The sequence below is a fragment of the Antennarius striatus genome, chromosome 3, assembly GCF_040054535.1.
Source record: "Antennarius striatus isolate MH-2024 chromosome 3, ASM4005453v1, whole genome shotgun sequence".
NCBI classification, from domain to species: domain Eukaryota; kingdom Metazoa; phylum Chordata; class Actinopteri; order Lophiiformes; family Antennariidae; genus Antennarius; species Antennarius striatus.
Window position 1 is genome coordinate 18,478,573 of NC_090778.1, and position 144,179 is coordinate 18,622,751.

General features: G+C 39.5%; 4 protein-coding genes across 10 annotated transcripts in view; 2 read left to right on the forward strand and 2 right to left on the reverse strand.

Annotated features, from left to right (window-relative positions):
• Positions 1-8,848: 8,848 nt before the first annotated feature.
• ntrk2a (neurotrophic tyrosine kinase, receptor, type 2a) lies at positions 8,849-88,422 on the reverse strand. Of its 3 annotated transcripts, XM_068311009.1 has the most exons (20): positions 87,825-88,422; positions 85,890-85,964; positions 84,168-84,239; positions 83,715-83,783; positions 83,013-83,161; positions 71,657-71,790; positions 71,127-71,259; positions 70,875-70,946; positions 70,493-70,720; positions 70,166-70,192; positions 69,702-69,713; positions 68,860-68,897; positions 68,633-68,732; positions 34,552-34,740; positions 28,101-28,231; positions 23,739-23,911; positions 23,363-23,518; positions 22,838-22,922; positions 13,763-13,921; positions 8,849-11,537 (listed from the first exon to the last, which is right to left on the reverse strand). In XM_068311009.1, exons 1-20 carry the CDS (start codon positions 88,079-88,081, stop codon positions 11,352-11,354), a joined length of 2,445 nt encoding a protein of 814 aa, XP_068167110.1. In that variant the 5' UTR covers positions 88,082-88,422; the 3' UTR covers positions 8,849-11,351. The 3 variants fall into 3 exon arrangements, with proteins under 3 accessions (XP_068167110.1, XP_068167111.1, XP_068167112.1); XM_068311010.1 differs by lacking the exon at positions 69,702-69,713; XM_068311011.1 differs by lacking the exons at positions 69,702-69,713; positions 70,166-70,192 and having other exon boundaries at positions 68,860-68,942.
• A 3,756-nt stretch (positions 88,423-92,178) lies between these two features.
• LOC137592842 (solute carrier family 28 member 3-like) lies at positions 92,179-108,459 on the forward strand. The gene is made up of 17 exons (XM_068311294.1): positions 92,179-92,313; positions 92,821-92,897; positions 93,020-93,120; positions 94,203-94,392; positions 98,353-98,497; positions 98,576-98,689; positions 99,075-99,152; positions 99,651-99,731; positions 99,914-99,994; positions 100,112-100,237; positions 101,778-101,908; positions 102,874-103,042; positions 103,160-103,357; positions 104,268-104,349; positions 105,655-105,753; positions 106,246-106,360; positions 106,585-108,459. The coding sequence occupies exons 1-17, from the start codon at positions 92,248-92,250 to the stop codon at positions 106,700-106,702; spliced, it is 1,971 nt and encodes a 656-aa protein (XP_068167395.1). The 5' UTR covers positions 92,179-92,247; the 3' UTR covers positions 106,703-108,459.
• Positions 108,460-129,480: 21,021 nt separating this feature from the next.
• On the reverse strand, positions 129,481-140,476 carry rmi1 (RMI1, RecQ mediated genome instability 1, homolog (S. cerevisiae)). Of its 4 annotated transcripts, XM_068311516.1 has the most exons (10): positions 140,225-140,476; positions 139,852-140,136; positions 139,476-139,687; positions 137,722-137,832; positions 136,456-136,605; positions 133,415-133,485; positions 133,012-133,135; positions 132,774-132,861; positions 132,420-132,612; positions 129,481-131,339 (listed from the first exon to the last, which is right to left on the reverse strand). In XM_068311516.1, exons 3-10 carry the CDS (start codon positions 139,635-139,637, stop codon positions 130,283-130,285), a joined length of 1,956 nt encoding a protein of 651 aa, XP_068167617.1. In that variant the 5' UTR covers positions 139,638-139,687; positions 139,852-140,136; positions 140,225-140,476; the 3' UTR covers positions 129,481-130,282. The 4 variants fall into 4 exon arrangements, with proteins under 4 accessions (XP_068167617.1, XP_068167616.1, XP_068167618.1 ...); XM_068311515.1 differs by having other exon boundaries at positions 139,476-140,136; XM_068311517.1 differs by lacking the exons at positions 139,476-139,687; positions 139,852-140,136; positions 140,225-140,476 and adding an exon at positions 133,806-133,857.
• A 145-nt stretch (positions 140,477-140,621) lies between these two features.
• hnrnpk (heterogeneous nuclear ribonucleoprotein K) overlaps positions 140,622-144,179 on the forward strand; it is a 13,472-nt gene continuing 9,914 nt past the window's right edge. Inside the window, exons 1-5 of one of the 2 annotated variants that reach the window (XM_068310765.1) lie at positions 140,622-140,678; positions 141,716-141,866; positions 142,382-142,479; positions 142,761-142,817; positions 143,805-143,848. In XM_068310765.1, the coding sequence (XP_068166866.1) occupies positions 141,809-141,866; positions 142,382-142,479; positions 142,761-142,817; positions 143,805-143,848 (257 nt within the window). In that variant the 5' untranslated portion in view covers positions 140,622-140,678; positions 141,716-141,808. Of the gene's footprint in view, positions 140,759-141,715; positions 141,867-142,381; positions 142,480-142,760; positions 142,818-143,804; positions 143,849-144,179 lie in introns of both variants that reach the window. The other variant, XM_068310766.1, reaches the window with a different exon arrangement.

Genomic DNA, 144,179 nt, shown 5'->3' on the forward strand with positions numbered 1-144,179 from the left:
GCGGCCCATCCCAGCAAAACCTGACGCCATGAAGACAGCTTCTTCTTGCCTGCCGCTGGCCTCACTAACAAGGTGCAGAGGACCGCCCTGCTGCACAGCTGACTTTCATTCTGTCCCCATAGTCATAACACTATATCAACACATAGTTCCGGCACTCATGCACTACATTTACATAAGCTTGAGGGGGCCCTCTGATAAGCTGGTGATTTACCCAGGGTGTACCTGGCCTCCACCCCTAGTCAGCTGGGATAGGCCCCAGAATAAACCTGTGACCCTAAATTGGATCAGTGGCTGAAGATGAGACGATTACTAGTGGCCCAACTTCAAGAAGATGACTGAATGAGTGAATCAACTAGACTCCTTCCTGAACATTTGTCAGACATATTTTGTACATGTTTTGGAACATGTTATCACAATTGCACTGTTTTAATGTCAATGTTTGTAATCGTTGTATATGTTGTATTCTGTGTATAACTGTTTGTCCTGTGTTGGGTTGAAAGGAGCTGGACTCTATCCCAGGTGATTTGAGGTGTGGTACACCCTGTATCACACACCACCTGGATACATCCTAGATGAATTGCTAGGTATTCACAGGGTCATTTAGAAAAGAAGAACTATTTCTACTTACATTCACAACTAAGGACAACTTAGTAACCTACAGTATGTTGCATGTTTTTGGCAGTGGGAGGAAACTGGAGAACCCAGACAAACCTGGAGGGAACCCAAGAAGACACAGGGAGAACATGGAAACTCCACAGGTTCTGTTTTTATATATTTGTAAAAACTGTAAATTGAAGGTATTTCTATTTTAGATTAGAGTTATGTTGATCACTTTGCACTGCCAAGTCAAAGTCCTTTTAGGTATAAAGGCAATAAAAAGTTTCTGATTCTCCTTCTCATTCCTTCTCCCCTCTCTCGCCACCTGGCTCCTTCCGTGTGGGCCGATCTTTTAACTCGCTTTTCATTTGAAACAGGAAATTGTAAACTTAAGTTATTTAGCACCTGTTAAAAACATTGTTAATCCTTACTTTTTATAACAAAGGATTCATAATTGTTATTGCAGAGTGTGCAGCAGAAATAACTTTCCCTAGGATGTGTGTGCGTTTGTGTGCATGTGAGTTGCCTCTACATGTGTGCATGTGTGTGTAGCTAAATCTCGCAAAATTTCCTGCATGTTCAGTTGAAATGTTTTTTTCTTCAGGCCCATATAATGTGTGTTAATAGAACTTGGACAATTTTCAGTATAACCTTTTTGCGTTTATCTCAAAGGTTTTTTTCTTCTCTTTTTTGAGATAATGCCTCTCTCTCTCTCTCTCCATTCAACTGGTAGCTTCCGCAACCACTGCTGCTAACAGCTGAGTCATGTATATTTTAATAACCAAGGTAATTCCATGGATGTGGTTGACCTTTAAAGTCTAACGTCAGTTTAAACTAAGACCTCAATTTTTGCTTCATCAAAAATCTCAAGAACTGATTAGTAACGAGTAAAAAGAATTTAAAATATTATCATGTCTTATTGTAGTAAGTTAATATTTGGTCATAAAGTAACCTGATCAGAGCAAAGAAAAGGTTAAATTAAACTCGGTTAATGTTGACTTTTGGTTTCACATAGGAGCGGAGGAAGGGTCTCGAGCTGTCTGTGAGGTCTCTGACATTTTGTGACTTTATATTACATCACTTGACATTTTTATCTGTATGATAGATGAAGAGCGCAACACTTATGAAACCAGCTATTACGCCGGTCCTCCGAGGACAAAACAAAACACAGGATTTCACAGGTAGGTCTAGTGAAATCCCCATCCTCCATCTCATATCAGTCATAGCAGTCAGTTTATGTCACTCCCTCACAACTTTAACAGACACACTCCAACATCCAATTTAAGGATTCCAAAAAAAAATTAAGGTGAGGAGCTATTCAGAGAAACACTCATCCATTTAGTCAATTTATCACGTTACTTACACCCTACAAACATTTATTTTACCTCTTCCCTATAATGTAATTAAAACTACATATTTATTGTAAATATTTATACAATATCTTTAAATTTAATATGTATTTTCTTGTTTTGTTTTTTTAGGTTTTTTAATGTTTGTTTTAATGTTTTTACAATTCAAATAATAATGATATATAACAGTTTATTACTGTAATTGACCCCATTACAATTTTTAATCAAATGACACCACTAAATAAAATGCTTCTCATCTATATTGCCATTCCTTCTCTGTCTGGCCAGCAATTCTTTAACTCCTTTTTTTTCTTCAATTTGGAAATTAACATAAATTGTTACCTGATAAATGTGTTCATAGCAAGGAAAGTATTGATGAAAATTTATTGTGGCAACGTATCTTCCTTTAAAACTGTAGCTAAGCACTAGATCAATGCAAAGGTTACAGAATTACACCTTACTTCTCTTTGATCTGCGCACAGAAAAGGAAGAACAAACGCTATTTTCAGCAGTATTCAATGGAAACAAAATAATGATATTGAGAGGAAAGAATTACATTCATTACACTTTAAATAGTAATTTACACCGGGAACAACTATCATGTTGAAACATTCATTACTAGAGGAACACATCCACAGTCTTTGATGATGTCACCACACAGGTGCAGCAGTGACAGATTAACAAGTAATGACTGCCTGTCCTTCGCTTAAAAATCTGTAATTGCTCCACTACATCCTCAGGCCGCTTTGCTTCGCTTTGTCTTTGTCTGCAATCAAACCATTGTTCTGTGTTTTCTATCTAAGCCTATTTTCCTTAATAATGACACATTTTTGCCAAGCAACAGTCGGTCTTCCTGCTGCTTTTAGATTTTCTGGGATGGCTCCACAACTAATCATATAGTATTAAGGCTATACAACATTAGTGATGCTTTGAAGTACACAACACCTTAAAGATACACTAAGTCCTGACTTTGTGACCATTAATTTCTTGGCAGGATAATGGTTAAGTGTGGAAAGATATTGTTTTTGCAGAGTTTCAGTCCCTCCTCACGGATCTCTTTTTGGATGATGCAAACCTTGTTTGAGAAGGTTTGAACTTCGTTCTGAATGTTTCTACATAGTCTTATAATTGTTCATGTTTTAAGAACATGAACTTAAAGTGTCACAAACACATATAGTCGTCTGTCATTAAAATAAGACTGCTTTGTTCACAAATGACTTGTGACATCTTACCAACTTTTAACTCAAGAAGATTTTTTTTTTTCTACTTTGATCCAATTCCAGAAAGGTTAAGCTACTCTCTAAAAAAAAACAACCCAACAGAATGTGATTACTTACTAAATCCTTTGACACATAATACATTTAATAACAGGAAAACGATATTATTTTTCATCTCATCCAATTCATTGATTTTGATGAGAGATGCTTGGTCTGAATCTTATAGCAGCAACGTATTTCAGATGAGCTGAAAGCAAAATATAGGAAAGTTGGAGAATGCCTGATTGGACCTGCATCATCATGTAGTTGTTTTTATTTAAAGTTTTTCATTTTTTGAGTGCTAAGACTATATTTACAGAAGATATCTTAAATAATATGTGAACTATGCATAATGTATCGTAAACCACTGCAGATATAATTAATGCTCCAGGCAGTTTTATTCATTTTTTGTGTAACTTTGAAACAGATCTGTGTGACCTTGTCATCCGTGCTACGTGTGTTCCTATAGTTGGTTATGCAAATATTATTTTCCATGAGTGTGAGTTTTAACACCTCTGAAAACAGACTTTTTAGCAGGAGATGTTTTGTTTCCAAGAACTGTGAAAATAATGAAGTAAATGAAAAAAAATATGCGGAGACTATTCAAATGGGACATATTTTCTTGCCTCATGACAAGTCAGAAGGTCTTTAATCATCAGGGATTAAGTCATTTTTATATTCAAACTGATGTCCAAAACTTAAGCCTTTACAGGCTGCCAAAACCATTTGTCAGAGTTAATTTATATTCATTAAATATCAATAGTATTAAGGAAGGGGAAGTGTAGCGACAAAGATCTCTACAAAGATGTCATAGCTGGATTTAAGACGAAAGACATTTGGTTGTAATTTCTTTCACTGAACCACCCTTCAGGCATCAGCTGTGTTTGTCTTGCCAGGACACACAGCAGATACAGCCTCCCTCATCCTCCTGACATGTGTGTGTGTCTGTGTGTTTGTTGGGTGTTATTTATGAGGTTTAAGTGCTGAGTGCAGGAATTCTCCACTCTACACTAAGTAGAGCACGACTACCCCTCATTTTCTTCACACTCATACACTTAAAAACACAGACAGATATGCTGAGTCTGTGTATTTCTCGCCACATCCAACCACCCACACATACACTCACACCAAGGTAAATTTCATGCTGCTTTGTGCATTTCTCATTTCCTTCCCAATGACATTTTTATTAAAGATAAATTGTAGACAGAGCTCTGCATGAAAAGAACACAATAATTTAGCTGGTGCTTAATTGCATGAGGGATTTAGACATACTCTCCCATCCAATTTGCTTGTACAATTCCCTGTAAAAGCCCTCGACATGCTTCTAATCTGCAAAGCAAGCAAGTGTTTTCTATTTTCTTGAAAGATGCTGGATTTATATTGGGATTAACAGGACAGGAGAGATGCAGGAATATGCTCTATCATGAACTGAATTGAAATGTTTTTCACTTTAACATCCCTCAGTACCTTTTTCTTTCAAAGGTAGTTTTTCTTGCAACCTCTCCCAAACACATGCACGCACGCACGCACACACACACACACACACACACACACACATACATACACAGACACACAATTAACTTTTCAGTGTATTCACTTTCAGGGGATTTCATGTGACATAACAATTTTTATTAATTACATCGTTTCACGACAGACTGTTCCATGTTCAAGGAGAAATCAAACCGTCATCATCATCATCATCATCATCATGACTCACTGTGATCATTTCCACCCCATGTCTGTATGGCTGTACAAATACCATCAGGTGTGTTTTTCTGTTTGTGTGGGATCACATTGACAGACATTAGCTGCATTATTCTGAACATTTCCAATTGTTACTTAGTGTCTTTTTGCATTACAGGTATTTCTTAAACATGTAGGAGCAATTAAACATAGAAATAACATTTCTTCCATAAGTCAGAAACCTTATAGGGCTTGCCTTTAAGTTTTTCTTTTTTCTTTTTTTTACAATCTGAGCATCCACAAAACATCCAAAGTCCTATTTTTTCCACCACTGCAGCAGCAGAGAAACTGTTAACACAGAGACAACATCACAGAACCTTACTGAAAAACAGAGATCCATATAGCAAACCGTGCCCCCCCCCCCTTCCGCTCCCCAACCTACATTTTTCAGGACGTAGGGTCTCCAGATGCATTCAAGCACAAAAGTAATTGCCAACATGACCTTTATGATGTGTCAGCACCATAAGCTTAGACCATGATGTGAGGGGTTTGTGTGTGACAGAGAACGTATTATATATGATCAAAACACACTCACAGGTGTAATGTGTACCTGTATGTAAGATGTTTACGCTGGATGCACCAAACCATGCTAACAAACATGGTTTGGTGCATCCGGCGTAAAACTTTTGCCAAATCAAACATGCGAATCAAACCTATGACTTACATACCGGATTGGTCGAGGCCTGGGTTAACAACAACTGCTATCACTGCCGCTGACCTACAGGGTGCCAGTGGAAATTGGTTTAGTTGGTCAAAGAAGGGGAGGAGGAAAGTGTGTTCGTAGGAAGAGAGAATAGAGGAACGCCAAGAGTATAGGACTGAGAGTAGGGACATTGAATGTTGGAACCATGACAGGAAAAGGTAGAGAGTTGGTTGACATGATGCAGAGGAGGAAGGTAGACATACTGTGTGTACAGGAGACCAGGTGGAAAGGTAGCAAGGCTAGAAGTTTAGGAGCAGGGTTCAAGTTGTTCTATCATGGTGTAGATAGGAAAATAAATGGAGTAGGACTTATCTTGAAGGAGGAGTTTGTTAGCAACGTCCTGGAGGTAAAAAGAATGTCAGATAAAGTGATGAGTCTGAAGCTAGAAATAGAAGGTGTGATGTTCAATGTTGTTAGTGGGTATGCTCTACAGGTAAGATGTGAGCTGGAGGAGAAGGAGAAATATCTGGTTGGACTTTGATGAAGTGATGCAGAGCAAGTAGAAAGTAGATGAGGAGACTTGGTGGTGGAATGAGGAGGTACAGGAGTGTATACAGAGAAAGAGGTTAGCCAAGAGGAAGTGGGACACTGAGAGGACTAAGGAGAGTAGACAGCAGTACAGGGAGATGCAGCGTAAGGTGAAGGTAGAGGTAGCAATGGCCAAACAAGGGGCTTATGATGACTTGTATGCTAGGTTGGACAGTATGGAGGGAGAGACTGATCTATGCAGGTTGGCAAGACAGAGAGACAGAGATCGGAAGGACGTGCAGCAGGTTGGGGTGATTAAGGATAAGGTTGGAAGTCTATTGACAGGGGCCAGTAGTGCGGAGGTGGGACTGCATCAGGGATCAGCTCTGAGCCCCTTCTTGTTTGCTATGGTGATGGACAGGCTGACAGACAAGGTTAGACAGGAATCTCCATGGACTATGATGCTTGCAGATGACATTGTGATTTGCAGTGAGAGCAGGGAACAGGTGGAGGAGAAGCTAGAGAGGTGGAGGTTAGTCCTGGAAAGGAGAGGAATGAAGGTTAGCCGCAGTAAGACAGAGTACATGTGTGTGAATGAGAGGGACCCAAGTGGAAGAGTGAGGTTGCAGGGAGAAGAGATCAAGAAGGTGGAGGATTTTAAGTACTTCGGGTCAACAGTCCAGAACAATGGAGAGTCTGAAAAAGAGGTGAAGAAGCGTGTACAGGCACGATGGAACGGGTGGAGAAAAGTGTCAGATGTGATGTGTGGTAGAAGTTTTAGCTAAAATGAAAGGAAAGGTGTACAAAACTGTGGTGAGACCAGCGATGTTTTTTGGTCTAGAGACAGTGTCACTGAGGAAAAGACAGGAGACAGAGCTGGAGGTAGCAGAGATGAAGATGCTGAGGTTCTCTCTGGGAGTAACCAGGATGGATAGGATCAGGAATGAGTACATCAGAGGGACAGCACGCGTTAGAGGTTTTAGAGATAAAGTCAGAGAGGCCTGACTGAGATGGTTTGGACAAGTCCAGAGGAGAGATAGTGAATATATTGGTAGAAGGATGCTGAGTTTTGAACTGCCAGGCAGGAGGCCTGGAGGAAGACCAAAGAGGAGGTTTATGGATGTAATGAAAGAGGACATGAAGGTAGTTGGTGTGAGAGAAGAGGATGCAGAAGACAGGGTTAGATGGAGGCAACTGATTCACTGTGGTGACCCCTGAAGGGAAAAGCCGAAAGGAAAACAAGAAGAACAACAAACATGGTTTAGTCCAAACTCTGACCGATTTATATGATCGTTTAAGTGAGGTGACTTTAAGACAAATGAAAATATGTTAATATTGCTGCTATACTGTACCTGTTAAAACTAGGCTTTAGTGAGTTGCGTCAAGCAGAAGGCTGATTTTGGAGACATAAATAAATCATTTGACCATTTCTATAAATCTTAGCTGCCATAATTCTAACCTCAGTTGGAATTACCCACAACTGGGTAAAGTCATTGATCATGCATTGGTGAACCGCGACAACAAATCAATTCATGATTCCTACATTGAATCTCATTGAATTTGAATCAGGCTTTGGCTGGAGTCTAAATCCCTGCTGACTTATGCCAGCATCAATCTGCCTTCCACACACACACACACACCATCAGGAGAATAAGCAAATACCACTCTGCTTTGTGAATTTCTGAGTCCCGTCCAGCCACAAAGTTCTTTGCCCTCTATTTCCAAGACAAAAGAGAAAAATAGTAGTCTAGATACTGGCACAGTCCTGGATACAGCAGTGTGTGACGCTTATTTGTTCAGCAGCTTATTCACATTTGTACATTAAGTTTTGTTCATTCATCTCATTGTAATTAAATTGTGTAGAACAGAAAATGTAGCACTTTTAGAGACTAAAGTTTGAGACTATCACATACATTATAGGCAGCATAGAAGAGAAGAGTTTTTTGAATAGTCTATTTTACAGTAGGTCACTTGAAGAGAGAGAAAGAAAGTCTGTGATTGTCAGACCCTACTTTTCGAAGGTGTCCATTCATACAGCAGTTGTGTAATCAGTTTGATCAATATCCTTTATCTGAGGCATCGATGCAAAGACAACCAATCTTCAGCCGAAGTTAAAGATTCCAGGATGCTCCAGATTTTTTCTTACAAGTCTTCGTCATAACAATCACATCTCTCACAGCCTCTCGTCTGTCCAGAAGCTGAGTATCTACAAGCAGACACAATGCAGCAGTAGAAATGTTCCTTCAGTCTCATTTGTGCCTGTGTGTGTTGCTTCTCACCATTTTGCTCACGCTAGGCCTGACTCACACACACTCTAACCTCTGCTATTGTGTGGCAAGCCCATTCAGTGAAAACTCTACTTGACTGTACAGCAGGGATGGTTTCTGAGGACCTTGTTAGCCTGCATTGTCTATGCTGCGGGCATCACCACTCACATCCATGCTCTGACAGGTGGCAATCATTTTCCAGCATGTCAAACTAAATCTAGACATATAGTAGCCATCCCTGTTGTAGAGTACACTGTACATGAGTTCAGGCCAGGCAGCTGTTGAGAAGGAGCTCGACATAAAAATACACAAACACTCAGGATTATCTTTACATGTTTGCTAAAACATAATCAATTAAACCTGTTTTTGTTGTTGCAAAAGGCAACCTTAGAAATAGAAAGAAATGTACAAAATTTTTAATTTATAAAGTATACTATAAATTAATAAAATCAACATTTTCAAGCTCACATGTCAATACCATCAAGTGCTGTTGTTAAACAAATATATTTTCAAGAATGTTTTACATCTCAATACAATGACTGCAAGTGGGAACCAGTGAGCGTGACTTTTTAACTATCGCTGTAAATTTTAAATTCTGCTCAAAAAATTGTGAAAAAAAATCCTTGCATGCATGTTGTATGTACAGTGTAAGCTTTTCCAGCGGATATGTGAGACGCACTGAAGTGATTCTCAACAATGGGGATATGTGGTTCATGATTGAGTTTCTCTTCAATATAAGCTGTTGGTGGATTGCCAGTAAATGTGTGCATGTGTGTGTATCTGTGTGTGTGTGTGTGTGTGTGTGTGTGTGTGTGTGTGTGTGTGTGTGTGTGTGTGTGTGTGTGTGCGTGCGTGTGTGTTGGGGGCCAGCTGCAGGAATGTGGTGGGAGCGTGAAGTTGTAGCTTATAGAAAGCCTACAGGCTGCAGTGATGATGGATGCTCACTTTCACTTTCTTCCTACCCCTCTCTACGATATTGTCTTTCTCCCTCACCTTTCTCCTTGTGAGTCATTCATACCTTTTCTCCAATCACCTTCTCCTTTCTACTTCATTTGTAGGGCTCTGAAGTCTCACTTCCTCTGCATTTCTACTCCTATGCATTATTACCTCTCCACTTATTTCTCTTCTCTGCTCCTCATTCCAGGTCCCTCTCTCTTTCAACTCCCTCCCTCTATTCTTCCCAGCCATAAAACAATAAGTCTTGAATGTCTGTGAGGAGACTGTGCTAATGGAGCCCATTAGGCTATAATGAAATATACATTACACCATTACAGTGGACGGGGCCTGGCTAAAGCACTGCACCGCTCAAATAATAAAACATGCACAATTCAATTTCCTTCTCGGCCTGTTTAGAGTGTCTTTCAGTTTATGCATGTGTGTGGAGATGGAGGGATGACAGGATAAGTGTAATACAGTGTGTGTGTGTGTGTGTGTGTGTGTGTGTGTGTGTCTGTGTGTGTGTGTGTGTGTGTGTGTGTGCGCGCGCGTATTGTCACGTGTGTTGCCTCTAGCACAGATGTGGTTTTCAAGGATGTCTAAGTGCTGAGACCCTTGATGATTTAATATGGGTTGACCAAATGAACCACACCTTCAACAGCCCCGCCACCCACACATCTGATCCTGATCTGACCGCTCAAAATCCCGCCTCCCTCAGCAACCCTTAAATGCCCACCCCCACCCTCACCACCCCACACTCAACACCAAGACCTCACAATTGTCGGACAGCTACGGACAAATGAATCAATTGATCTCCCGATATGAGAGCTTGACATCACGAGTGAAGCATCTGTCACTCTGGGGGGAGGAGAGGTCATCATGTTACCATATGTTATATGAAAGTGAAGCCCGGGCCTGAGCAAAGTAAATATGTAACAGAAAGCAGCTGTAAAATGCAGAATGCAGTTATGAGTGCATATATTGTTATAATCATGTATATCAGTCTGTTGCATTAAAAGATATTGTTGATCAGTGCCCAATAAAAAAAGCTTCTTTTTTTTTTTTTTTTTTACATTTCTAGTACAGATGATTCCACAATAGTAGAATACTCCCCGCATTCCTCCTTTTTTCCCTATTCACCCTAACCCTAACCCTAGCTTTAGCAGGCACTGTATTTAGTAAATGTTATTTTTTTAAAAATTCAAACCTGAAATCATCTGACAGACAAACAACCAGATTCATGTGACTTTTTCTTGTTTGCTATTCTATTGCAGTCAATCTGCCATACTAAGCCCACTGGTAGAGTTTATCATCATCTGCATATAATGGTTTCCACAGGCCATGTTGGATAAATGCTGACATTAATAATCGTGTACAGTTTGGTGAGACCCACAAAAAGTCAGAGGGACAGGGCGACAGGGGGGGAACACAGTGTTTTTATGGCTCCACATCATACTGAGCAACTTCCTCTGGAAAGTCTCACCGTTGTACAGTCTCATATTTACAGGCAGAGGGTTGAAGCTCCCGGAAATCATCCCCCACACTGCACCTCCTCGAAATTTCCATATGTTCAAATGAGTCTTGTTGTCTGACAGGCAGCGAGGGATGAGTAACTAAATTTAAAGTCCTGTTAGGTCTGATTAATTTAGCCCCAGTCTGTTCAAAGCATTTGAGAGAAGCAAGACACTCATTTTCTTTCTTGAAAGTTAAATTAGTTAACAGGAATGTCTCTTCGGGAAGTTGGGAGGAGGAAAAGGGTAAAGATACACAACCGAGAGGAACGAATGAAAGAGGAGGTTTGGGATCGATTGAAGGATTTCTTTTTCATTGATTGCCATTAAGAGTTTGATAGAAGTTTCACATCCTGTACAGCAGCACTTTGCATGTGCAGACTTTGCGCAAGCATCGCCTTATCCACCCTGGCACACACATGCAACTTCATTCGCACATACAGACATACATACGGCAAACATCCCCACACAAACACAATCACGCACACACATCCAAAAACTCCTCAATATTCCCCCTCCGTTCATCCCAGTATATCCAGGTACACAGGAGAGGCCTTGGCCAGATTGAGAAGCAGACAGTGGATTTCTTTGATGTTGAGTCTCATGTGTGGTTCTCTCTGCCAGCAGCCCAGCATCAGGTCGTATACTTCTTTAGGACAGGTCCTGGGACGCTGCAGCACCCTGCCCTGGGTTATACACTCTATCACCTGCAGAAAAAGAAAGTCAGAAATCAGGTTCAGCACTTGTCTTGGTACCTGTGTTAATGTGAGACAAATAATAAAATGAAAATGTCAGTGGGAGTAAATTATTTATCGAGACCATGGAGTTAGATGATACCATAACAGATGGTACAACCCTATTTTCAACAGCAGCATGAGAGGAAATGTAATGTTTTTGCACAAGACTTTTAACAAATACATTTTTTACTTTAAAGTAAATATTTCGACTAAATGGAGCAAAGCCCATGATTTCCACTAGACAGCTTGAGGTGTGCTGCTGTACACTCACGTGACAGCCCTTATTCTCCCCCATCATCACATGTACCCCCCCCCCCCCACCAGACTATTTAGGATGCAAAAATTTACCATCTACACTGCCTGTCAGTGCTGCTGCTGCTTTACATCCATAATGGAGTGGCAGTAGCTCAGTCTACTAAGTCCCTGTTCAGACTGCAGGCATATCAGATTTCCTTCCATATCTGATTTTTAGGGATGACTGTTCACAATGTTTTTAGCCTGTGTCCAAATGAGATGTGGCTCTGTTCAGACTGAGCCACATTATCAGCCAATCTGACAGGTTGCCGTAGCAATAGTGTCAGGGCGGAGGAATCGTTCAGTGCACGTAATGTGTGAGGTCATATAATTGAGGCAACAACAAAAACGACGAACGTGAAGTTTTGTTGCCTTAGCCTATTGGTGATATCACTGTCTGGTAGAGGTGGAGAAAACACACACACACCATTGTCAATTTCTTCTTCTGTGTTTTACCGCTCCGTAGTGCGTGACGCTCTTCCTTCTGCCGCCTTCCTCTCGCGTCGCGAATATGACATCGCTGTCCACCATATCCGATTGGAGTGTTAGGAGCTGTTCAGACTGCAGACGCATCTGTCCCTATCCGACACAAAACTACCTCCCGAATGTGGTTTCATCCGCTCCGCAAAAATCCGATTTCATGTGGTATGGGACCTTTCGGACTACACACGAGATATGTGACATCGATCTGGATGGGCTAAAAATCAGATATACAGTAGGTGACTAGTCTGAGCAAGGCCTTAGTCTTGGGCTGGGGACTGGAGGGTCACCGGTTCTAGTCCTGTGTTGGGCAAAAAAATTCAGTGTGACTGGCAGTAGGAGGTATTTTTAATGCAATTAAACCAGAGGATTGTAATTTTAAACATCCAAATGACCAGGTTGTAGAAGCAACAGGGTTTAGTTAATTCATGCCTCCTGATTCTGTCATTTTTATCATTTTGTGAGAAGAGAGTTATTATGAATGTCTGAAATTGTTTCTCCCATGAATGATAATTGCACATTAGAGATTTGAAACACATGACAAATCAGTGGATATCTGAAAAAGAAGGTCAAGAGAAATGGAGGATGATGATATTTTAACTTGAGATGAGGCCATCATGACTTTATTGAGGTGAAGGTGAAGGGTTGAAAGGCACTGAGTTTTCTTTTCCAGAAAATCAGTCAAGATTCCGTAAAACATACAGTACTTGTATGATAAACAAACAACGCATTAAACCCTTAAGTACCCGAAGTCCTTTAACTTCTCTCCTCTTTTCTATTTTAAATGGTTAAAATATTTTTGATGCACCTCTTAATTGAGATGCATTTTCCAATGATTTTCCTGAACCGTTTTTTATTCTTGATGCTTCTTTTTGTCTCTTATTGCATCATCTAGTTCAGCTCTTTTCACTTTGTTTGTTCTTCTGTTTTTACACTTTTGTGCTCACTATTTCTTTTTATATCTGTGGATTATCTGTTTCAGGTTATCTGTTATTTGTGCCCCTCAACAGTCTCCCCTTCAAGTTTCCTCTGCCGTTGCCTTTGACACTGATCATTTGATTCTTTGAACCTGTTTCTCATTGTCCTTCCTGTTCCACCTGTTTGCCATCATCACGTCTCCCATTCTATTTAATTGGCGTGATTCCCACTGTTTGCTGCCAGCTCCTTGTTAATGTTCTTCACATGTTCCAGCTTCTTCTCCTGTGATCCTGCCACTCATGTGCCAAGTAAGTGAGTTTTCTCTGTAAACAATATTTGCCTGTATTTTGAATTTGGATATGAGACCAGATAATGGATAGGTGATTTCAGTCACGTTGAATCTTCTGTAAAACTGTGTTCTTTGTGAGTCTAAAAGGAACATCCTTTTCATGAGTAAGAGCTGGAATGAAAGTCAAATTTGAGATGGTGCTTATAAACTGTACCTCATTATTGGAGAGCTGGTACCAAGGCTGTTTTCCATAGGTAAAGATTTCCCACAGGACAACTCCTAAACTCCAAACATCACTCTCTGTGGTGAACTTTCTGTACATGATGCTTTCAGGAGGCATCCAACGAATTGGCAACATGGTGTGACCTCCGACCTTTGAAAATAAGCAGACACAGGAACATAAGTACAGCATAATGAAATAGGACAGAATACTTTTTATACAGAACTAAGTCCAGAGTTATGTGTCTTTTATTCCTTTTTAATTTAATTCTAGTTTGTGCTAATTTCAAATGCATGGTCATGCAGTTTTTCACCTTCCTCACAAGGCTTACTCAGAAATACAATGAATTTTAAAGTAGCACTGCAAATATTCAACTCCTCAAAACTGCTGCCTGGAGCTATATAAAAGTGAGCAGGATTCAATTTTTATCCACAATAAGATGTATTGACTGTCACTAGCACTGAAAACTCTTAATCAGTGAATTATGTCATTTAACAGAAGTACTGTTCCAAAGTCCACCCATGTGGACCCACCACCCACATGGCAGAGCAATGGGGTCAGTTGTGCTGCCATATGTGTGGCAGTGACGACAGGGGGTCACAACGCACCAGACCTGGGCGGCAAAAACTGGCTTTTGGGATGTGGAATGTCACCTCACTGGCGGGGAAGGAGCAGGAGCTTGTGTTGGAGGTTGAGCGTTACCAGTTGGATCTGGTGGGGCTTACCTCTATGCATAGCCTCGGTTCTGGATCCAAACTCCTGGATGGGGGATGTTTTAGTCTGGATTTGCATCAGGCGTGAGGCACAGGGCGGGTGTAGGGATACTCAAAAGCCCCCGGCTGAGCGCCACTGTGTTGCGTTTACCCCGGGGGATGAGAGGGTGGCCTCCCTATGCCCTAAGGATGTGGGAGGGAAAACTCTGACTGTTATTTGTGCATATGCACCAAATAGCAGCTCAGAGTATTCGGTCTTCTTGGGGTCCCTAAATGGGGTCCTTGATGGGATCCCTGTAGGGGACTCCATTGTTCTCCTGGGGGACTTCAATGCACACATTGGCAATGATGGAGAAACCTGGAAGGGCGTGATTGGGAGGAATGGCCTCCCTGATATAAACCTGAGTGGTGTTATGCTGTTGGACTTATGTGCTAGTCACGGACTGTTCATAACTAACACCATGTTCGAACACAAGGATACTCATAAGTGTACCTGGTACCAGAGCACCCTGGGTCGGAGGTCAATTATCGATCTTGTGATCGTATCGTCTGACCTTGTACCATGTGTTTTGGAAACTCAGTTGAAGAGAGGGGCAGAGCTGTCAACTGATCAACAACTGGTGGTGAGTTGGGTCCGTTGGCGGAGGAAACCTTTGGATTGACCTGGTAAGCCCAAACGAGTAGTGCGGGTGAACTGGGAACGTCTGGAGGAGGACTCTGTCCATGAGGCTTTCAATTCACACCTTTGAAGGAGCTTCTCATGCATCCCTTTGGAGGCTTGGGGCATGAAACCTGAATGGTCGACGTTCAAAGCTTCCATTGCTGCAGCTGAGAGCTGTGGTCTCAAGGTCTTGGGTGCTTCAAGGGGTGGTAAACCTCGAACACCGTGGTGTCAGGGACGCCTCCCCATGAAGGAGGCCTTCAGGGGTATGTTGTCCCTGGGGACTCCTGAAACAGTTGCAGGGTACCAACAGGCCAGAAGGAGTGCAGCCTCGGCTGTGATGGAGGCAAAACAGAGTGTGTGGGAGTAGTAAGGAGAGGCCATGGAGAAGGACTATCGGACGGCACTAAAGTTGTTCTGGAGGACCATCCGACACCTCAGGAGGGGGAAACGGGGGACCATCCAAGCTGTGTACGGCAAGGATGGGACACTGTTGACTTCGACTGAGGAGGTTTTCGGTCGGTGGAAGGAACACTTTGAGGAACTCCTGAATCCAACTACCCCAACTGACCCGTCCTCTGGTGCAGAGGCAGAACTGGAGGATGATGGGGGATTCAAGTCAATCTTTCTGGGTGAAGTCACCAAGGCAAACAACTTCACGGTGGCAAAGCCCCAGGTGTTGATGAGATTCGCCCGGAAATAGTGAAGGCTCTGGGTGTTGAGGGGCTGTCATGGATAATATGCCTCTTTAAAGTTGCATGGAAGTCTGGGTCAGTGCCGAAAGAGTGGCAGAGTGGGGTGGTGGTTCCTCTTTTTAAAAAAGGGGACCAGAGGGTGTGTGCCAACTACAGAGGCATCACACTCCTCAGCCTCCCTGGGAAAGTTTACTCCACGGTGCGGCCGGAGGGTCCGGCCGATTATCAAACCTCAGATTGAGGGAGAACAATATGCGTTCCGTCCTGGTCTTGGAACAACGGATCAGCTTTTTACTCTCACGGGGATCCTAAAAGAGTCGACATATGTTTTGTGGACTTGGAGAAGGCCTACAATCGGGTCCCCAGGGACATACTGTGGGAGGTACTACGGGAGTATAGGGTGAGGGGGCCTTCTCAGGCGGATAGCTGGTTTCTCCCTTAGAGATAGGGTGAGAAACATTGCTATTTGCGAGGGGCGAGGGGTAGAGCCGCTGCTCCTTCGTGTGGAAAGGAGACAGCTGAGGTGGTTTAGGCATGTGGTGTGGATGCCTCCAGGGCGCCTCCCTAGGGAGATGTTTCTGGCACATCCAGCTGGGAGGAGACCTCTGGACAGACCCAGGACCAGGTGGAGGGAGTATATCTCAACACTGGCCTGGGAACGCCTTGGGATCCCCCAGTCAGAGCTGGTGGATGTGGCCGGGGAAAGGGAAGTTTGGGGTTCCCTGTTGAAGCTGCTGCCTCTGCGACCTGACTACGGATAAGCGATGGAAGATGGATGAATGGACTGTTCCAAAGTATTTAGTACATTCCCTCAAACAGGGTATATGTATGTGACCTTGGCATTGAATGAGAATTTATAGACCATCTGATCAACCAACGCAGAAAAGAAATTGTTTGGTCAGGTACACAGTGTAAGCTACACTGTAAAATACATGAGCCAATTTCTGTCAGTCACTAGTGATAACAGTCATTTATGTTATGTATAGATGTATAATAGAGTTCAAATTACTGCATTGTGGAGTCTGTGGCCTACTCAAGCCCTGTGGCCATGAAACGTAATTAAAATGCTATTTAATTGTAATTTAAATTGTAGGGTGAAACAGGAGAGTAAGTTCTAAGAAAGCAGAAATGAACAGGTAACCCCACGCAGGAACTCACAGGCACTCTGAGAGATATTTGGTCATTTCATTAAGCTCTAATTTGAACAGAGCCTTTGGAGTTTGATTTGTTCATTAGCTGTTTCTTTTGTGCTATTCTATTTCCTCCTCTCACAGCAGCGTATCAGAATAAAATAATTGAATTTGATTTGTGACATTCAAAGTATGTATTAATTGACAATGTGCTGTAATGAGAGAGATGTTGTTGATTTAGGGGACGGGAACTACACAAGCCAATGGCTTCTACCCATCAACCTTTTTTTTTTCTTTTCGGGTGATGTTGCTGATGTTTCTACAATGATGAAAGTAAAATCTGTTGTAATAACATGCCTGGAAAGAAGAAAATAAACTGAATAAATAAATAAAGAAAGAAAAATTGTAGCACTTTCCACGTGGCCCACTCACTTTTATTCTACCACACCATTCTCTGTAAGCGCTATTGAAGGTGAAATGGGGGATCATTGCTGGATGTTGTAACAGCAGCAAACCAACATTTCTTCAGAACGGTCGAGTCCACATTAACAGATCAATTGATGTATTTTGTGTGCAACCCACACATTTAAAGTACAGATGGTAGTGGTTAGCAGCTGGCTCAAAGAAAAACACAGAAGATGCAGGCATGTTATCTGAATCACACTGTGAAGTGGGGTTAGGTCACCATTGGTCTGCTCATAAAGAATTAATAAAATTGTAAAGAGCTCATCACTCATAAAGCACAAACTGACGTGATTAGACTGCTGCATGTGAAGCTTTGCGACGCCATGGTTGATATGTCAGGTATGCCGGGGCTCAAACTTTTAACCTGCTTGAAGTGAAAGTGAAGGCAGCCTGACCCGACAATCTGATGCTCCCCCTTATACTCCCTCTCCACTTGCTCCTTCCTCGAACATGAATCTAACAACCAATCTGCACTCCATTGCTCCACACAGATAGCGCAATCCATTTTCTGAGGTTTATGACCGTTATTAATGGCTTGGTACCAGCAGTTGGTCTGTTTCTTTGTTAGTCAGTGGGTTATTTAATGGTGTAATAAAATGTAGACGGTCACACAGATAGCCATCAGTTTCACTGGCCCGCCTGGGGAAACATATCTGCCGCCATCTCTGCAGCTCTTACTCTTTCCAACCCTTCATGTTTTCTTGTGCAAGGACGTATCTTACAGCTGAGCGAGTGTATATTTGTATTTTTCTCCGACTCTGTCAAATACAAAGCTGTTTTTCTTTATTTTCTTTTTTTTAATGGGACCATACCATACTATAAAGGTGGTGCAATGATCACAATGTAAATATGTTGCCTGTAGTAGTTTCTATTGTTTATTTAGCTGAGCTGTTAAGTATTGAGTGGCTGTATCAAACTAAACCAGTTGTTGTAGTACTAAAGCAGTTTTAAACCAACAAACTGGTAAATGTAATAGTTGTGTGGTAAACTGAGTTAAATGGTTAAACTCAATCAGTTTGCTAATATGGTGAACCATCTCAGACTGGAGCGTTAGACACTCGTGCCAGATACTGAAGAAAGAAGTAAAAAAAAAAGAAACAACAACAACAAGTTTGCACCAACTATCACCACCAGAAAGACATAAATTATATCACTTTAAAAAAATCATCATGTTTACATGTGACTTTAAGGTACTAAAACTATTTTAGAAATTGTCTCAGCAAATGACTTCCTCTTTACATAGTCGACTATTTGTCAAGATGGCGTGACAAATGTTTCCGAGCAACAGTCTTTAGGCATACATTCATTTTTAATGACTCAACGCAATTTAGAAATCATTTTGAAACTAGATGATAGAAATTAAGAATGTAGAGAGAGGTATCATTTTAAAGGTCAATTTACAAATGGCTGGAGGAATCCAATTCCATAAAATGAGATTCTGTAGATTCACTGATCATTACAATATCAATTCATACTGCTGGGTTTGTCGTACCATTTGTCGTATCATTTCAGCAGCTATAAAACACTGCATTGTGGGTTTATTAGCAAAATATCATTAATTTTATTTTTGGTTTTATCCCTGGGAATTAACAACACTGTAAAATGTCATGTTCAATCAAATAACACTGGTAAATAAGTTTCGAACTGCCTGGCCGGAGGCCTCGGGGAAGACCAAAGAGGAGGTTTATGGATGTAGTGAAGGAGGACATGAAGGTAGTTGGTGTGAGAGAAGAGGATGCAGAAGACAGGGTTAGATGGAGGCAATTGATTCGCTGTGGCGACCCTTGAAGGTAAAAGCCGAAAGGAAAAGAAGAAGAAATAAAGGAAATTACACAGTAAACAGATAAATGAGTCTTACTGGATAATATTTCGATTCTTTTCTGTTCTTAAAAAGATAGAAATTTCATCTGAAACTGTCCATTGAATTATTATTTTTTATTTTATTCTTCACAGGCGATCTCTCTCCCTGATGGCTTAAAATATTGATGTGTCCATTGAACTTCTTCCTTAGCTGCATTGTTTTTAATGTTTGTTAACTGCCTTTTGTGAGTGCTGTGCTTTAAGAGAGGGAGAGAGAGGGAGAGACAGAATGGCAACCTAACAAGGTTGAACTGAGGAGACAGAGGAAGGAAAACAAATGAGGAAAAAGGGAAGAAATACACATAAATATACATTTTCTTGTCCTGAAGGGGACATCGGATACTCGGGAGTCTCCTGTTGTGGTGGAGGATTAAACATTAAAAAAAAAAAAAGAATCCTGAAATATAGACAGTGACTCTCTCTCTGTCATCAGCTCCTTCTGTTTTCTCTTTCCTGTCAGGAGTTTTGTCGTCAGTCCTTTTCTCCTTATGGCTGTCCCCCTCAATCTGTCTTACTCGCTCTCACCTTCCCTTACAGCCTGTCCGCCCGCCCCAATCGCCATCCTAAAATATGCATCGTTTCAGCGAGACGGCTGCTTAAGTGTTCTGGGAAATCTTATGAATACAGGAAAAATAACAAATAGGAGGGCTGCAGGATCTCTTTACTGACCTTCTGGGGGCTACAGTATTCATGGCAAATGGACTGGTTGAAAAGAAAGCATTCTGGGACGTGGTGTGGGAGGGGCTTGTGTGACTAAGGCAGGAACCCTACCTTAATTGCCCTCTGTTGCTATGGAGAGAACTCTTTCTAAGATTGCCAGTCTCCCCCTCTCTGTGTCTTTGTGTACATACAAATGGTTGATGAAAAAGGTTTAAGCAATGTGGATTGAACTGAACTGCAACTGAAAATATATTTTATGTAGGCTACTGAGGATGCTCCCCTCTATGCTGAGTTACCAGAATAAAGAAAGCAATTCCATCTCATCAAATCTGATGGACAATGAAGTTGTAAGAACTCATTTAAAATATTCAGGTGGAATTTTAGTTAGTCTTTTGCAATGAGAATTTAATTGTAATTTCTGAAGAGTGAATTTAATTAGAATATGACAAATTAGTTTCAATTGAACATATACAGTAGCATGGAGTATATGCATTCCAATTATTTTGCGCTCACACTTGTGGTTTCTATATTTGTACATTTAATTATTATTAGGCTATTTCTTATTGGAGCTTTCATCCAGTAAAACCATCAAAGGAAAACAGTTTGCTGAACACAGAGCTTTGCTTTTATTGTACAAGCACATAAAAGACATACTCAATTTATACTGCTGTATACATACATCATGCCTCACCCTCGTCTGTTGGTGGTGTGTTTAAATTTGAAAAAAGTCTGATCGTTCCATTTGTCTGCTCATGGTTCTGCTGCTCTGCCCTTTCACATTCAGCATCCACCTTTAGCCTTCCTCTCCGATATGGCTACACACTGCATAGATCGTGTAGTCTACAATCACTTGGCAGGGAGTGATGAGGTCAGGCCCTACATGCCAAAATTAAATTAAAAAATAGCTAATTGTTAGAAATATTTATTCATATGTGGAACAAGTTACAATTTTAGTTTCATTCTCTATATTGTGTGGATGGCTCTTCACATTCTAACATGTGTATTTTGTTTGTCCCGGACAATAATTGTTAAATTTTGCCCAGGTGCTCCATTAAGAATCTGTTTTTAACAGCCTTGTTGGGTTGTAAAAGAACGAAACATCAGCTAAATAAGTCTCAGGAGATTGTTTTGTTTTTCCGTGCAATAGTAAGTCTGAAAAACCATTTAATTGTCTTTTATCCTACACATTTGGGCATGAAATCAGTTTTGGACAAAAAGGAGTAAATGTCTTTGGTGCATTCATAATCCCTACATAAGGTGCCCCCCCACACACACACACACATGCTGCTACATAGACTGGTTCAATGTTCGACTGGTTCTGTCTATCCTCTGGTGCTCCTGTCAGGTCCGTTGTGTAACAGTGGATCCAATGACGTCACCCTTTTCGTCCTACGCTTCTGCCACCCTGCAGACATAAGCAGTGGGGGTGCTCCAATTCCTCTATGACTCATTTATGCTCTTGTGTGACGCAACAGCATGACTGAGTCCCCAAACACCCATACGTACACACATCTATTTCCTAGATGCTGGAACGTGGCTGAATCATTTCTTAACCTCCCACCACGCTGAAGCAGCTCTTCTCTGCTGTGTTGTTTGTCATAAACTCTTTTCACTTCTGTCATGTCCTGCTGATTTTTATGTTATGCTGTTGATGTCCTGTGCAGAGGTTGTATTGTCTACTGACCTCTTCCATCTCAGTATGTGTAAGCTCCCTTGTTGCTCCATTACATTCTTACTTTCTCTCTTTTTTTAATCTTGTCTATCTCCTCCCCTGGCCTCCTAGCCTGTCCCCTTCATCTCTAACGTTTCTAGCTTTCTTCCTCCTTGCATCTCTTTTCTGACCCCCTCCTCCTCTCATTCGCACACACATAAAACCACACACCCTCCCTGTACTGCCTCAGCATACTAAATAGAAGTTCTCTGATTATTCTTCCTGAGAAATGTTGGATTTAACTGTGGATCGTCGTCACTGCCTTCCTCTGTTGCCATGACTACAGCCCAGCATTCAGCTTTTTTGAGGGGTAAAAGGAAAGAGGATGTGGAGGAGGGTGAAGGTTGCTGTTGTTATACAGAGATAGTACAAAAGAGAGCCTCAGAGGAGAGACTTTAATCTGATTGTACAACTAGTTTGTTCAGAATTAAGCCCAACAACGTTCAAAACAAGACCACTGAAAAATAAATTTCTATGCACCAAGAATTGTTTGTATCAAGTAATTGTTGTTCTTACATTTAAAATAAACTGCAACAGTCAATGCCACTATTAGAGTCCGTCATACACATCATTGCTATCTTTATGACTGTTTAAAATTTAGCAAAATATACAGGCTTTTATAGCTGATTTTTCTTCCTTTTCATGATTCTCCTTCTTAAGAGTACTCCTCCTTGGACTTCCTACTGCTACGCATATCAGTTTGTAATGGTGGATGGAAGAGATGGTGGTAGCTATGGACAGTATCACACAGTATGACTTAACAGATTTGGAGTTCATGGGAAGGTGACAGATTGTTGTATAGAAGGGGAGGAAAAGAGTATCTTGCTCTCTTGCTATATTTCTATTTGTAATTTATTTGCAGTTACTCCATGATTATTGCATGTTTATTTTTTTGAAAATAGCAATACTTCAAACTCACTTAATATGACCTTGCCAAAAGCCCTTTGAGTCCATTTAACCATATAAATATCACCATAAGCTGCATGCAGCCAGATGTATGTTTAGGTTCACTGCACTCAGTTGAGTTGACCTTACTAAACTTTGGCATCTGACTTTGAGTCTCCTGGAGTCCATCAGACATGCCCATGCAGGGAAGGAGCAGAGAGGAACCCATGCAGCAAGGAAGAGGGAGGCGACAAAAAGGGCCAGAAAAGATATTGACACATACACCTACCCTGTAGTAGTCAGTACTGTACACATCTCTGGACATCCCAAAGTCTCCAATCTTTACCAGCAGATTCTCACCCACCAGGCAATTCCTGTAAGAGAACAGATGCAAATGAAGTGCAGAACAAGCTTAAATTACACTGGTTGTAGTTGTACATGAAAAAAAAAGAGATCACAATAGATAATTTCATTTTTTTTTTGTTTCAAGGAAATAACACATCTCTTTCTCTAGCAGAAGAAAGAATAATTATTCAAGACACGATTTTCAAAATGAATGATTATAGTGAGGTTTGAAGAATTAGTGTACAACTATAATCTAATTTTGGTATGCGACAATCACTCACTCTTCATGAAAATTGTAAACAATTCATTAAAGGATGGTTTCTGTTGTGTTACATGTAGAAAAATGTTCAAAGCATTGTGTGCTCCATTCTTCCTAATTTGTATCCAAGAACATGTAGAATAAATAAATACATGTCTTTGTATAATAAGGCAAATAAAATAAACAGTGTGTGCACGCTGAGTGACAAACCTGGTGGCCAGGTCGCGATGCACAAAGTGTTGTGATGCCAGGTAGACCATGCCAGATGCTATCTGCTGGGCAATGTGCAGCATTTGTGACTGGGTCAGCTCCACAGGTCTGGTGGTCTGCCCCTCTGCCATCAGAACTGCATCCGGACCATGAGCCCTGTGTAAGAACAGCCGAAAAAACATTAATCTTTGTTTTCTGGTGAGTACTGCTGTAAAATATCACGACTGGCTTTCTAAGAACATACAGATTTGAAATATTAACTGTCTGATCAGTTTTTCTGTAGATTTTTCAGCATTCATGACCCAATTTTAGAAGAAAAAAAAAGGGAAATTCTTCAATGACTGAGATTTTTATAAAACACTGTAAAGAGCCATACCTGAGGAACTTGTTAAGGTCTCCATGTTTCATGTATTCAAACACCATGATTAGAGGGTCGCTCTCCACGCACACTCCATAGAAGGTGACAATGTGTTCATGTTGAAGGTTGGTCAGTAGCTCTGCCTCACGGTGGAAATCCTTCCTGGCATTTTCACTAGCCTCTTTAAGTGTCTGCACACATAAACAGACACACACAATGAAAAACACATGTAAAAGTGTAATTTTAAGATTGACAAATGAAACACGTACAACTTTTAGATTTGCTGTTTGTACTTGTTCAGTGTACACTGTTTGTCGTAATATATTGCATTGCATTGTCTTGCAAATATCTGGCACCAAACAAAAAATGAAGCAATGGTAGTTCAAGAAAATATAGACATTTTATATTAATGTAAGTCATTACAAAGCACAAAATTATTTAAATTGATTATACTTAGTTCCTTGTTTTTAAAGTTTTGTGCCGTCATCCTGAATTGTGTCTGTCAGATGGTGTAGCACAAGCATCTGATAGGGACAGAAGAAAAATGTGTGCGCAACAAAAAGATCCAAGAAAAGCGAAAGTATTTATTTCAATGACAAAAAAAACCTACAGTATAGAAAATTCCTGGTGTCCTCCATGAATAAATAATCATCTTCCTATAAATTATGACATGGATCTACATTTGGTATCCACCCGTGTGTGCATGTGTGTATTTGTGCCTGTTTGAGTTGCCATAGATATAAGCTCACATTACATGTATAAGTTAAAAGGACAAGGAGGAATCACAAACAAAGCTCAGGAGGAAGGAAATGACCCACAACCTTCCAGCCATAATGCTGAGTTACCAGAACAGGAGACAGGCTACCACCTTCTACCCCCTTCAACCCATCATGTATCATGAAACAGAGGCTTGGTCGTATACATTACAGGCAATGCCACATGATGACTTTGGATAGATTATTATACAATGGGTGATGGATACTCCATCTCACATTGAAATATGATATTGCATGTGTATGAAATCTGTTCCTTTCTTGAGTTCTCACATGTTCAGCATGATTGTCTGTCTTAGACCTTTCACTTTCAGTTTGTGTTTCAATGTTTCTTGTTTGGTTTCCTTGAAGTGTCCCACACCACAGAATGTGTGTAGCATTGATTATAAAACCACTGGTACTACCTTTACAATTGGTTTAAACTAGTTTCATTAATGGTCAGCAAAAGTCATTGAAGGAAAAAGTTTGCTAACCAGGCGGTGACAGTTATGTTTGATTGGTCTTTATTATCATGGAAACTCGTGAGTGTCTCTCTTCACTGTCATTTAACAGTAAATAAACTAGCTCCAAATGTCCTGTTTTACTTTTTTGAGTTTTTTACTGTAACTTACTGTATGTTTGAAAATTCAAAACACAATACTGCAAGACTGGTCAGTATGTTGACTGAATTTAAATCCAATGCACTAATGGAGCATGCAAAGACAGGGACAAAACAAAAGACCTCCCAGTAAGTCCTTGACAACTCTATTCCCATAGTAACCCTAATACTAATAATAGTCAGTCAGTCACTCAGTCATCTTCAGATTACCACCACTGTATCCGCCGCACTGGGTCACGGGGAGCCGGAGCCTATCTCGGCGGCATAGGGCGTAAGGCGGGGGACGCTCCGGGCACGACGCCAGTGCACCGCGGAGCCACACACAAAGACATACAACCATGCACACACACACTCATTCCTACGGGCAATTTGGAACGGCCAGTCAACCTGAAGCGCATGCTTTTGGAGGTGGGAGGAAGCCGGAGAACCCCGAGAGAACCCACACAAGCACGGGGAGAGCATGCGAACTCAGCACACTAATAATAGTAATGTCAGTAATTTAAAAAAGTCAAACAATTCAAAGTTAATGTTTAGAGTGCCATTACATTTCCTAATATTTTGACACTGAGATTGAATAAAAATGTCAACTAGAGTTTTGTGAGGGGAAGGTGACCTCACCAGAGCATCTTAGGACATCTGTGACAAAAGGCTTAGCAGGGAATAGAATGTTTGTTTCATTTTCAAATGTTAGTTTCCAACCTTTTCTTTCAACTTCCCATCATGTTCAGCTGTTTACACATAAGTTTACAGTAATCCTTCTGGAACAGAGCTCAAATGTTTGGTCGGAAGAGTAAATAAAACAAGTGGAAGGGGGGGGGGAACGTCACTGACAACCAGGAAATCCAGGCTTTCGTCTTAAAGTGTTTTCTTAATGAAAAACAAGGAATGAAAATCATTTATAAATAATTTCTGTTATTGAAAAACTTTACTATGTAGAAACCGTGATTTAGTAAAAGTGGAACCAAAATGTGCCATTTATTGTACATGAAGCAAATTGCTTTTAATATGTTTTTTCAACATTTCACTGTATGTGTCATTTATGTAAGTTAAAACAAATTAAAGATGCCCAAGCTGTTTAAAGCAAAAAGAGAAAGAAAATAATTTCCTGCAAAACACATGGGCGTCATCACGTGGCTCAATCAGCAAACTGAACTGTGCAATACATTAAACTGTGCAATGCATTAAACATCCATCACTTCCCTGTGAGTCAGAAACATCTATGTACTTAATGTATGACGTAAATCTCTGAATGCAGAGCCGCAATACTTCCCTGGCTAAAAAGTCATAACAACCAACAATTTCGCTCAGGAACGTAGTGACTCATATTTCATGTGTGAAGGCCTTCATCGAACATTAGGGGCTCATGATTGATGGCGTGCAGGAGTTTACTGTAAGTGTTTATGAATAGGCTCATGCATATTTTTCTCCCCATGCCTTACAGGGAACCTGTGATCGATGGCACCTCAGCATTTACAGTAATCTACGGCAGCGGTAAAATGTGTCTTTGCATTGTAACTGACCGCCTGATTTATGGTGACTTGACCATTACGAGTCCTATTAGGTTATTGTAATTTACTGCAAAGGGGAGACTATGTTTCTGTAATGTAGCATGCATGACAAAGTGCAACATAAGTACATCCTGTAATGAGAAACGTGTTTCCGGAAAGAAAACTATGACAAGTAGTTAAAATTAATTCAAGAAGGTGATTCTAATGGTCAAATTATTTGCCAACATTGAGCCATTGTACAAACAAATATAGGTGATTTAAAATGTAAAAATATCTAAGTGTAAATTGAGTGGAGATTATAATGTTTACTGGAGTTGACGTGCAGGCAGCAGCAAAAAACTTCTAAATCTGCTATGAAGAACTCTGCTTTCTGGGATTTTCAGGTGCATATTTTTGCAGTGCTCAGACTGAGCTGAGGCTAAGCTGGCAGCAAACATCAGGACGTCAGCAAGCGGTTTAGAGCTAGGATGGAGGTGTAAGAAGAGTAAAGAAGGTGGGGGATTTTACAAGAGGAATAAAATGGGAGGAACACTGCAGAAGACAGGAAAAAAGTACCGCAGGTGAGAGTTAGAGGTGAGGACGAAAGACTTGAGAGGGTGAATGAGGTCAGGAGGAAAGGGGGGTTCTCTCATAGACCATGTATTTTTAATGAGAAGTTCTTCACCAATAAGATCTTGTTTCACTGCAGACCAGGAAAGAAAGCATCGATGAAGAAATGAATGGACGGGTACATGTGATGGGAGGAAACCGTTCAATTTGAAGCCGGAAGTCAGCGGTTTGAGTGTAATTCCACCTTTGCTTCAGAAGTCCTGAAAGTGACCTTCTAACAACAGCAGGGGACCATTTCCCTCTCCCCTGGTGAACATGTATGAAATTTAATTGTTGTGCGGATGCCATATGCAAGTTTTATGTATGTGTCACAGAATCATAAGGTTAACCTATACTGTTATAGGTCAGCAAATCAAATGTAGAGCAGATATCTCTCTGCAAAATAACAAAGACAGGCAATAAAATCACCTTTAATGATGACAGGACTGTTTTTAAAACAGTCAATCGATCAATCTATCTGTAGGTGTTAAGATTTTCAAAGCATTTTAAACTGTGCTACTGATAAATTGACTGGTCATTTTAGTAATTCAGATTGGATTGTGTTTTTCTTCTTTCACAAAGACAGTCTATGACTTTGTGTCTCATCTTTGTTTAATGAGCGTCAGAAAAAATCAAATTTATCTGTTGTTCAATTGAAGTCATAGACCCCCTGTCTTGAATCATTTTATGTTTTATAATCTCACATTTGAGGGACAGTTGGGCAGTAATGAATTATAAAAACACACTCTAGAGGTATGGAACTCTCTTTCTCTTCGTACCAATGAAACATAAAATACATTTATATGGTGTCTGTTTCATTCCCGTGATATGAGTAGAACACATTTAAAACTTGAAAATAAAAATAAAATCAATAAATAAAATCAACAAATCAGACTAGTCATCTTCTGCTTACTTTGACAGCCACCAGAATCTTATCCTGGTCCGGTGAGAGATTATAACACTCAGCCAGAAAGACTTTTCCAAAAGCTCCTTCTCCCAGCTCTCTCTTCAGCACAATGTTGTGTCTCTTAATGTGCTGCACAACTTTAAAAAAAAAAGAAAGACAGTCAAGTGTTAGAGTTTGTAGATTAACAATTCTCCTTTCTGAACAAAATACGTAAGGAGAAAAATTTGGCAATAATTAGAAACAGTTATATAAAACAGTTGAACAGATTAATCAATCAATCAATCAATCAAGTTTTATTTAGATAGCGCTTAATCATGGCAACAGACATTTCAAAGTGCTTTAACAGACATAAAAACACAACTCAACGCCCCAGAGCAAGCATAAGCGACAGAGGCAGGGAAAAACTCCTTTGCTGAGGACGAAACTCCTGGCAGGACCCAGACTCTATTGGGTGGCCATCCGCCTTGACCGGTTGGGTGGTAAAAAATAAAAGGAAGATAAGGACAGGGTAAGAGAAAGAGAGACAGAGAGAGAGTGGCAGATAGACCAGATAGAGACAGTGTCTTTATGGTTATAGTTAGACGATTTGATGCTGGCACTGAATTAGGGACGAGAAAGTCAGGTTGTGTTCACCGACTCCTGGGCTGTTGCCTTCAATACATGTTGCCCATCATGTAGTTGGGGGAACATGTTTTGAAAAGCTGACCAAGCGCTTTTCTTTGAAGCATAGCTTTGTTATCTAGATAACAAGGAGAAACATTCCACTGTTTATAAAGGTAGATGCTTTCTGTGGCATATACTGTATATTTTATGTCATTTAGTGAATTTAGCAATTCCACTGTTTTGTCACACACTAATATGATCTAGTTTTGAATGTAGCCTAAGCCTTTCCCTACTTTCAGTTCACCTTTGGATCAGAGTTGACAAACCTGCTTTCTGTTGCTAAGTAACATATGACTGTATGCCAGCTGATTTCTACAAAATCTGGCATCTCACCATGGTGATGATGCAAGTTTTATTCTATAGGACGATTAAGAGCATGGCGACTTTACTGTAACCCATTTCACCGCTCACACCAGCACTGAGTGTGTTTTAAACCACAATCTTATACTGAAGCTTTAGAACGTCTGATGCAAAACAACAAACCCTCTCTCTCTCTCTCTCTCTCTCTCTCTCTCTCTCTCTCTCTCTCTCTCTCTCTCTCTCTCTCTCTCTGTACAATATTGGGTTATGGGGGTCCTCTTTAGCTTACAGCGTAGATCGATGTTGAGAGTCTAGCAGGGCTTTAAAGTGATATTTTGAGTGGACAGCTTTTCTTCAAATGCAACTCTTAATCACATCACAGATAAATCTCAGCTCTGGGTTTGCTCTCTCTCTCTCTCTCTCTCTCTCTCTCTCTCTCTCTCTCTGTCTAATATATATATATATATATATATATATATATATATATATATATATATATATATATATATATATATATATATATATATATATATATATATATATATATATATATCGAAGAAAGGATTGGCAGATTATAAACTTTCTTCTTGGCCAAGCAAAGATGGTGATTTATCTAAGCAGGCAGGAAAAGGTTGAAGGCTCGTCTGACTGCAGTGCAGAAGCCATTTTAAGAAGAACGTGTCAAACAAGAATCAGAATCGATTTTAACTATTTCAGAGCTATGAATGATTTAGACGCTTTTACCAACCTATGGTGTGTCATGTTCCGTGTTAAATGAGGCACTCAAGTTCAGTCAATGTTTGGTTTAATTCAAGTATATTTTGACCACATTTCATATGATAGTTTTTTTTTAAGCGTGTGTGCATGTTTGAGTGAATCTCTCTTGGATGTTAATGTAACTATCTTGTAATATCGACTTCATGAATAAATGTGATTTCAAAAATCAAATCGAATCTCTGTCTCTCATTCTCTCTGTCTCTCATTCTGTCACACTAACTTATTTGTCAGCTAGAAACAACATTGTTAAAAATGTTAAATGTTGAAAATGAATAAGCCAGCTTGTTAAACAAAAGGAAGAGAGATCAGAGCCCTCATCCTTGTGTTGTATATCACATTTAAAGCATGTTTAAAAGTTAAGGCAGGACTAGGTAATTAATAGTAATTACCTAAGTCTTCATTTAAAAAAGAAGCAAATCACATATTTCAGTACATCTACATTTATCCATGCACAAAGTAAATCACATCCCCACAAGACTGCCCACCTTCGGCTCATAACCTCACCACAAAATTTCCAAGTACTGTTGTATCATAAACACTCTCTCATGAAAAACTCTCACACCACGTCTCCTAAATTAACAGTCTCAGATAGCAACAAAATGGATGTGTTCAGACCAGTCCTTTTTATTTAGGCAGTAAAATTTGGTGATGTACTCACAGCCGTTCATAATGTTTTTAATGAGTTTGATTTACAATGTGTCATTATAGCTAATTTTGCATTAATTAATTCCAGAATGTTTCATAATTGCTCTGCATAGCAATCAAGAATACTTTTTTTTGGCCTTATGAATTCTTCTTGCCTGCTGTCTGAATTAGCCACTTTTACACTCCTCCAACAAGCTGCTATCATAAATAAACTGTATCTCTATATGAGGTGCTGCACACCACCCCTCTACTCGTCAATCAGCAGCTTTAATTAAGATCAGGAATGCTATTCCCCATAAACTAATGTTTGCTCTCTTATTCTCTCAAGTTTTATCAGTTCATTGCTCCATCCAGTCTCATAATTTTGCTCTCACTGTCCTCATTTAGCATCCCTCTGTCCCATCATTTATGTCCCTCTACTTTCATTCCCCTCAATTAATACCTATCACTTTTTAATCAACATCCTCTAAACGTTAACATCTGGGCTCTTGTTCTTCCTCATTCTGCTGCTCCATCACTCTTTTTTCATTGCTAGCTTATGACATACAACACTCAAGAAGAATAATATTTCCATTAACTACATCCTCTTCCATCTTTTCCATCCGTCATTTTCTTCCATCATTCGATTTCTAAGGGTCCTCAGCGCCACCGCTCACACAATTTTCATTAATCAGCAACTTATAGACACACACAACCAAACAAATTAATGTCTCGGGACACGATTATTCCCTGTTTGCCATCTGCTACTTCCTCAATTCCCCCTCCTCTCATCTAGCTAAAATCTTTCACAACCTTGCATGCTGACATAAAACAGCTTGAACAGCTTGGAACTTGCATATTTTGTTGTTTGAACCAAGAAATGTGATAGGTCAGAATCCCAATCATGTAAAACACATTTTTTAAAACCAGACATTTCATCAAATTCTTCTAATTTTTTTCATTTGGCTTCCAACAACACCTCCAAGTAGTCGTTCAACACTGCCAATTTATATTCCCTCCTATTCCCAAATTGCGACCAAAGTGTGTGTGTGTGTGTGTGTGTGTGTGTGTGTGTGTGTGTGTGTGTGTGTGTGTGTGTGTGTGTGTGTGTGTGTGTGTGTGTGTGTGTGTGTGTGTGTGTGTTGTCAGAGAGCAAACAAGAAAAGGAGTGTGTGTGTGGTGTGTGTGTGTGTGTGTGTGTGTGTGTGTGTGTGTGTGTGTGTGTGTGTGTGTGTGTGTGTGTGTGTGTGTGTGTGTGTGTGTGTGTGTGTGTAAATGGGTGTTTTCAAATACGTTATGCACGGGTTGTGTGATGAATAATATTTTCCAGGACCATATTAATCCTCACTCTCTTGATTGAAGAAAACACAAACCTCCAAAAACGAATCTGCTGGGAAGGAAATGGTGGAAAAACTGAGAGGTTCAGTACGAAGCTAAGAGGGAGGAGCAACAGATGAAAAATATCCTCTTCAGTTCAGACTTGCAGCTACTACTGGGTTTTCAAATTGTTTTCAAATACAATATGTTTGTACTTCACTATGAAAATCTTATTTATATTTAATGAGATAATTTTGCTATTTTGAGTCTGGTAACATTTAACCTTTTTAGGAGATAGTTTGAGTCTATGACAAAATTGACTTTCAGCAGGTTGATGCACCTGGATAAAAAAATATCACTGTTAAATCACAATTTGATATTCACAGTACAATATGATTTTCCTATCCCTACCAATACATTTGAATAAGCTCACTTGAAAAGTCTCACACTGTCACCAACTCCACCCACTACCTGTCAATCAAGCGCCCAACCAATCACGCCGCCCAACTAATCACGGCACCCAACCAATCACGGCACCCAACCAATCACTGCCCATCTAACAGAAGGAATCACGTGAACAATATGGCATAAGGCATCTGCTATGTTAGGAAAAGAAATAACTATATATGGACTTCCCAGTTAACATAACTTTAGAGTGGCATAACTGGTTCAACAATTTTCATGTTTTTGAGCAGAAAGTCCAAACAGCAGGAACAACACAGAAAACGCCGATGAATTCTGAGTGAAACCAGCTGGCTCGCACCAACAGTCAGTCCAGCTATGGTTTCCGTTTGGAATGGGACAATCGATGTAGTATCCAAAATGCTCCTTGGGCATCTGACAAAAACGCTCTTCAGTAACCACATACAGTTCTGTTCATGTCATCAGCTAACAGAACTATCAGTTCTCTAAAATTTCTTTTCCACTTGCTGTTTTGACAGGTGCCTTTTCCTTTGACGTTAGCTTTCTTTCCCAATCTCACGATTAGCTAGTTTTCTTTCTCCAGTTAGCCTGGAGAAAGAAAGAAAGAAAGAAAGCTTCGCAATGCCCGCCCAGCACAATCCATGATTTGTCAACACAAAGGCACCATGGTCACCATGTTGATTTTTGGCTACGCCGTGATTGGTTGGGCGCTTGGTTTAAAATACCAATACATTTGTTTTCATGTTTGGTATAAAGTCTAATATTACTGTTTTATCGCGGATTTTCCACAGGTACCCGCTAGTCATTATATATAGTTATACACTTCCTGCTGGAATTTAAATTTAGCTACAGGTAGAGTTTTGTCAGAGTAATTAATTTTCTCACCATACTCACGCTATTTAATGAAGGAAACAAAATGTCATCAAATGCCAATTTTAATTCAGCAATTTAGAAGCTTTGTCTGGAAATAAATTGTAGTCTTTTGCTTTGAGTCTGAAATTTCTTTGAAATTCTTAAAAAGTTTTCCCACTGACAATTACAGAAATCATTTAATTACAGTAGTTGCCTCAAAAGATCGTGCAACAAAATATTAAGTTAAAGCTACCATAATTTTTGTCCAGGCCTGTTTACTTAGAAACATTTTTTAAAACATGATTCAAAACCAATGTCTTTTCAGTTATTTTTTTATTACTTTTGTCAGTTTCTACTTATTTTATGACCATTGTCACCATTTCTTTCACCAAGAGAGGGCTACCAACAACTTTGTCCATGTGTGTAAGTGTAAAAATTACATAAACAATTCCAGGACATTTGCCTTCTAAAATAATAAAAATAACTATGTGACTCTAATGGTAATGTAGTTTAATGAGCTAAGCTGCAAAAGTTACTTCAGTTCACAGCTAATGTTTACCATAATTACACACAGATCATCCTTCATTGAGTAATTTTAGCTTCACTGCTGCCAACAAGAGACCTGTGCCATGCTTTAACACCGAACGTTTATCCACAGTTGTGCAGGCTAAAAGCTGGCTAAAGCCACTCTTTAAAAGACAATCTCTTGGCATTCAACCTATAGACACGGTCAAAGTGTTTCCATCATAGCGTATTATATGCATCTGAGAAGCCAGAGCACCACACAATGGGTGTTAAAGAAGAAATAGAAGTAATGAGTACAATATTTTAAAAGTAAACAAGAATACACACATATGGCAGTGTGCTATTGACTTTCTGTTTCTCTTGTCCTAGTTTGAGCACAAGTCTTAAGAGGTCCAGCCACAGTCCTGCATCAGTGTAATATGTTCTCAACTGAGTCCTTACCAGAAAGAGCCTGAAGGCCTTTGTTCAAAAACACACACATGCAATTTCATAATTTACTGCAACTCAAGACTAAAGCTTGAAGAAGCTTTTATGACTTGCCAATAATCATTATGCCATGTTGATGGCCTAGATCAATAACCTTGTGTGCTCTCTGTCTCCCTAAATTACTGTTTCACAGCCAGCCTTTTCTCTTCCCCTAATGTTACTTCTCTATTTTTGTTCATCTCGCATCCTTCCCCCTTTTTTTAACAACACTGCTGAGCTCTTGCTTATTATAAATTTGTGCTGTATGCAAGAATTCTCATTAAAATTAGTGCTGTCATCTTTACATAAAATACTTCTATCTGTGGTCACGTATGAGTCACACTTGGAAGTCTTGAAATGTATGAATGGATTTGTGCCGGACACACGCACGCACACACACGCACATACACAGACAAACAGTTAAATACAACATAAAATTCCCCACTTCTCCCTCACATCAGTTTGAATGATCTGGGGTTTAATGTTAATAGATTATTAGATTTGTACTCACACGTGTCTGTTTTCAGGAGGCTGTTTGTGCTCCTGAAGTACTGAGGGTTTTCTATCACAGGAATCTTGGTCATGCCTATGATTACTGCATCAGGGCCCATCTCTGAGGAGGAAGGTGTGTTGCTGCCATTGGAGACATGGTGAAGAGGTGAGGCTGAGTCATCATCATTGCTGATCACTGAGGAGGGTCCTGAGGGAGAGACAAAGGTGTTGTGTCCTGTTATAATGAGTTACAATGATTGACCGACTGTGGGCGCTGTGATTAAATTGATCAAGGTCATTAAGAGAAAGAGAAAAGAGAAGAAGAAAATTAAAAGTTAGCACATTGTCCATACGGATGTCTCTCGGCTGCCTATTTTACATTTCAGCTGCACAGAATACCACATTTTTGGCGAAGAGGATGTCTGTTAAATGTCCCCCTACCTGCTGCATTCCTGCCTTGCCTGATAGTCCGTTCCCTACGTGGATTAAAATGTTCGAAAAACTACATGCTGGTCATCAATGCTGACGCATGGCCAGAAGCCAGAAAACGTGCAGTCCTTCTTCATGTACTTGGAACTGAGGGACAAAGACTATTTTACTGTCTACCGGAGTCAGGTACGACTCTTGCTACTGCCGTAGCAGCACTGAGAGACATTTCTTTCCTAAAGTTAATGTGGTTGCGGAACGCCATAAATTTCGCCTGAGAGCGCAGCGACCAGGTGAATCCATAAACCAGTTCTTAGCTTCTCTGAGAGAGTTAACAACTTTCTGTCTGTTTGGTGACATGGAGGAACAAATGATTCGTGACCAACTGATTGAACACGCAGCACATGCACGAGTAAGAGAATGACTTTTACTAGAAGCCGATCTCACACTTGATAAAGCTACCACGATGGCTCTGCAGATTGAGTCCGGGCTACGCAACTCGGGACTTTTCTCCGAGGACATTAACAGCCCTACGACAGCTGCTGCGTCGGTCAGAGCCATTTTGAAACAGCCAGTACACTACCGCCGTAAATAAAAACCCACGGACAAATGCCCCGATGGCTGCTCATTGTAACGCGACTCGCCGCGCTTGTAACAGATGTGGATCTACTAACCATCTTGCATACAAACCATCTTGTCCTGCCGTCAAAACAGCTTGCAATTCATGTGGAAAAGTGGGACATTTTTCAAAGGTGTGCAGGTCTGCGCAAAAGGATGTGCGTGAGATTGTGATAAATGAAGTAATTGTGCTTCATATGTCTGATACTGTGCAAGATAAAATCGTGTGTACGGTGCAAGTGGAAGCAAACATGACATTAAGCTAACTGTAGATATAGGGTCTTGTGTTTCTATTATACCAGAGAGCATTTACCAATCTCTTTTCCCTACATGTAGCCTTTCTTAGCCAAAACTGAATCTTTTCACGTATTCCAGAGTGAAAATACCTGTTAAACGGTGTTTGCAGGCAAATGTTACCTACAATGGGCATTCAACTTCAGGCTCATTTGTTGTGGTTAAGTCTGGCACTGCTCTACTTGGACTGGACTTGTTTGCTGCATTACACATGAGCATTGATGGCACTAAGGTGGTTACAGCTACTGGCTCTGGTAACATTCCAAAATCACAGAGCATAGTTACAATGACACATGTTCAACAAAATGCCCCAGATGTTCATGCACAAGAGACTGGGTGCGCAAAGGGATTCATACAAAAAATTCAAATCAAACCAGATGTGGTGCCCGTGCAACAAAAATTGAGACAACTTCCATTCTCTGTCAGGCTTGCTGTGTCTGACAAACTTAAGGACTTACAGGAAAAGGGCATAATAGAGCGCACTGATGCATCTCCATGGGTCTCACCTATAGTTGTTACTAAGAGAGAGGATGGAGGGAAACTGCGTACGTGCGTTGATCTTAGAGAGCCTAACAAAGCCATTATCAGTGATTGTCATCCCTTACCTCACAAAGATGAGATCTTCTCTGAGCTGAGAGGTGCTAAAGTTTTCTTCACAATTGATTTGGCTTGTGCTTACCATCAGCTGTTGCTGCATCCAGACAGCCGTGGTATAATGTAACTGCATTTATCACACATGATGGTCTTTTCCGTTTCTGCCGAGTTCCCTTCGGCCTTGCATCTGCTCCTAGCGCATTTCAGAGAATAATGAATACTATATTTGCAGGACTTCCTGGTGTACAAGCATATCTTGATGATGTCATCTGTTACGGAACTACTCAAGAAAGTCATGATGCCAACCTGAAGAGGGTGTTGCATGCTCTGAACGAGGCTGGATTGCAACTGAACATGCAGAAATGTAAGTTCAGTCAGACTTCACTAGGTTTCCTAGGCCAGAAAGGGTCAAAGCGGTAGCCAAGGCTCCAGCCCCATATGATATATCTTCTTTGTGATCTTTCCTACCTTTGGGGTCATCACTTTGTGCTACGTGCAAATAATCAGGCTCTTACAACATTGCTTACATCTAAAGGCACTGGTTGTGCTGGACTGAGAATTGCTAGGTGGTCAGCACGATTGCTTTGCTATACATACGATATGGCATACCGTCCTGGAAAGCTGAAAGTGACAGCAGACTGTCTTTCCAGACTTATTCTGCTTGCCACTAGTGAAACTAATATGGAACCAGATGTTGTAGCTACCGTTTACCATGAATCACTACATGCCATTTCTTTATCTGATTTCACTGCTTCTTGTGAAAGTTGCCCAGAACTGACTCAGCTACATCAGCAGATAAAAAAAGGCTGGCCAAAATGCAGAAAAAATGTTGCAAATGAACTGACGTTTTATTTTCTGATCTGAGATGAACTTGCAGTTGATAATGCACTAATTATGAGAGGTACAGAACACTTGGCTGTGCCTACATCACTACGTTTCAAGGTGGTTGACCTTGCACATGAAGGACACCAAGGAATAGTGTACACTAAACAGAAGCTGCATGAACTGTATTGGCCGCAAATGGACAAAGATGTGCAGTCCAAAATTTCGTCATGTGTACCGTGTCAGTACAGTGTACAGCTACACTACCTCCCGTCGAATGGCCATGGGAAAAAGTGGCTATTGATATAACCGGGCCCTATAAGAATGTTTCATGGGATTGTCGTTTTGCCATTACACTCACAGACTATTACAGTAAATAGCCGGAAGTGGCATTTGCATCTAATGTTACAAAAGGAGTGATCATTCGTTTCTTAAAAACAGTTTTCAGTCGTGAAGGTAACCAAACCTGTCTTGTTCCTGACAGTCATCATCATCATTTTCAGATTACCACCGCTGTATCCATCCAAAGCGGGTCACGGGGAGCCGGAGCCTATCTCGGCGGCATAGGGCGAGAGGCGGGGGACACTCCGGGCGCGACGCCAGTGCACCGCGGAGCCACACACAAGGACATACAACCATGCACACACACACTCAGTCCTACGGGCAATTTGGAACGGCCAATCAACCTGAAGCGCATGCTTTTTGGAGGTGGGAGGAGGCCGGAGAACCTGGAGAGAACCCATGCAGACATGGGGAGAGCATGCGAACTCCGCACAGAGCAGGCCTCGTACCCGGGTCCGCCTTGTTGTGAGGCGACAGCGCTAACCACTGCGCCACCGTGCCGCCCTTGTTTCTGACAATGAATGCCAATTAATTTCCCACAAATTTGCAGAATTTTGAGAGATTAAACATGTGCGCTCCAGTGTAAACTATCCAAGAGCGAATGGAGCGATAGATAGATTTAATAGGGTATTGAAAGAATGCCTACTGACAGCTGACAGAATGCATAAACTATGGAAAGAAGCTGTAACGGAGTTCTTGCAGATTTATCGTGCAACTCCTCATGCTACTACAGGAACTACTCCATTTGAGTTACTGAGGAACAGAAAGATGTGTAATAAACTAAATCTCCTTCCCATCTCACTCAAATGTGCACAACACAACCGAGTTACATAGATTGTGAAACAGAACCAACTAAGGAGTAAGAAATACACAGACCAAAAGAGGAGCAAAAGTACCTACTTTCAAAGTGAACGACACGGTCCATGTCCATCGTCTTGAACATGTACACAAGGGATCATCGAGGTTTACAGAACCAATGACTGTAATTAAAAAAATAAATAAATCTGACCTAGTATATACTGTATCTGTGAAGTGATGGAAGACAATGGAATGCGTCAAAGCTGACACGCTTCCCAAAAGGCGCATTAGCATGTACTACGGAAAATACGGACATGCGCTTCGATGAATTCAAGGTTCCGGAGAATACAGAGAATCTGAGGGAATCTGAACCAGTTTCTAGATTAACACAGATTAACACATCACAGTGGTTAGCAGATTTAGTTACAGGAAAGTAAAATAAAATACTGATGACTTGAAATTAATTATTTTGTTCTGTTTATACAAGTGTAATACTTGAATGATAAAGTACATTATTGTTTACCCCGTTATGTTGATACAAAGTAATTGCTTCAAGAAAAGGGGAAATGTGTCCTGTTAAAATGAGTTACAATGATTGACCGACTGTGGGCGCTGTGATTAAGTTGATTAAGGAGAATAAGAGAGAGAAAAAAGAAGAAAAAAATAAAGAGTAAGCACATTGTCTATACCAATGTCTCTCGGCTGCTTATTTTACATTTCAGCTCCATAGAATACCACAAAAGGGACGAGCACCATTGAGTCCATTTGGTTAATAGTATCTCAGCAACGATGGACAACCACTTTGACCACTTGTGTATCCAGCATAAAAACACAAAACAATTAAACCGATTGAGCAGATAATCATAATTAGAATGTAGCATCAGTCACACTTCTTGGTATTTTTCATTAAGAAATGTTGAAAGAGCAGATATGACAAATCTCAGTAATACGTGTTTCTGTGTAATCATCAAAAGATGCTCCTACATTACTTGCTGGTTAACATCCTTCACAAGTTTGTCTAAAGTAACAAAAGAACCCCTTAAACGTAATGTTAGCTACAAAATGAACACATTGTCTTAGTTTCTGGTGGCTTGGGAAATCACAAAGAAATGACGGAGCCCTAAATGTGATCACAAAAGCAGAGTTCCACTTTCACCAGCTATTTATGTATATTTCAGAGACTTGAAATATCAGCATGCTTTGAGCAGTGTTAGCAACACTGTCCCCTAAATCACTTCAAATGTTGGTAATGGAACAAAAATGAACAATGGCGCACCAGTGATATGAGGCAATTAAATACATTTTCATTATCCTATGCATAAAGAAGAACAACATTTCAAGGTCCCAAGAGATTGTCTGCAAAATATCCGCAGTTATCAAAGTAAGAAAATTTGTTGCAATTTTTCTGGTAAAGGTTTTTTCACAATCTTTAATGACCTTAGAATAAACTCACACATTTAATTTTCATATGAGCACTCAGGGAAAGAATTAACACCAGAATTACTGTATGTATCAACAAAATTTTGGGGGACAGAAACTTTACAAGCTAAATGGCTTCATGATGTTCATGATCTTGAAAATGTGATGAAAGGGTGATGTCTGTAGAAATAACATGTTTCCCCAAAAATAAACTACATATAAATATGACTAATGTAATTTTTCAGAATTTGACTATTGCATCTTCTTCTTTTCCTTTTAGCTTTTCCCTTCAGGGGTCGCCACAGCAAATCAGTTGCCTCCATCTAACCCTGTCTTCTGCTTCTTCTTCTCTCACACCAACTACCTTCATGTCCTCTTTCACTACATCCATAAACCTCCTCTTTGGTCTTCCTCTAGGCCTCCTGCCTGGCAGTTCAAAACTCAGCATCCTTCTACCAATATATTCACTATCTCTCCTCTGGACATGTCCAAACCATCTCAGTCTGGCCTCTCTGACTTTATCTCCAAAACCTCTAACATGTGCTGTCCCTTTGACGTATTTATTCCTATCTATCCTGGTCACTCCCAAAGAGAACCTCAGCATCCAGCTCTGTCTCCTGTCTTTTTTTTCAGTGACACTGTCTCTAGACCAGTGGTTCTTAACCTGGGTTCGATCGAACCCTAGCGTTTGGTGAGTCGGTCTCAGGGGTTCGGCGGAGATGGAGGTCAAGACGAAACACCCAACACGATGTGTCAGGTGTTTTTGCCTTGAAGGTGTGCCTTATAATCCAGTTCACCTTATAGTCTTATGTCTTAAATTTGAAAAAAGAAGGGTTCAGTGAGTGAGCATATGAAACCGGCAGGGTTCGGTACCTCCAACAAGGTTAAGAACCAGTGCTCTAGACCAAACAACATCGCTGGTCTCACCACAGTTTTGTACACCTTTCCTTTCATTTTAGCTGAAACTCTTCTATCACACATCACACCTGATACTTTCCTCCACCAGTTCCATCCTGCCTGTACACGCTTCTTCATCTCTTTTCCACACTCTCCATTGCTCTGGACTGTTGACCCTAAGTACTTAAAATCCTCCACCTTCTTGATCTCTTCTCCCTGTAACCTCACTCTTCCACTTGGGTCCCTCTCATTCACACACATGTACTCTGTCTTACTGCGGCTAACCTTCATTCCTCTCCTTTCCAGGACAAACCTCCACCTCTCTAGCTTCTCCTCCACCTGTTCCCTGCTCTCACTGCAGATCACAATGTCATCTACAAACATCATAGTCCATGGAGAGTCCTGTCTAACCTCGTCTGTCAGCCTGTCCATCACCATAGCGAACAAGAAGGGGCTCAGAGCTGATCCCTGATGCAGTCCCACCTCCACTTTGAACTCCTCTGTCACACCTACAGCACACCTCACCACTGTCTTACAGTCCTCACACATGTCCTGCACCTCTCTAACATACTTTTTTGCCAGTCCAGACTTCCTCATACAATTGCAATCAAACAAAAATCAAACCATTTAAAAGAAATCTGACCTATTGGAAAAAGCTTGCCAAACCTAGATACTGTAGCTGTATGAGTAGATGTTCAAGCAAGAAAACACTTAAACTGTCAATATGACAACTTTGATCATTATATTTATTTTTAGTGGCAGTGATATTTGTTGTGGTTAATTTTTCTGTTGTATGAAAACTAAACTATATTTTGGTACATGATATTTTCAAACCATTTCTGTAAAGTTAAAATCTTTATTTTGGTTAGGCCCATTCGGGCCAAATTCAAATAGAAATAATTTGGTTTTCTATAAAAGTAATAGTAAAACTCCAGGTGATGCTTATTTGCATTCTGTTTACAAGAGACAAATATATTCTATTTATTCAGTTAAATTTGTAAACTAGATTGGTGGGGGGAACATTACACACACACACACACACACGCATACAGTACTGAGTTTTCCAGCTGTACTTGGAGCACTGGCACCATGTTGAGTACGGACAATGGGAAATCAAAATAAGCCTTACTAATATGATACAGCCTATGATTATCCAGCATTGATTAGGCTAGACTTGGAAGCTCGTGACCACTTTTCCTGGACGAAAACAAGCTTGAAATTTTCCATATGTTGAAGATTCACTCATATGAACACCAAGTGTTTTGTGTACTGCAGTTTCTTTTATGTAGGCCTGCTGGATTATTTTCTGTGCAGGTCAGAAGTGTTTAATGATAGAGTCAAGGAAAGAAAACAATAAAAGGGCTTCTATAGAAACCGAGACACCTAAGTTAGGAATTTTCATTTATTTTCTAAACAGACATATCTGATGGCAAAACTGCAGCAAAGTGGATGATACAAATACACAAAGTGAGATGGTACAAGTCAGGCACCAAGCCAGTTTTATATAGAAAAGTGGTATTTGGCAACCAAATAGAAGTGTTATTAGTTCCCACATGGGGAACACGTGAAGCTAATTCTATACTCATGAGCTTATCAGTTATATCTCACCTTTCATGACATTCCTGCTAATTCTCTTCGCTTGGGTTGATTGCCAAAGCACAAAACTGTTTTGTTTTTTTCACACAGACTATCATTAGTTAAAAGCTACAAGACACTTAGAAAACAGCTCTATGGTTTTCCATCACCTTCAGCACAAAGCTGTCCTCCAATAAGTGTTATTGGATCAGTGCTTTTTTAGCATTTGAGAAAATGAAAAATATAAATGGAAAAAGAATCTGAATTCATCTCATTCTCCGGATTCACAGCATGTCCAGCATAGTCCATGCATCTTCATTCTCCTACGATTAAAGGAAATCTTTCTTTTCTAATCTTTCTAACAAATCAAGCCATCAACCAACAATGTCATGGGTGAAAACATATCACAATGTTGGATTTGTTCAACTTTCATTCGAGACATTACAAACTGATCTCACTGAATATTATTGTAAATATCAATCACTGAAACTTAAATCTGAATCCTGTAATGTCAGAGGCTCACATCAATATTCTGTAATACTCTAATTTAGAAAATGCAGATGAGAACAATGGGAAATTATCTGCCAGTCACAAAGGCAAATGCTTGTAACAGTGCAAATATCTTGAAAAAATAAAAAATTTTAGTCTTTGCAAATTGGAATCTCTTGAAATAAGTGACAGAAAACTGATTTCAGATTGTTGTAGCTTTTTAAAACTTCTTTCATCATTGTTCTTTTTTCAATATTGGTGAAAAGATCAAAAAAATATTTAATAACATGCTTTTTCAACCAACCTTTGTCTTAAAACAATTAAAAAAGTGGGGGTGCTGTCTAAAATAGAAACAGAACATTATGATATTTAACTGAAAATAGCATGGGAACATATCAAACGATGAAGATGTGAAATTAAATTTTTCTTAGAAAACAATATGAACAATATCAAGAAGTTCACAAAATGTTTTGCAGTTTTTCAAAAGTAGAAACTGTCCTCCCAAGACAAGCAACATCAATCAAGTCCCCAAAAACTATCCTGAGCAATTACCAAGACAGCCATATAACAGCAGAGTGATTATGACAGGAAATCAGCTAACATGAGAAAAGTGATCATATTTACATTTGTTGAGCTTCCACTCTGTTGATGTTACCTTTTTTGAGCACGATCGATAAATCCATAAAGTTAATTATCTATTCTTTTGTTTGTTCCTGTGATGACAAAGCTCTTTCTAACCATGATAAAGTACTTGTATTGACCAAAACAATGATCCTACCTGAAATATGACCAAATGGTTTTAGCTTATAGGCAGAACTGCCGTCATAAAGCAGATTTATTTTTCGACAGTGATTTCTAACGGTCATGAAAGACACAGCCAAATTATGTCATCCTGCTGATATGCGCAGGAAAAACTTCTGTACACATACTGTATGCTGTTCTATGAGGCTTGAACAACATATATGTTTTATTGTTCAACTCGTGCACACACACACACACACACACACACACACACACACACACACACACACACACACGCACACACATACTGTATATAGAAGATGTGAACAAGAAGCTCAGTGGTTCTGTACACATCTTCAGCATACATCCAGGGACACCTGCAAACATTGTATTATTAGCTGAAATTGATTTCCCCAGAGCAGAAATTACACGGCGCTCCTCATCTTGTTTGGTTGGTTCTGTTGAATTTTAACTCTAGTTGACATCTTTCATCTCCTGTGTCCCTGGTCTCATATCAAGCTCCAGTGGGCTAGATTGACAGAGAGACACTGAGATATTGCATCTTTGTGTGTGTTTGCGGTTGATCATGTGATTCTCATGGATATGTGTGCTCTACAAAAAAACGAAAGAATCTATAAAATGAGGATAGTTACAAATTTACAAAAGAAATCTTCAAATAAGTTTGTTCCTGTCTAAAAAAAAAGAAGAAAATAACTGTTTCCAGATTAAGAGTTTTAATCTACAGAACAATGTGCAGTGTAGTTAGATAATATTGGTTGTAAATTCTGTATAACATTTCTTTCCTTAAATGAAGACGGATTTTGTTTCACTTCAAACTGACATGTAAACTGTTTTACTGAATGAGAAGCCGACATTTTGCTTGAATACAGACGAACGTCCTTCACAACTAGCTTTTGAAAGAAATCATGGTTTCCAAATTTGTTCCATTGGTGAAATTCTGCCTTCAAGAATAGAAGTTGTTTGGTTTGCTTGGATTGTTTGGCTTACTTGCTTACAATTTTAAGTTCATACAAACAAAGGGAACAAATATTACACACACCAGAGCGCAACTACATGTCTGTCAATATGTGTGTGTGTGTTTTTGTGTTGTGAGAGGCTGACAACTATTAACATAAAGAAGTCTCAGGGTCAGATCATTACAAATGCTGTTAAGTCGAGGGGCAAGAAGAGCGTGTCAGTGTGTGTCTGTGAGAGACAGAGAGATGGCAGAGAGTCTAAAGGGAGTGACTTGGTGAAAGGAGGGCAAAAGGAAGATGGAGCACTTGGAAGTCGAGGGTTGGAGGGGGGAAGAGATTGACAGAGGAGGTGAGGGTATAAGTGGGGTCAGGTCACGACCCAATGCTGTTAATAGACATGGAACTGATGTTTGAAAAGGTGACGACCGGAGCTGCTGGCAAGAAGCCTGGGTTATCGGTCGATAAATGTATTTCATTGCTTTTGGGGTTAAGGTCTAAGGGCTGGGTGGAAGAAGGCTGAACTCTTAAGAATGTTAATTATATCTTTGTTTATTAAGCTATTCGTCATATTAATAATAGTTAAGACACTATGCTGTGATTGTCAGGTTTGTGAGATGTCAGTCTAGTGGTATAGTGGAGTGCATGTGGCGAATTTTGTGTTGAAACACATGTAAGTTAAATCATACACGTTATACAAACATGATTTAAAGGCACCATTTAGCAATTTAAACTAAAGGGTGCCATTTAGTTTAAATTTAGCAATTTAAACTAAATGGATTGAACACACATGAACCAGGGAGGTGGTCTGGACTCCCTTCCTGTTGATAGTGTACACTTGTACAATTTTGTGTTCTGTGTTATTTTCTCTTTTAAAATAATTTCCCTTAGCAGGCACGTTTAAGAATTTAGTCAGAGTGATCATAGACCTAAGAACTTATCATTTATTCTTAGAATTATTTATTAACTATTTCTAATGTTTCAAAGTCCACTCTTAAATTTTGTGGTCAACCTGCATACCTTTTGTTTTTAATTCTTCACTAGCAAGGTGAAATAATTTCAACTTATACAAAGGATCTTACAGCTCACATTGTGAAATGCAGGGTGAATTTCCATGTAAAATCCATATGACTGTTGGCCATTAGTAACTTAACACCTCCTCATTCAGGTTACACTCCCTTAAAGGATAACCTGTACAAATTTGCTTTGCACTCAGATCTTTAGGAAGTGGCTAAACTATATTTTTAAATACCAAAGCGACAAAGAAAACCCAAACAAACACTGCGTACAATCTGAATTTCTTACAGAAACATGAAAATACTGCATACTGCTCCGTTCCACCCTTTCGACCTATTTGAAGAAGCTTTCCTAGGACTACCGACATGCTGTCTGCCATTCATGATTAGTTTTGTGTACACTACAAATTACTTCTTTTTAACTTACTCCTTTGACACTGATGGTGCTCTGGAAGTTCAAGTTTGGCATTGAGTGGGAGTTTTATGGCAGGACTGGACACTAGAGCTGATTTAAAACAGTGACTGTGAGTGACTGTATCGATCTCTTTTAGGCTCTCTGGGTACACCTCAGACAAACTGAAGCCATTTACTGCTGTACCCTGCCCTGGGCGATGGCTGTAAAGAGGCTTTTGTAGGATTTAAAGACATTGAGGCCTGTCAGTCACTGTTTTAACAGCATGGTTGTCTTTTGCTCAAAGAGGGATGGTTGTTAGCAGGTAATGTTGGGCTTCAAGATCTGGGATTACCATATTGGCAGTTGTCAATCCTTTTGGAGTGCAAGATTGGTTAAATAGTTGGGAACAGATTAACCAAGGCCAGATATCAAGTTGAGGAACACATGGAGTAAACATGTTTCTTGTGCTCTTGTTGGCAATCTGTAGTTGGAATCATTTCGAATATTAATTGTAACTAGCTTCATGATATGTAACTTTTTTGAAGATATTCCTAACAAATTAAAGCCACATTTGCAGCAGTTTCGGGCACTGTTTTCATTTTGTTGCCTAATGAAGAACAATCACAAATTTAAAACAATATTTCATCATATAGACTCTCTAATCGTTGCTTTATCTAAATAGTCTCTCAGGCTTTGGGGCAGAGGTGGACTACTGCAACCACTGACCCCAAAGTTCTTGGTGACCCTTTAAGCCCATCACAATATGTAAAAACACACGTACGAACACACATTTGCAGACAAGTGGTAACACAAACCCTGCGGTCTCCAAACTGTTCTGTCAGCCCGTTGAACACAGGAAGCAATCTATTGATCCAGGAGGAGAAGGGATGCAGTGACACCGGAAAGACGGAGGAGGAGAGACAGCCAAAATGGAGAGAAATTTAGATGGTAAATAAGAGTGCAAACAGCTACACATTCACTAACTTCCTGAAGGAGAGGTGGATGGATAAAGAGACAGAAGTCAACAAAATAGATTGCATTAGACATGAGCAGAGGGGGAGGGGCTAACATACAAGAAAAGAACGAGAAATTGATGTATGGATGTTTACAGTGGATGGGTAGAATTTCATCCACACTATATTAAGGTAAACATCCAGAAGAATCTGCTGGTATAAAAATCTTTGTTCCCTTTGGCCGGATACAGGAGCCGATCACATGCCCATTTCCTTGGTACAATCTACTGGTAAAAATAGACAGTTCCAGCCCTGTGCCTGTCTCACATGGCATATCTCCTTTCTTATATCCATACATTTGTCTACCATGATATTTTATTTTACCGTCCTCTTATTTTTCCTCACATCCACCTTTCTTGTCTTTCTCTTCTTTGACATTTTCTATTTTTAATATTCAAACCCACATTCAGCCTCTCCTATGACACACTCACAGATCGATTCTGCCAACTTAAAAGCATTTTAAGGTTGTCAGAAAGTTAGATGAGTAAAGTAAATTGTATGAGGAAAAAATAAAGGTTAGGGCCCAATATTCTTAATGTGACCCACCCACTGTGGTGGTAGTCTCAAAGTAAATTTACTTTATCAGACTTCTATGATTTTACAACAAAACATGAAATGATAACTGCATAACAGTAATATATTGTAACCAATCCTAGTACTGTATATTCAGTGTGGAAGTATATGAGTTTTAATGATGATGCTTCAATATTAAAGGAGCATATCACTGTTGAAGTCTATATGGAATAAGTTTTAAAATCTTAAACCAACTTTGAGACCCAGCTGCCCACTAAAGGTCATACTGTAGAAAAGTTTAGTTGCACAAATTTGCATATTTTCTGGTCAATATTGGATCCTTTCAGCTCTTCAGCTGTTTACTCACAATCACAGCATATAACCAAGCTGTAGTCTGTTTCCATGTCTGTTTTTGCTGTGACCAAACATGTTCTGCAGCTCTGATTAGATGTGTGTTTGTGCAACTGTGTCCAGAGGAATTTTGGTCTATGCCCCCTGGAAATGGCAAATGAGCTGACAGGTTCTGATGATGCCAAGTGAGTTTAAAGAGAGAGGGAATGAAATAGACAGGGAGGGAAATGGTGATTTAGACAAAGAAGGAGTTAAACAAAATATGGATGTGGAATTCATTTCAAAGACATAATGGCTACATAGATACTAGCTTGATTTATTGTATTAGGCTGATCCATTTTTGTTCTTAAATAAAGGAAAGCTCAGTGTAAAATACACACTGACACATGAAAACACACCAAAAAGCTCTTGCAGTTTCAGATCAAAAATGCACATTTACACATGAGGGACACCAATAAAATATTTATTTCATTTTTAAAAAAATCTCTGTCTTCTGTCTGAATAAAATTAAATTCTTGTTCACCAACCCTTTTAAAAAAATTCACAGAGCAGCCTCTTGAGTAAAGATCATGGTCCCATAAACCTTATTACTCCAATGCACTTAATTTTCTGTTCAGACTACCTCTTTGAATATGACATGATGTATAGCAACTGTGTTTTACATCCCTGAAGTAGACAGAGATATAAAATATATCAATGTGCAATTACTGTCTTTAGCTGCAGGGTTTACTAGAGCACATAACATTACAGATGGAGACACATTAAAAATGAGGTATGTTAACGTCTGCCACAAAACAAATGACGGTAAAACTGGCACTTGGTAACAAATCAGTTAAACAACAACAATACATCAGAATGTACAGTGAAAATAAAAAGAACACATAAAATAAACATTAAAGTATATTTGCTGAATCAAAGCCATATTATAACTGCACTGTTATTGCTCCCAGTGTTAAGGTTTTTTTTTTCCACTTTTTAGTTTGAACATCTTTAGAACATAGCTAGAAAATCTAAATGCCTTTTACAATGATCATGAGATGTACAATTATGTGCAAAACAAATGAAGGGACTTAACCATGAATTCAGTAACATGACGGTTTAAAAGTCTGTAATATACAGTATAGCACTGAACTGTGTTCTGTTTGTCTGTGCAGAGGGACCTAAACCCCCAACTTGAAAAATAAACATTGCCTGTAATATTCGACTCGAGGAAATGCAAAGAAATACAGGACCAAATTTAACCAAAAGCCCTCCATCCTCTGTAACTGCTCTGTACATTTGGAATTTGCTTTAAGTGTCCCACAAAAAACAAAACACCATGAAGTATTGTGACACAGTATATGGTTATGATATATGTCCTGCACTTCTATGGAAAAAAAAAATCCAGAATGAAATGTAAACAGAACACAAACATACGTTACATAAAAATCTGCATCCGCTTATCTTTCCTCTCCTTTCACTTTGACTCCTATCATTAATTAGTTTAGGGCAGTTACATTTTTGTTCTAATGTTTTTGTTTTTATACTTTTTGTTGCAAAAACTATTTTGATGTCATTTGTTTTCTGGTGCCTAACGGCACTTCAGTAGATCAGTTACTTGTTTTCTCTATGACAACATTTTTTATTTTAATGTGAATCTTTTGATTAATTTTTTTTTAAATTAATTTGACAAATCAAGAAGTTTTTTTTTTTTTTTACAGTTCCTTATTCTCATTTAAATTCAAAATGTGAAAACGTCAACTACTAGCATAACTGTAGTGATTCATGGAACTCTTAGAAACCACTTCAGCAATACAGAAGTTAACACTGAAGCTAATGTAGGTGTCAGTATAGAGAGTAAGACAAAGTTCAGTTTTTACACTTACAATGCCACAATCCTGTCAATGAACACTTGATTACATCAAATTCACACAACTCCTTTATTTCATTAATGGCTGCAGTGGGTTTTTTTCCCCAGATTAAATATGCTAAGTTTGGCAGTTGAGGGGTTGACTTAATACCAGCACAGTCTATGAAGAAAATATCTCTCATCAGCAAAAGGATTTTTCTGTTTAACCCTGTAGCCTCTCAATAAATATTCTCCATGTGTCTGCCCTGACCTCAATCTTGGTCAGCACACCATCTCTATCTCTGTGTGTGTATGTGTGTGTGTGTGTGGGGGGGGGGGGTGCGTGCGTGCATGTGTGTGTGAGTGTGTGTGTGTGTGTGTGTCTGTGTGTGTATGTTTGTGTGTGTGCGTGCATGCGTGCGTGTGTGTGTGTTGGGGGAAAGAGAGAAAGAGAGAGCGAGAGAGAGAGAGAATGTCCGTGTGCGGCACTGGAATAAAGAGTCATCATACATGTATGTGAAAATCTGCACATATGGTGGACTGAACATTATGTAGTAAAATTCTGCCCCCGGTGTAGTGGAGGTGATATGTGATGCACTTAAAGGCTTGAAATGTGCATGTTATTATAAATTTATGTGTGCTTTTGTGAATACAAGCATACATCTGGCTCCATAATGTAATTGAAATGTACAACATCAAATTATTTAATGCCAGCGTAGGAACAACAGGGACGGACTGGACAAAATAAATTACTATTTGACATCTTTATGGTTGTTGAATGCAGGGTAAGTTATTAAAACTTCTTTGTGCAGTCAATTTGTGATAGTGTGAACATGTGTAATATTATGGACAGATCACTGAGTCCATCTTTCAGAGGGAAACAGTAGGTGGAGGGCAACTAGTGATTAATTAAACAAAGACACTTTTGGTCTTCTGTGTGTCCTTGGTGGACATCTTAAACACCTTGATATGCAAAACATCCCTCTGAAGTTAACAGAGAGGAAAGGGAAAGGAAAATCTGTATGAAGTGTTATTTGTGGATGAACAGAATGTTTTGACAGGTGTGGTGAATACCTGCAAAACTAATTTAATAGTCTGGGAGGTCTGGGAACACAGTGCCTTCCAGTGAGAGAGTGTGTGCTGGTGATACTAATCTGTACTTTTCCTTTTTAGCATTTTTTGAAAAGACACTGTCACGTTGGAACAAAATCAGTACTTTTTTCTATTCAAAACCACTTTTTTCTTTCCAAGTACACAAAATAACCTTCAAAACTCAATTTAACGAGACTTCGTCACAAAGTCTTGAATTGGTTGAATTCAAGACTTTGTGATGATGTGAGGAGGGAGGCATGGGTGTACTTGGGCAGCATGTAGGTTAATGGCTGTCTCTGTCCCTCTGATCTGAATAATTCATCCAATGGGAAGCTTTTATGTGTCTCTGAAGGCTGTCTCTGATTGGTTGATCAGGTTGCTGCATCCCATAGCTCAACTCCTTTACTTTTGGAGGATGATAATGGACACAGTGCACCTGTATCTGTATTTGCAGATACCACACCCTTCATTTGATTTTTATGCTTTTGTTTTCTTTTATTGTTGTCCTTGCTAAAATGTGAAATGATCCTGTCTGCTTATTTTTTTTAAACTCTATATATTCTTCTCATCTCTATCACAACACACTCTCTTACACAGAAACACACACACGGAAATTCACAAAAAATGTTTTTCTTTCTCGTGTGTCCGTCTCCATTAGCGTGAGACCACCTCCACTGGGATGTTCTGAAACAAAGCACACCCTGAAGGGAAACACAAAAACATAAGCAACAACAAAAACAACAAATAATGATAATAATGATAAAAATAATAATGATAACAACAACAACAACAACAACAACAACAACAATAATAATAATATAATAATAATAATAATAATAATAATAATAATAATAATAATAATAATAATAATAATAATAATAATAATAATAATAATAATAATAATAATAATAACAATAACAATAATTGATAACAATAATAAAATAATGAGGTTAAGACAAAACAGCATTTAGTTTTGTGAGAATTTTTTTCTATAGTGTTGAACTTCAGGATGAAGAAAGAACACAAGGTTTCATCTAATTTGTTTGAAAAAATTAACGCCAATCTTTGAAATGGAACTATGTTTACATCCTTGCATTTTTTCCACCCTACATTAAGCTATAACCACTGTGAACAAAGATTTTTTTCTCGGTTAAAGACTGGGATTAGGACAGAGAGGTTTAGTAAAGCACCATTTAGTACCAGACTCCTTCAGTCAGTGCTCTCAGTAATACAATATAGTAGTACTGTAGCGGCGTACTGAGAGCTGAGCACATGACTTGGATGAGTTTTACAGTTTTAGTTGAGTTAATTGTTATATATCTGGTAGAACTAGAATACACAAGATAGGAGAAAAACAGGCTCTTAACAAACCTGAATAATTTGATTAATCAAGCAGTCAGAGTAGCAGTAATATCACAAGCACACATGAAACCACAGAATGCAGTTTTTGATTAAACTGATAACAGATGTCTGGTTTATGTTACACAGACACTGCTTTGTTTAAACCCAAATTATTAAACCACATAGGCACCAAGGACAATTCTATTTGGTAAAAAAGACTAAGCAGGAAGGAGAATCAGGCACAGCTGTGAGTCCCCACGTGTATGCATTATATTTAAAACTTTTAAAAGTTTTTTTTTTTTGTTATTTATCTGATGGTACTTTCTGACTGACTCTTGGGTCGGACAATTCTTCACATATGACATTTATTAAGACTTTAATTAATTCAGAAAACAAATTCAAAGTCAATTTTTTTATCAAACGAGCAATAACTATTTTGTCATGTTTTTGCAGCATAAAATTTTGAAAATTAGTACCAGTCAAAAATGTGAACCTTCTGGCAGCCTTTTTGACTGAAAAATTAATCTGTTAATCTAATATCAATTTTTCATTCAGATTGTAGGACAAGTATGTTTCTTTGATTGGATCAAAAAAGCCTGGACATGTTGAGAGTAAAATAGCTGTGAATAAATTTCTTTAAGAAGAGTTTAACTTTCTCATCTTATTTCCACTCTGTGTGATAAACATACCTTTCATTCAACTGGTATGAAAAAGGTTAAATATTTTAGCAATACGTGAAATTAACTCATATTGCTCTCAATTAGGTGAACATCTGAAAAATGAATGCATTTATAATGGAGACTAAACAGAAAGCCAAAGAGATATGGATGAGACTCCTACTCATCAGCAAGAAAGATAAACTGACTAGAAAGATGCAATGAAAACTTGTTTCCAGAAAATGTCAAAATAAATCCTGTAATAATATTTCTGATTGTACAATGATTAGATTTTAGCATCCCGTTCAAAATGAAGTGATGTAATAATGTCACAATGATGATCGCTACAGATCAGCCCCATTCTAAATAAATCATTACTGCCTAATTCCTTGACACTGGAAACCTCCCTTGAGTGTTAGATTTGTGTTTGTCATCAGTAGATATTGACTTCAACATTTTTGATAACGGCTGATGTGGATATATTCCTTGTCTTTATCTTTTACACACACGTGAATTCCATTTAATGATTCTGAATCTTTTCTAGGTCTACTCAGATCTGGGTGTTTGAATTTGGCATAATAGGGGAATGGTATAATAGTTTGAATTGACTAATAATTTTTTTTCTTGATCCTGGCAAAATCTTGACTGAAATGACTGTATATTGCAGTTGGTATGTATAAAACTAAACTATGATCCCACACATGTAGAAACATAAGTAAAAAATCGATTATTTATGATACTTTGAAGATGACCAAACATGCTACAAACCTCTAACATCTCCCATCTTTCTTTGATGACAGAAATTACAACCAAGCATAAATGCACCAGAAATTACTGACAATGTGGCTCAAAATTTGCCAGAAACAACTGTGACTACTAAACATCCTACTGTAAGAAAGAACCCATTTTTGTTACATGATTTAACGTACGGTGGGAATTCCATTGGCACTAACTGGTGCACTTCGCTATTGCTGCATCTGATAATAAATGTATTTTTTTTACTATCAATTGTGCAGCAAAGGTCAGACTCACCATAATTTATACAGAAATACAGAACAGCTACCCAATAAAGTGCTTGTTTGTCTATAAAAAAGTGTGACCTTTACCAAAGCATGAAGAATGAAATCATCGATTGAACATCTGAACTTCATTTTCTGCCTTCAACCTTTCCAGTGCACCACAATCAATGTAGCTCTCATATATGCTCATATTTCCACATTACATCAAAGAATACAGTGTACTATTTAACATATCCAACTGCTCCAAGTATCTGCATGGAAATTCATAATCAGCTACATGTGCAAAATTAGAGGCTGATGCTAACAACTAGTGCGTTACTGGAGGCCTGCACCAGACAAACATTCCTATGATGAAGGATCATGTGCCTCCGGCCAACCTGAAAATTTACAAAGACAGATAAATCCTCTCTGCTGGATGTGTTATTACGGATAAAATTAATCCAAAAAGAGTGAGGAAAGAAGAACTGTCACCAAAACCTGTGGCCAGAGTCTGCATGTGAAACAACTATTGGAACAAGTTGGTCACGGGCCGTAAAACATCAGACAAATGAGAGGGGAGAGGAAAAGATGAGATTCAACTCCAGGTGTGTCAAGGCCGTTGTTTTATTAGAATTACATATAAACTTTATCTCTTTCTTTGTCTGTTTTTTCCTTCCTCTCTCTCTCTTTCTCTCTCTCTCTCTCTCATTTTAAATGTTTTAAATATATATATATATATATATATATATATATATAATTATTATTATTATTATTATTATTATTATAGTTATTACGCCCCTTGACTACCGTTGTTAGGGGGCGTGGGCCCGAGTGCCTTGTGAGGGGGCTCCTCTGGTGGCGGAGTGGGGCATGACTGGCGGCCAGACTGCCGGCTTTTTTTCAGCGATCATTTTTTTAACCAATATTAATATGAATATTAATCGATATATAAGATGCACCGGATTATAAGGCGCACTACGGGTTTATGAGAAAATTTCAGGCTTTTAGGTGCGCCTTATAGTGCGGAAAATACGGTATATATAAATGTGATACATGATCACTGACTCTCCAAACCTCCCCGAAGAGGCTAAGTACCACAAACCTTTTGAAAAAAATTTATAGATTATCTTTACTCGTTTACTGAGTTGAGTTTTTTTTAGTTTTGCTTCAAAAAATGCTGTTCGCTTAATTATTCAGATTTGTTGGTACTAGATATGTCAGAAGGCCTTCAATCATTAGTGTTGGTTGGATTGAATTAGTGCTTTTAAGAATCACCCTGGTCTGTAACGAGCTGCTACATATTCCTTTTTTACAAATTCCTTGACATATCCCACACCAAATAATAAACTGATTGATAAAGAAAACACTTTTCAGATTTGATGATATAAAGATTAGACAAGAAAAAGATAATGAGACAAAAACAAGTTAGCCATAAGCTAAAACGAGGCACTATGACACAGTGTATGTCGCGCTAGGCTTCACTATGATGACAGGCCGTGTGTTTACTGTGTCTAATAATGCTGGCAACGAACAGCATGAAGCCTAATAAATTAAGCCGCCACTTAAAGACATTACACCCCAATCACGCTGATAAGCTCCTGGAGTTTTTTCAGCGAAAAAGTGCCAAATATTGCCAGAAATCATCACCCTTTGTGAATGCTACTTCAGTAAACCAGCAAGCATCATTATAACTTGGTGTACAAAAGTGCTCAGTGAAAGAAAATCCACCATAACAGAGGAGCTGAAACATTGAGCAGGAGCTGAGAGTTCAATATCATACTTCAAACCTCACTTTGAAAAGCTGTGCACGGTCTAAATGAGCTCATTTTAGCCATTAATCCTGACTTCCTCATTTTCATAAAAAAAGAAAGGAAAATTCAGCACAAATTGTTTAATTCATTTTTGTTTTGTAGGTTAAAGTGTTTTGTATATGGTGTTACCCATGTAACGTTGCTGAACTGAATTTGAATTTGTTATTTATTGATTTTTATTTAATTTTATTTTTCAGTGTCAAATGGTGCAATAAGTTTGTCAAAAATGTTTACAGTTTAAACATTTTTTTAAAAATTTCAGGCAAATAGATGCACTTAAAATTTTTCTGTTATAGACTAAAAAATAATGTTAATAAAATTATTCTTTGTTATAAATTGAAGTATATTTCCTATATTTTTTTTGTTTTCTTTAGTGTTATTAATGATACAGTGTTATGCAGAGGTGTACTTATTACAATTTTATAGACAATTGATTTTATTTATGATCATGGCGGAGAGTGGGGGGGGGGGCACAAATTGTTTTCTTCTTGCTGGGGGAGCGCAACAGAAAATAATTGAGAAGCACTGTATTAACTCATCAATGGTTCACCATGATTACATCTCGCTCAATGTCAGCTATGCAGGAAAATCAGCTAAATAAATGAATGGGTGTTGTTAGATGTTGAATTAATCATTTTGCACCGGTCAGGAATAAATTAGTAAAGTATACAGTATCAGATGACTAAAATAGCGATTGTAGGAGGCAAACATTTAAAGGTGTATCTTGTATCCAAATACCAAAATACAGACACAGATAGTGTAAACTCAAAACTGCAATCGTGCCCATTGCACCCTGACCCAAAAATGGCAGATTTGCTACTGTAGCAGATGTGGAGAAGTTACTATAGTTGGACAGTTTGCACAGTAGAAAATGCAGGAAGACGGGGCATAGAATGGCTAAGACATCTGCCAGGATTGAAACGTAAAGGAGAAAACCATTCCAGGCAGCTGACACTTTATGATAAAATATTGGTGAGGCTAGCCAAAAGCAACAGTGTACATACTTTCCTTCTTCAGCCTGGTCTGTCATTTTTGTTTGGTGGAAAATGGAATGACAAAACCGGCAATTTGGAGTGAACCAGAGAGTAACACATCACTAAATTTCATTTTACTGCCCCAAAGACAAGATTCAACCTAATGTGCCCCTTGAGGAAAGTTTCTGTAGATTTCTTTCTATGCTGGTGACACAAACAAACATGATGTAATCCCAATGGAAACATTTAAGGATATCTTAACTCTAAAATACAATGATAAGCCCATGTACTTCAGATGCTCACTTATTACTTCAGGTGATTGGTGGATTATGAGGAGTGTCTTATTTTGTCAGAGCTTTCCATGACATAGCTTATATATTTACCAGACCCAGAACTGGGCCAGACCCCAAAAATGGAAAAACTTAACAGTAGAAAAGGGATATAGCTATAGATGATACCATACAGTAATATAAATTAATTAATTATTGTTAATGCCAGAAAGCAACAGTTAAGTAAATAACCTGACTCAATTAAAGTTTCAGAATCAAAGTACAGACATGAAAACAGCAAGAAAAGAATATAGCCAAAAGGATGTCACCTAAGAAAATAAAAGGTGCCCAGTGGTTCTGCTGTCTGATAAATATTAATGATGAATTCATTAGCTTGTAAATTTCTCCAATTAATGTCTGTGTCTTTGAATTTAGGTCGGATATGTTGAAATAAAGTCAGACAATTTAACTTGCATTAACATAAACAACAAAACAATTATTCCAAACTTTATGGTGCACTTTGTTGTTGATCAGTTGTTTAAACAACTAGTCACATACAGTGTTCAATAAAATCAGTTGTACAAAAAGCAAGGCTAATTCTATTTATAGACCAGCACCTGCTATATCCTTAGAACCAGATGGTGTCTGAGGTTTGGATCATTATTATACATTTTAAAAGAACTACATCTGGCTCTTGACTTATCAGCTTTTTGACCCTTAAAATCTGAACCTATTAAATCCACATAATTTTACTGAGTGACTGCCAATCATTGTCAGTTGATGATGGAATGAGAATTGTTTCCATCCTGTGACTCACTCCATAAACAAAGCCATTAAACGGGGCAAGAATCTCTGAGCTTGAGGCAGCGTGCTGCGGTAATTAACTCTTGTTACATTTTACATTTCATGTCTGTGTCCACAGCTGACTTCAGCTGGTCGGCTGTCACTTCATGTGCTCGAGTGCGTCTGAGGGTAGTGATGCACTCCTCTCCCAGACTCAGATGATATTCTCTTTTAGGAGTAGCGCAGGTTCTCGATGACGCAGGTTGCCATGGCAACACCATGGCATGGGCAACGGATGTTATGTCATGCTACAGGCCCACAGACACACACACAAGCACGCACGCACACGCACGCGCGCACACACACACACACACACACACACACACACACGCACACACACACACACACACAATGATAGCATCACTTCATTACTTTGTCATTTCCATTCAGTTTAATGATTTGCATTTTGGGGAAGTGCATTTTGCTTCCCAAAGGAATGTGAGTCCACACACTGTGACTTCAAATTTTAAATCCTGTCAGAGCGTTGTGTCAAACATATGTTGTTTGCCTCAGCTTATGCTACACACATGAACAACAAAAAGAAAATACAAAATGTTGAGAATATTATTTATGTCATCATTTTTTTTTCCACCTGACCTAAGTTAGTACAGTACTGTATATCTGTTGGTGCCTGTTATATATGCCAATTCAACTAAATTAGATTTCATTTAATTAAATGTTATTTCAAAGTTGAAATCAAATTTCCAGCTTTCATCTAACGAGATCTAACTGATATATTTGAAGGTGGAATTTATGTATCCTATTTGGATGATAACTGACTGAAATGTGGATTTGAACTGAAATGATCTCTCATGCATACATGCATTAACACTGGTCAATGTTTTCACTGCTGTCTGCCCACCATCAAGTTTTATAATCAGCCTTTTCACAGGATACACATTTGTTAAACTGTTCTTGGCAGCTTCAGACTGCATGTAGCTTATTTGTGAGCATTTTTCTTCAGTTCTCTTGTGTCAGCTAAGAAAACCACGGAAGCTCAGCAAAACGTTAGGTCTTGGCATTGGACCATGAAGTGGACTTTAAGAAACACAGTCATAAATCCAACTTGCTGCTCCTTGAGGCTGCTAATACGGAGCGGTCTGTATGTGTCACAGTATCAGGGTGGTTTGGTTGTCTCGAAACATTTACACACATCAATTGTGTGGAAATGATTACAAATATAATGAAAGTTGATCAAGACACACAATAATGGCTTTCTTTCTATTTTTCACATTTTCTTTTCTTCTACTGTCTGTCACATTTGCTATTTGCGCTCTATATTTATTGTTCACATACACACACACACACACACACACACACACACACACACACACACACACACACACACACACACACACACACACACACACACACACACACACACACACACACACACACACACACACACACACACACACAGTCTCTCACTCATACAATATCCTCCACCCACTATCTTTCAGGAGGTGTAAATGTCACCTTTTAATTTAAACACAACAAGATTTAAACTCAAGAAATTAAACATTATATTTCAGTTGAGGTTTGGTATTATTTCATGATTTAATTCAAGAAAATACACAGTTATAAAGTAATACAGATAGTTAAACACACAGATAAACAAATATAATATCAACTGGTGGTCTCTAATTCAGCATATCTCCAATGAGGAGATGAAATTAATCTTTGAATTTCAGTATGTGAGAAGATGTCCCAACAGATGTTTAATTGATGCATTTTTAATCTTTCTATATTTGTCTTTGCTAAAGAGGTAACGCCTTTGCCGATATTGGTTCATCCATCTGTCAGCAGGATCCAAACAGTCACAAACAGATTATGATGATGTTTTTTATGTGCCATGGCCCAAAGAACAATCTATTACATTTTGGAAGTGATCCACCTCATCATGTACTGCTCAAGATTCATTGCAGGCTTAAGGTGTGCATCAGGGAGACGAATGAAGAAAAGCTCCATCTGTAATGTCAAGGGAGGGTACTAGTTTCCTGTGGAGATGAGCTCCATTACGTATTTGTTTAGAAGAGGAAGGTGCGTCACAGTGAGATTGAAGTGCAGCCACAAATTGTGGTAAGTAGCTGGGATACCCTGGTGGGGGTTTGTATCCTCTGAGTGTGGTTTAGTCTGATGATAAAATACTGAGAATCTCATTGATGAGAACCACTAATGAAGAGACTTTCAACATCAAACACGAAAGCAGACATAGAGAGCGTAATGCTACGCCTCAGATACTCAATTAAAAATTCATAAGATTTTTAAAATGCCACCTTCAATCTTTAATGTGTATTCTACTTTTTTTTAGTTTTAAAGTGAACAACAGTGCTTCCTGCCTAACAAATGAAATCACTTCTGGGCAATAAAACTGATTGGAATTATGTGGAAAATGATTAGCACACACGAATAAACATTTATAGTTCATAAACGAACAAACAAATACACTTTGGTGAATATTTAATAGAGTTTCTTTAACTAACTAAAGGCGCCATTGGTATTTTGCAGCACTTGTTATGTCCTTGATATCATTTACAACGGACTATTTATAATTTGACATATCAAATACTGTAACAATATCCGCCTTACTCTTCTGTTGTACAATAAGTCCATCATCATGGAATGTGCTCACTTAAATTCTATTTTGCTTTGTTTCTTCTATTTTTTCAGATTATATCAAAGAAATGTGTTTCATATGTTTAATTTTAGAAGGACTGAAATGTGCTACTACTCACAAAAATTCCCACTTTGTCCTAATTGTTTGAGTGACACCTAGTCTATTTGAATGTTCTCATGAACAGGTTTTACCTCAATTTAGTAGGAATCCATGATACATGGAGTTTATTGTTTCTCTGGCGCTTATAGTAAAAGTGGTGAAAATCTTTTTTTTTTCATACTAAATTTATATATCCTTTTACTATGCTGCTCATCACCCAGCTATACACACACACACACACACACACACACACACACACACACACACACACACACACACACAGACACACACACACACACACACACACACAAACTGCAGACCAGTGCTTAGAGCAGCATTTGGTAGTGATCGGAAGGCAGGGCCAAGAAGACGAATGCATTCTGGCTCAGTCTGGACAGGCAAACGATCAATTGATCAATCAATACAACTTTTATCTCTTATAGTGCTGCTCCCAATAACTCAGCTGTACGAGTCTCTTTCTGTTTTGCCTTCCCCTTCTTCTTTCTCTTTATAAGCAGTTCAAAAACTGCTGCAGAGATGCAGAAATGGATGCCATGGGTGCAACACAAAAGCAGCCCCAGACAGTAAATAATATAGAGGTGAATCTGTGTGTGTGTGCGTGTGTGTGTGTGTGTGTGTGTGTGTGTGTGTGTGTGTGTGTGTGTGTGTGTGTGTGTGTGTGTGTGTGTGTGTGTGTGTGTGTGTGTGTGTGTGTGTGTGTGTGAAGTGGGAAGTGGCAGCACGGTGGCGCTTAAGTCTGCGCTGTTGCCTTGCAGTAAGAAGAATCGAAAAACATGCAACTTCGATGATGTGATCAATTGTCTATAGGTGTGAGTGTGTGCATCAGCATTGTCTATGTGTGGCTCTGCAATGTGCTGATGAGGCTTTCAGGGCATAACCTGCTTCTCACCTCTAGCCAGCTGGGACCATAGATGTAAATGTTTGATTTTCTACTAGCATCGGGGTTCCCCACACGACAATGTGAGGTCCATCTGAGTAATTAAAATTTGACGAGTAGATTTCACTTCAAGAGTCCAGTGGTATTTAGAGGAACCAGAAGCATCAACAAAATTAGCTGCCACAAAGAGTATCAGGATACACTTAAACATCAGACATGGGAATAATTTTGTGACACTCCAACATTTGCATTTATGCCCTCATTTTCAGTCAAAATGGTTGAGTAGAGATTACTTAAAAGATAAGATGCACTTCATCAATCCAAACTGGGAAATTTAAAAGTCAAACTATTCATTTTGCGTCTGATTTATGAACAAACGGCCATCTAAAAATACAACTGAAGGAAGAAAATCTCCATTAATAAATCACAGACGCCACCAGATGACCTCACAAGCCAGACATTGGTGTCTTTAATCCTATAAATATGTAAATAATATGTAGATAAGGCATTCACAGAGCTAAGCATCACAATGCCCGGATTTTCATGTATGACCGTTTAAAGTAAAGTATAATTAGATCTAAGAGACCTTCACATTTTAATTTGGAGAAACTTGTTACTCTTCAGCTCCTACGTGAATATTAACTGCACAAACTGTACACATACAAAATCACCCTGTTCTCAAACTGTTTTACCAGTTTTGAATATAATTTGCCACGGCTCTGAGTTTTGATGAAGGTCAGCCTGAACAATAGACAACAAAAGAAGAAATGGGTTTGCCGAAAGATGACAAGAGACAGACGGCAACACGTGATCAGTTCTTTGTCTTCCAATTCCAAACACACATAGGATTTGCTAACATTGAAGACACCAAGGCTGTAACATTATCAAATCAATACTCCATCTACAGCTCAAGATGAGCACACACTAGACAATTACTTGTAAATGCCCTAAAAAAAATCAGTTACACAGCACAACGTGTGCAAAAGAGTAGCTTCAGTTAGGAAAGGACATGGACAAGGTCTTCAAGCAATGCTTTCCTTTGGAACATGACTGATTGCCATTTTTCAGAGCATTTCAAACGATTCCTGCCTTCAGAAGGTGCCATGGGCATTTAGTCATTTTCCCCTCAAGCTCTCAGCAAAAAAATCTGAGTGCAAACAAAGTTCCATGAATTTTTTTTAAAAAAAGCCATGACAAATAAACTACTAAAATAATAAATATTACCAGATCCTTGGTCTCTTGGGTGCAACAGACTTACATTTTATTTTGAAGGTTTTTGATAGTTGAGCTGAAATTAGAAGCTCTTTAATAATTATAACAATTTTAGAAGGAGTCCTAAAACTATTGGCACGGACATTCATTATCCTCAGAAGATAAACTAAAACCCCATTCATCTCTGTTTCTCATCAGATAGAAAAAGCTGTCATGAATATCCAGGTAGGACTTCGTCTCTTCGTCTTTTTGCTATTTTTGCTTTTTGCCAATATACGAATGTCAACAAATTTGGTCATAACCTGTGTGATTGTACAGTGGCATAATTCAATTTGGTTGAATGATAGCGCTGATACTCCTTGGTACTCTATATACAGAGTCATGGATTACTTTTCTCAGCCTCTTCACTCTGCAGTTTAACTCATTCAGTTTTTCCTTACTTTGCAAAACTTAAGTGGATGAGCTGTATTTGTCAAAAATCTGGATAGCTGAAGGCAAAAACTGCTTTTTCTGCAGGGACAGGAAAATGAAAACGGGATGAGGAGTTGTAGGGTACGCTGAAGATGCTCATAAGTGCTTTCGGCCTAGAATAGAGCTCTGCTGACCTTGAGGGTGTCATATTGATCGATCAACAATGAAGCGCTCTATGTGCATGTGGGAGAGGGAGAGATATGGAGGCGTGTAACTCCAGCAAACAGAAAATTGAAACCTGCCCTAATGATGAATCATTGATAAGTGGACAAGAGAGAACTTTCTCCATCTTTCGCTTGCTTCTCGGTTTGTCTTTTCCTCTTTGCTTTCATCTAATGTGTCTGTATTTGAGCTGTGGTGTCTTCTTTCTGTCTCTTTTTTTCTTGAATGTGCTTCTATCACTCTTTCTTTACCTCAATTTTAGCATAATTTTGTCCTGCTTATGTTTGGCCTCACTGTTTTGGCTCTTTGTTGTCATATGTTTCCTGCTTTTGCCTTGTTTGTCAAACCACTTTGTAAACTTTTGTTTATATAAATATATATATATAGGTGCTATATAAATAAAGTTATTATTATTATTAGTATTAGTATTATTATTTCTTTCTTCCTTTCACTCCCTCGATTTCTCTCTATTCCTATTTTATTTTTGTTGTTTCTTTTTTTTTTTTTTTGCTTTTCGTCAAATGTCAATTTTAGCATTAAGTCTGGCTTGTCCTCTACCGTCTCTTGCCTTCTCCACTTCACATGTACTTTTTGACTTTCAATCACTTCTTTTTTTCCCCCATCTTGACATTTCCATCTTGGTCCAGCATTTGAACTCTGGTTTAAGTTGACGTTTCCCTGCCTACAGGTTCATCAAGGACACATATGCATACTAATGTGGTCGCGTCCTGTCTCTACCGGATCTGTTTTCTCTTTGAGTACAGTCTTTAGAGGGCCATTATGTACAATTTTGTGGAAACTCTTATTTTAAGCCAGCTAACCATCACTCATTCTATTCCTCAGGGCACAAATCACTGGAGTTTTACTTGTTTCATTTCATGCTACAACATTTTTTCTAAAATGGAACTCTCTTGCATAAGGAATATTAATTTTAACGAGACCTTCAGAATAACTGAGATCTTCTCTTCCATCCACTTTTGCTGATAACAAACATTAATTCTTGAGAACACTTACGTTTCATGAACTACTGTTGGCACTAAAACTAGACAAGATTACTTGTTCTGTTCTGTAAAATGTAGCCTCAGTTTGGTATTTTTCTTACAGTTTAGCTGCTTCCTCCTCCACAAAAGCTGATTTGCTTTCTGATTGCCGATGGAAAACTGTATCGATCAGATGGGTTTAGTCTCATTTGTGATTAAGTTGGCTCTTAAATGATGCTGACATCTCACCCACTAAAAAGTACAAGAGAAATTTCTGTTTTTTAGTCTCTGCAGTTTGAATCCAAACTCAGCAATCAAATTGTGTGGTTTCTGGTTTTATACACAGAGTTAAGATAATGACGGTCCAGTCCACATTGTTCTTGTGGTGTTCACCCACACAAATAATTCACTGCAAGATGGGTAAAAAATATTCAAGTGGCTGTGATTTTGATAATCAATGCTGCTGGCACAGGCTAACGGATGAAAATCTACTATAAGCAATACTTTTATCTGAACAAACGTTTAAATGACTGCAAGACATGTGACTTAGACAAGAATTTTAGAATTTTCAGTCTCATCCATATCATTTCCAACCACAGGAACTGTTTTTCAAGAGTTAAAAAGACATACGAGCAGACTGCGGAAGAACATTGTGGAGCATGTAGTAACTCAAGAGCCTGATACTTTCGTGAGGCATGGTTAGGGACCAAAACAGTTATAAAGCCTGTTCAGTGAACTTGGACATGTCTCAAGTAGCCACATCCACCACTGAAAAAAAAAAAGTATAATGTTGCTCCATGCCTTCTGTATTTAAAATTTATATATCTGCATGTTTGCTAATAATGATAAAAAGTTATAACTTGCCAGTTTTGTGTTTACAGTCTGTTGGATTGACCATTATTTAAGAATACAAGAATGTAGCCACAGAGGGCACAAGCCAGTGTATTATCGTGCCGGTCCTAAGCCCAGATAAATACAGAAGATTGTGTCAGGAAGGGCATCCGATGTAAAACTTTTGCCAAATCAATTTGCGAATTGAATATATGACTTCCATACCGGATCGGTCGAGGCCTGGGTTAACAACAACCTCCATCAGTGCTGTTCACCTACAGGGGGCCGGTGGAAGTTGGACTACTGTTGGTCGAAGAGGGAGAGGAGGATAGTGTGTTGGAACTACGACAGGAAAAGGTAGAGAAATATTTAAGAATACAAGAGCAAACACAAATAAGACACCTGTGTTTCATCCATTTTAGATCTATATGGACTTGTCATTACTATCCACATGGTGAAACTTTCTCTTGACCATATTTACTTACTTCCATCAACCAGGACAAGAAAACCCTCAGCAATGCCCAGTACATAGAACAGTCATCCTGCCTGTGCGTGTCAAGGGGCAGCAACAAGATTGTGACTAACCTGGACCAAATGTTGCCTTTGTTTATTGATGAGAAACAAGGAGAATAATGCAGTTGGTATAAATAATGCAAAATGATGATACTTCTGCTCAGAAAACGGTACATCCAGGATTAGTTCAGAGAGCTTAGTTTCATTGGTGAGCAGCTGTTTGATACAGTGGGAGGCCACATAATATCTTCACATACAGTATTCCTAGTCCTATTCCTACCATCGTGTTCATTTTGGGCTGCATGTGTGCATCTACATGTGTGTGTGTTTATGATTTGAAAAGTCTTTAAGTGCTGTTTGCATTCAATAAGTGCTACATATATTTCTATTATCATGTTTTTATGACTTTTGGTCATCGATCCAGTGTGGGGACCATCCAAGTGGTTTTGTGGGCACAACTACTGCTATTAGATTACTGGGAACTCTCCAACTCTGTGTAACAGTTTATAAATAAATGTTATACACACACGCACGCAAACACACACACACACACACACACACACACACACACACACGCACACACACAAACAAACACATACTTCCCCAAATTTCATTGTTGCGTTGTTTTTGGTTCCATGATTTGGTTGTGTTTTGGTGGGGCAATTATTGGGGGTGCACACGCCCAGGCCTCCTCGTACTGGAATTTTTGAGAGAGGGGTGAGTCGCACTTGTGCAATGCTCCAAAAACTTTTGTTATTATATTCTTATTTTTCATTGTTTTCTATAGCGGGGGTGACTTTGTGGTGAATAGATGCCCACTGTCACACTCGCTATGTTGAAATATTATTTATATACATAATAGCGATGGAATTTATGTTAATTGGTAGATGTTAAGCGTTGACAAGTGCTAACGGGCTCACTGCATGTTGCAGGGATGCCAGTGTTACCCCCGCCCTCACATGATGTGCCCCACCTTTTATGTTACAGGTATGTTTCCTGATTTGTTTAAATAGAAAAGTGAAAAATGTTTTTAAGTAGATCTGTTTACTGTTTTACAAATGTTTCGCGTTGTTATTTTATTGTTATTGACTTCCTAATGCTGCAGGTCTGGAGAGAGGGGGATGCCAGCGTTACCCCAGCCCCCACCTTTTATGTTACAGGAAAAAAAACAAACACAACAGATCTGCACCACGTCTCCATCCACAATAATAAAGTCATCGCCGTCATTATAAATGTGACGGGCCAGTTAAGGTCTGTTACATCTGTACATTCTGATAATATATCGTCCCTCAATCTTTCCACCTTAATGTCAGCATGCTTAAAGGCACACACAGATATTTGTGGACCACAAAGTTGGGTCCACGTGGGAAGAAAAAATCCTCATTGGAAAGAGAGAATAACTTAGGGGATGTCACCATAGAGGCAAACCAGAATTAACAATATATATATATATGAAAATGGAGCTACATACACATGCCAAACACAGAGATCACATACAAACATATGCATTTAATGGATGCCCAGAAGCATCAGAGAAATTATTGACTTCAGAACAATCTTCATCATATCACCTATGGAAATATCAAAACATACAAGACCATAAATACAAATCTATGCACAAAATCCACATGTGAACTACTCTGCCCCATTTTCTCTTTCTTTTTTTTTTGTGTGCGTGTGGGGGCGGTGAGGGTGGTTATAAATCAATCACTAGCCAAATACCACATTTCAAAGCATAAACTAACAGTTGAACATAGGTCCATAGGCACATACATTTGGCAAAAACAATTTATCAACTCTCTGATTTGCATTTTCTACAGCAACAAGCTGTATCAAATAGAATCACCGAAACATTGCTTATTCCCGAAATAACATTATTCTTAAACATCACAGAATTTATTCCTGCGAAGGTTGAATTCCCCAGCTAGATTTCATAAATTATTCATGTTTTTCAACCAAACTGAACAACAGTTCAGCTGGATGGAAGACACATAAAACATTTCCTGCACCAAGCTCATGTATTTTGGGGCTTTCACACAGCTATATAATTTCAATTTGAGTCACATTTATGACAAAAAAAAGAAAATGTAAATAAAGTTAAATGTTGGTCTACTTTAATTTTTGCCCACTGAACATATTAGTAGGAAATTAGTGTAAGTTATGTTATGGAAAGGAAGGATTGGTGAAGATTTTACCGTCAGTTCCCAAACATAAAAGAGAAAAACAGGCACTAATCAGTTTTAGTATGTCAACGTGACTGATACTAAGGGTAATTAGACATTGCAGAAGTCACTCATTGCTCTAAATAGAAAGCCAGCTTGACACCAACAATACAACAAGATTCCACTGAAGTCACCATGCTTGTTATTCACCAGCAGCAGTGACAGACAGTCAACCACAGTGAAACAGCAGATATTTTCCACCTGAACAGGATGGATTCATGGATATATGATGATTTAATTACAACTGTCTGGTGTTGAATTTCTCAGGCAGCAAAGACTTAAATATTTCTTTCTTTTCTGGTCCCCATAATGCCCATAATGCAATGCTAATTATTTGCTGCCTACTCAAGGTGTTCAACAGGGAGGTAAACCTTCGCAGGAGACTGAGCTAACTTGGAGGTTGTGCTCTCTGAAGGCTGTGTTCTAGTTCTAATGTGTTCTAGTTCTACATCTGGTTGGACGGACAAGAACTGAATGTTTGAGGTTTTTTACAAGTGTTTAAAAAACAAAAAAAAAACAATTTTATTCATTAATTAAACTTGACAAATTACCACAAAAATGGGTGAGTGATAGGGCGTTGTCCCAAACAATTAACATTTTTAAATGGATCTGGATAAGGGTAAACTTAGGGTAGCCATTTAACTCCAAAACCTTTTCACAAATGTGAACGAAACATTTATCAGATCCAGGAATGGAGAATGGGAGCATGAAATTAAAGAATCTGCCCAGTCGCCAAACCCAAAATCTTAAATTATTTATCCAGTTGAAGATTTGCTTTTGTTTGCTGTTCTCTGTATAAGGGGAAAATGGAAATTTGGTATTTATATCAGTATCTACGCAGTTTTCAAAAACATGTTTTGGCTAACTATTCTGAAATGCGCTACTGATGTATCCATGAAGCCAACCAAATCTTTCATCAAAAGTAATTCATATAATTGTTTTCTTTTAGGCAGCATTGTTAATCCTCCCCAAAGGGATGGGAGCCAGGAATATGAGAAAAATCTTACCTTTGATGCCAAATTTGGAGTTTCCTCCAAACTTGAGAATAACCAACATCAGAAGGAAACCAGTGAAGGCAACAGCAGCAATGCCAACCACCACGTACACCTGTACAATGAGAAATCAGTATGAGGTATAAGCAGAAATAAATGTATACACATTAATAGGCACAATTGTTAGCTGATAGAAGAAGTCATAAAATAGTGATTGAAGGTAAAAGCTAAATTACACTTACAGCGACTCTGTCCTCAGGTGGATCTACAGTGGGGTCCTCTGTCGAGGAAAAAACGTTTAATAAATACAGAAGAAGAAAGAGAACTGTCACTGAGGGAAGGACAATGCTCCATGAAACAAACACTTAAAAACCCTAAATCAAACAGCAATGGTACAACTAATAAGTGCATGGGTTTGTATTAACAATGATGTTTGGCTTATAATGAGTTTCTAATGAAAAGAATGTCAACTACACAATGAATGGATTAAACAGAATTTCTGTATGCTCTAAGGTTTACGTGTTAGCGTGATCATCTAGCAAGCCTAAAACTTTCCTGTACTTAAACCAGCATTGTTTTCAAAGATTCATACTTTAAAAAACTGTATGATGTCCAAGTGTGCAATCTATTTTTGAATGAGTTTGCATGCGTCTTTACCTGAGAAAGTCTTACATTTGCTTAACTATTTGATTCATCCTAATACTAAAACATACAGTTTTTATGAACTTGCTTGTCTAAGAACTTAAGTATCTCAATAATGTTATTAATAATTAATGTAGTCTTGTAATGTTGTTTTACAATAAAACAGATCAATAGTTGTTTTTTTTATAAAATAACTCGAGAAACATACAGTGCACATAACTCTGATAGATGTCAGTTTGACTGGTATGCAGTATATAAAAAAACTAAAGACTAAACCTAAAATTGCAGATGAATAATGCATTTTCCACTTTTGTTGGATATACAGTATGCTGTATGAGAACAGAGAGCAGGACAGCAACAACAAATGGAGAGATTTAGTGATTAATTTGTTAATTTAAATAAAATGTGATAGAAAATGAGCAAATTAAAGTTATAGCAGTACCTATGTTTAGATCTGCAGAAGGAAGTGTGTGACAAAATAGACAAGAAAGACAAATTCAGTTCCAAACATTTAAACATTATTCAAATGCAGAAGTTTGACATGCACACATTTTCAGTCATACCTGTTCTCTTAATAATATGTTGATACAAAACTAATATTTAAAGCAAAGCTAACAAATGTAACTTTATTTGACATGCACAACATAAGGAAAACTAACATCAACATCATGGTCACATGTCGAAAAGTATAACAACAGTATCCTTAACAACTTCAGAGAGAAAGGAGAGAAAGTTTTTCTACAATGTACCAACTATGTTAATTCATAAGGATGAGATTATAGAATGTGAGATAGAATGAAACATTTATCTAAGACACTCAATGAACAACTAAGAATCGAAACTAGATGTGAAAGATTTAACTTGCTTTATAAAAAGCTTTGTGTTGATATTGAACATTTCACTCACCATAATAGTAAGGATCCTTCTCATTCCCTGCACATCAAGGTTAAAGAAAAAGATTATATTTGATTAAATTCACCATTCACAATTGTCAAATACTTCATGGACAGTACCGGCACTTAAGTTGTATCTCAGAAAATGTTCTGACAATTCAATTACTTTACTGTGAAGGAAGTACTCATTGCTTAGGTATGTTGGCAAGTTATATCCTTATGGAAAATGTGTGGTGCGGTTATACTATGTTCCTGTCCTGCACATGAGTGTCAAAATATTGTGATGTATTATTTATAAATATTAATAACAGAACATCAAATATTAGGTGTTACGTCCTACCATCCCAGGGTTTGCGCATGAAATGAGCCTCCACCTCCTTTCTGTCTGTCCCGTATTTGTTTTCAGCTTCGAGGGTGTAGCGTCCATTATTGAGGTGAGTGGGGCTATCCAGCTGGAGACAGCCGTGATACTCTCTCTCAGTGATGTCATGGATCCTCGTCATGATGTAGCTCCCCTCTGTCACTGGTTTACCATCACAAAACCATCGTAAATCGGGCTTTGGGTTTCCTGGTAGGGTTATTAATACAAATACAATACAAGGCTTTCATTGGTTTATATTCTTAAAAAACAGTCTATATGTTTTGTTTTCCTTTTTTATGTGATTGACTCTATCAAATGAAATGAACCATATCATATCACTAAAGGACATTATGTTAATTACCTGACACACTGAATGGAATGCACCAGTGGTGGTCTGAGATTGCGTCACTCAGTTTAGTGATTTTGGGAGGAACTGCATGTCATGGAGAAATTAAAAAGCTTTAAAAAAACAGCGTGACACATACCACAAACGAGGACGTAAGCTTCTAAAAATCTGTACTTGAGTACAGTGAAATGTACAGTGAACATTTTTGATATATTTTTGATATTAAAATCTACATTAATTGAGTTGCTTGCCAGAGCATAAACATACAAAGTATATCCAGCCACAATGACGACTCTTTCTCGCCAACGATATTCTCAGCTGTGCAACTGATCTTGCTGTTGTGGTCCAGGGATGACAGGTTGGTGAGTCGTAGCACTGAAATCTGGCCTGATGTTAAGATCTGAGGAAGAACACATAATTATGTCATCCACTTTTCTTTGTCAATTCATCTTGAATTTATTGGAAACCACCAAAATGGTCAGTCAGAAAGTATAACTTACTATTATACACACTAATATAATAAAATCTACCAAAGAACATTTGAACATGAATTTCGTACCTTTTATACACATACATACATTCAAAACCCAAATACAACCAATTTACTGTGACAAAATAAGATCCAAAATGCTAACTTTTGAGATGGTTCTACTTGAAAGTGTTAAATATTTACCGTGAAATGTTGTGATACAAAATGCATTGTGTGTGTGTGTGTGTGTGTGTGTGTGTGTGTGTGTGTGTGTGTGTGTGTGTGTGTGTGTGTGTGTGTGTGTGAGCGTGCGTGTGTGTGTTCTAACCTCATGATTGGTCGCCAATGTCATGTTCCATATCTGCTCAGGTGATGGCACCCCAGAGGTCATACAGGACAGGTCCACTGTCTTGCCTTCCATTAATGTCACTTTGGATGGATTCAATGTTGCCATGGGAACCTCTACATACAACCAGGGAGTGGGGAGGAGGACGAGGGGAAGCAGAGGAGGAGGGTGGAGAGAATAGAGAAAAGGGGAATGAAGCAGATTTAGGATTCTTGGTCAACTCCTGCCTTCAGTTGAAACACAAGGCACGTAACGAAGACCACAGCAGAGAGGGAGAAACAGGCAAACACCATCCAGTGAAAAGAAAGACACACAAACAAAGACTACGAATTTAATCTCTCTCTCCGTCCCCCTCTCGGTCTCTCTTTTAAGCACACTAACCCCAATCAAACAGAGACAAAGTTTAAACACAGTGATGGTTACAGTGATTACTAGTGCATGTCTTAAGCAGACCGAGTAGTAAATTGATTGGACACAGTCTGAAGCCTCTGTCAAATATATCTGAGCGTGTGTGTGTGTGTGTGTGTGTGTGTGTGTGTGTGTGTGTGTGTGTGTGTGTGTGTGTGTGTGTGTGTGTGTGTGTGTGTGTGTGTGTGTGTGTGTGTGTGTATTTATGGGCAGTGGGAACAAAGAGGTCAAAATTCTTTAGAGCAGATTTTTACTCTGTATTTAATACTTTGATAGAAAAGATACCAAGACCCAAGGAAAAAGAAGACTGTGAATGAGAAGTGAATAGAAATGAGAGAAGTGTCTACATTTAAAAAACCTGTTCTCTTATGCTCACATTTCCGTCCTCCTTTTTGGTCCAGTCACAAAATTCTTTACACCTGGGCGGCCCCACTTATTGCTATGGTAACTCTCTCAATCACACCGATATGAACATTTCACTCTTTTCAGTCCATCTGTATTATAGCTTTATAACCACATGTATTAACAGGTCCTCAGTAAATTAGCTTTTTACTTCTACTGGAGGCATTTGCAGGTGAAGTCGAACCATTCATATCAGAAATTTTATGAATGGTGAAACTGATAACTGGATTAAACTGCTGTTGCAGTGACTGAAGTTACCTTCATAAGACTAAATATGTAACATGCCTACATTAAAATGTCAAAAACTGACTTGACCCCTATTCGTACATTATCCCAATGAAATGTTTTCTGATTATTCTTAAGCCCATTGAACTCAATGAAATCCAAAAGGGCGTTATATGCAACTGAAAAAATGTACATGTCTCTTAAAAACAAGCGATTTCGGGGGATTTAATAAAGAGTTCTGATTCTGATTCTAAAACCATGCAATGTACTTTGTGTTTCACAAGGTGTACTGAAAAACGGGAAGGTGGTGGGCTGGAAGTTGGATTCGCAGGCTTGTTGGCAGTTCAATCTCTTAGAACAGCAGGATAAATCTGCAGGGCAGCTGTGATTGTATCCTCATTACTTAAAGCTCAAGGTGTGAATATGTAACTGTGAATGTTTTAGAGTATTACTGAAAGCAGAGCATGCTCTATTCCTAAGATATTTTAAAAGAACATTAATTCTAATTAGCAAACAACACATTTTTGATCAGGTCTAATATACCAGCATCAATGTCAAGTCAACACTAAGGATGAGCATCTGGTGATGGACTGTGCAGATTGTACAGCGTGGAGAAACACGCTTTTGTTTGCTGAGCATCGCCTTCCCATCACAGAGAACAATTTCCTTGTCTTCCTTACAAAATATCTTGCAAACTGCAGTAGGTCGGTCTTGTTGCTGTCAGCCTACAGAACATTCTGTCAGTTTCTTCTCTATCAGGCACCACTTTAAAAGCTGCCCAGGCTTGACTCTAAGAGACAAATGTATAAATGATGTGCACACATAACAGGCTACATACACATTTTCCCAATATAAGATGATGTCTATAATAAAAGTGCGCACACACACTCACACACACACACACACTCACACACACACATGGTAGGCAAGTAATTATTTGGACCATATCAAATTTTTTTCTGCATATTTTGCAACTCCAGTTGTACAAACTTGAATGCTTATTGGATTTAATGCATATCAAGTAATGTGTATTTCTGTACAGAGGGAGGGTGTGACCTAAGGACGTCAACATCCAGTATCAAGATGAGCATAATTATTGGGGAGATTCTTCTCCTCAGGGAAAATGGGCCAATAAAGAGATTTAACAGACTCTGAAAAGTTAAAAACTGTAAAAAAAAAAAAAATTTTAGAGAGATGCAGCATATCTAATATTTGGGGCACGATCACAGAACCATCTAAGGTTCTGTTGCAAATAGTCAACAGAGTTGCAAGAAACGTGTCAAGAAGAAAAGATCTAAATTAACTGCCTAACTAAGATTTGAGAGGAATCAATAACTTGAAGCTGCCAGGAACCCATTGTCCTCCAGTGTTGACATATTCCACAAGTGTAATCTACCTATAAAGAAGTATAAAGAAGTACGAGGTGCTGTCAGAGATATGGCCATTGTAGAAAAAGGCTGAAACCCAACCACCTCCAAATAAGACACATACGTTGAAATGTCAAGAATGGGCCAACAAACATCTGGATACAGATTTTTTCAAAGGTTTTGTGGACTGATGACATGAGAGTGACTTTTGTGGACCAGATGGATGACCTCACGGTTGGATTAGTAATGGACACAGAGCTCCACTTGGCCTCATACGCCAGCAAGGTGGCCATTTTAGGATTGAAAATGGACTCAAAATCAACTCTCAGACCTACTGCCAAGTTTTAGAGGACACTTTCTTCAATCACTGGTACAGGCAAAATCTGAATCTTTCAAAACTTTTATTTTGATTTTTGATTTTTCACATGCATTAGAGTACTCCACTGTGTGGCTGGTCTGTAAAGGCCTTAAAGATGAAAACCTAACGACGTGGACCCCTTCTTCATCTGACTTAAACACTACTGACAAATGTTGGGCCCTTCTTATGCAGGTAATTGACAGTGAAGGAAAACAGTACACATCGCTATATATAATATTTACTATGCGCCCTCGTTCCTCGTGGGTAATGTGTTCCAGGAACCACATGCGATTAGTAAATTCCACAATAGAACAAAAAACTATTTATCGTAATATTTTATGGTAATTTAAACGTTTATGAACCCTCCCGTACTAATATTAAACCACCTTCTATCTGTATTACCTTTTCCCACACTCTTATCAACTGTTAAAAGCACTTTTGTGTCTCACAGAACATGGCGCACTTCCGGATGCTGTCAGCCAATAGAATGCGCATACGGTATCACGCAACTGCCTACCAAAAATCTGTGATGAGGTGACGTTACGAGCATTAATGTGCGAGGGTGCACTGTATAGTATTTTTGCTATAAAATTTCATGATATAATAATTAAAAAGAAGATGTATTGAAGTGATAAACTGAATTGCGTTTCTCAAAGTTATTTCATTGGGAAATAAAGGAAAGTTTGAAAAAGCTTGAAAGTCAGTTTGAAAGGAGGAAAACGTTTCCGCAGCCAGGGTGGTAGGGTGATGTCCCTATGTCCATTTTTCCCTCAATGCATCTATAAAACCTGCCATTTTTCCAGAACAAGAAGACAGCTAGTTACAGCTATGGTATGCAACCCTAGGGTTACATTACCAATCCTGTGTCAACCTTTGACTCCATTATTCCGCTGTGCCTTCATTCATAAAGCATGCTCCAAGAATGTACTATGCATTATAAGCATCAGGCATATGTGCCGGTAATATACAGTACAGCTGAATGGCTGTTTACAGCTCGTATTTAAAAGGAAAACATACTGCCCTCTGAATTGAAAGCCCAACACAATACACCAAAGCATAAATCCATATTATTATTGAAAGCGTCATTCTCACATCCATGTCATCCATTCTCTCTCTCTCTCTCTCTCTCTAAAATTGATTACTATGACTACACTGTTTATGTCACCGGTGAGGGCTATCGAGTTATCCAGAATCACTGACTGTTATCCAGTCAGCTTTGTGACCATCTAAGACTCGTCTAGACAAGTGTTTTAGAGTCCATGAAAACAGCAGCACTAGTCAAAGTTACAATGACCTCCTAATAGTATCAGATGAGGGACTTGTCTCTGGACTCTGTTAGATCTTAGTGATACATTTGAAAACATTCACTGTCAACATCAAATTTCAAACACCCATAATGGGATTAAAGGATTTAGGTTAGATTGGTTTTAAATCTTTTCAGTTTGATCTGTTTCAGTTTGTACATGCTAATTGTAAATCTTTCATGCACATCAAAATTAGTTACAGAGTTCCCTAAGGCTCTGCACTTGGATCAGTACTTTTCGACCTAAAAATGGTCTCTTTAGATGGTATTTTTAGTAGATATTAGGGATGAGCGAGTACACTGTATCATCTAAATGATCTGTATCCGGATCTGTACTCGGAATGGGCGTGGCTTAAACCAGAAGTGGGCGGGGTATGACTGGAAATGGATGGGGCTTAAATCACTACATTATTTTAAGTCTGAACTTGATATGGATTGATCAGAAATTGCCATATTTTGTGTTTTTTTTAAAAACTATTTACAGAACACCCTCAAAATTGAGATTCAAATCAATGTTTTTGATCACAAAAGTTATGTAGCCACAAGAGGGTACAAGCCAGTGTCTTATTGTGCCGGTCCCAAACCTGGATAAATACAGAGGGTTGCGTCATGAAGGCGTAAAAATTTTGCCAAATCAAACATGAGAATCAAACCTATGACTTCCATACTGAATCAGTCGAGGCCCGGGTTAATAACGACCGCCATCGGTGCTGTTGACCTACAGGGTGATGGTGGAAATTGGATTGAAGAAGGTCGAAGAAGGAGAGGAGGAAAGTGTGTTCGTAAGAAGAGAGAGAAGAGGAACGCCAAGGGTATAAGACTGAGAGTAGGGATGTACACACAATATAAAATGTTGTATAAATTTGGTTCCACTTCACGATTTTGTCTCACATGTTGTTGATTCTTGAAAAATATTTTCAGTTTGTTATCTTTAAGTTTGAAGCCTGAAATGTGGCAAAATGTCAACAAGTTTTTTGGGGGTCCAATACTTTCGCAAGGCACTGTATATTGGTAGAAGGATGTTGAGTTTTGAACTGCCAGGCAGGAGGCCTAGAGGAAGACCAAAGAGGAGGTTTATGGATGTAGTGAAAGAGGACATGAAGGTAGTTGGTGTGAGAGAAGAGGATGCAGGAGACAGGGTTAGATGGAGGCAATTGATTCACTGTGGCGACCCCTGAAGGGAAAAGCCGAAAGGAAAAGAAGAAGTTTTGATCACAAAAGTAGAAGAATTATTTACAGAAGGTATTAAGGCAAGGCATTATAGTTTTAATTTAGTGTTCTGATTTGTTTTTATCTATTCCACCAATTTATTCTTTATTCTTATTCTTTCAATGATAATCCAAGTTATATACAAATAATGTCCGAAAATCGCTGTCTAAGGGAGTTTTATTAGTTGCAGATTTCTGGGAGGCCGAGTGTTAAGGTGTGGGTGCGTGTGTTTGTGTGTGTGTGTCTGTTTGTGCATGTGTGTGTGTTTGAGTGACTGTGAGAGGGAGAGAGGAAGCGAGAGAGAGCACGTTCGTGTGTGTGTGTGTGTCTGTGCGTGTGTGTATGCGTGTGTGCGTACGCTATGTAACAGTTAAAATATCTATAGAGTATCTATACAAATCATTTATTTGAACTGAAGTGAGAAAGTGTCAGACTAAGAGCAAGCAGGTAAAAAAAAACAAAAAAAACCCCGACTGGAATGGAGGCAGTGACCGATGCGACACGAACAGTTTTCATCTCTGTTTGGTCAAATGCACCACGTACATTCATCAAAACAAAACAAGTTCACCTAGTAACCTTCAATAGACCGAAATATATATAGACAAGCTAAAGAAAACCTAAGGAAATCAACATGAGATACAGCGAAGCCACGCACAGAGAGATCAGTCAATGTCTGTGGCGCACAGACTCTCTGTAGGGAGGGCCAGGCGCTGTGTGTGACTGGCCAGTCACTGAGGGTGACAACAGTCAGTTCTGAGGATTTTAGGACCACAAGTTTTGACAAGTTTTACTCGTATTGTACTTGTCAAAAATGCATTATCTGTACCGGATACTCGTCTGAAACGAGTAACCGGGTGGAAACACGAAACCTAACTGTTGCTAAAATATAATGGAAAAAAAACGTTAAAATATGAGAAACATGTCAAACTTATGTTCTTTCATTTAGAACACCTTTTTTATTTTAATTCATACATTTATCCTTCAATCCAAACAACCTTTCTTATTTTAATCTTCTTTTTCAATTATAATTTCATTTTATCCCAGAGGTCTTTTGCTTCAGTAGGTGGTCCTGTGAAGAAAAACTTTTAAAAGTGATTCCATTGGTTCATTTCAGTTGAGCTGGGTTGCTATTGGCTAGGGCAACGTATGTCCCGCCCCCTTCTCGCAAGTACTCGGCTCAACCTTTGTAGATATCTAATAAATCTTCAAAGTTATCCAGGTGGCAAACAATACATTGCAATCAATGGAACTAGATTAAGATAATCAGTTGATTAAACTTCAGGCGTGTCTTAACAACCCAAAAACCTGGATGACCTGTAATTTTCTGCAGAAAAAACTGACGTTATTGTGCAGGGCCCGAAACATCTCAGAAACACATTATCTAATAACACGATTTTTCTGGACAGCTTTGCCTTAGCCTCCAGTGCCAGGAATCTGGATGTTATCTTTGACTGTAACATGTTTTTAAATATGGCATTTCACCTGAATAATATTCTCTCTCAAGAAGAGTGGAAACAACATTGATTTGTTACTTCCAGGCCGGATATTTGTTATACCCCATTGATTGTAAACATCTCTTCCGGAATGTTGCCGTGCTGCGCTGAGTGCAACTAGTGAATAAACCATACCTGTTTAGAATTCTTTGAACTGTGGAATCCAGAAAAACAATTAAATATCTTTCTTGTCACGAATAAAGTCATGAACTGAACAGATACAAACATATCTATCTTTTACTAAACATGTTTTAACAGAGCACTACGCTCCAATGCAGGGTTACTTCTGCTCTCTGGATTTCCAAAAACCAGAATGAGAGCCAGAGTCTTCACTTATCAGCCCTTTTCATGTGCATTTCTTGTCTTGAGGTTTCCACTGCTTAAAATGCTATTTTTTTCTTGTGTCTCTTGCCAAGTGCTTGCTCATGGGGAATGTCAGGTCTACATAAAATAGGGAATGACCTAGACCTGTTCCTTTGGATATTCTCATGAGAGAAGTTAGGCTGTGATTTGGCACTACTAAGATAAAACTGACTTTACTAGGCTATATCTTTGAAAAAGTAGTAAGTGTATTGTTGTCTTCATGCATGTGAACAGCACCTTTTGCAAAAAGACACAGGAGTCTGCTGTTTGTACTGGAAGTTACATATATACAGTATATATATATATATATATATATATATATATATATATATATATATATATATATATATATATATATATATATATATATATATATATATATATATACAGAGAGAGGGGGGCGAGATACACACAGATACATAGATACATACTGTATACTGTATAAGTATATGTACAGTATATGCACGGTACTGGTACTTCCAAATGGGGGTTGGAATCTAATGGTGAGTTTCATTACGGCACTACGGTCTTTTATATCATTTATACTTTGTTTTTATGTCCTATATTTGTTTCTGATAAGTCTTAAGGAATAGTACTTTAGTAATTAGCCTAGTATGGCATTTAAATGACCAGAAGTGGCGATTACAGATTGAAATTTAATAAATGACAACTTACAAAAAATTCAGCTTGCAAACAACCTCTGAACAATTTGTGTTTGTAGTTGGAGGGCTACCCGAGTATGTGTGTGCGTTTGCATACGTGTGTGGGTGCATGCATGCGTGTCTGTGTGTGTGTGTGTCTGTAGTATTTTCTCACACCTAAATCAACCTATGAACAGTGAACAGTTGTGATGTGAAGTTCGTTCATTTATCCACTGTCATTTCCAAAACACACAGGAAAAGCATTCTCTGTTCTCAGGAAAGCTGGTTGTGGTTGTTATCATTTATGTATTTAGAAGATTTTAGCTTAAAGTTTATATTCTTGAGCAAGCTTTTAGGGAAGCTTAGACAAAAGCTAAATCATGAAATGAACAGTAGTGCAAAATTTTTAATTATTTTCATCTTATAAAGCAACCAACTAAGTTTGCACCTGTTGCTGGAATTACTTGAAACTTGCATGCACATGATGTTACTGCAGTTATTTTAGTGAAGTTTTTAACGGGCCTGCAGTGGAAACAGGCTTTCTAAGTGGAGCTCCAGGAGTAAAAAAGTCCACAGTCCACAGGGACTGAGAGAGAGAGACAGAGAGAGAGAGAGAGAGAGAGACAGAGAGACAGAGAGAGAGAGAGAGACAGAGAGAGAGAGAGAGAGAGAGAGACAGAGAGAGAGAGAGAGAGAGAGAGAGAGAGAGAGAGAGAGAGAGAGAGAGAGAGAGAGAGAGAGAGAGAGAGAGAGAGAGAGAGAGAGAGAGAGAGAGATGCATGTGGCCTGAGATGTCAGCCTGGGGCATCGTTGGGCGCTTCCTCTGCTTTGTGCCTTCCTTATATGTCTCTTGGAAATGTGTTCAGACAGAAGAGTAGGCATGCAAGCAAACCGACAGATGGAACACAACTACTGTAGTACTGTAGACATGAAAAGACAGCCTGACGAATGGGAACGCCAAAACCAGTGATAAAAAGCAACTACATGTAGAGGAAAAGGCCAACAGTTTGTCCATACTGGGACATTTTTGGTGTATTACTGCTATCCCTGGGGTATTATTTTGCAGCCCTGCTTCACCATATCCTCCTACTCGCATATCATTTTGCCAGGGGGTCCCCTACCCACCTCTGCAGGAGCAATGTTGTTACTGTGGTAATGCCAAAAATAACCTCTGCTAATGGAGGCAGAGATCAATAAGTGTTACCAGTGACAATGTTGGCTTCCTGCAGGCTAACTTATTGTTTGCATCCTGTGCATACTGACTGCAGTGAGCTATTTTTGACTACTCCACTTGCTTTGTCAACAAAGAAGGCAAAAGACTTCAAGATTTATATTTTGGCTTATGACAGAAAATTTGATTACAATTCAACTGAGAGATAAAGCTTTTCTAGCTGCTATTGTGCATTTGATAAATTTATACTCTCACTTTACAATAAAAAACTGGATCTGAATCAACTTCTTGCCCCAAAGGCCAGCCGCTTTCCATTTGTTTACCTACTGTCATGCTGAACTTTTTTAGCTTTTTTCTCAGAAAGTCAGAGCAGGTTGTACTCAAAGTTTCCAACTGATCAAGTTGTAATCTGACCCACTTTATGAAAAGGAAAGAGCCTAGAATAGAGAGCCACAAAAAAATCCATACAAAAGACAAGAATTAATGAACTGCTGCTGACATTAGATTCTACCTTTTTTTTATCAATAGCACATACATGTGGAATATTTACACTAAACCATAAACGTAATGGCCAGTACATTTTTCTGTTCATTTACTGCAACTGAGAAAAAGGCTAATATTAAATCATATCCACAAACATGTTTTCAGAGAATGTCTTTCTCTGCTCATAAAAATGTGATTACTGTTGTTGCATGGCAGCTGAGTAATCTGGTGGAGCTTTCCATAAGACCAGAAAGAATTTTTACTCTGATGATCGAAACATGATGATTCAGAAGAAAAGGAAATTAAATCTGTTGACTGACGGTGAGTGACTTGTGCTATAGCAGGAACAGCTCCAAAATGTCAGCTTTGGGTCGGCCAAAGTAATTTTGGGACAGGCCTTTTCTTTACACAAGTTAACAAGTTAAAACTTTATGCCTTTCCAACTGGTAGACACACACACACACACACACACACACACACACACACACACACACAACTGGCTGTTGTCACTGTCTGGAAGGTGATGAGTGTCTCTATTTGACACTTTACATCTCTTCTTCTTATCCTTGTCCCGTAAGGGGTCGTCACAGCATGTAAACCATTTCCATGTCAATCTTCTGCATCCTCCTCTCTAACACCAACTGCCCTCATTTCTTCCCTCACTACATTTATTCACCTTCTTTCTGGTCTTGCTCTTGCCTCATAGCTCCATCTTCAACATCCTTTAAACAATATACTCCCAATCTGTCCTCTGGACGTGTTCAAACCATTGAAGTCTGCTCTTTCTAACATTGTCCTCCAAACTATCTCTTCTTGGCTGTTTTCTCAAATGAACTCATTTCTGATCCTATCCAACCTGGTCACTCCTAGAGAGAACCTCAACATCTTCATTTCCATCACCTCCAGCTCCGCTTCTTACCACACTCACTGTTGATCCCAAGTACAGTTATTTGAAATCCACCTTCACTATTTCTTCCTGTCTCACCTCTACCCTGAACTCCACTGTCACACCTGCACCATATCTCACCGCTGTTTATCTGCCCTCGTACATGTACTATTCTAACATACTTCTCTGCCACTCAAGACTTCCTCATACAGTACCACAGTTCTCCTCTGGGTGTCCTGTCATAGGCTTTCTTGACACTAAACATCTAATTTAAAAAAAAAAAAAATCAAATGCAGACGTACCTTATTATTCACCAAGACAGTTTTTAAAAAAAATGTTATCATAAATGACACAGATGGTGTATTCCTCAAACCATACCAAATATTTTGTTAATGTGTTTGCAATGGGTTTTATAGATCAATGCTTGCACCCATTTTAGGACAAGAGTTGTAGTAATATATCTTCACCTTTATTCTGGGAGAGATCTATCAATGGGTGAGCTACATTGGAAGTGGCACATTGTGCTGCCAATTATACAGTTTAGGAGCAAATCTATTTTGAGGCAAAAAAAAGCACAGGAAGGATCTTCAGCCATCTTGCTTGGATTGTTTTTTAGGTTTTTCTCGAAGCATTAACAGCTCTGAAATTGACTTGATTGACTGAATTGATAGTGACTTAATCTGGTGCTACTGAAACACACACTATACCGTATGACTCAAAACTGAGGTGATTCTTGAGATTTTCTTGAAGGCGTTCATAAACTGATACATGTTGTGTCATAACAATTAATTCATTCAGCTGGAATGTACAATGTAGGAGTAATGATCAGAGGGTCTTTTGGGTATCATCTCCTATGGATGGACTGAAAAAAATCGCACCAGCTATCAGACACACCTGCCACGCAATCCATCATGAAATTAATGAGAACCTCAAGGACAGGGTCCTGTAGACATACACCACTGTGTGTGTGTGTGTGTGTGTGTGTGTGTGTGTGTGCGTACGTGCGTGCGTGCGTGTGTGTGTCCTTACCACAATTAGGTAGTGTCAGTCTGGAGAGCAGCTTGCGTCCTCCTCCATCCTCAACACAGCGCAGCTCCTGAGTGTCTGCTTCATCTCCTAACGACAGCTTGATCCACATGTTCTCACAGGAGCAGTGAAGAGGGTTCCCTGACAGGATCCTAGACACACAAACACACACATAAAGGCAGAAACTATCAAGAACAGTGAGAAGTGATGTAGAGTTGCTTAAATAAAAATAAATAAATAAATAAATAAATAGATGAAACAAAGGAAAATTTTGGTGTTTTTGGAATCACACTTTGCTTTTCTCCAGACAGATGATGTACTAAGTTTTGGTCAAACATGAAAGCAGCTGCTTATCTTAGCTAAGCGTAAAGGAATCAGGGGACACAAAAAGCTTATGCAGAGTGAAAAAGGGCACTGCTGTTATGCTAAACTTACAGTCTCTGGATTGTGCTTTCCCCCCAATTGTGAAGACATTGGAGATACAGTTCCTTCCCCTTGTGTAACCCCTTCTACTAAATGTCGCCATAAACAATAAACCCAGATCTAAACATCAAAATGTCACATCACAAATCTATAAGTAATTTAGAGATGATAGTGCATGTAAATGTTTCTCTGAATGCTGTGATAATTAGCAAGTCAACAAGAGCATAAGTACCAGATAGTCACAGATGGACAGCTAATAGAGAAAGCTAGTCCAAAACTCACAGATAAGAGATGTTGAGATGTCTGAAAATCCTCCAGGACAGTGATGACAGGTTGTTGTCTTTCAGATTCCTGAAAATTAAGTCAAACAATATTAAATGAGATTATAATACCACAACACTACATTAGGTTGATGTAATTTGATAATTACAACAATTAACCAGCATCATGCACTTAATCCATTTAATATGTACCAAACTTCAATTACGTTAAACATGCCTAAAATGGAACTACCTTAACCCACCTGTATTAATTAGCATTAATGTGTCAGGCTGGTCCATTTTTTTACTTGATTAAAAACCCTTTGTTAATCTTACAAATAAAGGTTTACATCTTGATTAAATCTGTATATTAAACAAACAATCTACATAAAACAGAGTCATGCTTTGTAGAAGATAATGTATTATAATCTGAACAGTGCAGTAGAGAGCAGAAAACAAACATGTGTGTACTTACAGGTACTGTAATTTCAAGTTGTTTTGAAAGGTCAGCTTTGACACATATGTTAGCCGGCAGTTTGTCACCGTTCTGATAGAAAAACAAGTTCAAAAACATCTTTGTCATCCTCACGAACCGTCCAGTTATCAACAAGTGCAACAGTGCAAACAGCCAAAACAATTGTTAAACTCTTGATCAGACCTAATCAAGTGAAGAAGAACATTTGTTACCAATTTTATGTTAGTGATGCTGAAGGAAAATATGCACCAACAAAGGCACTTTTTTTTAAACATCTAGACATTGTTGTTTTGAAAACCTTATCTGTAAAACATCAGTATATCATTTATTGGCTATAACTCATCTCAGAAAATGATGCCACACCGTTTAATTTACACAAATAATACTGCAATATAACTGATATATTTTATATCTGTTATATTGCAGTATAACCGATGTAAAAAATATATACAGTACTGTACATCATCTGTTTATATTTATTTAATCTAAACTGTAAAACATCTTAAAATTAAAGACCCTTGTGGCTATTTATCAATTGATGGCATTTCTTGTTGCTGTTTAAAGAACTTAATCATTTTCCATTTCCTTTGGATTTTTAAAAAAAATGCATTTAGTTTTTAATGTAAAATTATTTTGATATCTGCTTAAGTTCCACTTCCATAAACCAGAAGTATAAATGTCCCTATCAATGGTCATTTAGTCAGCTGCTGTTCATGCATATCAATGAGTCAGTGCCACACCAGCACATTTATCTGTTCATTTATAAATATGTCAGATGTCCCAGTTCAAAACCTCCTTATGTAAAAATAATATAAAAGCTGTATGGAGACTCAGGTGGTTTTAATACGGTGCATTTTTTAGTCATGTTAAAACCAGATGCAGAGTATGTAGCAGTCATCAGCTGAGGAACGCTGCAGGAGTCAACATCATTATCTGATTGAAACATTGGTTGAGCAGATGTTCTGTGATTGTGACTGATCTTATCTGAGACTCAGCAAAGACTTTCTTTACACATTAAAAAAAAACAGGACTCCTAAGAATTAAACACTACTATACTGTTATCATAATGGTTCCGTCACCTCCCCCCTAAAACTATTAACACTGCGTGGAATGCAATGTGTGCAAACAGTTCCTCAGACACGTGGGACAGTTGTTCGGTTATGTCTCAAACACTCATCCCGCCTGCAGTTGGGGTTTAGTGATTGCGACCACAATTAAAAGCATATACATTTGCAGTTTGTGCTTTGTAATAATCGAGGTACCAAATGGGATGTTGGCTGGACCATCTACTTAACAGATTATTATGTGCTACTTGTCTGAATATTCTGCCTAAGATAAGACATCAAATGAGACACAGATGCGTAGAGAAACACAACCACATAAAACCAGGGATGTTGTTACCAACACAGAAAGCTCTTAAAGCAGCAGATGTGGTCAGTGCCCTGCCTTGAGCTATGAACAAGAATTATGATTAAAAGTAAGATGATTGAATATTTTTAGCAAACAATAACAAGCCTAATAAATATGCGAGTATAAAATCTAAGGGTAAATCCTTTTTTTTTTTTTTGCATCAAACATTTAAACTCAGAACGTGACGTGAACCGCCACAGAATATAAGATATATAATGCAACAAACTGTTTTTAACAAATTATATGACAAATAGCTTGAATACATATCCTGCTCTCCAAAGTGCTGGTATAGGAAGAGCTATAAAGACTTACAGGTTCCTGAGATTCTTGTAGTAGTGCAGGTCTTTGTCATTGATGGATGAGAAGCTGCTCTGGTTGGCGATGTATCTGTCATTGTAAACAAGAATGTGTCAAAAGGCTAACATGTTGATGGAGGGAAGCAGAGTTAAGTTAGAAACGTTAAAAAAAATGAACCCCTGAGGGACTAGTGATGATAAATTGGACAGAGGTGAGATGGTAGGTTTTAAAAGTGGAGAAATAGGCACTCCCTCATCATTTCCTCAGCTGCAAGGCATCGGCACTTGTCTCCAACAGGAGATGACTCTGGGCAAATTCTGCTCTAAAAAACATGTGCTCATGTGCTTTTCAAATATCAGGGCATCTGAGGATATTTACGTCCTCAGAAAACCTGCAGAACAAACTGATTAACGTCTCACATATAAAAGGCACAAATTTGGCAGAGGTCTTCAAGCTCACTGCTATTTGGTTGTTGTTTCTTTGGCTAAATCACATGATCGTTAAATATTGTTTTTGTTAAGGGAATCGACTGGGAAATAAAACATCTATAGATGGAATCATTGATTTTCAGAAGCAATGCAAGGCCTTGGTGTTTATATGTTTTGAATGGAAAATGCATTGTTGTTGCAAGTCAGTCAAAATCAAACATAATATTTTGTATCTTGTCTCTTGTCTCTAAGATAAAAAGAAAAAGGTTTCATTCAATGCATTTGAAAAGATGTGTGACACTAAAAAGACATATTATGCTCAAAAATATTTTTTTTCTGCCCAAAACCCTGAAAGAGTCACTCACATTAGTGATACTGCGATTATCGGGGGAAGAAATATCATTTTAATACATATCTTCCAAACCAGATAAACTGAGGGATATTTTCTCGTTAGGAAGATGGGAAATAAATAATTAGGTTTACGAAACCAGTAAAAGATTTACACTCTTTATTAATTTAGTTTGAGATTGGTAACCAAGTCAAATTGTGTGTACTTAGAAAAAGGACGTTTGGCCAATTACACAATTGCAAATTAGACTATAACCCATCTCCCAGGTATTTGGCATGGTCATTAGGAATTAGACATCATCAGGATGTCTATTCACATCAGCCAAGCAGCCGGTTAATGCTTTTCACCAGATTGGTAGCTCATTTAAGTGTCGCCCACTGCTTCTCCCAGTTCATTTCTTACCAGTCGTTAACAGCAAGGCTGTTCATCTTGGCCAAGCCATAGACTAGAAATTAAATATATCAATCCTCTGTTTAGCATTCAGACATAAATGTCTGCTTTAATTTCAAGACCAAATGACGACTAATGGAAAATGGGCTGGAAGGGGTGTATGATGGGCTGCATTTCAATGCAAATTTTATGTCATGTTGACTTCTATCACCCAAAAATGAAAGTACTATACCAGTCTTCAAATAAAAATGTTGATCCTGTCTCAATAAAATCCACCTTTTTCATTGAAAAAAGATTTTTCAGCATCCCTGTGGATGATTTAAATACTCATATGAGCCATAATGGGAAGTGTCGGTCTAACAATTGGACGGCGGTGTCTCGTCTCTGTCCACAAACGGATACAGACTGGGCTTTGTCTGGCTGTCAGAATAAAGTCTATCGGACTATTTCCACGCTGCTGTGAGGACTGATGTCCCCATGGTATAGAAATAAGTCTGTTTTGCAATGTAGGTTACAAATGATGCGCACCTACCGAATGAATGGAAAGGGCATTGATTGATTACAAATGTTACATGTGCTTCATAAATGCGTTACAATTCATCAGTTCTGGTTCTTGTCTGTCGGTGCGGACGGAGCCTGTCGGCTCCAGACACAGCTGTGGGGCACTGTGGGGCAAGTACTGGTAAAATATTCATAAATTCGATCAAACCTGAAGATTGAAATGACACTCATTCGAAATCCGACATTTGCTTTCCATAAGTGATGCTTCACAGAAACACTCACATGTCGGTGATATTTTCCATCTCTGCCTCGCTCTGCAGGACGGGGAAAGCTGTGATTCCCCGCTCCGGGTCCACGCAGGAGATCCGGGTGCTGCCGCAGGAACAAGACGACGGGCATGCCTCTGCGGACATCCACGGATCTCCCGAACCCACTGCCACCCCGACGACCACGACCCACCACCAGCAGCAGCACCGCCACGACGCATACCGCGTCCCCGGTGAGGAGAGCGCACCGCTCCCGGGTCTCAACGCGCTCATCTCGAGGACCAACTTCTGCTATTCGGTTCGATGACAAAAAAAAAAAAAAAAAAAAAAAAGCCACACGGCCCGGCCCAAGTCGGCTTGGGACAATCCCGGCTAGAGCCAGTCAAAGAAATGAGAAATACACTCAAGGAGAATCCGATGTTGAGGTGGATTCGGGCGGTGGGGCTAGAAAACAGTCGGCCGTGGCATCAGAGACGGGCGGCGAAGGAGACGAGAAAACGGGAGAAATCGGAGTCGTCCCTTCCCGGAGTGTCTCCTCCAGAACCCCGCTGTCAGTCAGCTGGTCAGTCAGAATCAGTCTGACGGGTGTGTGCCAAGAAGGATCTCTCTCTCTCTCTCTCTCTCTCTCTCTCTCTCTCTCTCTCTCTCTCTCTCTCTCTCTCTCTCTCTCTCTCTCTCTCTCTCTCTCTCTCTCTCTCTCTCTCTCTCTCTCTCTCTCTCTCTCTCTCTCTCTCTCTCTCTCTCTCTCTCTCTCTCTCTCTAAACACAATATTGTCTCTGTGTGGATGGAGTGGATGGGTGACTCTCAGCAGAGACGGGTCAGGATGGGAGACCTTCCAGCTATCCTACATGGATGGATGAAGAGGACAAAAGAGAAGCGGAAGGGTACCAGCATCAAGCTGATCACGGATAACTTGATACCTCATTGCCCCCCACCCCCCACCCCCCATTAGGAGATTGCGCCACATGCGCATGTAGCAGGAAGGTTTCGGGGAGCGGGTCAGGTGCAGAACAGAAGGGGTTCTACCCGATGATACACCACAAGGACTATGTGAATGTGTGTTTACCCGTTAATTACTAACCCGTGTTCATCTGTCTTCATTCTGAGGCTGTCAGGGTGTCAGGGGTTAAAGCACCCCCCCCCCCCCCCAGAACACCCGTTGTGTTTCAAGCGCTTTGCCTAAAGTGGTGAACAAGGTGATGGTCCCTGTGATCAAGAGACTACATGAGGAGGGACAGGGAAGGCTTCAGTGTTGAACATGTTATATAACTTAGATGGTAAATGAGAAAGAGGGGGCTATCAACTTAGAGGCGCTTCGTGTCATAATCTTTCTCATCATCACCCGTAATCCTCATTACAATCCTCATTATCATCTGCTGTCATGATGGGTGTTTCATGGGCAGACCTGTTCACTAACAAAAAATATCCTGTCTAAAGGAGGTCTTATTTTATAGAAGTCACGCAAACTTTGCAATCAAAGTCAATAAAATCAACTTGATAGATCCAATTAAAAAGTGTCCTTATTGAACATTTATTCATCCTATAAGTTTTCATGATGCAGTTGAGCTGATGCCCCCCCAAAAAAGGTGGATGTTGAGCTTCTCAAATGTAAGAGATAAAATAAGAAAGAGTGAAGGAATCATCAAGTCTTGTTGGCATGTTCCAGACTAGCTGTCAACTGGTTAAATCATTAAGCCATATTTCAGGATGATATGGGGCTCCGAGCCAAACCAGTCCTGAATTAATAATCTGTCATTTTAGAGTGGAGGCTATGCAGCATGCCAGTCAGTCTACAGCAATAGATCTCTCAGGCTTGGATCAATTTGGAGTTTATCTGTCTTTTGTACTGTCCAGACACTGAAGGACAGTCCAGCTGCTCCTCTTCACCTTGTATGTAAGGAGCAAGGAACGACAGCACGTGTGCCTGTGAGCAGCAACGACACACTGCAAGTGTGAGGACTCCTCTTTCCTTTCTCATTCTCTCCAATGTCCTGTCCCCTTGTGCTGCTCTAATGTGACGTTTGTGCTGACGCACAGGCAGTGCTGCTGAATAGAGGAGTGTAATTATGGATCCCTGTCTGTGTCTGAACCAATCTGGTGGTTGACTGCCTCGGAAATATGGGTGAACACAAAGTAGGCGTAATTAAAACATTGTCTAATAAACAATATTCCTATTTCTTTCTGTTTATTTTTAAATTTGAAAGAAATAACCACTTCAATCATTTACCTATGAAATATAACAATAATAGGCATGAGAATAAGCATCTGTCATCCATTTATTTAGAGTACGATAATATGCAGCTTCCAGTGCCAAATATGCAGCCTGTTGTAGTGCAAAATATAAATCATCTCTTTATTGCCTTGGAATATTTAAGGTAAGACATGGTTTCAATTAGCTATGAGGTGAGTTTGTCAATCTAAAATCAATAGAGAAGTTGTTCCTCACATTTTAAATGTGTTTTTAATAAACTCCAACACTTCTAAAATGCAGCCGCTTCTGTCAGAGGGATTTTTCTGTATGGGTCTAAAATCAAATCACAAGTAATATCTGAGATGAATTTGATACAAATAATTGTGATTTAATTATAAAAAATTAACTTCTCATTTTGAACACTGTAATGAATCCATCGGACAGTTGGCCAATGTATTTTTTGTCTCACTTATCTTTACTGATGTTTTGATGTAAAGATCTGATCTTTGCTAGCTGTGTATCATGATTTTTTTGTGTTTGATCAAAATCAGGTAAAGTTGAAATAATCTAATGGGTTGTGTCATCACCGAGCTGATTTGTTTATGACTTATGTCAGAGTACTGTAGGAAAATCTCAAGTCCTTGTTGTTGCTTGTTAGCACCACAGTCTCCAGTTGTGACACCACAACTTTGAATGAGCATATAATTTGTTCATTAATGGTAATCACTTTAGGTTCACATGAGGTTATGTGAAAGATTTAAATATTTTCAGAGCAAAGTTTTATTGCATCTTTTCATAGTTTATCCATGTAGGCTCCTAAAAGACACACAGGGGCTTATATCCTACTTTACCCTAAGCTCTAACAGCAGAGAGATGGGGTCATAACCGGGACACCAGAAACAGTCAGTTATATGCAGAAAACATTATTCTGGGTAATCCAATGTGCAGTGTTTTTCTAACTTTATTAACTGTGAGAGGTTTGGGCACCAAAAATGGATAAAGAAAATCAGTTCGATGAAACAAATCCCAGCTCCTTTTTCTCTTTTTGTTTAATTTGCTTGGCTTTGGTTTGAATGACTTTAACATGTGGAAATTGATAGTGGGTAGTGCTTCAGTGGACCATGTATGGTTAGTGAAAACAAGGGTTATGATTTGTTTCTCTTTTTTCATTTAAAACCATTGAATGGCCCTCTCTTTTCCGACCTAAACAGATACCCCATCCCCATGGGAAGCAGTCATCAGGTATCCAAAATAATGAATGCAAGACCAATTATTGTGCTTTTAGATTTTAGTGATTTTTTTTTTTGTTCTGTCAATTCACTTTTAAACATCTGATTGTGCCTAAAGCAGCATACAGGTGTGAATGAGGGCTCCCATTGTGTAACCCTGTATACGGTACCAAAAATTTGGACAGGGTCGAAACGTTTGATTGGTTCTCCATATAAATGCTGTGACGTGAACCAGTTCGATCCTCTGCATACAAGCCAAGTGTGGTTGGAAGAATTTATCCACTGGCGCCCTCTCGTGGCGAATGGGTTGTTTTGACACTCAACTCGACTGTCTTCTTATATTTTGCTATACTGTACTATATAGAAAATAGTGTTATTTTGGCCGATGGCAGTAAATAGAAAATAAGCATCGAAAGCATGGATACTTTTAACGACTTCGTTCTCAGGTGGACTAACACATAGGTGTACACAGTCTTTACATGACAAGCCCAACATTCTCCTTCTACGGTCTTTCTGCAGTTGGTTATTACCGACCATTCCTATGTATACAATGCCACACTGTTACCTCGAAGCACAAAGTCAGCTTTATCAAATGTAAAACGCTGCAGTATCGCTCAACTCTGCTTGACATGTATACATAACAGTTGTGTTTTAACACATAGGCTCCTGCTTCCATCTTGTTTTTTTCCCTTGTGCGTGTGTTTGCTTAAGTGTCTCTGTCCCATTGTCACTGATCTATCACTGGTGAACTGGTGAAACCACCCACTGTGTTTGTGATCCACTCTTTAGTCATTTGATTCCCACTGAAGAGAGAAACAGAAAATTAATTTAATGGCAGTTACAGCACAGTTCACAAATGATTGGCAACCACAATGGCAAATAATGCCCCAAAGTCATAAAAGCCAACAACATCAGGGAGGAGAGTCAAAGGAGGAGGGAAGAAGGGAGGGGAAAAGTGAAACAGGTATAAATGACTCTAACAAGTCTGTTGACTGCTTGAACGTGCATTAAGAAGAAAATGGAACTGAATGAAGTCAAGTGGAAGATACATAACCATGGAAACGACAGTGCATTTGATTCAGAGGTAAAAACCTGTTTGTCAGTGAATTATCTTGTCACGCTGTTCAAACAGTAGAAATGTGTCAGAACTTTTGCATGCAGTTGAAGCAGGGTACAATTTAACAACCTGGATCAGTATAACATAAAAGTGAGTTCCTCTGTTGTTATTTATTGTTTCAATTGTTTCAACTTAGGATGGCTGAAAAAATGTTTCCAAAAATAAGTTTCCCCAGTAGTGGTACCGTCTGTCATTCTGTGCTGTGGCTTTACTGGCAGTTTGTTGAATAGGATCATTTTCCTATCTGACTGACACTCAAGTGAGACAGGAAAATAAGCTTGCCTCCACATTACCAGTTTGCACTCAGGTTCTAATCTTTTTGTTATATCATTTGACCCTATGGTGTGTGTGTGTGTGTATGTGTGTGTGTGTGTATGTGTGTGTGTGTGTGTGTGTGTGTGTGTGTGTGTGTGTGTGTGTGTGTGTGTGTGTGTGTGTGCGCGTGTGCGTGTGTGTGTGTGTGTTTGTGATTAGATTCACATCGATGAGGACAGCCCCACCAAACGTTCAGATGATGCTGCACTCATAAGCACAGACCAAGAAAAACAAAGGTTGTGCTCTTCTGCCAAACACACTCTTCATGTCAATGTAGTGGTCTTTATCCTGAGCCTTTGGTGTAATGTTTCTCTCCTCTGATCCCCACTAAACTAATAGTTCTCCTTTCTCATTACAGTTTGTCCAGCATGTTGGAGAAGAAAGTAGAAGCATTCCAGAGCTATTTGGCAGAGCACAGTAATAAGATCGCTCTTGTTTTACGACTGGTTTTAGCAGCAGGTAAGGTGTCCTAGCATCTGTTAAAAGGTAACTAAGGACCTTGAATAACTTACGGGTCTCTGTCTGGTCTTGAAAAATTAACAGCATGTTTACACCAACCTGATAATCAAATCTTCTAAAATTGTAGCACAATAGTCTTACATTATGCCACAATGCTGTGAATGCAGTCTAATGTACTGAAAGCTTTGTTTCAAATGTACTTTTAAGGCTATTTCATAAAGGCTTATTATTTGAATTTGCAAACTAGCTGTGCTGGTTGTAATTCCTACATGCTCTATGCCTTCGGCATGTTGACATGAGCGTGTGTTTTGTGTGGATGCTTGGCCAAATTTGTAGACTGCAATTTTTAGACTGTCATTATAGACATTATAATCGGACCTTTTGAAACTGCTATATACAATAAAAAAAATATAGACATCTGGAATTATTTGTACTCTTAAAAAACAGCAAACGTTTGGGCAAAAGATAACTTTATTGTCTATGTCTATGATGTTAATTCAAGTTATACTGGACAAAAATATTAATGCAACACTTTGTTTTTCTCCCATTTTTCCTGACCTGAAAAAGCTCCACACATTTTCCATACACACAAAAGACAATTCCTCCAAATACTTTTAACCGCTCTGTCTAAATCTTTGCCAGTGAGCACCTTTCTTTCTGATTAGACAGCATGATTATTGCACATGAGTTCCTCAGGCTGGTTTTTTGAGGAAAATGCTATTTCATCACACTGCAAACAACTGGCATGGTGACTGCAGGAATGTCTACAAAACTATTGTAATTCAGTGTCTGCTGATATTTAATTGAGTCCATGGTACCATGTATTTTAATAAAATGTCACATAAATCATTTCATTAACAACATAAACTACTCTTTTTTTAACCGGAGAATACAGCATATCAAAAGGAAGGAAAACTGTTTTGTTTCATTTTGTTCTTTGTTTGTTTGTTGGTTTGGTCTTTTGTTTTGTTCTGTTCTGTTCAGTTCTGTTTTGTTTTGTTTTAATTTGCTTATTCTTTATCTTTTTTTAAAACTAGAAATAATGCTAGCCCCAAATAATTAAGTTTATGGAATTTTTTCAGCCATCATTGCGATTGTGATCACGGCATGCATCCTGAACTTCAAACGGGCTGTCGGGCTGCTGGCCCTCTCATTGGTCGTCGCATTCTTCCTGGCTTGGGATTGGCTGATGGATCGGCACTGTGACATGTTGTGGGAGAAACTATCCCCTGTCCGAGACCTGTTCACCAGAAACTGGTACTGGATCAGATGGTGAGAAATAAGACGCAGGCCGACACCTGTTACCTTCACAGTAAATTTCCTAAATAAGAAGGGCCCAAAAAAGAGTTTAGTTCAAGTGAAGAAGGGCTCCATGTTGTTAGTTTTTCATCTTTAAGGCCTTTACTGGCCAGCCACGCAGTGGAGTACTTTGATGCATGTGATGAAGTGTTGTGTTACATAAAAATCAAAGTCTACCTTCATGTCCTCTTTCACTACATCCATAAACCTCCTCTTTGGTCTTCCTCTAGGCCTCCTGCCTGGCAGTTCAAAACTCAGCATCCCACCAATATATTCACTATCTCTCCTCTGGACATGTCCAAATCATCTCAGTCTGGCCTCTCTGACTTTATCTCCAAAACCTCTAACATGTGCTGTCCCTCTGATGTACTCATTCCTGATCCTATCCTTCCTGGTCACTCCCAAAGAGAACCTCAGCATCTTCATCTCTGCTACCTCCAGCTCTGTCTCCTGTCCCTACCTCAGTGACACTGTCTCTAGACCAAACAACATCGCTGGTCTCACCACAGTTTTGTACACCTTTCCCTTCCTTTTAGCTGAAACTCTTCTACCACACATCACACCTGACACTTTTCTCCACCCGTTCCATCCTGCCTGTACACGCTTCTTCATCTCTTTTCCACACTCTCCATTTCTCTAGACTGTTGACCCTAAGTACTTAAAATCCTCCACCTTCTTGATCTCTTCTCCCTGTGACCTCACTCTTCCACTTGGGTTCCTCTCATTCACACACATGTACTCTGTCTTACTGCGGCTAACCTTCATTCCTCTCCTTTCCAGGACAAACCTCCACCTCTCTAGCTTCTCCTCCACCTGTTCCCTGCTCTCACTACAGATCACAATGTCATATGCAAACATCATAGTCCATGGAGATTCCTGTCTAACCTCGTCTGTCAGCCTGTCCATCACCATAGCGAACAAGAAGGGGCTCAGAGCTGATCCCTGATGCAGTCCCACCTCCACCTTGAACTCCTCTGTCACACCTACAGCACACCTCACCACTGTCTTACAGTCCTCATACATGTCCTGCACCACTCTAACATACTTCTCTGCCACTCCAGACTTCCTCATACAATACCACAGTTCCTCTCTGGGCACCCTGTCATCAGCTTTCTCCAGATCTACAAAAACACAATGCAGCTCCGTTTGGCCTTCTCTGTACTTCTCTATCAACATCCTCAAAGCAAATACTGCATCTGTAGTACTCTTTTTTGGCATGAAACCATACTGCTGCTCACAAATGCTCACTTCTGCCCTTAGTGTAGCTTCCACTACTCTTTCCCATAACTTCATTGTATGGCTCATCAGTATTATTCCTCTATAGTTGCCACAACTCTGCACATCTCCTTTGTTCTTAAAAATTGGCACCAGCACACTTATCCATTCCTCAGGCATCTTCTCACTATCTAAGATCACCTCTCCTAGACACTTCCATACTTCCACAGGTATATCATCAGGACCGACTGCCTTTCCACACTTCATCCTCTTCAATGTCCTCCTCACTTCATCCTGACTAATCTTTGCTAATTCCTGGTCCACAACAGTCACCTCTTCTAGTCTTTGTTCTCTCTCATTTTCCACGTTCATCAACTCTTCAAAGTACTCTTTCCATCTTCCCATCACACTACTGGCACCTGTCAATAGACTTCCATCCCTATCCTTAATCACCCTAACTTGCTGCACGTCCTTCCCATCTCTGTCTCTCTGTCTTGACAACTTGTATAGATCAGTCTCTCCCTCCTTACTGTCCAACCTAGCATACAATCATCATAAGCTCCTTGTTTGGCCTTTGCTACCTTTACTTTCACCTTACGCTGCATCTCCCTGTACTCCTGTCTACTCTCCTCAGTCCTCTGAGTGTCCCACTTCCTCTTAGCTAACCTCTTTCTCTGTTTACACTCCTGTACCACCTCATTCCACCAACAAGTCTCCTTATCTACTTTCCTTCCAGATGACACACCAAGTACTCTCCTACCTGTCTCCCTGATCACATTAGCTGTAGTTGTCCAGTCATCTGGAAGCACCTCCTGACCACCCAGAGCCTGTCGTAACTCCTTCCTAAAAGTCATGCAACACTCTTCCTTTTTCAGTTTCAACCATTTCGTCCTCTGCTCTGCCTTTGCCCTCTTCATCTTCCTCACCACCAGAGTCATCCTACACACCACCATCCTATGCTGTTTGGCTACACTGTCGGCGACAACTACTTTACAGTCATTGATCTCCTTCAGATTACACCGTCTACACAAGATGTAGTCTACCTGTGTGCTCCTACCTCCACTCTTATAGGTGACCCTATGTTCCTGCATCTTCTGGAAGAAAGTATTCACTATAGCCATTTCCTTCTTTTTTCCAAAGTCAACTACCATCTGTCCTTCTGCGTTCCTCTCCTGGATACCAACCCTCCCATCACCACCTCATCACCTCTGTTTCCTGCACCAACATGTCCATTGAAGTCTGCTCCAATGACAACTCTCTCACTACTAGGTATGCTCTGGATCACTTCATCAAAGCCCAACCAGAATTTCTCCTTCTCCTCCAGGTTACATCTTACCTGTGGAGCATACCTGCTAATAATATTGAACATAACACTTTCGATTTCTAGCTTCAGACTCATCACTCTATCTGACAATCTTTATACATCCAGGATAATCCTAACAAACACCTCCTATAAATTTTTTTTTTTTTTAATTTTATATACTGGTTTGATCCCCGAAGGGAAATTAAGAACGCACACTCTAGCTACTGATTACAAACGCATGCATACATATTTGTGAGTACAGGCCCCTGTATCACACACACACACAAGGGGGCCTGTAGGCATGCAGGGGAGGTAGAGTGGCAGGCAGCTCCTTCTTGGTGCGCCTCAAATGAGCAATTTGTAAAGGGGACGGCACCTTGCTCAAGGGTGCCTCGGCAGTGCTCCGGAGGTGAGCTGACACCTCCCACTGTCAGCTCACCTCCGGGTATTTTTGGGGGGGCGGGAGCGGGAATCGAACCGCCGATCTTAAATCATAGGACGACCCGCTCTACCGCCCGCTTTACCACTGAGCCACTGCCGCCCCCAAAGATAACTCCTACTCCATTTCTCTTCCTATCTACACCGTGATAGAACAACTTGAACCCTGCTCCTAAACTTCTAAACTTCTAGCCTTGCTACCTTTCCACCTGGTCTCTTGGACACACAGTATGTCTACCTTCCTCCTCTGCATCATGTCAACCAACTCTCTACCTTTTCCTTTCATAGTTCCAACATTCAATGTCCCTACCCTCAGTCCTATACTCTTGGCGTTTCTGTCACGGTTCGGTGTAGCAGTGCTGCTGTGTGGCAGGGAGAGGCCAAGCTGGTGGGTGGAGCCATGGCTCCACACCTGAGAGTCATCCACACCGTTCTGATCGTTCACACCTGAACAACGTTGGTGTTATTGTGATGAGGCTTTTTAAACCAGGTTTTTGTCAAAGCCTGGTGCTGGTTTGCTTTTCTCAAGTTTGGTTCCTGTTAGTCTGTCCTAATTTTGTGATTTGTTCTGTCTGGAGTTTTTGTTTGTCATTAAATCATGGATGGAAGATTCACTCTTGGTGTCCTGCACCTGGGTCCATGTTCCACCTCACGTGACAGTTTCTCTTCTCTCTCTTTCTCGACCAATGAATTATTCATTCAATCATCTTCCAACCCGCTTAATCCGCTAACGCAGGTCGCGGGCCAATGAATTATAACAGACAAAAGCAATGAAACAAGAACAGTTGATGATGTGGTGTGTACACAATGGTACTGAAATGGCATGTCCTTCCTAGGTAGGTGAAGGTTAATATATAGATGTACATATTTTGTCAATATTATACCTTACACATGTACAACTTCTTTCTGCTCATCTCTGACTTCATTTACATCCATCTCTTCCTCCCTTTCCCTGTCCTGTCTGGCACTCTTTGCAGGACAATAGTCGTCTTAATACTGATCGCTGTGGTGTGTTGGCTCACGTTGGACACAGCAAAGCTGGGAACCAGACAGCTCATATCTTTCAGTGGTTTGCTGTTCCTCATTTTCTTAATGCTGCTGTTTTCCAAACATCCTTTCAGGGTAAGGAGTAAACTCATACAGAGAATAAATACTTTAATTTGTGATAAGATGTATGTGTATTCTACATTTGTGCTGCAGTGGTCATGGCGAACTTTGCTATGGGGAATGGGGTTACAATTTGCTATTGCCCTGGTGACCCTCAGGACTTCATCAGGTTCAGGGGCAATGCAATGGATTGGAGATCAAGTAGAGGTATATAAAACTAATTACCCCCTTAGAAAAACTATTGTATTGACAGTATAGAAGTTGATAACCCCTGTATATAGGAGTGGGCAAACTGAAGGGAGTGACAGCATCTGAGCTGATATGAGAGTTGGTAGGATAACAGACCAACGCTATACTATGAATTTTAAGTTTGGCTTTTCACGCTTTGCATCATTTTTTCCTTATTTAGTCCCTTATTTTGATTCCTCGTGTCGTTATTTTGTTTTACTACTCTGCCATCATACAATTCTACTGTCATTTTGTTACATTCATAAAATGTAGTTTAGAATGATAAACAGTTTTTCTGCAAGTTTTATTGTCATTTAAAATGGTTAGATATTTCTTTATGATTCTAATAATGAAATATTTGCAGAAATTCCTGTCCTTCACGAATGATGGATCTAAGTTTGTCTTTGGGGCTGTATACTCAGACAACTCATTTGTTTTTAAGGTATCACACACACCAGCATGTTGTGAATACATACACATAATAAGAATTACAATTCAATGATAGTGGTTACTACTATACAAACATTAACACTCAGTTTTTATTGTGTTTGTGAACTGAGTTATTTATTGTATTTTATTAACCTTTATTTAAATGGGAAAATTGGCAATTGAGATTCACAAGGGAGTCCTAGCCGAGGCAGGAAGCAGAAAATACAAGAGTGACAATACAGACAGAGGCAACAGTAAATCATTGATGATAAACAACGACCTGATAAAAAACTCTAATGATGATCAACTGTGGTCAACAGAAAACTCTGTAAAACATTAGAAAAGCATACAGGGATTAAATAAGTCCAAGAAAGAGGGGCTCTTTCTGTTAGTTTTCAGTTATGTTAGAGACATCCATATAACAGATATGTCATTTTTGACAAGATGATGATGATGATGATGATGACGACGACGATGATGATGATGATGATGATGATTTTGGATTCTACAGGTGATGCCTATACTGATCTTTTTAAGCTCTGTCATCTCCATCCTCTATTACACTGGACTCATGCAGTGGCTCATTTGTAAGGTGAAGAAGCAAACATGCATGGAGAACTACCAGATAAATAAGTTGTATTTTCATTAAAGTGTACTTTTGACTTTTATCTATGCAGTTAATAAATGAAAGATAAAGCAGGAGTGTACAGTATATTTATAGTGCATCCATAGTCATTCATAGTGTGTCCATATTCTTGATTATTAACCCACTAGATTGGCTTCTTAATGCATGTTACCATGGGGACATCGCCACCAGAGTCTATGGCTGCAGCTGGAAATATTTTTCTGGGACAGGTAAACAACAGCGGAAGCAGTAAGAAGCAACATAGAAATTCACTTGCAGAATTATACTAATTCATAACCATTCTTGAAAACTAAATTAACCCACTACATGCCTTTATCTACTTTCAGATAGAATCAAGTCTTTTGATTCGTCCATACATCAGAGAATTAACTTGCTCCGAGATCCATGCTGTGATGGTAGGAGGTTTAGCTGGCATCTCCGGTACCATTTTAGGAGCTTACATCTCCTTTGGGGTGAGTGAAGTGCAGATGCAGGTAAGGTATTTAAAAATAAATAAAAAATATAAAGCAAGAGTTATACTCCATCAAAAATGAGTCATAGTTGTTTGTGACTTGCTGTCCTGTTATTTAAAGACACGTTGAATGATTCATTCAACATGAATGATTTTTTTGCTGAAATGTCATTCCCTTTATAGATTAGATCCAAATTTATTTTGAGCCAAACACAAACAGGAGTCATCTGGTACAGGATTGGAGTCAAGATCAGTCTATGTAGGGGGCTGATTGGTTGAAACTATAGCCAGGCGTGCCTTACCGTCCGAGACAGTGCAGCTGTGTTACTATGTTCTGATGAAGTTAGTGAGGATGCTTTCTACTGTATAGTATACTGGTGGATTTTCAGAAGACAGACGGGCTTTCTACAGCTTCCTCAGCAAGAAGATACAGTATGCTGGTGGACTTGACCAACCTGCTAAACCACCATGCTGTTAGTGTGGATGGGTGCCAACTCTGGACTTCCTGAAGTCAACAGTGAGCTCCTCAGATTTGTTGGTGTCAGGAGCAAGATTGTTGACAGCGCCTCGCTCTCTCCGGGGATGGACCTCCTCTGTGTAGGTTGACTCATGATTGATTTTGATCGCTGAGGCCTACTAACGCTGTATCATCTGCAGATTTGATGACATTAGGGCTATGTAGAGGCAGTTAGTGAGGAGGGAACAGAAGAAAGTGCTACGCCTTTTGGAATGCCCTTGCTTAGGGTGAGGGTGGGACAGGTGAGGTCTAAGCTAATAAACTCAGGCCTGTTTGTTAGGGCATCCACTATCCACTTGCAGATGCAAGGGTGAATGTCCAGGGTCTTGGTATGCACAAGGTCACTAAGTTTGGAGCGTCTGGAGGGTATGATAGTGTTGAATGCTGAACTGAAATCAATGAACAGCATTCTCACAATGGGTGTTCTTTTCATCCAGACGGGAGTGAATTGCTAGGGAGGTGGGATTCTCCATGTTCCTGTTGATAAACTGGAGACTGCCCAGGGAGGGTAAGAGGTGTTCATGTAATAAAAGACTGAGGAGGCGTTGGAACCGACATCTGCAAGGGGGTCCAGGGCAGATTGGGTGGCAACTGTGCTCCAGTCTACGGATACTGGGTGAAATCTATAGTTCATAGTCTGCCCCCTCAGGACATGCCTTATTTTAACAGAGGGCTTCATGTCTGATGAATAGTGTGTACTTAGGTAGTAGGAACAAGGACAGGTGGTCAGATTTAAATTGGAGTGGCTGAAAACTCCAGCTATTATAAAGAATGTTACCAGATATGAATTCTTTTATTTGCTAAAGGCAGCATGCAGCTACAGTAGTTTAACAATAAAATCAGGTGGGATGTAAGCTACATTTAACCAGAAGATATTTAAGGTCAGCAGAGCAACGGGTCTCAATGATGGTGTTGTCCATGTACCAGGCTTTGTTGACATAAATACACTAAAACCCTACTTCTACTTTTATTGCAGCCATCAGCTGGTCTGATTTAATGTTTTTTTTTGTTTCTTTCTTTTGAGGTTGAGGCAAAACATTTGTTGACAGCATCAGTGATGTCGGCTCCAGCCTCCTTGGCCATAGCAAAGATGTTCTGGCCTGAAACAGAGACTTCCAGAATAACATCCGCTCGTGACATTAAAATAGACCATGGGTAATAAACACAAGAGAAACATAAGTAAAAACACTTACACTACATAATCCAAAGTGTGATGAAAATGTAAAGCCTTCAAACAGATTCTGAACCAAACATCTATTTGAAGACACAACATTTCAGTCAGCCCAAGGTGTAGCCAAGGTGTGCAGTTTCCTCCGGAATCGTGGAATTTTCTCCGGGATCAATAAAGTACCTATCTGTCTATCTGTCAGTCCGTCCGTCCGTCCATCCATCCATCCATCCATCCATCCATCCATCCAACCATCTATCTATCCTGGTTTAGATCCTCTTGAAATATCTGTCTGTGAGTTAACACCATTGAAATGATTCATAACTATTCGTTATGATTGGTTAGGCTCTAACTGAGCTCTAACTTATCAAAGCTTAGCTTAGTTTAGCTTAGTTTTGTTTGTTAAAACTGTGAGACATTGAAGGGATCCAGTTACTAGATTAGTCTGTCTCCCTTATTTCAATATCAGATGACCATAAAGACACCATGCAGGTCAACATCAGTTTTCTTTGGCATTACCCTACTAAGGCATAGGTCATAGGTGTTATTCCCATTAATTTTACACCATATTTTGGCCAATAATTGTACATTAATTTAGTTATATAGTGTTTGATGCCAGCAGTTTTGCATCATAATTTTTTTTTCAAATGCTATGGAAGATGTGTCACTGGCCATGCTCTTTCATCATAGTTTTGTTAATTAACACTATTTGGGACCGTCATGACATTTTTCAAATCTCTGCTGTAATAACACTAGAGCTCCAGAAACCTTTTGTTAAGATTCTCATCTGTGCTCAAGTTGTTTTATTGCCCTTAAGTGATGAATATGCTGTAATAGTAAATTCTATTTCAAATTTCATTAATTGATTGACACTTCTAGATGATACAATAATATATTTGAAAGATTTGGTTTAGTGTTTGTAACCATTGAAATGTTGAAAATGTCTCCTTAGAGAGAGCTCAAACATGTTGGAAGCGGCGTCTCAAGGTGCAACTGCCGCTGTGGGCATTATAGCCATCATTGTTTCCAACCTCATTGCCTTCATAGCGTTGTTGTCCTTTTCTGATGCTGCTCTCGCCTGTCTTGGTGGGATGCTGGACTATCCACAGCTCAGCTTCTCGGTGATGTCCCTGACACTCCTACAACATCTTTGATATATACTTTTTGTAAAGTTATTCAAATACATGTTTATATGTCTGCACTTACTCTTATTTTGCGTTTGTCTGTCTCTCCTTTAGCTTATCTGCTCTTATGTCTTCATGCCTCTCTCCTTCATGATGGGTGTCTCCTGGGAGGACAGTTTCATTGTTGCAGAGCTGATTGGTCTAAAAACATTTCTTAATGAGTTTGTGGCCTATCAGAAGTTATCGGTGTTAATTAAGAGACGGAAAGCAGGAGGGCCAGAGTATGTGGACAATGTAAAGCAGTATATTTCTGTGAGTTTCACTCTTTTTGTTTATTTGATATTCTCATTTTTATTATTTTAACAGTTTGAGCATAGATAAGTAGTTGACTGATTGGTCTAGTTGATGGTGACAGTCACTGGATTATTGGAAGATCTTTATTAGACATTTATAGACATCCATTAGTAGTACTACCTTGTGAAGTTTAATGTACTACACTGTGGAGGGGCGGAAAATAGTTTCTTGTTTTCATAATTGCAGTGCATGAACATGAAAATGCATATGTTGTTGCACAAGTACACATAAAATGTATCAATAAAAGTAGTGAGGGAAAAGTATGACTGCAAATAATATATTCTTTAAGAAAATCAAATTTTCAAATGTTTGCTTGTGAATAAATACATTCATTATTAATGCAGAATACCGAATTCTTTGTTTATGAGGACAATCCCCTTGGGCACTTTTACGGTGTCACTGTAAAATAGTGCAAGTGTAAAGTTTTAATATAAATGAATGAAGTGTTAAAATTGGAAAACTATTTGGGAGAGCTGAAAGGGAATTTGAGGTTGTTGGGTTTTCTTAAATCACCATCTTTTCAGTGTCCCTTAAGCTTTCAAAATCAAACATGTGTATGAAGCCTATTCCAGATGCATTGCTCACCGTAATCTATTTTGTAGACTGAGGAATGTGTGAAATGACTTAAATCATTTTTAATACGTAAAGTCCTTCCATTTTAAGGTAATTACATATTGAATTTATGTATTATGGTGAGAACAAATTTCTTAAAACTATAGCATACCAAAATACATGGGCCATCCAGTAGTGCTTTTTTCTTCAGCATCTACATTTGGTAAAGGAAATATTTACCAACAAAAACTGTTAATAACAGACATAATCTTTCTCCTGTCTTTTCCTTTGCACTTTGACAGTTTTTCTTTTTCAGATTCACTCTGAAACCATTGCAACCTACGCTTTGTGTGGATTTTCCAACTTTGCTTCCTTGGGGATGACAGTGGGAGTGATGGGTGAGTGGAATCTCATGGGCTCTTAATAAGATTGAGCAGTGGCAGAAAACTGAAATCAAGAATATTAAAGAACAGGAAAGTGATGACTGTTGTCGTATGCATCGTATACGTAGTAGTCCTGATCGAATAGAAGTGTTTAATCCTTTCAATCTAATACAAATTTAACACAACACTAGATATATTTGTTGCTCACACACTGTAGAAACTATACACAATAAAAACTATTTTGAGCATGTTTGGCCTGATTTGTATAGCTTTATAGTCAAGAAAAAAGAGGAAAGCAAATATCCAACATTTCTTTTCACTACATCACAGAGCAAGCATTACACAATAGGTCCCGAGTTTCAACGTGTGCGTACTTTGTCAGACAAATTGAGAGAAAAAGCTGTTAAATACTTGTCCTATACCTTCTTCTTATGCCCTGAAGCTCACTAGCTTCTTGATATAGTGAAAATTCTGAGGTTTCAATCAAATACTTAATATTTCCTTTAAGTACAATTATGAATTACAAATACCCTGTTAAATAACAGAGTGTGTCAGTGTTCTGTTTTTTGTTTTGTTTTTTTCATATTACTGTTTTGTATTGTACTCTGTAACCCAAGGAAGTGAACGGTGAATTAAAATCCATCATTCATTCATCTTCATGACCCACCACTGTTGCGGGTCGCGGGGTTGCTGGAGCCTATCCCAGTGGACTTGGGGCATGAGGCAGGGTACACGCCAGGCGCGATCCCAGTGCACCGCAGAACCACATGAAGACAGACAAACATGCACACACTTACACCTACCAGCCAATTCGCCTGAAACACATGTTTTTTGATGTGGGAGGAAGCCGGAGAACCCGGAGAGAACACACAAACTCTGCGCAAACTCTGCACAGAGCGGGACTCGAACCAGGAGCCGCCTTGCTGTGTGGTGACAACGCCACCCACTGCACCACCACACCACCCTTCAATTAAAATTTGTTTCTTCATTTTTCATGTAAAATCTGACTTTACATACACGAACATGAACACTAACATCAACTTCAACATTGTTGTTTTTTCCTTTTCCTTTTGGCTTGTCCCCTTAGACCATGTTAGCCTTTTCCCTATCAGTCTATCTTCTGCATCCTCCTCTGCCTTTATGTCTTCCCTCACTATATCCATCCACCTTCTCTTTGGTCTTTTTCTTGTCTTCTTGTCTGGTAGCCCCCTCCTCAACACCCTTTTACCAATATAGTCACAATCTGTCCTCTGGTCGAGATGTTGTCCTTATGGTTTTGCATGTTTTGTTGTTTATCAACACACAGTTTTATTTTTCCAGTGGGAATGGCTCCAGAGAGAAAGGCTGACATCTCCAGTTGTGGCATCAGATCTCTGATTGCAGGCAGTGTCTCCTGTTTCATGACAGCCTGTGTTGCTGGTGACTACTCATGTTCGAATGCACTTATTTTTCATGTACCTGTAATTGATCCAGTGTAAGGCAAGAATATTCAGCCTTTTAAAAAAAAAATCATAATAAGATCAATTTAAAATAAATTAAATAGATAAATAATTTTTTAATTATGCCGCTAAATTATTATTAAAGACATTACTAAATTATGTCTTTAAAAGTTGGCAAAAGTTTGATCAATAACTGATTTTCTGATTGAGAAATGTGTTCTCCAGGGATGACACGCAGCAGTTTAGTTTTATAATGTAATACACCAAACAGGTAACGGATTTTTTAACCTAATATACAAGAGGATTAATATTATTTCATCAATTGTGTGTTTAATGCTTTTAGGCAAATACTGTATCTTTGATGGTCTTCATTGATCTATTTTGCTGTTCTGTATAAAAGATATTATGTATCTTGTCACTCAAATGTTTTTTTCTCAATTTTTCACGCTAAAATTGCTCTGTGGGTTATAAGGTATGCTGACCGCCGATGACCTTCAGTGCCCATATTTCTTAACCGCAAATTTCAGCAACACAGAAGTGATCAGCAGTTCCCAGCTGGCGGCCTGTTGCACACAACTATTCGACAGGTGTGTGTGTGTGTGTGTGTATGTGTGTGTGTGTGTGTGTGTGTGTCTGCAGTTGTGTGCCTTTGTAGCAAAATGGTGTTTCCATTCTGTGTATTAAGTCAGTTTTACTTAACCAGCTAGATATATTTTAAATGCATATGTTATAAATGCATCAGCATGATTCTACAGCTGGCAGATGTGAAAGATACAGTGATTGATTGTGTGGATGTGTGTTTTACTGGCAGTGTAACGGTACATGGGCCACTGAATGACACAATCGGGGATGGATTCAGCATGAGCAACCTGGTACACTGCTGCAGCCTCACACCCTCAGCTCACTTCAACTGCAGCTTCATCCTTTAAACTGATGCAGATAAGAACATCCGTACATTGCTGCATCAGCTGCTATTGCAAATGGGGGCCTTTTCACTATTACATTATAAAATTTGAGTGATAAGCAAAATAATGATTAAGATTTAGATTTCATGTTTTTGTAAAGATAATTGCATTGCATCAGTTGATGCCTTTATTTTTCAAGGTTTTTATTAACTAAAACCAATATTCATATACAGTACATGTCATGGAGTTATCATGTTTCAGTGTTTTAAGCTCAAATTCAACATGACCTCGTATTGATCATGCCAAAATAATTAATCACAAATGACTTGCTAAAGGTTGTAGCCTCTGGTTATGACTGTTTGACCTTAGCACTGGGAACAACTGTTCATGCAGTTCCATTTACTACTAAAATAAAAAATGTTGTCAATTCACTGCTCATAGAATATCATTAGAAACCTTTTTTAAAAATTCATGGGAAGAGAACACAAATGAAGGGACAGAAAACTCCAAAATATTCACAACTAGTTACAGTATTTATTAACTGGCCATCCATGATGAAAGCATAAAAGAAGTAAGGAGCCTTTTTTCTCAGTGTTTTAGTCAAGTTGTCAATTTTCCTACAATTCATTTGCTGAAATTTCTCTCCCTCTTTGTCAGCAAAATTCAGGCAAATTTTGGAAGTACTGCCCTATGATATTTCTGTGTATATCCTTATTTGCACGATTCCAGCTATTTTGTACGTACACTGTACTCCATGTTTATAAACTTTTTTGTCCTGGATGTGAATGTGTATAATTTAAAACAGCCTGCATTTAGTCCACTATTAAATCGCTACTCTTCAATTTTATTGTGAAATACTTGTAGAAAAATTTCTGGAATTACTTCTCAATAAAAGGATTCTTAAGTAACTTCAGATAGGATTTGGAAAACCGTAGCTAGGGTTGGGGTCATAGTTAAGATTTTTTGATAATACACTTTTTGATTGGTAACCATTGTTTCGATTAGCATGCGCTGGTTTTAATTTTCCTCAGCCTGTTAAAGTGAAAATGCCATTTTCATTTGATTGATTAATCTCTTCACAGAGAACAAGCGGCATAACTAAAGAATTAGTTGTTAGGGCAATTCCTGTCTTGCTGTGAACATTACCATTAGAACATGCATGTAAAGAGCTACTTCAGCAATGTAGTAGAAAGTGATGCATTAATTAACTACTTCTTGCTTCTTTTTTTGGTCATATAACATTCCTTGTTTGTATGCTACTGTGCCCAATATCTAGCTCAACTTCAGGCTGTGTACAACTTACTTGAGACATGATGCCTTTCTCATACTTCCTTCACTTGTCTCTGTGCAGTAAAGAAGTGATAGTACTGTGTATGAAAACTATAACTTGGCCACTGGATGTCACTAGTGTCTTCTTTTTTGTTCGAAGCCTTCTGCTATATTTCATTTGGCTTGCATCAACCACTCAGTTGTACTAGTTTGATTTCCTCACCAAATCACTCTAATTAATACTAAAAAAAGGACACACCAGACGTCCTATCAGACAAAAAGGGTATCAAGGGTGTTCATTTTCAAAATCTACACGTGTGAGAAGAGAATACAGTCAAAGAGTGGGCGAATGACAGTACTTTCATTAAATTCAACACTTGTTAAAGGTCAGATGGCTCCCATCTCTGCAGGCCAGAGGTGTGTTCACATGTGTGAATTTCACACACCCACAGAGAGGGAACATTAAACTCAGCCATCAGATGATGTCACATGAGACATTTTTATGCTGCATGCTACCTTGTGTCTCTCATTCAAATAAAAGTGTACAAATGATAGTCTGTGCTCATTTTCACATTGATGCTGTTCGGTTTATATCAAAATGGGTTTCCTGAAGGCATATAATCTTCTGATCTCCATATATGCACTTGAACAAGTGAACTGTCATGTGCATCATAGCATGGACCATGACATCTAAAATTATAGTAATAAAGAAATGTTATGTGAATAACTCAATCTTTACAGTAATTTTCTGTTTCATTTAAAAAGCTGACATTGTCTCTGAAATAATTGAGAAACCTGTTGTTTAAGGGTAATGCCAGCAGATACAAATAACGTGCATTTTTAAAATATATAGCGTATTCATTTTTTTCATAAATTGTGTACACATATTTTTATAATTGCATTAATTCACTAACAAGATATTTGGCTTGTTATATAAGAATGTATAACAAGCTAAATAACATTTGTACCTGAAATTTTAAGAAATTGTTTTACAGATTTATATTAATTCGTACTTTAATATTCAAATTGTAATTCTGAATGGAAATTTACTTCCATATTCCATTGCATTGGACAGTATCTAGCCTTTTTTTTAAAAATTGCCCACAATGAGAAGGTACGGCAAGGCAACGGAAGCCTTATACATCCTGATTTATGGTGTAATGGTTAGAATGGTAGATTAAATAATTTAGATTGTAAAATTTGTTTTATTTTAATCTATTTGAACAGTTAATTAAAAATATGGGGGATGTCAATTTTCTTTCTTACTGAAGTTACACTGTGTTTCTGCTGTAAAGAAAAACATGTGAATAATGCGACAGGTTTATTTGTGTTGGGATGAGAGGTGCTTTGATCAACGCTGATGCAGATGTTTTAATTAACTTTTTGATGTTTATCTCCACATTATATAACCACTTTAAAATAAAAGAGTCAGCAGCACTGAACAACACTACTCAATGTGTTCAATTGGTAATGGATTGGTAATTATATCAATTATGAAAAATATGTCTGTCAGTTTCATTGTGTATTCTGTTGTGTATTCTGTTTAACATTGTGGGTATTTACAAAATCTAATAAGAATAGTTACACTAAAATACTAAAACTGCTTCACCCAAATTCAACACTAAGAGCTTATACAACGAATGTTGTCTTTGCACTTTACCGCCGCTTTTACTGCAACAGCATGGAGGTAACGCTGAGGATGGAAGTAAACAGAACGCTTGATAGACGATATGAAAAAGAAAAATAGAGAGATGTGGAAAGACAGAAGAGGGTGGATATCAAAAGGCTGAGACTGGTGAACATTGGATTGTCATGTAGCACCACTCCAATTGAAGGAGAGGGACATGAAGTGGAGAGAGAAAGTGAGTGATAGAGATGGAGTTGTCATCAACCAACACTCGAGGGAGCACCTAAAAGAACATTAGGAAGGAAACAGTCCACCGTGATGAAAGATATGGATGAAAGGGGATTAAGCAATAGTAGAAAACAGAATGATTGAAACTAGAGTTTCACACAATTCAGTGATGATGGATGGATGGATGGATGGATGGATGGATGGATGGATGGACGGACGGACGGACAGATAGACGGATGGATGGGTGGATGGAAGGATGGATGGATGGACGGATGAAGGGGCAGACAGATAGATTAGGTGATAGAGTGCCTGACATCTACAGTATATTAAATCATAGCTCCTGCATTTTAGTACATACACACACATATAATATGTGTTTGTCCTTTCACTTCTTACTTTTCTGTTTATGCGTCTCTCCGTATTTATTCATGTAGACTATATTCTCACTTTGCATCACAATGGAAAGATGAATTTTATGGTTTTTTTGTGTGAACAGACATCACAATATCGCGACAGACAAGAGTATCCATAGAGGAAGGATTATGTAGACCTCATTAATAATGTCACAAATTGGTTGGTCTCTGTGTTGAATATTTCAACTGGACAGGAAAGGTTTCAGAAAAAAGCAGAAGCCTCTTGAAGGAGAGGCAAAATGCCTTCAAGCGTTACCTACAAGTCCAGTTGTAGACTTTATTCAACACAGAGCTCTACCATCACCTGGATGACCGACAATGTCCACAGACAAAATGCTACAGGCTAGTTTTCTGTAATGAAGTGTGGCACCATCTTTTCCAAGGCTGAATTGAAGTGGCGTGTGTTTAGCCACATGTGCTCTTCATCCCATGTGCTCTCACGCCTGCTGGGAGAGCTAACAGACACACATGCACAACCAAGTGTGACCAAAAAGCACAGACACACATATGCTTGCTGATTGATGCTGTGCATTTGCTTGCTGTACACTCTTTCCATGTCAGTCTCACACACGCGCGCACACACACACACACACACACACACACACACACACACACACACACACACACACACAGATTAATTCGGTGAAGGCCAGATAGAAATGAACACATGCTGAGATCAGAGCAGCAGACTGCGATCCACATTTCTCCTCTTTTCTTTTTCTTTTTCAGTCTCCCCTTCCCTGTTTCAAATATAGTCTGTTGACAAATATATTAGAAAACCATTCTTCAGTCCCCAGAGACAATTAGATAAATCTGGCAATTTTGGCTGTCCATTTACATCCCATTCAAAGAAAAATGTATTTTCTGTCTTGATCCGACTCCCTCCCCTTTATTTTATTCATGTAGCTAGCTGGGTACGAAGCTCCTTGTTACTCTAATTTAGTGAGCATGCTGCTCTTCTAATAGCCTTGGTGGTCTAAAGATTATCAAGAGCTGTTTATTCTTTTAATTCTATTCAGACGTTACAATTGTACCATTCCTCCACCAGCACTTCTATCCGTCTTTCGTCTTTCCATCAATTCTGGGTCCATTTAGTGTGTCTCATAAACAGCTGCTAAAATATCGATTTTTTGGAGAAGGGATCGAAGATGTGTTTTAAAAGCATATCAAAGAATCCTGTCTTCTTTTTTTTTTTTTTTGAAGGGGGTATTTTGCTTTTAATAGACATGAAGATATGACAGGAAATGGGAAGAGAGGGTGGGGAAAAGATATACAGCGTGGGGCAAAGAGCAGTAATCAAGACCATGGCCACTGCATGAGGACGAAAGCTTCTGTGAAGGGCGGGTGGGGGGTCCATGCCGAAACCATTGCACCCACCATCCCCCAAAGCATCATTTCAATTTCCCCTATTTCATATCCATTGTTCCACACAACTGACAAAGATTTACATGTTTTTCTGTGGTACATGCTTTTGTGAATACGTAATTATGTAACTCTATCATTTGTTGAATTAAACAAGTCTTTATGGCTACTGAGGCAACAGAGATGGAGATGGAGGGCCCTCGAGGATATACTAGGACCTTCTTGTAATGGGGGGAGGCTCTAAGCTAAACTATGCATAAGGCCTACACACTGTGCCCAGTGCAGAGGTCATTACATTCAATATGAGCTACACTAAGAGCAATTTGAATAATATACATATAGAAATATAGAACTGACAATTTAGGCTCTGTGCACAAGAATGCTGAAAGGGTAGAGAAAAGCAAAGTTCTTTCTTGGTCTAATTTGTTTGGAAGCAGCAAGAAGACATAAAAAATTATGAAAACTCTGAACTGACCTGAATAACTCTAAATTTAGTATGATACAGGAAATTACATCTGAAATGAGACGTTACAGCTTGGATGTCCCCAGTTTGGACAGGAGGAGGAAGAATGACAACCACCACCACAAGAGAAACAGTATTATTTTCAGGGAAAAACAGGAAACACTGTAAGGGAGCAGCCATCATACTGACAAAGGTCTAGAGAAGAGTCTCACTGAGTGGAAATCAAAGCATGATCTGAAGATTATAATCAAAGATTTGAATGTAAAAGTTAGGAATGACTCATGGAAAGCTGCCATGAACAGGTTTCTTTGGGTTAACGCGGAGGTGGACTGTCCCGGTGGGAATGAGGTGGACTCGGCCCCACTGCTGCCAGGGACCGGGGGAGACTCTGTGCAGATACCGGGCTGTGAAACTGCCAGTCCGGGTCGTGGCGGTCGCTGGGGCTCCATGAGGCCGTAGGACTGGAACTGCTCCTGCTGCCAGCTGGAGTTAGAACGGACTGGCCGTCCACCTGTGACTGTAACCAGACGCTCCATGAAGAAGTTTAACCGAGATACCTTTCTCCATGACATTGCTGCAGTGAACTGGGATAGAATTAATACGTTTCCAACTATGGATGCTGCCTGGTCCTACTTTAAGTTGACTTTCAGTCAGATCATCAACAATCACGCTCCTCTCATAAAATCTTAAATCAAGGATCGCTTCAGCCCCTGGTTTTCCCGTGACTTAGCCACATTAATCCACAAGAAGAACACCTTATGGCGGAAAGCCTGTTCCTCCCAGTCACCTGTCGACTGGCTTGCCTTTAGGCAGTGCAGGAACACATGCACTCAGGCTGTCAGAAAAGCCAAAGTCACTCATTATCTGGACAAATTTGCATCCTGTGGTTCTGATTCCAAGACATTCTGGAAAACAGTCAAGTCCATGGAAAATAAGCTTGCCCCACCCCGTTTTCCTAGTGCAATGACCTTTGGTGACTCTGTTGTCACTGATAAGTCTCACATGGCTTCACTTCTCAATCAACACTTTGTAAACTCAGTCCATGTCTCTTCTGTCAAGTCCCCCACTACTGCCCCCTCATTTTCTCCTACACCTTCCTGCTCAGGCACCTTCTCCTTGAATCCCATCTTGACCTCGGAGGTTTTAGACGAACTCACCAAACTCGACCCTAACAAGTCAGCTGGATCTAATGGGCTCGACCCCTTGTTTTTAAAAGTTGCTGCTCCTGTCATTGCCACCCCCATCTCGTATCTATTCAACTTATCTCTGGAGCTGTCTGTTTATCCTTCAGATTGGAAATCTGCCTTGGTCTTTCCACTTTTTAAAGGTGGCTCTAGCTCTGATCCCAACTGTTACAGACCTATATCCATCCTGCCGTGCTTGGCCAAGATCCTAGAAAAATTGGTTCATAGACAGCTCAGCCACTTCATTGCTTCTAACGATATTCTGTCCAACCTACAGTCTGGGTTCTGGCCTGGCCACGGGTGCACTACAGCCACTTTGAAGGTTCTGGATGATGTTGTTACCTCCTTGGACTCCAAACAGATCTGCATTGCTGCCTTTATTGACTTATCCAAAGCCTTCAACTCTGTCATCCACTCCATCCTCCTGCAGAGGCTCACTAGCATTGGTCTGTCATCACACTCCTGCAACTGGTTCGCTAGCTACCTAAACAACAGAGTTCAGCAAGTAAAGTCTGTAAATGTCTTGTCTGACCCTCTTCCCATCATGAAAGGGGTGTCTCAAGGTTCCATTCTGGGCCCAACGTTGTTCTCCATCTACATCAACAATGTAGCTAAGTTTGCCGGTAATTCCAAGATTCATCTATATGCTGATGATACCATCTTATACTCAGAGGGCCCTTCTCTTCACTCTGCAGCATCCACACTCCAACTCAGTCTCACTTCTGTCAAGCAGTACTTTCATGGCCTTCATCTCTCACTCAATTCCAAAAAAACCAAATGCATTATTTTTGACCGGAAACATGATTCCACCACTGCCCCTAAAATCCTCTGTGCCGATGGCTCTGAACTGGAGTTTGTGACCAGCTATAAATACCTCGGTCTCTGGTTGGACTCATCCCTCTCCTTCACCACCCACATCAAGCACCTGCAATCAAAAGTCAAAGCTCGCCTGAGCTTCCTCTACCGGAATAAGGCCTCCTTCACCCTTTCAGCCAAACACACACTTGTGAAAATGACCATCCTGCCCATATTTGATTATGGTGATACCATCTATAGGATGGCTTCCCTTTCTACCCTTAGTAAACTCGACACTCTCCACCACTCTGCCATCCATTTTGCCACAGGAGGTCCATTCAGAACTCACCACTGTGACCTGTACAACCTGGTAGACTGGACATCCCTCCACACCAGACTGCTCCACCACTGGCTTCACCTCATTTACAAATCCATACTTGGAAAAACACCTCCCTACCTCTCCTCCCTTCTACACCACTTCCGTCCTGCCCGCAATCTTAGGTCCAGTAAGCTCATCAAACTCTCCATCCCTAAAGCCCGTACTGTCTTTGGTCGCAGTGCCTTTCGATTCGCTGCAGCTAATGATTGGAACAATTTTCAAAACAGCCTCAAACTCACTGTCCCCATATCAGTCACTGGTTTTAAACAAAACCTACATGAAATTGTAGCTGACAGCTGCACTTGTTGAGTGTCTCTCTCTTTCTCTCTCTCTCTTTCTCGGTCTCGTTCTCTTGTCTTGTATTTATTTTTCTTATATTTTCTGTATAGTGTATGTCTTTGTGTTTATTTTAGACTTCCTCCCCACCCCCACACCTCTAAAAGCCACTGCTCTTAGCTCAGGCAGCATTTGTAAATAAGAACCTGTTCTTAATTGCTTGCCTGGTTAAATAAAGGTTAAATAAATAAAATAGTAGCATTGGCTTGTTATATTCATGATGAGTTGATTCAAGAAAAGAAGCAAAGAAAAAGAATGTACATCTGAAATTGCAGCAAAAGCAAAATGACCATGGACAATGCTGTCCCATAGTGGTCAATGCTGTGTGAAATAAAAGTTGTTCTGTATAACCAGTCAGCATCAGTAAATTATCATTTTCCCCCTAGATGCCAATCTAACAAGAGATAAGTGATTTAAGAAGAAGAAACTTACTTTATTAATCCAAATTAATCCCATTTTTTTTGTCTGCATGACAAAATATTTTCCCTGAATCAGTGTATATAAAAATTTTTTTTTAAAAAAGAAGAATTCTCATCATTTAACACTAAAAAAAGGGGGGTCAACTGTTTATGAAATCAATGTACATTTTAGTCTTGCAGCAAAAAATGTTTAAAAATATTTTATTGTATGCATGTGACCATCACTGGTCCTCTCAATTTTTGTTAGAATTTCTTATTATGAGCTAGAAAGGGAAGTGCTGCACCTCTGTGAGTTAAGGGGGAAACCAGAAGGAGACAAGGAGAGAAACACAAACAGGGGGAAGGGCAGATAGGCAGTGCTGTTAGAATGAAAGAAATTTTAGCTGTTTCATTATTTCTCACAACCAACACCTTCCCAATGGTATAAAACACCAGAGTAGTGGAGGTCCTGACAGTAAAGCACAGGCCACCAGAGGAAAAAAAGTGAGGAAGGAACAGATAGATGGCATGAGATTAGTGTGACGTCTGAAGAGAGACTCATCACGTTCTGACGGGACCAAACAATTTCTCAACAATTGGACTCGACCGGAGCTGCTAAACCCTGAACAAACATGCATGTGTGACGGCCCCTCAACCCCCCACGTGCCAGTCTGGTGCCTGGCGAGCCTGGATAGACCAGAGACATGGGCTAAAAAGTGTCAGATAAAGTGATGAGTCTGAAGCTAGAAATCAAAGGTTTGATGTTCAACATTGTTAGTGGGTATGCTCCCATACCCACTAACTGGAGGGTATGGGACCTGGAGGAGAAGGAGAAATTCCGGTTTAACTTTGATGAAGTAATGCATAGCATACCAAGAAGTGAGAGAGTTGTCATTGGAGCAGACTTCAATGGACATGTTGGTGCAGGAAAAAGAGGTGATGAGGAGGTGATGGGCAGGTTTGGTATCCAGGAGAGGAACGCAGAAGGACAGATGGTAGTTGACTTTGCAAAAAGGATGGAAATGGCTATAGTGAATACTTTCTTCCAGAAGATGCAGGAACATAGGGTGACCTATAAGAGTGGAGGTAGGAGCACACAGGTAGACTACATCTTGTGTAGACAGTGTAATCTGAAGGAGATCAGTGACTGCAAAGTAGTGGTAGGCGAGAGTGTAGCCAAAGAACATAGGATGGTGGTGTGTAGGATGACTTTGGTGGTGAGGAAGATGAAGAGGGCAAAGGAAGAGCAGAAGACGAAATGGTGGAAGCTGAAAAAGGAAGAGTGTTGCATGACTTTTTGGAAGGAGTTAAGACAGGCTCTGGGTGGTCAGGAGGTGCTTCCAGATGACTGGACAACTACAGCTAATGTGGTCAGGGAGACAGGTAGGAGAGTACTTGGTGTGTCATCTGGAAGGAAAGTAGATAAGGAGACTTGGTGGTGGAATGAGGACGTACAGGAGTGTATACAGAGAAAGAGGTTAGCTAAGAAGAATTGGGACACTGAGAGGACTGAGGAGAGTAGACAGGAGTACAGGGAGATGCAGCGTAAGGTGAAAGTAGAGGTAGCAAAGGCCAAACAAGAAGCTTATGATGACTTTTGGTGACTGTTGTGGACCAGGAAGTAGCAAAGATTAGTCAGGATGAAGTGAGGAGGGCATTGAAGAGGGTGAAGAGTGGAAACGCAGTTGGTCCTGATGATATACCTGTAGAGGTTTGGAAGTGTCTAGGAGAGGTGGCAGTAGAGTTTCTGACTGGGTTGTTCAACAGGATCTTAGATAGTAAGAAGATGCCCGAGGAATGGAGGAGAAGTGTGCTGGTGCCCATTTTTAAGAACAAGGGATATGTGCAGAGTTATGGCAACTACAGAGGATTAAAGCTGATGAGCCATGCAATGAAGTTATGGGAAAGAGTAGTGGAAGCTACACTAAGGGCAGAAGTGAGCATTTGTGTGCAGCAGTATGGTTTCATGCCAGAAATGATTACTACAGATGCAGTATTTGCTTTGAGGATGTTGATAGAGAAGTACAGAGAAGGCCAGAGGGAGCTGCATTGTGTTTTTGTAGATCTGGAGAAAGCTTATGACAGGGTGCCCAGAGAGGAACTGTGGTATTGTATGAGGAAGTCTGGAGTGGCAGAGAAGTATGTTAGAACGGTGCAGGACATGTATGAGGACTGTAAGACAGTGGTGAGGTGTGCTGTAGGTGTGACAGAGGAGTTGAAGGTGGAGGTGGGACTGCATCAGGGATCAGCTCTGAGCCCCTTCTTGTTCGCTATGGTGATGGACAGGCTGACAGACAAAGTTAGACAGGAATCTCCATGGACTATGATGTTTGCAGATGACATTGTGATCTGCAATGAGAGCAGGGAACAGGTAGAGGAGAAGCTAGAGAGGTGGAGGTTTGTCCTGGAAAGGAGAGGAATGAAAGTTAGCCGCAGTAAGACAGTGTACATGTGACTGAATGAGAGGGACCCAAGTGGAAGAGTGAGGTTACAGGGAGAAGAGATCAAAAAGGTGGATGATTGTAAGTACTTAGGGTCAACAGTCCAGAGCAATGGAGATGGTGGAAAAGAGGTGAAGAAGCGTGTACAGGCAGGATTGAACGGGTGGAGGAAAGTGTCAGGTGTGATGTGTGATAGAAGAGTTTCAGCTAAAATGAAAGGAAAGGTGTACAAAACTGTGGTGAGACCAGCGATGTTGTTTGGTCTAGAGACAGTGTCACTGAGGAAAAGACAGGACGCAGAGATGAAGATACTGAGGTTCTCTTTCCTGATCCTATCCAGGAAGGATAGGAAGGAAGGATAGGATCAGGAATGAGTACATCAGAGGGACAGCACATGTTAGAGGTTTTGGAGATAAAGTCAGAGAGGCCAGACTGAGAGTGTTTGGACATGTCCAGAGGAGAGATAGTGAATATATTGGTAGAAGGATGCTGAGTTTTGAACTGCCAGGCAGGAGGCCCAGAGGAAGACCAAAGAGGAGGTTTATGGATGTAGTGAAAGAGGACATGAAGGTAGTTGGTGTGAGAGAAGAGGATGCAGAAGACAGGGTTAGATGGAGGCAACTGATTCGCTGTGACGACCCCTGAAGGGAAAAGCCGAAGGAAAAGAAGAAGAAAATTTACAAGAACTAAATATATATCAGATAATATATTGAATTAACTTCAGGTTGGACTAAGGCCAAAATAACAAACGAAATGACCCTACCTGCAAAATAATAATAGTTAACCTAACAGAAAAAAATAACAGGATCTGACCTTCCCTATAAATAAACAGGAGAAAAGAATCAAACAAATTGGCATCCAACCTTACTTCACAAACGAGACTAAACAGTTCATACAAAATAGCATGTGGCTTGTTGGTAGGTGGAGAGGATGCGGATCCGCTGCCTGCTGCCCTACTGCCCACGAACAAATGCCATTTTGGATCCTTAAATCTCCGGTGGAGATATTGGAAAAGCCAGTCACGAGAAGGAACAGGTCATTCCCCCCAATCACTGTCGGGCAATGGCACAGGCTAATCTGTGTATCACAAGGTATACAGAAAATGGAGCAAGGGAACAAACCCAAACCCACACGACGCTAGTCGTCACACAGGTGTTTCAAAGAGACTAAGGCTCCGTCCACACGATGACGGATTTTTTTTCAAATGCAACTTTTTAAAAACATCAAAAACGATTTGCGTCCACACAACATCGTTTTCAAAAAAATGTTCGTCCACACGTAAACGCAGCAGTGCGTTTTCGAAGACAGCTATAAGCATGCCAAACCATGTGGTGGCAGTATTGAGTCAAATTTTATCCAATAGGAATCCTCCATGTTTTGTTGTTACACACGGGCCCAGAAATATGACGTCACAGCGGTTTTTGTCACAGGCAAGACGTCAGCGTTTTTAAAAAGTTGCAGATGCGCCATCCACACAACAACGCGGACCTAGCATTTTTTTAAAAATCCACCTCACCCAGCGTTTTAAAAAAGTTGCTTTTTCGTTCTGGATATCTGCGTTGTCGTGTGGACGGAAGATGTAAACGCAACAAAAAAGTTGCGCTTTCAAAAAATCCGTCATCTCGTGGACGGGGCCTAAGAAACTCACTTTGAAAATATTTTGGACAACAATTTTCTATAGGAAAAACAAGAGTATGCATGCCTTGAAACTAGGCCCTATAATTACAGATTCCTGTTGTCAGTCATACAGTACTTGCAAGAATAGTAGTTGGAACTTAAAAGCAGTCGAGAAGAAACTTATTTTCTGTGAGGTAAGATCCAGGTTATCTCTGCAGTTCAAAGAACAAAATATTTCATATATGTATTATGTAGAAAAAAATAGTCACTTAACAGTGTCTCAAATTATTATAAATTATTTATTTAAAATGTAATTGAAACAGATTTATCAAACATGGAGAAAGATTAACTGAAGTGTCAAAAATCAGTATCACTGTGTCAAGGTTTACTGTAGGACCCAAATGCGAAGCACGTCAGGTAAGGGAAAAAAGAGATTTATTTAACAAAAGAATGTGGAGAGATGGTGGACCAGATGACCGGGCTGAGCAGGTGAGTCGACAGGAGGTAAGTAGTCGAGGCAGGCAGGTGGGCTGGAAGGTGATCAGCAACAGGCAGCAGACCAGAAATGGTAACATGGAGAGAACAGAGTTATCAAAAGTCATGAGTTGAGCTATGAGAGACATGTTGCTGATACTGACTAGCAGTACAAACGAACAGGTGTTTAATGGTGGGAAGCTGGTCCTCATGAAGGTCTGGAGATTGGAAATGGAAGACAGGTGTGCTGCTCTGCTGCCTGGAGTGGCCACGCTCAGGTAGGTGGGACACCGAAGGGGAGAGAGAGAGAGAAGGAGAAACTACAAATCCTGACACACTGATCGGTAATTCATGCTGCACTCTCTGTGGTATAATGTTGCTGTATGTATGGAATATATGGTATATGGCAGTTATTATTATTGTGGCTGGAGCATTAATAAGAGAAAAAATGAACTATATTTATGATGCTATTGTCCTTGTTGTTTCTACAAAATACCCTCATTCTCCTTCAGCGAACACTTCTCATCTCTCGCTCCCCTATACCAGCATACACTCTTCTCCAAATCGGTCCCTGTTAAATTGCCTTATAATTTCATTTCTCCTCCTCCTCATATTCCCTCTTTTTCTTCCCTTGCTGTATTTAAGGTATTCAAATTGGATTTTAAAATGAAACGAATCTCATTTCTCTTAACTGATAGACAATTGTATTGAGAAAGGAAAATAAGGAAGATATTTTATGAGACTGCAAGATGAATAAAAATACTATTAATATTAATATTAAGATAAAAAATGTAACATATAACTAGGAACCTACAACCAACCAGATAGTAAGGATAGTAAGGATAAAATAAGATAGAACTTTATTAATCCCAAAAGAAATTCTGGGTAAAACCAATCAGCCAAAATTTATTTTACCAGCAGTTGAAATACAAGGAAAGAAGAGAAAGAAAAAACGACCTTTTATCCACTAAATAATAACACTGAACAAATTATCCCGTAAATGCTAGGTTCTATTTTTTCTTTCTCGACACAGTGTCAGCCTCAATAATGTATAATTAGGAAGTCTTGGTGTCAATTGAAAAATAAACATGGTTACAGGACATTTGCAAGAGAGTGATAATGCATTCTAATGAACAAGTAACAGTTAGCAGCCAGCTGTACAATTTCTGATCAGGCCCATTAATAAGACTTGATAATTTCCCCATAGACATCCTTTACTTGTTTGTTATGTGTGTGAGTGTGCATAAATGAATGACTAATTTTGATTGTTTAGTTGTCCTTCCATAACATATTGTCGCTCTTCTGCAATTGATGTTACTTATTCGACTTCGTGTGAATGTGTTTGTGTGTGTAAAGAGAGAGTGTTAACTACTGACATTAAACACAAACTAATTCTAACATCTTGCATGTTAGAATTAGTCCGTTGTTCCACGACCAGGACGGAACCTACATTGTTCCTCCTCAATCTGAGGCTCGACAATTGCCCGGACCCTCCTTTCCAGCACCTTGGAGTAAACTTTCCCAGGGAGGCTGAGGAGTGTGATGCCCCTGTAGTTGGCACACACCCTCTGGTCCCCCTTTTTAAAAAGAGGAACCACCACCCCAGTCTGCCACTCTTTCGGGACTGTCCGAGAATTCCACGCAATGTTAAAGAGGCGTGTCATCCACGACAGCCCATCAACACCCAGAGCCTTCAGCATTTCCGGGCGAATGTCATCAGCTCCCGGGGCTTTGCCACCCTGAAGTTGTTTAACTACCTCGGTGACTTCGCCTCTGATCCCCCATCATCCTCCAGCTCTGCCTCTGCAACAGAGGACGGGTCAGTTGGGGTAGTTGGATTCAGGAGTTCCTCAAAGTGTTCCTTCCACCGACCGACAACCGCCTCAGTCGAAGTCAACAGTGTCCCATCTGGACTGGACTGCGTTGGCTAAATTCTAAACTAGTCTACTTTTACATCTTCACCTTCTCCCTTGTGAAAAATACATAACAAACAAAAAGTCTGTTGGAGTTTATCTCCAACAGACTTTTTGTCTCATCTGGGGTACAGCCCAGATGAGACACTAGCTCATTGCAGGGCCACACAAAGCATAACCTTCTATACACGTTCACACTAAGACTGATAAACAATTTGGTGTGACCAATTCACCTAAGCAGCATGTTTTTGGAAGTGGGAGGAAGCCAGAGAGAGAACATAAAAACTTTGTACAGAAAGAAATCTAAAACCCGATACCTTCTTGCTGTGAGGCAACAGTGCTACCCACTGCATCACCGTGCCACCCATTATGTAAATTTAATTTTATATTATTAAATAATGTATCAAAAAACAAGATGTCTGTAATTAATTCTCAAAGACAGTACAGTTACGAGCAAATCTGTGAGTTGCTGCAAAGGGAACTATTTCTTTTCATTTTGAATTGTCCCATTAAGGGTCGCCACAGTGTGTCATCGTTATCTTCTGCATCCTCCTCTCTAACACTAACTGCCCTTGTGTCTTCCCTCACTGCATCCATCCATCTTCTCTTTGGTCTTCCTCTTGCCGTCTTGCCTTTATACTCACCTCGAACTCTAACTTTGTCTCCTTTGCTCCAAATGGAACACAAACTACAAATCACCAATTGAAGCAAACCAGTGACGACTATGTACTAGCCACAAGTGAAGACGTAGTACAGGATAAAAAGAATTTTGCATAAAAAATACATGCCTTCAACTGAGAATATTATCTCATGTGACATTCACAAAGGCATCAACGCAGGAATTTACCAAACAACTGTGTGTGTGTGTGTGTGTGTGTGTGTGTGTGTGTGTGTGTGTGTGTGTGTGTGTGTGTGTGTGTGTGTGTGTGTGTGTGTGTGTGTGTGTGTGTGTGAGAGAGAGAGAGAGAGAGAGTTAAAACATTTACAGTCCTTCTCATCTCCGCTGGAGGATCTCATTTCCCTTCAGTCCCTTCTCGTCTTGTCCTGGTGGTTTCCTGATGGTGACCTTTTATTTCATATCCTGCCTCATGAATTAAAGGCATTAACTCACACACACACACTCACTAACAGGTGCCGGCACTCGTAAATTAACATGTATGATTCTGGTCGCATTTTCAGGTAAAAATGCTCCCTGATCACCAAAAGACGACCAGCAGTAATCTCCTTGATGAAGAACACATCACAGTAATTGAGTGCCAGAGAGTAAACCCTGAGCAGCTGGCTGGGACTGATCAACCTCCTCAAAGTTCAAAGAGCTAGGCTAACCTGGACAGAACAGATACACTGCTGTCCTTTGTTGTTTGATTGCAGCCTTTTCCAGTCTGTTTATTCTTTTAATATTAACTAGAGCTGCAGAACAAGGTTTTCTGACATTCAAGGGGTGCCAGGGTGCCGCTAAAGCACTTTGCACAGCTTGTCAAATTACCTTCCTAATGGCCAGCTTGTCAAGTTTTCTCATTTTTGCAGCAAAAGAAAGGACAAGTAGGGAGGAGCAGTCCATTTTTTCCCTTGTCATAGCAGAATCACTCACCCATCTAATTATATTGTACCTTTGCTTTCCATTATTCTAAATTCTGCTGTTCAAGTACAATGCACTTAAATTCAAGTAGCAATGAATTGGTAGTTTGGGAATGGGATTTTGAAAGAGACCAGTTGTATTGTGGACCAGTCAATCACAAGTCTGTACTCTTTTACGAGACAAATCCATCAGTGCTAGTGACTCATACATAGGAGGTAAAGGACCAGATCAATTTTGAGATTGCATCTTCAGACTTCAGACTTATTTTTGTCTTCTTATATTTTAATCTGCATCATCACATCTTTGAATTATTAAAATGTCTGTGTAAACTCACACAGCAAAAAACATTCCACAGTATGCTTCACCTACTTGTTTAGCAAGTGTTAAAAATATTGTGAGGTAGGCACGGTGGCGCAGTGGGTAGCGCTGTCGTTACACAGCAAGGCGGTTCCCGGTTCAAGTCCTACTCTGTGTGGAGTTTGCAGGTTTGCTCTCCGGCTTCCTCCCACCTCAAAAAACAGTCAGCTTAGGTGAATTGATGATACAAAATTCCCTGCAGCCAGTGTGCGTCCGTGATTGACTGTTTACGTGTAGCTCCGTGGTGCACAGGTGTTACACCTGGAGTGTACCCCACCTCACGTCCCCCGATCAGCTGGGATAGGCTCCAGCACCCTGCGACCCGTGACAGTGGACGAAGCGGCTATTTGACAAATGAAAAATATTGTGGTTAGATTGCCTGACAGTCGATCCATTGCAAATGTAAACAAATTCATGCATTTGGTGTGATGGCACTGCAGAATCTATGTAGAATCTATGGAAAGCACAAAAGTATCTACTCCGTGAAATCAATCTGACCGATCTGAATCACCCATTTCATTTACACCAATATCCCCTCAGTGTCCTGAACCATGACTCCTGAGCGAGGCAATGGTCCTCTGCTTGACACCACACATTTTTGGTCACCTCTCTTTCTTTGGAAAAGGAGATGGTGACACAGTTGCTCTTGCCACTGGAGGTGCACCATCCTGAGGCTATCCTGAGGTTATCCTGGTATTCCAGCCTACAGAAGAGGCTCTTCACAAGAAACCAGAAGCCGTTTTCATTTCAACACTATTTTCTAGGTGAGTATGCCAAGTGGATATCTTAGAGCCACAGGCACTGTGGTCATTTACACCACATTTTAAACCATATTATTCACTGTAATAATTTCAAACAGACACTATACACAGTACTATGACCTCTTGCAAGCATGAAACACCCTGCCACAAACATGAATATACTAGATACACCAATACAACCCTTCACACGTCCTCCCAGATACACTATGACACTCATATTATTACCATATTTACTCAAATACACACACACAGCAGTTGCTCACAATCAATGTAATTGTCTTTCAAACATACTTAGTATTATAGTGTGTATAAAAACAAGTTTATAAATAAAAACAATATTACTCACAAAATAGAGATGTATATTAAGTAATCACATGCAAAGACAAAAAGACTAGTTTTTTCTATTTTTTGCCAAAAATACAAATCATTTGCTCATTTTGATGGAGACCTAAAAGAGATGTTGAGCTGTGTAAGTGGATTTTTCATTAATAAATGTAATGGGGGAAGAAAATTGCATCTGCTACAGCAGGAAGAGCATTACGGCTGCTTGTGTACTTTTTCATGGGCCTGTACACCAAACATGTAGGGCCCGCCCGTTCCCCAGACCTGAATCCAATTGAGCACATCTGGGACATCATGTCTTGCTCCATCCACCAAAGCCAAGTTGCACCACAGACTGTCCAGGAGTTGGGGGATGCTTTAGTCCAGGTCTGGGAGGAGGTCCCTCAGGAGAACATCCATTGCCTCATCAGGAGCATGCCCAGGCATCGTAGGGAGGGCACACACACTACTGAGCCTCATTTTGACTTTTTTAAAGGATATTACATCAAAGTTGGATCAGCCTGTAGTGTTTTTCCACTTTAATTTTGAGAATAACTCCAAATCCAGACCTCCATGGATTGATACATTTGATTTTCATTGATAATTTTTGTGTGATTTTGTTGTCAGTACATTCATTCAAATATAGAAAGAACAAAGTATTAAATAAAAATATATCATTCATTCAGATCTATAATGCGTTACTTTAGTGCTCCCTTAATTTTTTTGAGCACTGTATATACAAGTATTAGAGAAAAGTCTCCTCTACTCACTTCCAATCTACAATTTGGAAGGGTACATCCAAACTCCGGCACGGTGGCACAGTGGTTAGTGTTGCTGCCTCACAACACAGCGGACTCGGGTTCGAGTCCCACTCTGTGTGGAGTTTGCATGCTCTCCCCGTGTCTGCGTGGGTTCTCTCTGGGTTCTCCGGCTTCCTCCCACCTCCAAAAGCATGCGCTGCAGGTTGATTAGCCGTTCCAAATTGCCCGTAGGAATGAGTGTGTGAGCATGGTTGTGTGTCTTTTTTGTGTGGCTCCGCGATGCACTGGCGTCGTGCCTGGAGTGTCCCCCGCCTCACGCCCTATGCTGCCGAGATAGGCTCCGGCTCTCCGTGACCAGCTGCGGCGGATATAGCGGTGGTAATCTGAAGATGACTGACATCCAAACTCACATGGGATTTAAAAAGGTTTTTTGTCCTACTGCTACTTCAGTTTGAGACATAAGAGGAAGACACACATTGAGGAAATAATATTGCAAATGGAAAGCTATGAGGGCATTACGGCGCTTTCTCATGCTGCCTCTGAAAGATGTCCTTTATCATGACCAAGGTTTGAAGACATAAAAATTCAGATTTTCTCACAAGTCAATCAGCAGTCCAGCTTTTCAGTTAACCCTCAATCCATGGTGCACATGTGAAGCACGTACGAAGTAATTATTATTGTCTTAGTAAGCTTTATGCTTCAAGCCGTTAAATCCCACTCTCCACATCTGTTCCATTAATGTTTCCTGGAACTGACAGCCTATAGCTACAACATTTTGGAGTGATTGTCCAGTGATGTAGTGTTTCAGATCTTTGAAGTGGGGTTACATTGATCTGTTTTTTTCTACCGCTGATTCAAAAGGGCAGTACATTGCAACATCTAGCACAAATGTGTTATATACTAAAGATCTACTTCATAAATAGCAACTGGAGCTATAAAATGAATGCAGAAAAATACTTTAAAATGTGTTCCTCTGAAATACAGTGGAGCTGAAGTAAAAAAAATCACAAATGCTTCATATTATTTTTTTATGTTATCTGACAAAATATTTTTCAGAACTAAAACACAGACTCAAGACTGAGAACTAACCCTGAAATCCCACCTATTTGTCCGTCAAGCAGCTGAATCTATGATTAAATGATGTAATTCCACCATTCAAGAGTTTGTCCAGGTTTGTCAAAGATCTTGTGCTCTTTATGGGTGCTGAAAGTTGACATCAGCTTATTTTTAACATGAGAAGCTATCCTATCTTAAGTTCCACTTGCTTTTGATCAATCAGTGATCAATAGTTGCAGTGTTTTAATTTTGCTCTGAACTAATAGTTTTGATTCACCCGAATTTAATTTTAGTTAATTGTATTATTTATTTTATAAACCTGCAATCACATAGAACTAAGCATCACAAACAAATGTTATTTGATGTATCAAAAATGAACAGCACTTCACAATTCTACTTCAGTGTTAGAGACGTATGCGCTATTATGCATTATTTACCTTTTCTTCATCCTTTTGATTCGTACAACTGAACCTGATTATAAACTGTCCTCCTTACAATATGTGCAGCGTGTGATTTGTTGGGAGGGCATAGGGGATTACACCCCCCCCCACGTTTTCACATCTCTGCCTCTGCTGAATGAATTTTTTCTTCTGGGGTTTAAAGGTGAGCCAAAGTTTAGACCACTGAGATATTCCACCGCACTTATGTGAATGACACTCTGATGTGCTTGCTTGTGATCAAAATTCCAAAATACCACTTTGTTTGATTACTGTGTTTTATTTCCATTAAGTTTCTCTGTTAACTTGACCAACGGTTACCATCAAATAGCCACAGTCAATGTCAAAAGTCAAAAAAGTGTTTCCGGGCAGAAAATTTGTGCTCAGGTACAGTCGTATTCAAAATAATAGCAGTCCAACATGAATAACCTGTTTTTGGTAGAAATTATATTACTGCATGGCAAATAATTTACCAGTTGCTGTAGTAGGGTCATAGAAAACCAACAGAGCCAACATTCATGATATGTATGCTCCTGAGTCTGTGTAATTGAATAATGAATTGAACGGGCGTGTTAAAAAAAATAGCAGTGTGGAGTTCAATTAGTGAAGTCATTCAATCTGTGAAAAAACGGGTGACAATCAGGTGGCCCTTATTTAAGAATGAAGCCAGCACATGTTGTTCATGCATTTCTCTCTGAAAACCTGAGAAAAATGGGTCGTTCCAGACATTGTTCAGAAGAAAAACGTACTTTGATTAAAATGTTGATTAATGACTAACTTTTCAACCTGACCCGAATTTTTGGTAGTCTCAATGTTTGTGAGTGTCCCCATGCACATAAATACATTGTGTGTTCGTTTCCTGATCAGACGCTTGCAGAGATGTGGATAAAAGGACAAAACACTACAGATAACGCATCAACCGAAAACCTAAAAGGCCACATGAATTTGCATTTTGCGGCAATCAGAGCAAACTGCTCACTTATTCTTATATTTGTTGTGTTATTTTAAAGGGGTCCTATTATGAAAATAATAGTTCGTACAGGCTAGGGTAGCTTTTTGCGGTAATGTCCGAGCTCAGAGCTATACACTGAAAGTTCCTCACAAACTGTTCAACTCAGTTAGCATTTTGCTAACTAGTTAGGTCCACTTCAGTTGTATGTGTGTGTGTGTGTGTGTGTGTGTGTGTGTGTGTGTGTGTGTGTGTGTGTATGTGTGTGTGTGTGTGTGTGTGTGTGTGTGTGTGTGTGTGTGTGTGTGTGTGTGTGTGTGTGTGTGTGTGTGTGTGTGTGTGGTTCGTGATCAGGTTACGGTACCAGTGTGTGATAACGACCTGGATCAGAGCTACATGCTGAATGTTCCTCACATGCTGCTGAAGTCAGCTAACATTCAGTCAGGTGTGTGTGTGTGTGTCCGCCCAAGGCTTTCCCCAGCATCACAGCGAACACATAACCAGTTGCACATTGATTACTAATTCAGAACAATTGCTTTCATTCACCAATTTTTGGTGAATGAAAGCAGCTATAGCTCTTCTAAGTGATCAGAGAGCTGCGTGTATCCACAGTTTAGAGGGGGGAAGGGGGTGGAGATAGGGAGCTGAGAACTACGCCCCATTAAGTTCTTGGGGCGTAAGAGAATTTATTAATATTCAATCAAAGATATTGAGGATCCCTTTGTGGCAAGACATTTCAAACACAGTATAGTTGGGACATCTGGCAGCAGAATGACATCAAGTAAAAAAAGCATAATATGGGACCTTTAACATGCTGTGAAATCTATGAGGTTAATGTTACGTTTTACAGTCTGTTCGCATTAAACTAAATCCTCCCCCCATGTTCACGGGATCGGCCTCTTCCACCGTCCTGAAGCCCAACTAGGTCTCAGGGCAGCACAGAAAATGAAATGTTTCATGCCTTTTTAAGTTTATATTAAATATTATTAAATATTAATATTATTAAAAATTATTATTAAATATTAAATATGAATGTTCCACTGTTTGGAATTTAGGTTCAGAGGGCCTACCATTAGCCTGAAAAAGAATTAGGCCCGTTGACTGCTTTTTTCATGATTAAAAAAACAACAAATCACATTGTGGAGATGCATTATGTACCGTATATAATGAGTGTTTATGGCAGTATAATTTCTGCATCCACAGAGACAGCAGCCTATTTCTTTCACTCACTCTTGTCACCAAATATTTATTCCACCTTTATCTCCTTATGGATTGCGTTTCTTCCCCTCCTTTCCTGGTCTTTCATCACATCTAGCCTCATTAGCAGATAACAAGCTATCCACATGCATAGCAGGGTCCTAATTTAGACGTTCAACCTGATTAGTCCATAATAATGTGAGACAAGCTACCTGAATTGCACACTGGGGTAGGACAAAAACATGTATATGCCTTCCTGTATGAATACATTATAAGCATGTAAAGATACACTTTCTATAAATTCAAAAGTGTTTGCTCATAAACTAGTTTGTGTCACAAGTTATTACTATTTCATTTTAAAGAGCAGAGCTACTTTCAATAACTATTACAGTATACAGTATGTATGCTTACACAGCACACCACTGTAATGAATAAAACCATTAAAAACCTATTAAAGCATAGTGCGACACAGTCTATTTCGTCCCCCTATTTATTCAAACTTTTGTAATACAAATCTCAATTTACAATACATGGAAACATCAGCAACAAGCCTGTCAGTTGTTTTATTTGTCAAAGCATTAAAGTTAATTATAAAACTCTCAGAACAATCCAATTTCAAAATACATGAATTTGGGACAAAGCATCAAATAGTTGGTATATACAGTACATTCATCAAAGACAAATACAGAGAGAGAGCTCTACAACAAACAGAAATTACCACAACTCATGGCCTCCCCTTTATTCTTCCCTCATATTCTCTGGGAAAGTTTATTTAAGATCCTTGCTGCCTGTGGACATTCAATCATTTTTCAGTCAGAAGTAATAGATGTACTGAATTAATATGAAAGGCTGGCAATTTATTTCAGCAATCAGACTATGAATCTCCTCCTTCCCTTTTCTTATCTCATGTACTTTGCCCCTCCTTTAAGAGTTAAATATAATCAAGGATAGGTGCATTTTCAATCTATAATTGCTTACTTTTCTTGGGAGACACGCAGAAAAGGTGACTGAAATAATTTAATGACAACTCACATATAAGCAGATGTGATGTATTGCAACAAGCTATTTATTTACACATTTTGCTCTCCCAATGTGAAACAGAGTAGTGTGTTAATTATTCCTTTGTAAAAATACCCTTGATTCATTATATGTAGGGAAAAACATTTAAGGTCAGAGCTGCACATTAGAATACCTGCCTGAACTTTTTCCCTTTTTATAATCTCTGCTAAAAGGCAGTATGCATCACTGCTAAAGCACTTTCTCTTTATTGCCTACTTCCTAGTTATTTTATTTTTTCCTGTCTCTCACTCTTTGCTCGAGGTCTTGGAGCACTTTCTCGTTGACAGCTTCTGCTTTGGTCACCACAGCTTTTCTGCCCTCTGATTTAACCACAATAGTCATATCACAGCACATGTCCACCAGTTCCTCCTGACATCTCCTCATCCCAGTGTCAAACTCACCTCTCCGGGCTGGATCACGCTTCATAGCCACCTTCTCTGCCACCGAGAAGCCCAGGAGGTCTGTTAGAACCTCATTCGACAGTTCTACATCCAGGTATGCCGTTCCATCAGATATTGTAGCACAAACAGACCAAAGACCATTGTTGCTACTTAGTTTCCCCAGGAGAGTCACAATGAAAGCTTTGACGTGGATTTCTGTTGATTGGAAGTCTGATTTGGACATCCTTTCTGCCAGAAAGCACAAATATGTAAAGGGCGGAGAAGTTAGAGTAACAGCATGGGCTGTGTTATGACTCGGTGGATCTACTTTCACAGATAATCTACTGAATCCTACACAGCTTGAAGTGTCACTGGGAAGCCAACAACTGGAGCTGGATGTCTCCAGTTTCTTTGTAGGGCTCTCTCCATCTCTACGAGATACACCAGGAACAGGGAACTGATTTGGTCCTCCAGTCTCTATGTCTTCCTCCATGACATTACTCTCACCATTAGCAACAAATTCTAATTCACATAATGGCTCCATAGCTGCAGGGGAGGAGAGAGATGAGGAAACTGCTGGAGCTAGCTGCCCTTTAACTCCTCCACTACAGCCTCCATAGTCACTTTTCTGCATCAGGCACCCAGAGTTTTTATGCTTAAAATGTGCAGCTTGGGGTTTTGTTACTGGGTCAAGGTTTCCCACTATCACAGTCTTCTGTGGCACACCTGTGCGAATGCGGTCATTAGAATTTGTTCCTTCCTGATCATGAACACCATCATTCTTGTCAAGAGGAAGAGCTTCAAAGTCTTCATCAGGAAAGTCTTCATCTACCATATTGTGATCTGAGATCTCTTGTTGAAGCAGGTGACCAGAAGGTAAGTGATCAGAATCCTCTCGCTCACATCTGTTATATAAGAAAGAAAGGAGAAATAAAACTCCACAGTAGAAATTAAAAGGCTGACATAATTACCTAATAACTCATAACTAGTAAATCTTATATTTGATTGTAATCTTATTTTACATCTTATTTTACATCTAACATTATAAATTTTACATCTAACATTATAAATACCTCTGTCAAGAGAGAAAAATTTAGTTGACTATTAGAATAATTATAATTTAATGAATCCAGGTACAAAATATTAATTGTGTTTCTGTATTTTTTTTTCCGAAATTTTTTTAAAATTACAAGGACCTGAATGTTTGTGTGTGTGTGTGTGTATATAATATGCATGTCTTCCCCATGTCTGTGTGGGTTCTCTCCGGGTTCTTCAGGTTCCTCCCACCTCCAACAACATGCACTTCAGGCGGATTGGTCAGTTTCAAATTGCCCACAGGTGTAAGTGTGCGGATGACTGGTTGTCTGTCTACATGTGGCTCTGCAGTGCACTGGCATCGCACCCGGAGTGTACCCTGCCTCACGGCCCCAGTCAGCTGGGATAGGCACCAGCACCACACAACCCGAGGCATTGGAAGAAGGAGGTATAGAAAATGGATAGGTGTGTGTGTGTGTGTGTGTGTGTGTGTGTGTGTGTGTCTCAGTGGGTAGTGCTGTTGTCTCACAGCAAGAAGGTCCGTCCGGAGTGTCTCCCCGCCTAATGACCAATAGTCTTTTTCTAGTTAGTAAGCTGTGTATAACCTACCATAAATATCTAAATTAAGTGTATAATTGATTTTCAGCTTTCATTGATTTTGACTGCATCAGCAAGTTTATGCTTTAGTACACTGTATTTTGAAAGAAATCGATACAATATGTGATTCTATTCAGCAATAAAAGTCTCCTGTCAATGTCAATTGAAAATGTGTGATCGGTGTCTCTCATCAAATCCAAGACGTAACACATCACAAAAAAACCGCAGTAGTCAAAGGCTAAATGGTGACATTTTAAAAAGAAAAAAAAGACAATACATTATTCATAATTTTAACGTGGAACTGAAAAGTTCCTCCATCAAACTGTTAAAGCATCCTGTTCTTCACTCCTAACCTGAAAGAGGGCGTCGAGACAAAGTGGCTAGCAGAGGAGCTTCCTTGGGGGGATTGCATGGACATCTCACTATGTGTTCCATAACCACTGGCTTGGGCTGGCCTAATAGGAACCTTCTCCATCTCCTCCTGGGCCTTCAGACTTGCTACCAATTCTGCATCATCAAATTCTAGGTCCTGCACTTCTTGGTTTCCTAAAATGCAAACAGGTATATTGTGGCACATAGTTGTACCGGCATTTTTCGATCAGATTGTATTTGTTTTTTGACTGAAGACAATTCAAGACAAGTTGGTTCTGGGTTATTTAGGTTGATATATCTAAAGGTATTAAAACTTGCTACAATGAAGTGCTAACCTTGTTGCTGAGTTGGTGGGGGCTCCACTGCCACCCGCTGCTGGTGATCCACCTCAGGAACCCCCAGTGTACGACTCAGCACCCTGCCCTGTCAGCATAAAATAGGAATGTATCAACAGCTCTGTACCAATTTTGTTGTTCGTAAGACCAGGTGATATTTATAGGTTTTTACTCAATAAAAAAAATTAATGAGTTGGTTTAAGTCTGCTTTGGACATAACTAGAAACCCATAGTGTACCTGATTATTCCGGTCCACCAGGTCCTCTACCTCACCACCCAAGACTTTGATGTTGGAGGGTCCCAACAGAAGCACCCCAAGTCTACAAACCATTGGCCCTCGCAACTGCAGCTTCGCACCAGGCCTGATGGTTACAGGATGAAGTAAGACCATTCAAAAACATTATGTGGTAACATGGGTATGAACTTTTATTTCATTTCATTGCTTGATATCATGACATTCCTACTTAAAATATATTGTATAGTAATCTATATGTAAATAACATTCCTATTTATCCTTGCGTAAAGTTACTTCGAACACAAACTGGAAACAGTTCAGATAGAACTTTCCAAACTTTAGAAAGGCAGAATTATTAGCAGAAATGAGGTATCTCATCACAGTGCTTTACAGAGCAAGTCTTAACCTGAGAGCTGTGCTGAGTGCAGGGATGGGCTGATACTCCATGGCCTCCAAGCTCTGGACTCCATCTGTCACCTGCTCAACAGAGACAGGTTTTTGACTCCAGATCACCCAAGAAGGAAATGATGTGAAAGTTAAAGTACAGTTTAGACATTGTTAGATTTATCTCCTGTTACTGATGGCACTGCCACATCTTATTTGCTGTTTCAGGAATTCGAAAACTTGAAAAACAAATTTGGAATGGCATGAGAACAGCCACATTTGAACCTACAGCTGTAAGTCATTTTTGTCAAAGCATGACTGCTTGATTAAAATGAAACAAAATGAACATGGAAATAACTGTTTCCTATTCTCTCATTATAATTTGGTATATATGTACAAATCTGCTCCATTACCCTGCATTTTGGCAAGGGCACCAGTGGTTTCTCACTGTCGAGGGTCTTTATTCTTACTCAAAAGGAAAAAAAGAATCAAGTTAAAAAAAATCCATTGCAACGTTTCTAAGCAACACCAGCTACTAGAGAAACCAGAACAGTGACAAGTGTAATTCTTAAGGTGAAAATTAGTCTGTTCCTTACATTCCAGCACAATACTTTTACTTGTGATCTCCACTCTGAACCAGTTAAGAAGAAAAGCATAAGACTCAATCCGAGTTCAATCAAACACCAAGATAACTGGTTCGAAAATTAGGATTGAATAGTTTATTTATAATAAGGGACAGACCAATTATCAGCTTGGATGATGATCAGATGATATGTGGCATCATTAGGTGGTTGTTTTGTGTTTTATTTGTTTTAACATATGAATCTTCAAATACACTATATTGCCAAAAGTATTCGCTCACCCATTCAAATAATCAGAATCAGGCACTCCAATGACTTCTATGACGACAGGTGTATAAAATCAAGCACCTAAGCCTGTAGACTGCTTTTACAAGCATTGAGAATGTGTCGCTTTCAGAAGCTCACTGAATTCCAGCGTGGAACTGTGATAGGATGCCACCTGTGCAGCAAAACCAGAAGAAAATGGAAGTGTGTGGAAATGACAGAAACTCAGCCACAAAGCGGTAGGCCATACAAACTGACAAAGTGAGGTCAGCAGATGCCGAGGCTCATAGTGCTCCAACTTTCTGCAGAGTATTTACACCTTTGGCCATGGACGTGATTTTAACACGTGAATTCAATCATTTGGATAGCTTAGCAAATACTTTTGGCCTTAAAATGCAAATAAATTTGCATAAAAATGGAAAAACTCAAGTGAAGTTCCTGAAATTATACAAAAGTCGATTTGATTTGATTTCTGTCAATTATATCACTTTGTTCTAAAAATATCTGACACAAAGAGTTTCACAGCAAATCTACTAGCAAATCATAACTAAAACCCCCCACAAATGTTAATTTTTAAACTAAGCAGTTCATTAATTTGACACAACAGGAAATAGCATAGATTCACATTAATACTTTTAATAAAATCAGGAAATCTACATTGCCCTTTGGTCTCACAAAAATCCTCTGTATAAAGTGCAACAAATTATTTTACTCTCATTTGTTGTGAATGAAAAATTGGTAACCAAAATCCATAAATGTGCCAGTGCACAGACAGTTACAGAACTTTGAGTGTGGCTGTTCATTCAGTTATGTGACAGTATTTGAAATTACTGTAATAACTTTTCTAAAGCATAACATTGAAATTCAAGGGATACAGTATTTTCCGCACTATAAGGGGCACTGGACTATGAGGCGCACCCTCAAAAATTTGTTTGTTTTATAATTCATTTCATATATAAGGCGCACCGGATTATAAGGCGCACACAATAAAAAATAAATAAAATTTATTTGATAAACTGCAGCAGCTGTAGTTGCGCAATCTGTCCACTAGATTGAGCCGCGCTGCTCAGGCAGTCATGATTGCATTCATGACTTCTTGACTACCTTTGAATGGCCCCTATTGTTATGTCAATAAGCCATTCTGAGCCTCATGAAGGACACCTGATCACTTGGTCACTTTGCCATCTTAGAAAGAAGACAACACGCATATTAAAAAACCTGACATAAAAACTGGTTAAATTCATTACGAGTGCAGTCAGTGCAAACAGAGCGGATTATTTCCTGATCTGAAGTTAGAAGCAGATATTTAAGCTCCGATGTTCATCTTTGTTTATTAATTAAATATTGTTTCGATCGATCGGTAGTCCAGTCGGAGGTGAGGTGCAGCTATTTGCTGCTGTGTGTCATAAACAATTTTTTAACTAGTTTTTAATGTCTGGCTGCTAATTTACTGGCAAATATGATGCTGTTTTACTCCTAGAACTGAATCTCACCGCACGTCGCTGCAGACAGAAAACACAAGCCTGAATGCGCCCCTCCGCCGCCCGCCCAGAGCTATCAACTACATTTGTAAATCAATGCAGCACACCCGTTGGCACCTTTGTCTAGCAGTGACTGCTCTTGTAATTTCAGAAAAGGCTGAAAGTTCAGCTTTGAGGGTCTTTCATTCACCTTCATGCCAGTTTCTCCGTGTGTTTCCACAGACTAATAGAATGGACCGTCACTAGATTCCAGCACAATGGCATTTTTAGGACCAATTAAGTTTAAAGTGGGTTATTTACGTCGCCAAATAGTTAGAAAATACTGAGATCAGTCAGTCAGTCAAACATTATTAATAGAATTGTTGAAAGTTCCTTATGTTTTGCTCCTTTATCACCGGTGCTCCTACAGTCTGCTCTACCATCTGAGAGCAGCTCAGTCAGAGCCGGGACTTCGGTGACGCCCCTTGACTACCGTTGTTAGGGGGCGTGGGCCCGAGTGCCTTGTGAGGGTGCGCCTCTGGTGGCGGAGTGCGGCATGACTGGCGGCCAGACTGCCGTCTTTTTTTCAGCGATCATTGTTTTTAACCAATGAATATTAATCCATATATAAGACACACCGGATTATAAGGCGCACTACGGGTTTATGAGAAAATTTTAGGCTTTTAGATGCACCTTGTAGTGCGGAAAAATATGGTATTTTTTTTCCACATCCACTCATAATTCATAAGGTCTCTCACCTGCAACAGTAGCATACGGGTTGATTTAGCTTCCCAGGGCCTCTGGGTTGCCTGTGTGACAGCAGAGACGTCATCATTTGTACAATCGGTGCCTCTCAGCTTCTGCAGCTGACCGTATGCAGGCTGGCTGACATCCAGAAAAGAGTCGACCTGAAGCAGATGGGTTACCTTTTCTGTGAATCTTTTTCTGTGATATTTCTTAAACATCTAGTAAATTGATTGGTGCAACATTTTACATCACAATTGGTAAACAGGATTGCACTTGAGAATTTCTTGGCTTGTTAAGTTCCCACTTTAAGATGAATCATCTTCTTCTTTTCCTTTCGGTTTTTCCCTTCAGGGGTCGCCACAGCAAATCGATTGCCTCCATCTAACCCTGTCTTCTGCATCCTCTTCTCTCACACCAGCTACCTTTATGTCCTCTTTCACTACATCCATAAACCTCCTCTTTGGTCTTCCTCTAGGCCTCCTGCCTGGCAGTTCAAAACTCAGCATCCTTCTACCAATATATTCACTATCTCTCCTCTGGACATGTCCAAACCATCTCAGTCTGGCCTCTCTGACTTTATCTCCAAAACCTCTAACATGTGCTGTCCCTCTGATGTACCCATTCCTATCCTTCCTGGTCACTCCCAGAGAGAACCTCAGCATCTTCATCTCTGCTACCTCCAGCTCGGTCTCCTCCTCAGTGACACTGTCTCTAGACCAAACAACATCGCTGGTATCACCAGTTTTGTACACATTTCCTTTCATTTTAGCGTAATTATCTGGTTTCGATATGAGCTACACATGAAATTGTGGCTGCCACCTTTATGTAGATTTGAAATAAAATTACATGTAATTTCTGCTGCATTTCTATTCCATCTAACAATGAGTTTTAACACCACATTCTAACTTCAATCGTCTCTTCTTCCCTTTCATTGCACAATAGACCATATTCATGCTGCAACAACTAAGTGTATGGTTCTAACTATTTTATGTATCTGTCATTTACTAAATCATAACATACTGATTGTAGCATAGTGAATAGAAAATAACTGACTGTGCTACCCACGGAATATCGTCCTCCACCTGCTGTTTGCTGTGTATACAAGTTCAGTTATTTATACATTCATTTTAGGATGACTTTCGGGAGTTTTGGGATTTAGCCAGCTCTGACAAGTTTGTAACTTTCACTTTGTAACAGAAATCTTTTCCAACTCAAAATCCAATAGCATACTGGACATTAAAGCCATGACATGATAAATAATAGCATTGAATCTGTACTTGGATGCAAAAGGTTCCATTGAGTTCAGTCTTCTGAGCTGCAGGGAGCCCTTCAGGGAGAACAGGGTGGTCTAAGTCCCTCAGGTCTGTCAACAGCCACTGGTCCAGTGCCTACAGTTAAACATCATGTAATGAGACATTTCCCTCTGCAACAATTATTTGACCACTATTCTATAGTTCACATTCTGTAGCATATGACAATTATAAAATCCACAGCCAGGATGTGTGTGTGAATAGGCCATGAAATTATATTCTAAAAGTAACCTCATTAAACCAACACGAGCAACATTGAGTCAGATTCAAAATTGAGATTGAAAATATTTTGGAAAAATTATTCAGCAGAGCCCTACAGACGTCACAGGGATGTTGAGGCATTGTGACTCAAGAGTTTAATTAAATCCCTGTAGATCTTTGTCCCCTCTTACTCATCACAAGAACATACCAGTCTCCACCATTTAAGATGTCGTCTTCCTAGTTTTGGTGACCACTAAGTAAACATTATCGTCATGTTCATACAACCATTAAGAGAACACATTTATGATATTTAAATTAAAAAATGGTGGTCATGGGGATACACAGCTGTTCAACAATATTTAGGTACACTGTGAGCACAAACGGTATGTAAAGGCAGAAAAACGTACCCCACTCATAACGCCACCACCAGCTGGTACAGCTGATACTTGGCAGGATGGAGTCATGTTGTTTACTCAAAAAATGGCTTGCTGTCAACATGTTGAAACCAAGACTCATCAGACCAAAGGTTCATTCATTCTTTAATCATGCCCTTTAATCACAGCCCGTTGTGGCATGATATTCTTGTTATCATTGAACAGCAGCAGACCGCCGTAAAGCAGACTTTTAATTGCTTATATTAGTTGCTTATACATGTTGGACACGTATAGACAATATGTACGGTATCTCGCGCCTTCAAGTGTGCACAGCCTTTTTACTTTAGTTTTTATATTGGTTAATCATGCAACAATATCTTCTAATACAAACAAGAAAGAAAAACCATTTGCTGCTTCGACATTATTCAGTTCAGTCTGGTTCACTCCTTCTGAAGTGTCATACACCATAAAACTAGATACATTAACCGTATGGAAAAAATGATCTTCAGTTTATTGTCCCCCGTGGGGGAAATTACCTTTCCATTCTACACACTGGTTGTTAGTCATGTATATACATATGTAGGTACAGGGCCGTGTGATGGGAAGGTAGAGTGGTGGGCAGCAACGTCTTGGTACGCCCAATGAGCAGTTTATAGAGGGGTGGCGTCTTTCTCAAGGGCACCTCGGCAGTGCTTGGGAGGTGAACTGCAACCTCCCACTGCCAGTTCACACTCCAAAATGTTTTTGCCCGGCATGGATGATGAACCGGCAATCCTCCGGTCCCCAGCCCAAGACCCCAACCCTTGCTCTCCTATTGCTTGAACAATTATCATACATCAGAATGGCAGATTCCTTTTGCCATTGAATTTAAAACAATACTACACAGCTGTGGTAATACAGTAGTTGAAACTGTAAGGATCTTGTACAAGAGACTACATTAACACTTGAATATGGCATCTGGGGTTTAAAGAAAATGCAAAAATCAGCATGTCATCAAGTAGAAAGGGAGCACATTTAATCACCAGAGTTCAGTGGGTAGCTGGAAAATCATATAGGGCATTCACATCCAACACCTAAGACCATTTTAGAAATGAGACATCCACCCGTCCATATTTTACTGACTACTCCGTCAGACATTGTGCCTACCTGTTGGTTGATTTGCTGCTGAGATAGATGGCCAGCTCCTCCTGCCTCTTCCTGCAGCCACTCCACACAGGCTTTCAGCCAGGTGAAGGGGACCTGGACATACCAGGAGGACTGGAGCCAGGCCTGGGTAGCAAGCACCACTGCCTGGATGTCAGGGGCCATCTCTAATTTTGTGTGTATTTGACTCAGTTCACCTGCTCCACTATCAGCTCCTCTTACAAAAAAAAGATTTGATCACTTGTTTTTAAAACTGCTAATTCCAAATAAACAATTGCCAAGATTATTTATTCACATTCAATTGCATTCAGCGCACAATTACACATTGCCAATTGCACATTGAGTAAAATAGGCTTCATTTCCAAACTGAAATACTTACAGTATTCACTGTTCATCAATTATTTGATGAAAAGGCTAATCAAGTCTCCAGTTTCACTGTGATGCAGACATATAACAGGTTCAAATGTTAAATCTAATTTAACTTGTGGCTTATCACTCTGTATGTGTGGAGTTTGACTGTTCAGGGTTCGTCTTCTCCTTGTTTTTCCTCATCAACTTGACCATCTTTATGGTCATTTGCTGAACACTATGGTTTGATCAAACAACCGGGACAGGCTATTTTTCCTGTGATCGCATCCATACATAAGCCCGTAGATGGTCACGTCTGTGTAGTATAGAGGGAAAAAGAGAGAATGGGTGACGTATCTAGGCAGGGGTAGCATGTAACGACACACAAAACCTGAAAGGATTACCTGAAAGTCATAGAGGTAGCCTTCTTGTCGGTGTACCTACTGCTAAAATTAGCAGACGCGCCAAAAGTTGTCTCTAGCTTTACAAGGAGTGTTGGTGTCACTGCTCCTACGTTGTCTTTATTGAATCCTACATGCACCAAAAATCTTAACAATCAGGCTTGCGTACGTCGTTTTAAACATCAAATTAAAAACTTGCCTTTGATATTACACCCTAGACCCATGTTTAACTGAGACAGCAGCAGTCACTTACAACGCAACAAGACCCGGAAATCGGGTGTTTCTCTCAGCTTTTTGAAACGCCTTGTCAATGTGATTGACGACTTTTACGACCAATCACGACTCTCCTTTTGATGAAATGTGCTTCCCGTGCAACCAATCCTCGACGTTAGACGGACCTGTAACAGTCCAAGTTTGGTAGAGAAGGAAAGGGGACGATCGAGGTTTTGAACTACAGGTTTGTATTTTGATGATATTTTTTTCCGTTTTCATCCCACTGTGAAGCCAAAACAGCTGAAGGGCACCGATACTTTACAAGTAATGTGTCTTTATCAGTCCATTTTTCACTATATTGTGTTTATTGAATTGTTGCTTAATTAGCTGACAAGTCTTATTCCCCTTGTGTTCAATCGAATTCAAAGCAACATGGCGATTTTAGCGACCTGCTAGCGTGGTGACTCAGGTTTGTCTGTTTATCGATCATTGACAGCATTTTCTCGGCATAGATCAGCAACACATCACGAGGTCCTTGTAGTGTATGCTACTTGTATAGAATTGAAGGTTTGTACAGCAAATATTACTCGAAACCACAACGACGAAGCTTGTAGCTAGCGCGTTTCCCTCCAGGCTAACGCCTAACATGAACCAGACGGCTTAGCACAGCTAGCGGCCGTCAACCTGGTCTCAATGGAGCTCGATTATCTAATGTTGTGTTTGCTCCTTGTCAGAGTTTAATAACCACTTACGTGCTGGTGCCAGTGAGATCAGTGTCCGTAACCAGGGGAATGGCAGTAATGTTCGTTTTTAGTATGCAGGTGACGTTTTTCACGTGATTTTGCAAGTAAACTTCAAAGCACTTCGAAACGTTGCACAAATAATAGTTTTTGAGATGTAACAACTACTACGTAACATATGCAGATTTCCACACGATTTTCGAATTTAAATTGCAATGGCAGTGATTCAAACGTAAATGTAAGGATAAGTATGTTATAACTGGCGTAAAATCAGTATCAATTTTCGAACTTTACTAAGGGTGAGCCTGTTTCCACATTACATTTTAGTACTGTGAGTCAACTACACTGTAATCTTCTTCTCAGATAGGTTACAGCAGCTGTTTGTTCTTTAGATCCGCCTATCAACACGCCCTTGTCCCCGGAATAAATATCAATGAGAGTGGGTTCTGTGCCAGATTTGCTTTGGATTTTGGTTCTTGATAAACCAGATGTTTAGCATGCTGCTTGATGTGACTTATCCCCTCTTCTACTATGCTGACAGGTCACCACAACTTCAGGGCCCTGCTTTTTGCTTTTTTTGTGCCTGTTTTCTGGACCAAGGTGCCCACCACATCTCTTCAATTGTCAGAGGACCATGGAGACAGAAATTGATCAGCAAGAAGAATCTTCTTTCAGCAACACAGAGACTAATGGTATACACAGACACACACACACACACACACACACACACACACATATATATATATATATGACTAAGTGTGAAGTTTATGTTCATTGTTAGTTTTATTTCCAGAATTTTAAGTTAATCAACAGGTTTTGACAAATCTTTATAAACATACACAATTCGATGCAGCGCAGAAGATGAGTGTTCTCAGTTGAAGAGTTGCAGTGTAACGTTGAGCATATTAATTAGAGCTCAGGCTCTGAAAAATAATTTTCCAAGATGCAGATCTTACACTTTGTGTTCCACACACAAAAATGAATTTGAACCTCAAGCCATATCTGCTTGTCTCCTTTCTGAAAAGAAATTCTTTTCTTTTTTTTAATGTATAAAGCTAAGTCTTCAGTTTGGTACAGTTATTTGTAGATGCCTTACATGATAGCAGTCACAAAAGAGAAGATTTTTTTTTCTGCTTCACTGGTTTCTGTGATCTTTTTTTAATTATTGTTATGGAATTGATTTTGGGTTTTTTTCTCTTTATTCCAGGTAAGCGTCCTGCTGAGGATGCAGATGAGCAGAAATCATTTAAGCGCTCCAGGAACTCGGACGAAATGGTAGAACTTCGCATCCTCCTGCAGAGCAAAGTAAATTAACTCTCCTATTATTTGAAGTTGCATGTGATTGAAGTGGGTTTAAAAGATGGATGGATGCATTTTTTTTGACTGAATTATCTTTTGCTCTTCTGTTCTACATCTCTGCCTTCTGTAATAGTTAATATGTACTGTGTATTAGTGATATTTATATGATCTATGATATTATTTGCATAATTATTTGAAATCTCTTTTTGTGTGTGATAATTGCAGCACCATTTTTAACATATTATAATTTTTTGGTTTAGTTTTTTAAGTAGTGTCTATATTTTAAGAATGCAGGAGCTGTGATTGGGAAGGGTGGCAAAAACATCAAAGCCCTCCGTACAGACGTGAGTACATTCATTTTATATAATCGGAACATTTTTTTTTGTTTTTTAATCTTATTTATTTTTTCTCTTTCTCCCTCCACTGGTATTCCGCACCTCAAATTTACCCAGCTTCACAATAAGATAGCAGTTTTGTTTAATTTATTTTTTTAAGTATTGGCTGAAAATTTGTTTTGGTATTTGGTATTGTTTTAGGTCTTTTTTGGGGGGGGGTTAACAAAGGGTGTGGTTAGCTGATGATTGATTTTAGCTTTTTGTTCATCAGATATCCAGGGAAACCCTTTGTGGTTGGTTTTAAACTATTTGTTTTTCAGGTGGGCATCACTAAGTTGCCCAAGTTAAACTGACCCTTGTCTTAAAAGTCCAGTTTCGCGTCAGTTTTTTTCTCCGTATCAATAATGATGCTGTAACAGTATATTGAAACAAAACTAATGCTCTTAATGATTTTTGTATTTATGGGGACAGTGAGGTGTTCATGGGGCCACTTACTACACCAGCTAACATTTTTACAAATGTTAAGGCAACTAGACCCATATCTAATTCATTTAATGTCATTGCCTCGTTATAAAGCCCTTCAATTTGTTCGACCCATCTTTCTCACTGTCCATAGTGTATTCCCCAACATTAAACTCTTCATGTTGTTAATATGCCGTTACCCATTTTCCAATGTTATATTTTCTCCTTTTCTCTCTTTGACAAACCAATCTCTGAGAGAATCAAATTAAAGTCACATTTGAACAGTGTAGAGCCTGTATATTAAAAATGTATTCCTCTTCCCTCTTCCCTCTCCCTTGTTTTTTATTATTTTACTGTTGACTTTTTTGCCCACTTCCTCCTCTGTTGCCCATGTTCTGGATGGCCCCTCCTGCGCCCGCCCACCTGACACCTTGGTTGGCCCTGCCCATAATCGTGCCCTGTCCCTAAATGGGCGCCTTACTTGATTGACATCTGTGCTCGAATGGCCCTGGCCCCTGCCCATTCCACGCCCAGTACAATGCCAGTGTGTCAGTCCCAGACAGCAGTGGGCCTGAGCGGTATGTCCCTAAGCTCCTCCCTCTCACTGCCTGACTACAAGTCAAAGAAACAAGAAGAGATAAATAATAATCATCCTGCCTCTGTGAAGTCACTGTATTTTAACCTACCTGTTCTCACAGTATTTTAGCCTGAGTCAAATACCTGAATGCGATCATGTCCAAATCTGCCTGTTGAGCGTGTAAAAGCCATGTCAACATCCTTTTATTACAATTTTTAAGTCACCTCAACACTGAAACTTAGGCTGGTGTTATCAGGGTTTTTCCACAGTCTGCCACTGTCCTTTTAAATCTTTCCTATTATCTGTGCAAAATCTCTTTTTTTTTTCTTTAA

What these genes read in the sequence shown, in the direction of transcription:
- rmi1 (XM_068311516.1), bottom strand. Translation starts at nt 139,637, where the DNA reads ATGGCCCCTGACATCCAGGCAGTGGTGCTTGCTACCCAGGCCTGGCTC. An exon ending in AGCAGCAAATCAACCAACAG is followed by an intron (nt 137,833 to 139,475) that starts GTAGGCACAATG and finishes GTTTAACTGTAG; the next exon opens with GCACTGGACCAGTGGCTGTT. An exon ending in GCACTCAGCACAGCTCTCAG is followed by an intron (nt 133,136 to 133,414) that starts GTTAAGACTTGC and finishes TGTAACCATCAG; the next exon opens with GCCTGGTGCGAAGCTGCAGT.
- LOC137592842 (XM_068311294.1), top strand. Translation starts at nt 92,248, where the DNA reads ATGGAACTGAATGAAGTCAAGTGGAAGATACATAACCATGGAAACGAC. An exon ending in AACTGGTACTGGATCAGATG is followed by an intron (nt 94,393 to 98,352) that starts GTGAGAAATAAG and finishes CACTCTTTGCAG; the next exon opens with GACAATAGTCGTCTTAATAC. An exon ending in GAAATATTTTTCTGGGACAG is followed by an intron (nt 99,995 to 100,111) that starts GTAAACAACAGC and finishes ATCTACTTTCAG; the next exon opens with ATAGAATCAAGTCTTTTGAT.
- ntrk2a (XM_068311011.1), bottom strand. Translation starts at nt 88,081, where the DNA reads ATGAGCGCGTTGAGACCCGGGAGCGGTGCGCTCTCCTCACCGGGGACG. An exon ending in TACAAGAATCTCAGGAACCT is followed by an intron (nt 84,240 to 85,889) that starts GTAAGTCTTTAT and finishes TTTTTCTATCAG; the next exon opens with AACGGTGACAAACTGCCGGC. An exon ending in CTCCAAATTTGGCATCAAAG is followed by an intron (nt 34,741 to 68,632) that starts GTAAGATTTTTC and finishes TCTCTCCCTCAG; the next exon opens with GACCCTCCTCAGTGATCAGC.